Source organism: Talpa occidentalis, unplaced genomic scaffold (assembly GCF_014898055.3).
Source record: "Talpa occidentalis isolate TD23 unplaced genomic scaffold, MPIMG_talOcc4v2.1 talOcc4.13, whole genome shotgun sequence".
NCBI lineage: Eukaryota > Metazoa > Chordata > Mammalia > Eulipotyphla > Talpidae > Talpa > Talpa occidentalis.
The window spans coordinates 84,767,055-84,911,233 of record NW_023601322.1 but is presented as its reverse complement, the minus strand read 5'-3'; the positions used below and the strand labels follow the sequence as shown (position 1 = coordinate 84,911,233).

At 39.1% G+C, this 144,179-nt stretch overlaps 1 protein-coding gene and 1 long non-coding RNA gene across 3 annotated transcripts; both read right to left on the bottom strand.

Moving 5' to 3' along the window:
* Positions 1-29,720: 29,720 nt before the first annotated feature.
* On the bottom strand, positions 29,721-48,738 carry LOC129145649 (uncharacterized). The gene is made up of 3 exons (XR_008551509.1): positions 48,699-48,738; positions 32,308-32,498; positions 29,721-29,770 (listed from the first exon to the last, which is right to left on the bottom strand). It is a non-coding gene; the product is annotated as an uncharacterized LOC129145649 (long non-coding RNA).
* Positions 48,739-63,649: 14,911 nt separating this feature from the next.
* Positions 63,650-128,018, bottom strand: DTWD2 (DTW domain containing 2). Of its 2 annotated transcripts, XR_008551508.1 has the most exons (7): positions 127,794-128,018; positions 108,251-108,341; positions 99,145-99,239; positions 97,682-97,874; positions 76,505-76,633; positions 67,364-67,927; positions 63,650-64,170 (listed from the first exon to the last, which is right to left on the bottom strand). XR_008551508.1 is itself a non-coding variant. In XM_037509476.2 (6 exons), exons 1-6 carry the CDS (start codon positions 128,009-128,011, stop codon positions 67,757-67,759), a joined length of 897 nt encoding a protein of 298 aa, XP_037365373.1. In that variant the 5' UTR covers positions 128,012-128,018; the 3' UTR covers positions 66,336-67,756. The 2 variants fall into 2 exon arrangements, 1 of the variants encoding a protein (XP_037365373.1); XM_037509476.2 differs by lacking the exon at positions 63,650-64,170 and having other exon boundaries at positions 66,336-67,927.
* Between the last annotated feature and the right edge of the window lie 16,161 nt (positions 128,019-144,179).

Below are 144,179 nucleotides of genomic sequence, written 5' to 3'. Positions count from 1 at the left end.
GACTTAGACTAGTGACCGATTATTATTCTTATAGTTTTAGTTCTATGCAGCTAAGCCCTGCACCCAGGGACCTTGGGGCAGCTGGTCCAGACTACTAGGCTGGACACAGATCACACTTTTATCCAGCATGAGGGGCCAAACTCCACTCTGGCAGCTTGAGCAAGGGGACTGCTGGGGAGGGGGTGGAGTGGCCATATGGGGAGCTTTTAAAAGGGGGTGAGACTCATAGGCTCGCTCTCATTGTCATCAATGCTGCTGTGTACGTTCAGCCCATTTAACTGCTAGGGCTGGGGGCACACCTTCACCCCCCAAAGTAGACTTAGGGACCCAATGTCAGCAGCAGCCACATCCTAGGCCACATCCTGCCATCCGGCAGTGACACGACTCGCCACACTCTGCAGCTCCTGTACCTGCAAGGCCACCTCGCACCATCAGTCAGTAACTTGACCTTCTCCCTGTCCCTCTACTCTGCTGGTTAGAATATCTACTCTGCTTTTTCTCTTTTGTGGCACCCAAGGCCCATTTTTTGTATCTGTGGCAGCAAGTGGCTGAACTCAGAACCAGTAAGAGAGCAACAATTTGAGACTCTTTGCCTGGTAACAGTTACACAATGAAACACACTTTTATCAGACTTGCGACCATTTCAACTAAAAGCCACCAAGGAGGAGGAAAAGCATGCACACACACTGGTCAGCAGAAGTCCTGCCAACCAGGAGGCTTCACCGAAGAAACAACAGTGTCCTAGGAGGTTAAATCACCTTTCCACAAAAATGAGTTCCAATTTCACACGCTATTACCATGCCTTCCCTTGTGGAAACATGTTAGCTGGCTCAAAGCCTGTTACCGATGTTTCTTTTATGTGAATAACCAATGATAATAATTTTGCATCCTGAATATGTGTGCCACGTCTGCTGCCCTGCCTGAAATACACAGCCTACACCTACTGTGTTCACTTGCACACCTCCATGCATTCCTCGGCCCTTATACTCTGTCACCCTGCACTGTTCCACGGGTAATATTCTTCCAAAACTGGATGAGCGGTTCAGCAGCCCAACTGTGCAGACCCTATACTGGACATGTTGATGAATTGAGCTGCTGAACAAACTTGTCCTTCTCACTTAAAGGAGCCAGTCCTTCTAAATGAAACTGTGTGCCACGGTCCACGGTTGAAGACCCAGATGTCCTTGTACCAAAGACTCCCCTTCAAGCAACTCCCTACGCCGGTCACAACTGATTAACCAGAGGACACCTGATCTAAAGGAGCCTGTGGGTTAGAAATGTGTGCTTTGTGTGTTTAGGCCCATGAGGAAGAGCTTGGCTAGATTCTCTCTCGTGGATTTGAGCTAAGATCAAAGAAAATATGGCAGTTGCTAATGAGGCAATGGGCCTCAGAGGCCACGGTGGCCAATTATAAGAAACCGCAGAGAAAGGTGTTGGCAGAGAACAGATAGCCAAGCAGCTGCTCAGAGGTGGGGCTGGAAAGGGGTGGGGGCGTAGCTTGGGTTCCTGTGGCTTTCCAGTTTCCAGCTATCAGTCTTTTTGGGACCCAGTGTATTTGGCTTTTGTTCTCATATTTACCTGAAATTTCATAAAGTATCCTTAAAATAAACCACAATTAATTTTGCTGGGGTGTAGTTCTCCCTAGCCAAAAATCCTTTTGAGTCCTCATTTGATTTTGCCACCTTAAAACATTTTGCACTATTAACTGCTTCCTCTTTTTTGAAAGTAACTCTCTTGATTCTCCAACCAGAGGACCTTCTGCATTGTCTTCAACCTCTCCTTTTTTCTGTCTCCCTCAAGGGCTCCTCTGCAAATTCTTTAAATTTCCAGGATACCTGCAGTTTCTCTGTTGGCCTCAGCACACTCTCCCCAGGAGTCCTTAGTCACACCTGTTTCCTCAACTCCATCCGGCCTGAAATTCTCAGGACTTTTTTATCTTGTCCAACTCTCATGGCATTTTGGAAAACCACATTTGCATCTATTAAAATAATGGCTCAGGGGCCTCCCCTGGTGGCGCAGGTGGTTGAGCGTGGTGCTGTGAAGCTCTCCTCAGCCTCTGCAACACGGGTTTGATCCCAGCCGGCCGGTGAGAATCCCACATGGCGCGGCAGACCTCTCCTGTCGCGCCCACTGCTCCCCTCAGCAGTGCATTTCATCAGTCTGCCTGTTCTGCTCCCCACTCTGTCTCCAGCGAATCCTCTCACCTTCCCGTGCATCTGGCCTGTATCCCAGTTCTTGTATGCATGAATAAATAAATCTTAAAAATAAAAGCTATTAAAAAATAATAATAATGGCTCAGTTATTAGTCTGATGATTTTATGTTTTTCATTTCAAAGGGTAGTTTGTAACATTATAGTGATGTCTGTGGCCGAGTTCTCAACAACGTAGTACATTAATATGTCATAACAACTCTTCCACAGACATTTGGTAGACACTTTAGAAGAATCTGCAGCACTAAAATAAAATAAAACTTGGCTGAATCTTCTAGGTAAGTCTGCTCAAAGGGCTCTGCTCAGATGTACGCAGTAATCTTGTGGTTTCAATTTTTATAAAGAAAATTCTGTAAGTCAAGAAACTGATGAGGTCTGAAGTCACCTGATGTGGGAAAGAAATCACTTCATCTATGTACAATCAATAGAATAAGAAGGGTGTCAGAGTGAGTTAGTAGTGTGTAATTGTAATGAAATTTAAGGTCATACTATCCCACACTTGAGATATGAAATATCTCATTTCATAGATAAAGCAATGGGGACTCAGTCCATGATCAGCCACAGTGACCCAGAGACCCCAGGCAGAGAGGTGCACCATCACTAAGGCCTCTTGACTCCTTTGGCCAGAACCAGAATCCATCAACAGTTCACAACCTTATCAAGAGCAAGTGGCAGGAGGACCTTTGTGGGCTGAGGAGGCCCAGTGAGGAAGCATGTTATGCTTGCAACAGTCAGCCTCTTCTGTGGCACTTTTTTCACACCAGGCCCCCACACATGGAGAAAGGAACCAGATGTTCCTAGACAGGGGTGTGAGAAAACAGACTAACACCTTCTCTTCCGTGAGCTTGGAAGGACTCACACTGCTCTCCAGAGTAGCTAAGACAGCTGCTGAGATGCAGCAAAGCTTCGATCTGAGGACTGGAAGTCTAGAGTCATGAAATCACCTCAGAAGAGAAACAAGGTGAGCTCTGAATCAAATTTAGTAATCCAAGTCTGGGTGTGAAATGTATTAAAATTAGAAAAGTGGCGACAGATAAAAGGTTAGTTAGTGCAAAATGAGCCAAATGATTTCATGAGGAGATTTCTTTAAAGCACCATATTTAAATAGAATGAGGTTAATGTTTTCAATATTTCCAAAGTTCATCTGGTGTTTTCAAGGCAGATATATGGGTGGCTGTACGCGTGTGATGATGGGAGGTAGGTTGACATACACACACATATACACAGACATATGTATGCATTTATATGTGTATATTGACATATATGCGTATTTACTGATTAGAAATAGGAAAGAGAGAAGGAGGAGGAGGAGAAGCTGTAGCTGTGGAAGTAGCAGTAGTCATGGAGGAAAAAAAGAAGACCAGAGAAGTACTGTTAGAGCTAGAACAGAGAGACTCATGTGAATTGGGAAATGTTTAATGTGGTTCAAACGCCAGGCATCTCCCACTTAGTGATACTATTTCCAAAGTATAAGTTTAGCCTTTTTAAAGGGTAAGATGAATCTTTTCAAAAGCACATGCTTTGAAGTTATGAATCACTGTATCACTTTATATTTAACTATATACACATACATAAGTATATTTCTTCTCACTTGGATACAGACATTGTATAGTTACATATATCCACACACACATACACACACACGTGCACACACACGCGTACACACAGAGAGACAAGAAAATTATGAGACCAACACTCGAAGCCCAGCAGATCCAGCTCAACAGCAGCCCCAAACTACCCTCACTCTGCACAGACACTGGCCTAGATTAAAGCCAGAACATGGTACGATCACTCAGTCTACCAGATGAAAGTGTCCCCAACCGCACACATTTTGGGAAGGTCGCTGTAACAGGGCCGATTTCCAAGGCCAACAAAAAGGAATCTCTCTCTCCTCGGAAACTATCACATACACCCCACGACCAGCACAGTCCTTTGCCTCAGGAAACGCAGAAATTCATTCATCTGTTGTATATTTAATGTTTTTACGTCTTGTCAGTGTACCGCTCTGTTTATAAGCTGCAGAATGCTTGGGATCAGATGTCTTCTCGTCAAATCTGCTACCTTTGGCAGGGTTTGCAGTCATACCTAAAGGTACTGTTGGGGACGATTTCAGAAATTCTCTATGGACCATTCTCTGAAAATGCACAGGACTGCCCTCTCGTTTAGCACATTTTCACTGACACAGACTCACCACTGTCTAGGTTTAATGCAGACAGGAAGCAAAAGTATGCTGTGTCTCTTCACTCTGAAATCACTACTAACTCGCCCTCGGGCATGCTCTCTTCATCAGGTATTTTGTTTACTGTCAGTCCAGCGGCTAGAAGGTAAGGGATTTGCCTCTGCTCTCTAAATAATCCCAAAGACCTAGAACAGTGCACGGCACAAAGTATAACTTCATTTTATTTGTGGAATTCTAAAGCAATTAACCTGTTCTAAAAGTGTTACCTCACTGCTTTGGCATCTGGCGTATTGAGACAAGATTACATTTGGAATGGAGAAATCCCTTGTGGACTTGGAGCGAAAAGTAAAAGGAACATTCCATCCTACACTGATGGTATGAATTATTGCATGAAGGGCAAAAAACAATATTTCTTTGTGTTCGAAAATGAATCAACTATGGTTCAATATCCCTACAGAAGTTTTGGGGTTTTTCTGTTTTGTTTTGTTTTGTTTCCAGAAATCTAAAATCATCTCCTTAAACTACTTGTTTTTCTGGGTTTTTTTTTTCCAGAAATCTAAAATCATCTCCTTAAATTACCTCCCCTTAAATTCTTTAAAACATGATATCCAGAAAAAATAGGACAGGGCTGATGGTCTCAATTCTATTTTGGTCACTGACGCTCTCAATCTATGTTAGATTGATGATAATGATGATGATGATGATGTTGCCCACCCTTACACGCACTTGGCCTTTCTCCCTTCTTCATCCCTCTTTATCTCAGAAGTCTCTGTTCACTTATCAACGTCTGTTAGTTTATAGTTACTTTGCTTTGTCAATTCATCCCCTCTGTTTCTTTATATTGCACATATATGTGATTTTTTTCCATTATTCGTCTTTATTTTTCTGGCTTGTGCCACTTTGCATAATCCCCTCAATTTCTTCCATTGTGCTGCAAATGATAACATCTTATTTCTTTATAGCTGAATAGTATATATACACACACATACACAGAGGACATACAACTTGTTTGTACAAGTTCAGGATATTATTTTTTTTTGTATTTCTCTTCCTAACCCTACCCAGTAAGTGTAACAGACCAAGGAATATTTACAAATCTAAGAATAATCAAAAGAAAAGGCGACAGGGAAGCAGGAATGCAGATGAAGAGCCAGACTCTAAGGCGCAAGGTGATCTGCCAATAAAGCTGCATTTGCAAACAGGAAAAGATCTCCCCTAATAGCACCAAGGCTCCCTCTGCCTGAGCTCAGGCCCTTGGAACTGGTTCAAGTCCTTTCTCTGTAAATGCCATGATCATAAAATAAAGACAAGAAGCAGAGTGATGTCCTGGCATCTTGGCCCTGAGCTGTCAGGAAATAGCGCTGAGACTTAAGGAGATGTTCCAACCGGTGTTCCAACCACACCTGTCCTACCTGAAGAATCCATTACAAATGGCGCGATGTGGTTAGAATTAAAATCCAGACCAATATCCTAGGCAGATAGGTTATCTTCACCCCTAGCCAGCAATTTATGGGGATATTAGACTGTAGTTGTAGGGTAAGTACAAAGAGTCAATTACAGGGCCAAAACGATCACTGAAGTTATTTTTAAATTACAATGATTCTTATATTGGGGGGTGTCCCTGGTGGCACAAGGGGTTAAGATGCAACCTATGAAGCTATCCGCAGCCTCTGCAGCACAAGTTTGATCCCCGGCTGGCCAGGGAGCTACCCACATGGCGCAGCAGACCCCTCCTGATTGCCCACTGCTCCCCTCAGCAGTGTGTTTTGGTCAGTCTGCCTGTTCTGTTCCCCACTCTGTCTCTGGTGACTCCTCTCACCCCTCATACTTCTGGTCTGTACCCCAGTTCTTATATGCATAAATAATCTTTAAAAAAAATAAAAGTACAATGATTTTTATAGAGATATATAAACATGTCTGCAAATAGATATAGATATATAGATAGTGCAATGTTTGCTGACAATTTCTATGAAAAGTAGGAATAAGTTTCTACTCTGAGAGGCAGACAGAAAAACTAGTATTATGGAGAAAAGGAAGACACTGTTATCTACTTGTATTAATGTTTTCCACAAACTAAAATATTCAGGGGGCCTCCTGGTCGCCTAGGGGTTAAGTCTCAGGACCATCACCACTATGGCCTAAATTTGATCTCCAGCCAGGAGCTAACCCACACATGGCACAGGAGAACTCTCCTGTCTCACCCGCTGCTCCCCTCAGTAGTGTATTTCATTAGATCTGCCTGTTCTGCTCCCCACTCCGTCTCTGGTGAATTCTCTTACCCCTCTGGCCTACACCCAGGTTCTTCTATGCAATATATATATATATATAATATATATATATTTACTGTATATGCATTATAAATACATATTTTATACATATAAATATATATATATATTTATGAACTTCCTTTAAACTATGAGCAAGAAAAATTACAATGCAAGCTAATTTTATAACATGATGATTTCAGGAGAAATAGAAAGGACTTTTACTTTATTACAAAGAGTATATTGTTACCATTATAAAAACTGGAGAGAATATTTAAAATAATAGTCTCAAAACAACTATTTCAGGAAAACAACTACTATAAACTTAGGGCGCACTAAATAATGTCAGTGCCTTCGACTTTGATTTTAAAATATGAAGGGCCTCTGCTGGTGGCGCAGGCTGTTGAGCACCATGCTGTGAAGCTGTCCGCAACCTCTGAAGCGCCAGTTTGATCCCGGCCAGCCAGTGAGGGTTCCACATGGCACGGCAGACCTCTCCTGTCCCACCTGCTGCTCCCCTCAGCCATGTGTTTTGTCAGTCTGCCTGTTCTGTTCCTGGCTCTGTCTCTAGTGAATCCTCTCATCCCCCCGCGCATCTGGTCTGTATCCCGGATCTTGTATAAATAAATAAATGAATGAATAAATAAATAAATAAAATATGAAAATGAGAAGCAAGACGACCTGATGTTTAAGACTATAGACACGAATTTCCATCTGACTTTTCTCTGCCTGTGTGACCCCTTGAAAGTCCCTAATCAAACTTTGCCTCTGAACTGTCAGGAATTCAGTGCATTAAAACTGGGCAATGCTTATGATGGAGCCTGGGACAGGAGGCACTGCACAGCATTAGTTGTTCCTGTTGAGGTTGCTATGGCCATGGTTGTTTTTGTCACTTCATCATCTATAAGGTTCTAAGTCCAAACTGTCTTTGCCAGTGTTTCTCCCTCATGCCACCAGAAGTTACCATGCAGAAATACCTAATTCACACATTTCTAACCCACAGGCTCCTTTAGATCAGGTGTCCTCTGGTTAATCAGTTGTGACCGGCGTGGGGAGTTGCTTGAAGGGGAGTCTTTGGTACAAGGACATCTGGGTCTTCAACCGTGGACCGTGGCACACAGTTTCATTTAGAAGGACTGGCTCCTTTAAGTGAGAAGGACAAGTTTGTTCAGCAGCTAAATTCATCAACATGTCCAGTATAAGGTCTGCACAGTTGGGCTGCTGAACCGCTCATCCAGTTTTGGAAGAATGTTACCCATGGAACAGTGCAGGGTGACAGAGTATAAGGGCCGAGGAATGCATGGAGGTGTGCAAGTGAACGCAGTAGGTGTAGACTGTGTATTTCACTAGGCACAGTCAGAAGTGCGGGAGGGTGAGAGAATTCACCAGAGCCAGAGCAGGGAGCAGAGCAGGCAGAAGGACCGAAGTACACTGCTGAGGGGAGCAGCGGGCGGCAGGAGAGGTCTGCGCACCATGGGGGACCCTCACCTGGTGGCCGGGGATCGAACCGGCGTGGCAGAGGCTGTGGGCAGCTTCGCAACCCAGTGCTCAACCGCTGTGCCACCAGGGAGGTCCCCTAATTCACTTTCAATGACAGTGACTGAAATTGGTGATGTGGGTCTTTGGCTTTACAAACACCCCATCTGCAACATCATAATGAGGCAAAGCATACTGTCCTTTGTGTCCAAGACAGAACCAAAGCAGGAACGATGCCAGCTTCATGGGAAGGGAAGTCAAACTGGCCTACAAGTCAGGATGCCCTTAAAAGCATCCAAGCAGGAGAGCGAAACCCCCACACCTTAAGCTGTTTCATACTCTCATCACCTGTGACACAAACAGCAAAGCTTGACTCCGCCTGCTCAGCCCACATCCCTGAGCCTGGACATGGTTTTGGGGGACCATCAAACTAACATCTTGACACCAAAGTGTTCCTCCCAATAAAACCTTTCCCAGTCCCTCAGGAATCAACCACCATTCTGAGTTTGCTGTTGATTAAAAAGCAATCAACAAACAAAAATTGGCACAGACAAACAACCCAAGTCCTCTTTCCAGTTCTGCCAAAGGCTTTTTCAAGTTCCATATACTTTCTGAGTCCCAGTTTTCTTAGTCGTCAAGTAGACGTAGATAACAGAGAAGGCTGGTTTATACCTGTCCAGAGTCCAGGTATCTGGGTCACCCTTTTCTGTTTCAGGATCTTTTCTTCTTTTTTTTAATTTAAATTTTATTTTTATATTCCCCATACAATTACAACCCCCTTATTTTTACCCCAAGCCCTCCTTTCCCCGCCCCCCACCCCAATAGAGTGTCTCTTGTTCATAGTTATTTGTTGATTTTGATATTTTCTTTTTTTTTTTTTTTTTTAAATAAATAAATTTATTTATTTTTTTAAAAAAAAACATAACTGCCATGAATAAGGAGGATAAACTCTTGCTTGACTGCCTTTTACTCCTGTTATCATTAAGCTAGATTAATTCTTTCTTTTTCCTCCTGCAGCACTTAGTAGGAAACAACTGACCCTCTCTTTGCTACAGATCCATGTAACTTCAGCAGATAAAATGTTAATTCTGTACAGGTAACTTGACACATTTGCTGCCCAAACTCAGAAAAAAGCTTACAGAATATTTTCTTTCTTATAGTTATTCTTTTTCCTGATCCCTTAAGTTTTCTAGATTCCTGCTATGAGTGAGACCATCCGGTATTTTTCTTTTTCTTTTTGGCTTATTTCGCTGAGCATGATCCTTTCTAGCTCTATCCATGTTGCTGCAAATGGCATGAGTTAATCTTTTTTGAATGCTGAGTAATATTCCAAGGTGTATATGTGCCACATCTTCTATTTTTTTATAATAAATTTTATTTTTATATTCCCCATACAATTGCAGCCCCCCCATTCTGACCCCAATCCCTCCCCTCCCACCCCCTACCCCCCATAGAGTGTCTCTGGTCCATTGTTTTTTGTTGATTTTGATTTTCACTTTCTTATAGTTATTTATTTTCCTGGTCCCTTATTTAAGTTTTCTAGATTCCTGCTATGAGTGAGACCATCCGGTATTTTTCTTTTTCTTTCTGGCTTATTTTGCTGAGCATGATCCCTTCCAGCGCCATCCATGTTGCTGCAAATTGCATGTGTTTATCTTTTTTGAATGCTGAGTAATATTCCATGGTTTATATGTACCACATCTTCTTGATCCAGTCATCTATTTTTGGGCATTTGGGTTGTTTCCAAATCTTAGCTATTAAGACCTGAAACCATAAAATACATAGAAGGAAATATAGGCGAAACACTACATGACATGCACCTCAAAGATGTCTTTACAGACATTGCCCAAAGCAGTGATAGTGAAGGCAAAGATAAACAGCTGGGACTACATCAAATTAAAGAGCTTCTGCACAGCAAAAGAGACAATAACCAAAATAAAGAGAAACCCCACCGACTGGGAGAACATTTTTGCACACAACACTAATGATAAAGGACTGATCAGGGTCTTTTTATTTACATAATAAATTGTGTCATGACTTTCGACACAGTGTCCCAACGCATAGGACGTATTAGAAAACAAGCAGTAGGGTGAAGAAAAACTACAAGCAACCAAGCAAGTCCTCAAGGAAAAGACACACCACAAAAAGAAAATCACCCACCAGAATGCAACAACAGTGACTTGGAAGAACTTCTGAGCCTTCCAGATAGAGAATTTAAAATTGCCATGATTAAAAAACTGAAAGAAGTCATAAAGGAAAACAATGATAAGGGAAAAATAATCAAGAATCAGAAGATAAAATCGAGTCCCTCAAGAGGAAAGTGAAAGAAATGCAGGAGATCAAAGGATTAATGGAGGAGCTAAAGAACTCTGGGAAAAGAAAGAATTGAGAAACACTTTATAGATAAATGCACAGAGGAGAAGAGATTGTAAAATTATGAGACCTCCTTAAAGAAAATCTATGCAAAGCAATGTATTTTATAAACATACAAATATGTATATCTTTGTCCAAGTAAGTGTTGTTGTTAAAAATAGCTATTTGGAAAGTTGTCATAATAGTTGTTGAATAAAATGATGAAATGCTTAAAAAAAAAAAAAAAAAAGCTCTTGAAACCTACAAGCACAATTTATAAAAGGGTTTTTTTCCAGTCTTTGTTCTTCAACATGAGTACTTTTTATTTTCGATTAAGTGACACACCAGCTTTGAAACATGAGTTAATAGATTTTATTTATACATAATTCACTTAGGAAGTGAAACTTCTCCTTAAATTTGTCAGGTACAAAGTTGCCCTCTTCATGCTGTCTTCTGCTATAGGATCCAAATCACCCTGCAAAGCCTGACTCAGTTATAGAACCATAAATGTACTCCCTGTTTATCACACCAAATCCACATATTACAGGGGTGCCCATGAACATAGCTTCTGTATTATCAATAGGCAAATGTTTTTAATATCAATTATCTTGCTATTCCTCCCAGGAGTCTGAATTTTCTATCTTTAGCTTACAGCAGAAGGCTTTAAAGGATTTTAGGAAGAAGAATAAATATGTGGATAATAAGCGTAATATTGTCTAGTTAACAATTAAACCATGGAGGGAGTGGATTTGTTTACTGAGGCATACAGTACTACAAAATTAATTTTTAAGGATTTAATCAGAGATTACCCTGGGAATAAGGGCATATCGTGAACAGTGAGGACTAGACAAACTCCAGATCCTTTTCATTTACATGCTAAAATGTACCATTTTTGACTGACAAAATTCTTGAAAGCTACAAACACAATCAATTTACAAATGGTTATTTTTCCAGTCTTTGTTCTTGAACGTCATGCTTTTTTAAATTTGACTGCTACATCAAAATTAAGCTTGAGCTATTACATCTTACTTATGTACAATTAGGAAAGTCAAACATCTCTAAAAAATTGTCAGAGTTTTTGTCACAAGTCTGGTAAACAAAAGAACTATACATAGTAGTTCAGAGTTAATTAAAATTTAGAAAATGTCAAACAAATTTAATTATTTATATTATCCTTGATTTTATAAGATGAAAGCAAATCTTTGTGGTATTTAATGACCATTTAGAAAACCCAAAGAAATCTTAGTAGTTTTAATAACCTGAAATTGGAAAAGGCAAAATCAAGAATAATCCTGCCAGAGAATTATTTACACATACGTATATCTACATGCAATTCGATGAAACTATGTATTTATATTCTATTGTAAATAAGGTGTATATCCTTGTATGTAGGATAATTTGTGTCCTTGTAGACATAATTCTTATTATTTTATGCATGAGAATTTCATAAGAACAAAACTTTTAAAAATTATCACACAATGTGATGGAAACACGGTTTTATATTCTGTAATGTTTATGAAAATAATGATAATTTACTAGGGCTTTATAATTAGCATGGGAAATTTAGAAAGCTTATCTCATAAGGAATTAAGTTTTGGTCTACAAAAAAAAATAATATTTTTACACTGATAGGACCAGAAGACATAGAGTTGTTTTTATATCCAATTCGTAACTTACTCTTCTCTTGCAACCTGGAAACCAAGGCCCTCATCTTAATTCAGAAACTTTGTGTTGCAAAGTTGCAATTGTAAAGGGAAAAAAGTGTTCCCTAAAATAGTCAAAATATTTAAAGCACCAGGAGGTTTGCTTTTATTTTCTTTTAGGAATTTCTTGACTCCTCTCATTTTTAATTTATGTTTCTTATATATATATATATCCAGGAAAAGAGCTCTTACAGATTATCAGCAACTTTACATCCTAAGTCATTCTCTCTTTTTTAAAAGATTTATTTATTTATTCATACAAGAACTGGCTACAGGCCAGAGGTATGAGGGGTGAGAGGATTCACCAGAGACAGAGTGGGAACCAGAACAGGCAGATCTACTAAAACACACTGCTGAGGGGAGCAGCAGGCAAGTCAAGAGAGGTCTGCTGCACCATGTGGGTTGCTCACTGGCTGGCCGGGGATCGAACTGGTGCTGCAGAGGCTGCAAATTGCTTCATAGTGCTGAGACTAGCCCCTTCTCTTATTTTAGCTGCCACTTAAATAAGCAATTCCATTCATGTCAACAGTCACCTCCCCACCCCCGCCCAAAGTGACTACTGCAATTTCAATGCTGTTTGCTGAAAGTTCTGTCTCATGAAAGATAAACACAAAAATGCAGACACAGAAGTTCAAGCTCTTCCGGGAAGTGTCACAAGTGTACTATCAACTGAGAAAATGGCTACCACTAGGCAGAAGCAAAGTATCACTCACACATCTCAAATCAAAATCAGTATCCCGCTATAAGCAGAACGTGAGAGGAAGAAATCTCTCCCTAAGATAATTTCCTGTGCGTAGACAAGAATATGCCACCAAATTGTCCCAATGATGTCAACAATGAGAACTGCTAAGGAGACAAATGTTTCAGATCTCTATCTAGCTGCCTTCTCCCTACAAACTTCTTAGAGACATAAATGGTATATACAGACAGGCAGGCCAGACGGCATGACAGGGGCAAATCAATGCTTTGGGAGTCCCTAACAAGGAACATGACTGCAAATCTGATCAGATGACCAGGTCCTAGGAACCGAAAGCAAGATAAACCTAACATCACTACAGAACTCAACTAAATAGCCCAAGCTCCTTTCAGTGCAAACTGTACCTCCTAGCCAAGGGCAGCTCCTAGCCAAGGGCAGCTCCTAGCCAAGGTCAGTATGGTCCTCTGAAGGGGGACACTGACTCAGAGTCTCCAATGTGGCAACAAGGATCGCCAGGACCAAATCTCTACAAATTCCAACTGCTAAGACCCAGTATCCCAAGACCACTAGAAACACAAAGTTAGGTTTCTTAATTTGCAGAAGGATTTATGAAAATCTCAAAAATGGCACATTTGGTTTACTTATAGGGATGTGGAGGTCATAGTTAAGCAAAGGATGGTCTTGGCAGGGATTTTCTCAAGATTTTTACGGAGCTGCTGGAAGTATCAGGGATTCTTATCTTTAGAGCATGAGTCTATGCAGAGTTCCTCTGGGTCAGTTTATAGTTGCATCTGGAATAGGTGAGTCTGGCCGGTGCAGAAGTTTAAATTTGCTAGAAGAGCAAGAATCTGGGTCATCCATGACGCATGCAGCTGAGTCTGACAGTCTGTTTTGCAAGTCACTTGCAAGTCAGGTACATTTTGACAGTTAGTTTCACCGTCACCCTTTCCTTAGGAGATATCATTTTAATCCTTAGGACATTCTCTTTTTTTAAGTTGTATTATTTTTATTGAGGTAATGTTGGTTTACAACACCACATATGATTTAGTGGTATAGGGTAACACCTCTTCAGATATATGTTACCATGCCATGCCCAGCACCAGAGCACCCATAGTCCTCCACTCTAGTTCACTGCCATGCATTTTAGCCGACAGATGAGGAGCTGAGGCTCAGAGAGGTCGCAAGCCCCTGTTCACACAGACCAGCCTGGATGTGCTGCCCAGGCATGGTTTTCTAAACTGGGCATTGCTGATGTGTGGGCCCCTGTCTCTGTTGCTCATTAGCCTCACTGCTACAGGAGTGGAAGTTTCAGTGGAGAAGTGTTCCTCCTTCATCCTGGGATCCTGGCGGGATTGTCAGTTGGGGCGCCCCAGCACCCCTGCCAAGGAGAGTTGACACAGATTCTCCCCAAATGTCCCTCATTTCCTTCTACCTTGATACTTGGAAACAACCAAATTTCCCCACTTCTCTGAGCTTATCTAGTCTTTTTCTTTGATTTGAACTATTTCATATATTTCCAGTAAATTGTGTCAGTTTAGTTATTCAAAGTCTGTTTTCACTGCTTGTAAAGTTCCTAAGTAAAATGCTGATGGATTAAGCGGGAAGATTAAATAAAATTATATTTGTAAAGTGGTGAGTACAATGCCTACCACATAGTATGTGATCTATAAATATTAGCTGTTCTTACTACTACTATAGAAGCCATGATTACTAATAACAACAATAATCTCATACACCCAGAATGTCACTTATTTAGTAGCCTGCACAGCAGAACAGTGGTGTTTTGTTTTGGGTCATCCCAAGCACCCTGTGGGATTACACCAACACATGAATTTAAAAACCGATGTGAGGATTACTTCATTGCTCTGTTGCTACCATTGTGAGTGGTGTTCCTATCTGTTAATACATTTTCCAGGACCTACAGACTGAAAAAATTTGTTTATATTTTCCCCTGTACCAGTAATGCCACGTGTATGGGAAAACACGGCTGGCTCTGCCTGGTTGACTGCACAACTAGCAGAAAGAGAAAAATCAGGCTCCTTCTCTACAATATTATAACAGAACAAGATAACTATGTCCTAAAGTTTGTCAGTAAGCAGAGCTGTTCCTGAAGGTGGTTCTGGCAAGAAACTGCATTCAGCAGCCTCCTTTGCACCACAAGACCCCACACGGTTGGATCTTGCAGAGAGAGAGTAAAACAAAGTTGATCACTTCAGAGTTTATTGTTTAAGACATGTTTTTCAGGCCTCCCTGGTGGCGCAGGGGGTTAAGCGCCACACTATGAAGCAATCCGCAGCCTCCGTAGCACGAATTCGATCCACGGCCAGCCCACATGGCGAGCAGACCTCTCCTGTCTCACCCGCTGCTCCCCTCAGCAGTGTGTTTAAGTCAGTCTGCCTGTTCTGTTCCCCACTCTTTCTCTGGTGAATCCTCTCACCCCCTGCATCTCTGGCCTGTACCCCAGCTCTTGTATGCATAAATAAATATTTTTTTTAAAAAAGACATGCTTTTCTCCTTAGAGTCTTCCCCTCTCCACTGTTTTCATGCAAAGGACTCTGATACTCTAGAAGATGGCAGAGACACAAAGAGGAAGAGCCCAGGTCCCCCAAAACCCCAGAAGAGAAAGCATCTCCTGCCTGCTGACTGGGAAGAGTCACCGTGCTACACAAGTAAAATTCTGCTGCAGCAGCTGTTGCTGTAACAAAACAAAAGTTAAATTCCTAAATACTCACACATAATTATAAATCTTTCGCCGACACAGCTATAATTTACAACAAACTATCAGGGAATGAGTATTTAACGGAGAATAAGACATTTCTGAATCCAACATGATTCTTTTTTTGTTTTTAATGAAGTACCATAATTTTATATCCTTGTTGATTTTTTTGACAGTATAGGATTTTTCTCCCATGGGGTGTGTAGTTCTTCCCCTACCAAAGCACCAGTTTTGCACCCTAGTCCGCTGTGTTCTCCTGTGTCTCCACCCTATTTCAACATGATTCTTACAAGCAAATGGCTCCCCATTTTTTCTCCTGTGCATCTGAGAACTAGGACAAGTTAAGGAATATGTCTCTAAAAAGTGACTTGTGAGTAATTCTGACACATGCCTGCTCTCCACAACAGCACAAAGAGAAGCTTCTCCAAGACCCAAATGCATCATCTCCCCTCAATCTTCTCTAACACCCCAAAAATATTCCAGGAAATGTACCCCGCAGCAGTAAGTCAGAGGGCATGTGCTTCAAAACCCCCCAAGCAGTTTTATCTGGGCCCATGTCTAAGCGCTGTGATTTAGTAGAAAGGGATGATTTTGTGGATATTCTGCCACTTAACACTCATGTCCTTCCGCCTTCATCTTTTCAGCTTTCATTTCAATCTCCTATTTAGACAAGACTGTGAGAATCCTCTGCCCAGTTTCCTCCCATCAGAAAATATCTTCAACATCTGGACTCACTCATTTGCTGGACTTCTCTCCCGCCTCTGAACTTCAAGGAATCATGTAAAAATATTTATCAAATTCCTCGAGGTGGTTTTTTCAGAGGCGGACGCCATCTGGACAGAGTCCCTTCTTTCCTCAGGTCACATGTTAGACGCATTTGACCACACACTTTTCAAACAGATAATAATAAGTGGTTTCCTCGCATTTAGCAGTGAAGTTTTAGGTTTAAAAAAAAAAGAGAATTCTTGCTCATTTAAAAAAGGATCAAACCCATGGGAAAATTCAAGATGAGATGCATGCACATCTTAGATGTTAATTGTTCTCTGGGATTTTTGTTTTATTGTTGTTGGTTTTTTTCCATGAAAGGATGTAAGGCACAGCTTTATGTGTTTAGGGGCATGTAACTCGATGTATGGGAAATTCCTGGATGTTCTATAATTAGAAGCCAGCAGGACATCATAAAGGACATAACAACTGACAGATGAAAAAAAATCTATTGACAGTATTTTCTGGGAAGGACAGGGGCCACGAGTAACAGAGGCAAACATGAGCCACTGCAGGGAGGCTTCCTTTCATTTCCACCAACACTCCAGCAGCTTTCTTTCCACCCTCCCTCAACTGTGTGCAAATGCAAAGTGATAAAGCTGTGAGTGTCTCCTGCATGAAAGGGCCATGAAAATTCAACGGTGAGGGTGTCACATCTACAAGAGGCTACTGGTCTAGGGGAATAGATACAACGACAGGAACCAGATTTGCACCCATGGAAACATTCCAATCATGGTGGTCGCTGCACAAAACTAGAAATCTACTAATGTCATTGAACTATGCACTTAAAAATGGAGATGATGGGGCCTCCCTGGTGGCACAGGGGGTTAAGATGCAGCACTATGAAGCTGTCTTCAGCCACTGCATCACAAGTTCGATCCTCCACCAGGGAGGTAACCCACATATCACAGCAGACCTTTCCTGTCTCGCCCACTGCTCCCCTTAGCAGTGTATTTCATCAGTCTGCCTGTTCTGTTCCCCACTCTGTCTCTTGTCAATCCTCTCACCCCCCACACCTCTGGTCTGTAACCCAGCTCTTGTATGTATAAATAAATAACTCTTAAAAAAAAAAAAGGTGATGATGGTAAGTTTTAGGCAATCTCATCTTTCCACCAAAAAAAGGGAAGCAAGGAGAGACGCTCCCATTCCTGTCTTCTGTTTGAGTAGAAGGAACCAAAGTAAACCCATTGGCACTGCACCATTCCTTGAGCAAGAGGGAAACAAGAAAAGGCAAGGGAGATGTTGTCAGGCCCAGGAAGAAGAGAAACCCCAGCAAGCCGCATTGAGTTGCTGATGGGGAGCAAGTTCAGAGCCATGCCAGCAGGGATACATCCATTCCTGGAGATCTCCTTCACCACATCACCACTGAGCAAAATGAACTAATGGTTTTTGAACCATCCAGTATTTGTCTTTCTCCTCTGACTTATTTCACTTGGCATCATCCTCTATAGTTCCAAATTGTTGCAAATGGCAAGAGTTCATAGTTTTTTTTTATTCCATTGAGTATGTATGTGAATATACACTACATATACACACATGCAGTATACACACACACCACATTTTTCTCATCTATTCCTGTGTTCCTGAACACTTACTCTGTTTCCATATCTTGGTTATTGTAAACAGGGCTGTGATGAACACGGGATACATACACACCTTGGAGTTACTGTGTTTGTACTCATTGGGTTGGTGCCTAGGAGCGGAATTGCTGGATCCTATAGGTGACATGTCGAGGCTGCTGCCAGGCCCACACTGTCATACTACCAAAGCTCAGCCACCAGTCCTGGGCTCAGAGGGCCTCTGGGTTTGGTTCAGTGCTCTGAGGTCAACGTCTAGAGATTCTTAGTAAGTTTTCAACAAGAGGACCCCATTGTCATTGTGATCCAGACTGGGCAAATCAGTAGGGCCCCTACAGAGAAGAAGAGGGCACAACCCCTCTCCCTCCAGAGCTGGGGGGACAGACAGAGAAGGAAAAATCCAGCCCTACAGCCTAAGACAGTTCCCAGAAAGGTGCCGAAGGAATCTGCCTTCACAGGAGTTGAGTTGTCCTGTCAGAGCAAGAGACCCAGAGATGAGGCTGCATGAGTGTGCATGTGTGTTTGTGTGTGTGTGTGTGTATGTGTCCACAAGTGCACAGAGGGGTTAGTCAGTCAGGGCTAGGGACAGTGTACATAGGTCTTAAACTTAAAGTGCCTCCCCTCAGGGAGTACAAGGCAACCTGTGAGCTCACTAGGTTTTGATCTCTGCAGAATCTTTCTTAGAAGAGTCAACTATATGAAAGAGAGTTTTATTTTTTTTTTTTTTAAAGATTTATTTATTTATTTATACATGCACTGGGTACAGTCAGAAGCGCGGGAGGGTGAGAGAATTCACCAGAGCCAGAGAGGGGAGCAGAGCAGGCAGAAGGACCGAAGTACACTGCTGAGGGGAGCAGCGGGCGGCAGGAGAGGTCTGCGCGCCATGTGGGACCCTCCTCCGGTGGCCAGGGAGCAGCCAGGGATCGAACCGGTGCTGCAGAGGCTGCGGGCAGCTTCGCAACCCAGCGCTCAACCGCTGCGCCACCGGGGAGGCCCTGAAAGAGAGTTTTAACCTGATCCTGTGGGTCTGGTGGAGGTGGATGGGAGACGGGCTGGGACACATGAGTCATATTTGTCCTTTTCTTTCTGAGCTGCAACAGAGCATGGCCTTGGTGCCACCTCTCCAGTCTCACACCCAGCCTTGCAGACCATACCCAAGCAACTCTAAATGTCATGACTCAGGTGCTAGAGTGAAGGAGGAAGGATCCAAGGAACCCAATCAGTGTGGGGGAAAAAAGGCTGCCAGTATTCCATGTGACTGTCTCCCTGTACCATTTGGACTTGCTCGTGGACATGACCAGCTTACTGAACACTGTCAACTCGTTAAGATATACACATGATGTTTTTGGCCAGTAGCTGTTCCTAGATGTCTTTTATAAGTAATGACTTCCTTGATATCATCTGACCCAAGTCCATGAGCTTTCAGACATTGTGAGTTACACCAACAGTGCCCTTTTCTTTCTAAGTCTATGTCCGATTTATTTTTAAATTGTCAGTATTACATGGATTCGAATCTCTTCTTCTTCCCCCTCCTCACACAGAAACCACAGCTTTGACATGACTGAGCAGAAATGGAGTGGGGACTGCAGGGTGTGACCCCCACAGCTCTCATCTCCCTCCCTCTACCTCCAGCCCTTTCTTTCACTGACAGAGAGATGCTGAGGAGCAAGGAAAGAACAAGCCACATCCCCCGGTGGCCCAGGCTGGTAGCAATTACTCTCCAAGCACTTAGGGAGCCAGTGCGGACAGATAGAGGTGGCAACATGGCCCTCTGGGTGAGAAGCTCACCCCCCTGACTGGCCCGGTGTTCTGGCACAGCAGGCATCAAGACAGGAATAGAAAGCAACAGTCGGGCTTTGTCAATAGCTTGAATCCTTCATGCCAAATACACTTGGAATATTATTCCTCCGACGTTGGCCAAATTACCAGCAAAACATTGTGTGGCTTTAATATTATCTCTTGAAAACTACAAAGAAAAAGGAAAAGAAAAGAAAAGAAAAAAACCAACAACAACAACCAGGAGAGATGCCAGGGCACTTTAATGAGAAAGGGCCCCTAGCAGAAAATTTGATACAAATGACGCTGCCTCCAGTGGGCACCTTCCCTTACCAGACAAGGTGACTACAACTTTGATTTATACACAATGAATTAATTCCAAGGGAAGCATGCATGGGAAAGGAAAACTGTGTAACAACAGCTCCTGTACAAAAGCAAAGTGATGTTTGTTTTACAGGTGCTGAGCAAAGAGGATCAGCATTTTTATTGTACTATGTGAAGAGAATCTTTCAAAAGGGGATTTGGCTCCAAAATAAACTTTTCATGGTAAGCAACTCAGAAATTTCAGCTCTCTTTATTAGCCTATTTTTGTTCTTCTCACTGGCCTAGTAAGCAACAGTTAAACTACACAAAAGCTCCTGATCAGCAGCAGTGAAGGAAGAGCAGTGAATGGGCCAAAGTCAGCACTAATAATATTAATCTCAATGCAAATCCCAAGCTTGGTCTATAGGCTCTAACAGCAGCCCCAGATGACAAAGAAGGCCTCTGCCTATTGTCCCAAGCACACTGTTCGCATGTTGATGTTACAAAAATGTAAAAGGGATTCCATTTCCTGACATGTTCTTTCCCAGTATCCAGAAGGTCACTGGGGAGATTTTGAGGCTCTCCAACAGCCATAAATCTCAGCACTACCACCACAAAGGCCCACCAGGACAGCCTTGAGTTTGATCCCTGGCCAGGGAGCTATCTACATGGTGCGGCAGACCTCTCCTGTCTCACCTGCTGCTCCCCTCAGCAGTGTATTTCAGTCAGTCTGCCTGTTCTGCTCCCCACTCTGTCTCTGGTACATCTTCTTACCCCTGCACCTCTGGCCTACACCACAGCTCTATGCAAAAATTAAATTTTTTTTTTTAAAAAAATCAGCAATAACAACACTACAGGAGGAAGGAAACGGAGATGGAGTAGGAGTGGGGGAGAGGGGTTAAGAGCAATCTGCATTACTGGTTATGTTCCCCACATGTTGAACAGGTTATAATCAATATTGTTGCTGATTTGGGTTCAGCTGAAGTAGCAAGTAAGGCTGGTGTCAGCACTAGGAAAGCTGACTTACTGACCTACTGGTTAAAACATTATGTGAAGCAGGCCTCACCAGTAGCGCAGCAGTTGAGCGCTGGATTGCGAAGCTGCCCGCAGCCTCTGCAGCGCTGGTTCGATCCCCGGCTGCTCCCCGGCCACCGGAGGAGGGTCCCACATGGTGCGCAGACCTCTCCTGCCGCCCGCTGCTCCCCTCAGCAGTGTACTTCGGTCCTTCTGCCTGCTCTGCTCCCCGCTCTGGCTCTGGTGAATTCTCTCACCCTCCCGCGCTTCCGACTGTACACAGTGCTTGTAAATAAATAAATAAATATCTTTTAAAAAAAATTATGTAAAGGAAAGGGTAAGGGATGGACCCCGTCTGGGGTTTCAGCGCTCCACAAGGGGTCGACGGTGATAGAAGCTGCTACTCATCACAGTAACAGAGCAATCATCATCATAAGGGATCTTTAGCAAGAAATATCATTCCTTGTCACAACGGAGCTGTCCCGACAACAGCCCCTGGTCACTGCCCCCCTAGCTTGGGCCAATTATGCATCCCCAATCCACATCCCCACCAAGAACATTCCTCCACACACCCCACCAAGAACATTCCTCCATGCACTTGCCCAACTTCCCTGAACCTGATGAATGTAGACTTCTCTGGAAAAGGGGACTGCACACTCCTGAGGTGTGAGCCCCTCTAGGTCTCTCTATCTACTTAGACTTTGAGTTGTCTTTCCCCCATCCCATGCCACTCCCAAAGCTGCCACCCCCGAAGGCAATAATCCCAAAGGATCTTTAGAAATAAAAAACGGTGCTCTCCCCGGTGGCACAGCAGTTGAGCGCTGGGCTGCGAAGCTGCCCGCCACCTCTGCAGCGCAGGTTCAATCCCCGACCACTGGCAAGGGTCCCACAAGGCGCGCAGACCTCTCCTGCCGCCCGCTGCTCCCCTCAGCAGTGTACTTTGTCAGTCTGCCTGCTCTGCTCCCCGCTTTGGCTCTGGTGAATTCTCTCACCCTCCCGCACTTCTGACTGTACCCAGTGCTTGTATAAATAAATAAATAAATAAATAAATAAATAAATAAATAAATAAATAGAATCTTAAAAAAAAAAGAAAGAAAGAAAAACCAGTCCTGTCAGATTTGGAAAAGCACAATTATAGCACAAGGTTGGCAAAGTTTCTCTCCAGTGTCAGACAGTTCACATCTGAAGCCCTGTAGGTCATAAAGTCTCTGTCACCGCAGCAGCCAGGGATAATGCATCAGCAAACGACTTGTGCAAGGTGTGTAAAGGCCCAGGGTCTCCTGCACCCACCCCTATTTCAAGGCTTCCACAAACACTGCTGGAGCTGCTCCCTTGAACTTCTCCTTCAGCACATTCCACAGTTCTGCAGGGCGAAGACTTTCCTCAGTACATTTTGCTCAGCATTGTGATATAGTCCTCTGTCTTTTTATTTTCAGTTTTTTTGGATTATTTATAGAAATGGACTTTCAGATTGCTGCCTTTGCACTTGGTGAGGCTCTCAGAGAACTGGTACCAGCAGGGAGTAATAGGTAGCAAGGAACTGGGACAACAGAGCAGTGCAGGGTCACCTCCCATGGATGTCACAGCTGTGTGGTGTGTGTCTAGGCCGCTCCACAGTCTTATGTATTATCTCATGACATCTTTTGCCTCCAGGCTATGTTGGCTCCATGATGCAAAAGAGGGCATGGGTCATAGTTGAAACAGGGTCACCGGCCAGGAATTGTTCTTTCTTTTCCAGCACAGAGACTTCTCCTGGGGTGTTTGCTCCTGTTGAACAGGTGCTGAGGCTTCTGGGTCAGAGCCACAACAGTGGCAAATTCAAGCCCTGTCAACCCCATGGTGTTCTATGGTGTCAACATGGCATCCAGGAAAGCAGCAGGATGAAGATGGAGCTCTTGGTGGAGGACAGTTAAGTGAAAGTTCTGCATTGGAGAGTCCAGAAAAGATGGGGTTCTGAGGCGCTACAAAGGGAGCTCCTGCCACAGAGCCAGAGCGCTTCATGAGATTTTGTTGAGAGACAGCACTGGAGTCGCCAGTATTTCCTGGCAGCCATTTGCAGATGAAAACGTTATACTCAGGCACAGGCCAAGGCCCATTTTCCATGCCAAACAGCCAGTGGCCTGTGTGTAATGGCTGCCTCACTCCATCACCTTCTCTAAGTGTGACTGGCTGGGTGGGAAATAGGCAATATTTGGCAAAATCCTGATGGTCTTCTAATGATGAGACTGACAATGTTCATAGTGCAGCAGGGTGGCCCAGGAAAAGGGGTTAGGGCCCTGGCCCCACCTGAGGAAGGGTGAAGCAGGGAGGAGAAGCTGGGGAGGAGCCTGAAGAAGGAAGGAAGCAGGGTGGAGAGCAAGAAGAAGACCTGGAGGAGGCACATGGAGCCGAGAGACACATGAAGAAGCTGCGCTGGCTTCTTGGTCCTGGACTGGGTGACACAGTCCAGGTGACAATGGGGTGAGAGACCCGTAGGGAGGTTAACAATGGCAGCTTTCATCTTGATTTCAATATTGCTCTTTTTGCCCCAGATTTGTTGGGCCCCTTGTGTCGCTTTCCTGTGGGTCCCACCAGGAGGTGGCTTAGACTTGTGGCAGGCTTTCGGGCTTCAGTGGCCCTGCGTTAGTCCAACCCTGTTTGGCTAGACATTTACCCATGAGGGGATGGGTAATTAGGTGCTCGATTTGGAAACTTTATTCTTTGTCTTTTCTTTGTTTTACACTCATTGTACTAAATTTCCTTTCTCTTATGCACTATAGTATGTTTTAGCTTGATGTGGGGATGGTAGGACCAATTTATCAATAGAACAGACAGGTCTGGGGTTTTGGGGGTGCCCCTAACCCTGCCCTATAATCATAGGGACCCTAGCAATCAACCCGGGCTGCCTGTGGTGACCTCACAGTGTTGCCCAGAGCGAGCGTGCAGCAGGCCTTCCCTTGTTCTGGTGACACCCTTAATGAAGAAATCCAGACTGGCCCCGGTGTTTGCTTCCCTGCCTGCTGCTGCCCTGTTGAACTTGAGGCCTTAGAAGTATCACAGATTCTGAATCCAAGATTTTTTTTTCAACTCTAAGTAGAGTTATTTGAGTTTTCAGTTTAAACACACACATACACACACACACACACACACACACACACACAGATGCTTAAACTCTGGTGAATAAAAATGTGCATTTGCTGTCTTAGTTTTATCCAGGTTGGATGTCCGAGCCTTGGCTTGCAAAGTGTAGCCTCTTCTAAGAGGAGACCCGGGTGGTCTGACCTGGCTTCCCTACTGGTTTGGGCTCCAGCTATTTCCTAGTGGGAGCTTCAGGCTGAAGCCAGTAATCCCCACTCTGCACCCCAGCTCCCACAGTTCTTCGATAATGCATACTCTATCCTGGATGCCTTCTCTGTGCACCCCCTCATCCAGCTCAGGACCAGGTCTCCAAAGTCTCTGACATGGCATGTGCCCCCCAGTCAGCAACTGTAGAGGGTTCCACACAGCAGCCACCCCTCCCTGTTGTGGACTGCGCTGCCCCGGTGTCACTGTGAGCACAGTCAATGGAAGCACCCACCCCCTTCTGCTGGTCCATTGTTCCCAAAATGCACTGTAGTTGGTCCTGTCTTTCAGGGGTTAGTGACTTCATCCTGCTGCAATTTAATTGTGAGTGTGTGCAGGAGAGGAGCCTGGCATCTTCACCCTGTCCCACCTTGCTGGACTCCCAACTCCTCCTCTGAAGGATGACTGTGAGTCAGGGACGATGCCACTTGAAGACAATGCTGAGTCCACTGAACCAACACAACTCGCACTTCTGAGAAACGAACAGATGGAACACATGGTCACTGCCCCCAACTTTTTCTCATGATTTTCCCTACCTGTAGTGGCCCCAGAAACATATTCCCTTCCCTCCCTTCTCTTGCTAATATAGTGAGAAATCTATGAGGACAAGCCAAACACATCTCAACAGCCCTTAGCTACCATCCTAGCAAAAGGGGATTGAGAAGAAAAGGACCACATTACAGAAGGATAAGACATGCTCCCTCCTTCTAGTTCAGGGTCAGACGCTCTGACTGCAATGGGGGTAGCACCTGCCAAATGTGGCCTGCTGCCTGATTCTGCAAGTGTGGCTGGATAATGCCAGAACTACCCAGTTACTGTCTACAGTGGCTCTCAATCTACAAAGTAGAATGGGGCTGCTGCATGTGGGACCTTAAAGCCACAAAGCAGAAAGTATTTGCCATGGAGATCTTTACAGAATAATTTTCAACCTCTGTTGAACTCCCTCCCTTGACAGCTAGCCCGGGGTTCCAGAAAGGTCCCAGCAAGAGGGCAAGAGGACAGGTTTCCATGTTGCCATTAATAGGACTGCTACCTATTAGTTTCTCTGGAAAATCTTGGTGTCTTGAACAAAGTGGCACTGTTGGGAGGGTACTCGGAAATTTCTTAGTGGCTTTCAAGTTTAAGTAAGTTTTCTTTCTATTAAATATACAGAGACAGACCACTTATTATTGAGGCTATTAGTCCTGTAAAGGCAGATTAACTTGGTATCTTTTTACATTAAATTGATACAAATACTATTGAAAACACTGACAAGCACCAACAACAATAAAAACTTGACAGAACAGAAAAAGAACAACTTCCAATATTTCTGAATCATATACAGTGCTGTAAACCAACGTTACTTTAACTTTTAAAAAATTAAAAAAAAAATTAAAAAAAAAAACCTTGTATCTGGATCTCTGGAACATTCCCAAAGTGGATGAACAGTTGCAACATAAACAGTTTCTCTTCCTTTCCAGAGAATGGGGGGCTGTTTTTGACAAAGCTTCAAAGGATAGAAAGCATCATAAATATAAGGAGCAAATTTCAACAAACAAAACCTTCCGGCCTTTGAATTCATTGTAAGTAACACTCCTTAACAGGGCAGGAAAGTAGGTTGCAATGATTTCGGTAAAAGCAGAAACACACACAGAAGAAAAAAGAAAAAAAAAAAAAAAAAACCTGTGGTACATGGTGTTAACAAAACACAGCTATTTCACTTTCCGCCCTTTGGAAGAAAGCAGAGCAACATCAGCTACTGAATGTGCCCAAGTCCCACTTTGTAAGTACTACCAGCGCCCCCTGCTGGACATCTGATTCTACTGCATGCCCCTCCCTACAGGTTAGCCTCACTTCCCCGAGCCAACGTATAGTAAAATCACGGAAACTAGGAGGAAAAAAATATCTGCAGAGATATTTGCACCTCTTTACGGATAAGAGACTCCAGACCAAGCTGCCTTTGAAGTAACTTTTAACACTGCAAGTGCTTCTTGGAGATCACAGTTTAGCCCTGAAGGGAAAACCAGGAGCACTTCAACCCTAGTTCTTGACTCCAAGAACTTGAGAATTTGATAGCTTTGTAAGTATAGCTTGAAATCTGGGAGTGTGATAATGCCCCTCTTTTTTATGAGGATTGGTTTGGCTATGGGGGTCCTCTGTGGTTCCATATGAATTTCAGTAATGTTTATTCTATTCCTTTGAAGAATGCCACTTAAGCCTCCATAGGGATAATATTGATCTGTATATTGCTTTGCTAAGAGAGCCTGATGACAGCGTTAAGTCTGCCAATCTACCAGCAGGGAATATTTTTCCATATCTGTGTGTCTTCTTGTATTTTTTTTAACAGTATCTTACCATTTTCATTGTATAGTCCTTCACCTCCTTTGTTCACTCTTAGGTATTTATTTCTTTTTCTTGGTTGTGAATAGGATTATTTTCTTGATTTCCCTCTCTTATAACTCATTGTTTACACACAGAAATGCAAGTGATTTTTATAGATAGACTTTGTACCCTGCCACTTTACTGAATTATTATTTTAATTAGTTCTTTAGTGGAGTTTTTAAGGTTTTCTCTGCATGTCATCGGCAAGTAGTGATAGTTTTACTTCTTATCTCCAAATCTGGATTTTTTTACATATTTTTCTCTTGCCCAATTGCTCTAGCTAGGCTTCCAATATTATGTTGAATAGTGGTGAAAGTGGACATCGTTGTCTTGTACCAAATCTTAGAGAAAGTGTTAAGTTTTTCACCATTGAGTATGATGTTGGTTGTGGATTTGTAATACATATATAGTCTCCATTATGTTGAAAAATGTTCCATCTACTCCCAGTTTTCTGCGGTTTTATCATAAATGATTGTTGAATCTTATCAAATACTTTCTCTGCCTCTATTGATATCATCATGATTTTTATCTCCTCTTGTTGATGTGAATTACACTGATTGCTTTTTGGATGTTGAAGCCTCCCTGTGTCCCCTGGAATAAATCCCACTTGATCATGATGTATGATCCTTTTGATGTATTATTGAATTCGGTCTGCTAAGATTTTGTTGAGGATTTTTGCATCTATGTTCTGTCAGCACAAGACATGATTATATTACATAGCTTCCACCCCATCACTGCTCTCCCCGGGGCCCCAAAGGCAGCCAGGCAATGGGGCAGTCACTGGAGAAAAAAGGAGATAAGTTACTACTTGGAGCCACCTCTCCCCACCTCAGAGGAAAGGCAGTCCTATTCCACTCTTGGGTTTGGGGCCAGGTTTCTCATGCTCACCATGAGAGTATTTTAGGGGCTAAAGAGAGGTAGGAAAGCTAGCTGCTCTTCTGTCTGCTAACTCTTGCTGCAGAAAATAGACAAAGTAAACAAACAGAGAAAACCTCAGGAAGCTGCTGGTGGAAGTTCACCTACATGCCCACAAGGATAGAAGCCGTCCCGTTCTGCAGACAGGAGCTCTCTGCCCTACCTGTCCTCATGCCTGATGATGCTTTGGACATAGAACAGAGTAGGGTCTGCTGAGAGGTTTTGAGGAGAGAGATGAGGAAAGGAAGGCTTAGAGCCTGACAGGAGTGAGACCCAGGCGGGTAGCAGCAGGAAGGCCTGGGGGAAAGGCAAGAGTTTAGCCTTCTCTCCCCTAACAGAGATGTGGGCCCGGCCTGTCTGTGCTAAATCCTGTTACTTCTAATTTGAAAAACATTTGGCTCCCTGAGAAGCAAAAACTAGGAGAGGACTCTTCTTAATCCATCTTGTACATCCTCAGAGCTGACGTCAATAAACCTCTCAGGGAGTTTCTAGCAGTCGTCCCTGGATAGAGTAATGATGCCAGTGACACAGAGCCAGTGGTCCAGGGCCCTGGCGGGGGAGGGGGGCAGAAGGATGCTCACAGGCATCTTCTGGGCTCTGTCAGGAAGAGGGGAAACACAGCCCTCTGAGAGAAAGAAAAAAGCATCTGTCTCAAAGAAAAATGATTGTATTGGGTAGGAAATGTCATCCTTAATAAGCCAGCCAACAATAAAGGAAGCAAGCTGCTATCTCTTTGAAATAGTAGAAAAACACTAATTTTTTTTTAGAAGATAACTGTTGTGGTTCACAATCATTGTCCTTTAAGGATGCACAGTTTTTCTTTAATCAGATGGTCATCTATTATCCCTGTTTTAGAGAGAATGAAACTGGGGTTCAGAAACATCCAGTAACTTTTCCAAGGTCAAAAAGGAGCAGGTAGAAACAAACCCAATTCTGTCTCCAAAGCCTGGGTTCTGTCCACACTGCTTCTTGCCTTCTTGCATTCTTCAATTTCTGACTCTTGGATTTTTTTTTTTTTTTTTTTTTTTGTGGGACCCTCGCCAGCGGCCGGGGAACGAACTGGCGCTGCAGAGGCTGTAGGCAGCTTCGCAGCCCAACGCTCAACTGCTGCGCCACCAGGGGAGGCCCTCTGACTCTTGCATTTTTGACACTGACAACTTCAAACAGGTTTGGACATTAGGGTTGCAGAGTTGCAGAAGCATGCCTGTGGACAGTTCGCTCCCACCTCTACATTCCCAGCTGAAACGGACCAGAGGCTCAGGTTGGCTTCAGCAATGCCTCCTCCTGCAGCCAGGCCATGGCAGCTGTCCAGACTCTCCCCCTCTCAGCCCAAATGCACCACCCACTCGCAGCCCCCACAGTCATAGCCACATGGTCATCTTGTCTGTCTCCTTCACTTTTTACCTGGGTCTTTCCAGGGTGAAGATTTACTCCAGATGGATTGACTCTGAGCTCTGAGAGGGTGTTTCATCTGATGCAGACACCAGCAGGACGCACATGATCAAGAACCTCTCCACTATGACCAGAGAAGACCGCACACACCGCACAAATTGAGACACGGACTCGTGATCCCACAGGAATCTGCTTGGGGTCTCCCTTCACTGATACTCACCTGGCCCCTCAGGGAGCAGAAAGTAGAAGAGCAAATCTGTGGAAGGAAAGAAATTCCTTTCTGATAAGAAGTTTGATTCTTGAATTTGAATATGTATCTGAAAGACACTGAGCTAACTAATCTAAAAGAATCTGTTTAAAATCAAGAGACCATGTGACTGAGATACCAAGAATTGGCAAGTTTTAGATTTATTTTTCCTCCTTCAAAATGAGCTATGGGGTTGAAGACAACATGAGGTCACTTACGGAAAATGAAGAATCTATTTTTTTTTGCATATCAAGTTGTAATATGTAACTGTCCCACGTGTGCTTGCATGTTTTATGTCCAATAACCATTTTCTTTTTCACATGGTGAGTCCATGCAAGAATTTCAGCCGGCATTTTGCTACAGGCTCCCATGATATCCTTGTGGCCAAGAAGGTGAAATGTGGGCTGGATGATAAAACACTCATGTCAACTCTCATGCTGCCTATATTTTGTTCCTCCTTGGACACCAAATTTTTAGGCAGGTATCGACAGAGTGGATTTTCCTGTAAGACAACAGCAAGAATGACCAAAAAAATCTGGTAATCCTAGCCAAGGAGGGATGGAATTTTTCCTCTGGTGAAATGGGGAGGGTGTGGGTCTGTGAGAGAATGGGATGAGTACTGGATTGGAGGCAACCGAGGTTCAAGTGGAGAATGTTTCTCTACTACGAAATCAGTCATCCACATGCACTCACCATGCTCTGGACTGTAATTCATGACAGCATCGAAAAGGCAGGGTGGACACAGCAGGATTACCAGGGGAGAGAGCCAGAGTTAGACAGAAGGGGTAGGAAGATTAGGAAACCTGGAGAAGAATCGGCAGCCCCAGGGAGCAGTTTGATAATCACGAAGTAAGTGCATCAGCAAGTCCACATTACAGACATGGCATTTCTGGGGTAATTCCAGATGGACGGGAACAGCATTCTATCTCAAATAAGCAGATGGAACGTGTCTTCAAAATGGCCAAGCAGGGAGGGGATAGCAGGAAATACCAAATCCGGAGTAGGGATGCATCTAAGGAGTTCCACCCCAGAATTACCAGAGATATTTGCAAACGGGCGGATCCTGGATGTGGACTTGGCAGGAACACAGCTGAAAGCCAGCCTGGCTATGAGGGAGGATTTTCCAAAAACCCTCCTGAAAGAACCAGATATAGTGAAAGCCCAGGAAGAAGGGGATTAGTCCCCAGAAAGGGGGGGATTAGTCAGCCCAGAAAAGGGGGGATTAGTCTGTGTGGAGGGAGATAAAGCAAACTTCCCTCTGCCCATACTTACTGGACCACAGACTTCCTGAGATTATACTTTAGGATGATCATTCCTTTGGCTAAAATACAAGTGGTCATTGAGTGTTTCTTATCACAATGCCAGCACCCTTGAGGGCAATAATGTTTTAGCAGTACAGTGTATTAACACCTAAATGAGGCTTACTTCCGGCACACACTTCCAGCAGTGGGATCCAGACTTTAAAAAAATATATTTATTTATTTATGCATACATGAGCTGGGGTACAGGCCAGAGGTGTGGGGGTTGAGAGGATTCACCAGAGACAGAGTGGGGAACAGAACAGGCAGACTGACTGAAACACACTGCTGAGGGGAGCAGCGGGCGAGACAGGAGAGGTCTGCCGCGCCATGTGGGTTGCTCCCTGGCTGGCTGGGGATCGAACTCGTGCTGCAGAGGCTGTGGATTGCTTCATAGTGCGGTGCTTAACCCCTTGAGCCACCAGGGAGACCCGCAAATTTTATTTATAACAGAAACAAATTAGTTTCTGAGGGCTGCAAGAAGAGCTCCTGAAGGCCAAGGAAAACTATTCAAAGGGTTTCTTTCTAACGGTGAGTGGCTAAGAACAAATTAGGAAAACTTGACAAAGGAGCAATTAAAAAGAAAAGAGAAAAGACATGTAAACTGTCTGAACTGAGAGGAGGGTAGCTGTTTACAATCCTGTACACTAAACTAATACACACAGTCCTGCAGAGGCGGGACACTGAGGACCCAGCAGGCTGCAAACGCCACACAACTCCTCCCCCAGGTATCCGTTAGGTGTGAGACATACAAGCAGCGTGTGCGCCCCACCTCAGCAGGCCACTGGGAACTACGGGTCTCTGCATTTGCAAAGCTTCCACTGAGATGCCTTCATCCTCAACACAACAGCTGAAAGAAAGCCATTGTTCCTTCAGAAAGCGTGATGTCTCGGCAATTACATTGTTCTACCTGAGGTCCTTCAGTCTAAGGACTAGACACTGGTGTTTTGCAGAATGCTTAGACCCAGCCTCTCCCCACATTTTGTTTTCATATCTAGAATTTGGCAAATAAGTAGAAAGTAAGAGTAGGGAGACACTCAGGAAGCCAAGCTGAATGGTCCAAAGTGAGAGCATTAAATGCATGAGCTTGAACTGTGTGTCCTCTTTATCATAAAACAAGAGGGAAGCCCAGGAGTCCCCTAAAAACAGGCACTGACAGTTCTCAAAGTAATTCTTTAAAAATAGAAACACTTCAGAAAATGAAGAATGCTTGACAACCTGGGGATCACCTGCATGGAAGGGGTTATCTCGAAATTTTGAGAAATCAGAATGACGAAGTTCACAATTAAGGCAGAGTTTATAAGAAGATGGAACGGCTTTTGGAATACTCACCTCTAACTGAACCCTCACAACTTTGATTTATCTGAATCCTACAGTGGGATTCTTCCAGTAACTGAAACTATTTAATGTCTGAAAATCAATGCATCCCTGGGCATAATAGAATCAAGAAAGATTAATTCGTCATTGAATTTGTGAGTCTTGGACCAATGAGAGGCAAGTCATGGCTGGTAAGGTAAGGTGCCATGACTAGGGACATGGAACACAAGTATCTCTCAACAAACACAAAAGGAAGACAGACCATCTGTTGCAGAAACAACTATGAACAGATTGCAGAGAGAAAGAAAATCACCACACTGACCTATCTGTGGTGGTTTTCTCCCTTCTGAAGCCACCAGGAAGGTTAGAGAGCATAGAGCCCCTGAACCAAGTCTTGGAATCAAGGTCTTCCCATTCCACTCACCTGCCAGGATCTGACCCTGCGCTAGGCGCACTGCTGCAGGTATTGCCCCTAGAGAGGAGTAAGCCACCATCCTTCTGAACCCAGTGGGTTCTGAAAAGGGGTCATTCCACCCCACCCAGTGGGTTTCCATCAAGAAGACACACATTCACTCTTGCAGAGCCACTGGTAAAAGGTTTTCTGGATTCCTAGGACTGAAACAGGGAGGAGACAGAATATAAAGCATATTTCCTGCTTAGTCCTCAACATCTCAATACACATTTTTAGAAAAGCCTGCATGAGAAGAATATTAAATAGGATCAGCCATACACAAGTCAGCTTGAGAATTTGAAAATGTTTCAAATACTACAACTTTTACTGACCCAGATAAAGCTTCTACAAGCTATCATTCTGCTTTTCTTAATAAACTATTTAGCAAGACAAGAAAATTATATGTTTTTAAACAAGAAATATTCGGGGACATGTGGGAGACATGTATCATTGTCTCCAGTTTCCATTACATGTGGGAGACATGTATCATTGTCTCCAGTTTCCATTACATTTTTTTATGTCCTTGATTTTCATTTAAGAACATCTCCCACGTACGCTTTTAGTCCACAGTCTATTTGGGGCTCCACAGGCCCCGGGAAGGAACCAATAACCCAGGCTTAAGAAACCCTGTGTGTACTAACTCCCTACATCACAGTCAAGCTGCCTAAATGGGCATGTGCCCAAAATCAGTTCAATTAGAGTGAATCCCAAAGACTTTACATGATCAACTGGAAAAGAGGCAGAAGGGGTTGAGTACAGGAGCCTAGAACAGCTGCTGTGACTATGAGGTAAGGCTACCCAGTGGAGGCAGACATGTGGGGTGGAGAGAAATTGGGTCCTGACGATACCATCTTAGATGCTTTATCAAACAGTCCTACTTAACACCTTTCAGTTTTTTATTTTATTTTTTAAAAGATTTATTTATGCATACAAGAGCTGGGGTACAGGCCAGAGATGTGGGAGGTGAGAGGATTCACCAGAGACAGAGTGGGGAACAGAATACTCAGATCGACAGAAACACACTGCTGAGGGGAGCAGTGGGCGAGGCAGGAGAGGTCTGCTGCACCATGTGGGTAGCCCCCGGCCTGCCAGGGATCAAACTTGTGCTACAGAAGCTGTGGATTGCTTCATAGTGCAGTGCTTAACCCCTTGTGCCACCAGGGAGGCCCAACACCTTTCACTTTTAATAGCCGTAAGTTAAGTTTCTCTTCTTTTTTTTTTTTTTTTTTTTTGTGGGGCCCTCGCTGTTGGCCGGGGAACGAACCGGCGCTGCAGAGGCTGCGGGCAGCCTCGCAGGCCAGCGCTCAACCGCTGTGCCACCAGGGGAGGCCCCAAGTTTCTCTTTTGTGTAAACTTACTTGTGTGGGTTTTCTGTTAATAACCGCTAAAATCACAGGCTGTGATATTTCAGATAAAGGAGATACTACTCCCTGGAAATCTTTGTAGGGTCAACTATATCATTTATACTTTTCACATGTATTTCTACATCATATCTTCCTCTTATGCTAAACTTTAAGAATTATGAATTCCTTCTGAATACAGCCTTCCCATTTTTGGCAGCTATAATCCAGATTACATTGAACTATTTCTTTCCTTCTTGGAACACCAAAGTCAGGATGATTTTTTTCTCATAGAATTTCCCTTAAATTTTTTTGAAAATTGTCCTTAATTTCTTTTTTTTTAATAGAGGCATGTTTTATTTATTTTTTATTTATTTGTTTGTTTGTTTTGTTTATACAAGCACTGGGCACAGTCAGAAGCGCGGGAGGGTGAGAGAATTCACCAGAGCCAGAGCGGGGAGCAGAGCAGGCAGAAGGACCGAAGTACACTGCTGAGGGGAGCAGCGGGCGGCAGGAGAGGTCTGTGCGCCATGTGGGACCCTCCTCCGGTGACCGGGGAGCAGCCGGGGATCGAACCGGCACTGCAGAGGCCACGGGCAGCATCGCAACCCAGCGCTCAACTGCTGCACAACTGGGGAGGCTCATCCTTAATTTCTTAAGAAATTCTTCATTTTTTCTTAAAATTCCCTTTATATTTTTCACCAAAATCTATGAAGCATTCCTCCAGAATAAAAACTGAAAATTACAATGACTGAAAACAGTGGGTGCGAAATAGTAATTATTCTCAATGATTATATTCAGTCTCCATTACACTAATTCATGTATGAAATATATAGGAATCATTTTGAAAATGAGAGGTCCCCAATTCCAAACTAGCAAAAAAGAACCTGTCTGCATGTAAAACAGTCAAAAGTATTTCAAATGTGCCTTGCATCCACCAATCCAGTCTTGCACTCAGGGTGCTTATTATAAATTGACCATTTGGCCTGTCAGCTTCAAACCCAGGTCACCCCACATGCACCTCAGAGCCTGCCCTGGGACCAGAGCCATGGGCAAGGTTAACCTAATTCCCCTCTGCCCGTTGGTTCCCTGTGCTAAGAAGGACTCAGCTGCCCCTGTGGAGAAAGTCCTCAAAGCCTTTCTTTCTGAATGGGCATAATGTGTCTTTTGAAACCCTTAAATCCTCCTCATTGTGGGGCTGCCCTCACCCCTCTGTATGCATTCCCCAGAGGGAGGGACAGTAGTTGGAGCAGAGGAAATGCCATTCAGCGGTTTCGTGCAAATGAAATTGGAGATTTCATGCGATACATGTGGGGTCCATTGTTGGTGTCCAAGCTTATTAGTTGTTTCCTCCTGAGAGCACAAAAGAGTGACTGAGAGTGGAAAAAGCAAGGCCACCAGAGGAGGGGAACCTGAGGGGCCCCCCAGGGCCCGGGGCTGCAGGCCTCATTTCATTCCCAATGACTTCCATGGAGGCCTCCTGAATGGAGGTCGCAGGTGTTTACCTTTCTTCCCTGTCAGTTTCAATCTGGAAGGAGAGAAAATGCCAGTGCTTGTCTTATTGTTGAGAATGCATTCATTCTGCAGATTGTTTTATAGAAGGGCAGGCTTTTAAAACAACAAAAGAAAACGTCACTGGAGTGGACCCGAGCCTTATCCACAGATGGTCTGGTTTCCTACTTAGCGACACTGGATTCCATCCTCCGAGACCTGTCATTTCTTACAAGGGATGCTTTGTCAGAACAGAATCATGGTGGCATCTATGGCCTTAAATATTACTCGCCTCTAATGACCCTACCACACTGCTGACACAGAGAATTTTACAGCAGGTGAGAAGATAGAATCAGCTTACAAATGCAGAGTTTTATAAAATTGGCTAACATACGCAAAGCTAGGTGTAAATAATCCAAAACAGTATTATGTTCTGAGTTGTAGCTGTATTTGCCCTTGCGGATATAGTTAAATATGTCTGCTAATGGACCTCAATTAATGTTTGAGTTTTTTTGTTTTTTAAAAAGATTTATTTATTTTTTTATGCATACAAGAACTGGGGTACAGGCCAGAGGTGCAGGGGGTGAGAGGATTCACCAGAGACAGAGTGGGGAGCAGAACAGGCAGACTGACTGAAGTACACTGCTGAGGGGAGCAGCGGGCGAGAGAAGAGAGGTCTGCTGAGCCACGTGAGTAGCTCCCTGGCAGGCCAGGGACTGAACTCACACTGCAGAGGCTGTGGATAGCTTCACAGTGCTGTGCTTAACCCCTTGAGCCACCAGGGAGGCCCTAATATGTGAGTTTTTATTCCACAAACATTAATGAAAAGCATAGTTTATGCCAGGTATTGTGAGATACCTGTACCTAGTACAGTACACACAAAAATGAAGGACGTCTTCAAAGTTTTCTCCCTCTGGTGAGAAAAGCAGCAAGGTTCTAGAAAGTGTAGGTAATACAGAATTAAAGAAAATGAACATGTATTCAGCACAAGCATCAACAGAATGGATCACATGGCTACCTGCCAAGAAACCCCTCAGAATGGCCTCACCTTGGTAAATATCTGTGTCAACAACCTGACCAGCTCCCTAGAAAGCTCAGATATCTGCGGCTGTCAGCATACTGAGCTTGACTCTGTCTCTGGGAGACTAACTTATACTGTGTTTTCCAAGACCATTCCATCACCCAGAACTCAGTCCTAATGAAAGAGTCACAGCGCACCTTGCATCATACTGAGGATTCTGGACATGGGGTTTGAGAACAAACAGCAACTCATCCTGTTTCTGAAGTGAGATTTATTGCACTGTCTCCATCTGTTATACTCAAGAGAGTTGAGATGAGTACGGAGTCAAAACCAGGGAAAGTATCTCAGGACAACACATTTTTGATGACTTCAGGCTGTGAAAGGACACGATATCTGTCTGCACACCAGTGAGACCTGCCAGGGCCACCTGAGCAGGTAAGAGGACAGTCACACTTTCCCCGGCCAAAGCCATGGCATGCATTCCCTGCTGACCAGCTCACTTCCTCATTAAGTCATTTTTTTAAAGTTTTAATATATCTAATTTTACCGCATGTATATATTTTTCTGACTGCAGGCCAATCAAGAATAAAATTGATATTACCAGATGATATTATCCCTAGAGTCTGTGATGTATTTTCCTTCCATCTTTACTACATTTGCATAGGTGGGTGGATAGATAGGTAGACAGGTGATGGGCAGATGCATGTACATAGGTGTAGACATGTATGTATATGTCTCATGTGGTAAGCTGCAGGCTCTGGGGTGTTTCATGGCAGTGTGGTGTCATACCCACAGAAATTTCAGTCCAGCATCTGTAATAATTTACAAGTAACTTAAATATTTGCAATAGCCTCTTATAAAAAAGATAAGACAAAGCAGGGATATTCTGAGCAGAAAATCTTAAATACCCTTGTACCTTATTTGAATTATTCTCTCAATGTTGCAGACCTACAACTCTCTCTCACTCCCCAAAATATTTACCCCTTCAAAACTCATTATTTTCAAAGCAACAAGCTCTCTTGTTTAGTGCATTTTTTTTTTTTTTTTTTTTAGATGTACTTATTCATTCATACAAGAACTGAGGTATAGGCCAGAGGTGTTGGGGGGGGCGGGTAGGTGAGAGGATTCACCAGAGACAGAGTGGGGAACAGACAGGTAGAGTGACTGAAATACACTGTTGAGGGGAGCAGCAGGCGAGTCAGGAGAGGTCTGCTGTGCCATGTGGGTAGCTCCCTGGCCGGGGATTGAACTCGTGCCTCAGAGGCTGCAGACAGCTTCATAGATTGCGTCTTAACCCCTTGCGCCACCAGGGAGGCCCCATTTTCCTCTTAAATCTTGGTTCAGTGAAAATCTAGCATTGTCATCTGTACTTTTAGTGTCTATTTTCCCACTAATCTATACACAAACTGGAGTAAGTACCGCTTTCTTCCTTTGAAGTGAGCCCCAGGGTCAAGCGGGGGTAGATATGCAATACATTGTTGATCACTGAATTCACACAAACAGGGTTTTAGATTATTCAATGAATTAATCCTCTAGGTACTTTTGAAACACAGTTTACATTGTGAGTAGCTTCCCAAGTCACATCAATTTCTACCTATAGACCACTTCTTATTGGCTACATAATATTCCATCACATCACTGTTCCATAATTTCATCATTTCCTGATTTGCATTCTCCCTTTCCTCTGCATAAATAATGCAGCAATAAACATCTTTACACAAAACCATCTCTGATTATTCCCTTAAATTGATTTTCTAGAAGTAGAATCACTGGTGTTGACTCCCTGTGAACTTTTTAAGGTCTCAATACAGATGGCCAAATTGCTTTACAGAACAATTGCCATTTCAATTTCACATCAAGCAAGAGTGCCCTTCTCCCTGAACCCTGGCCGGCACAAAGTATTGAGGTTTTTTGCTCTAATCTTTTCAAAATTGAAGTTTGAAAAACAATATATTTCTTTTGGATATATTAATGCCTTTGGTAAGTACTTACTTGACCAGGAAGACAATATGTATTAAATCTTGATGTTCTACACTTAAAGCTTCCAAGGTGACCCTATGTCCTCTATTTTGAAGTTGATGTCTTAATTTTGTTTTTTTTTTGCAACAAGGTGAGGTATAAATGAATTCATTATCTTAAGTTTTGGATGAGCACCTCACTGCTGTACCCCAGCAAGATCATCAAAAATGATCCCATGGGCAATCAAAATCTGTAGGAAAAGCTGTAGGGAGGACACATACAGCCTTTAGAGAAGAAAAATGGTGAAATGGTATTTTCCACAAAAGCTCTTTAACAGTTAAGACAGTGGAGTTATTGCATATGCTGGGCTGGCCCATCAGTGACCCCCAGGCAGCCCAGCATCTTGGCAACCAAAGCCAACATAGTTATTTCCCATAATAACTCAGAGTTTGGCCAATGACCTGCTTTGGTCAAGGGAACATCACCAAATACAAAATAGCAGGGGCTTGCTGACAAACAGCCTACTGGAACTCGCCCACCATCATGTGAAGAAGTTCAAATGAAATCTCGTGTGGTGAATATTCATCCCAACTATTCCAACAGAGGCACCAGACACAGGAGCAAGGCCCTAACTGACCATTTAGCCCCAGGCAAGTTGTCGGTCAGCTACAAGCACATGATTGAGCCTGAAAACCACCAACGAAAGAGTGTGCAGACAAATTGGTGTTGCTTTCAGCCTTAAGTTGAGGGTGTTTGTTAGGCAGCAACTGATAATTGACCCAATACACTCCAGAGACACAAAATAACATTCAACATTTATTAACCACATAGAGTACACAGCCCTGACTCGCCTGTTAGTAAAAACCACTAGTGTGTGACAGGGCTGTGATATTTGACGGTAGCAGCACAAAAGCCCTATTTTGGCTAGTCAGAGGTTTCACATGAAAGAAAATTCACGAACCTTGTCTTGAAAAATGACCCGAGAGATTAAGAAGAAAAAGATGGTAGAGGAGACAATGAAGGTGTAGAGATGAGAAATAAGGCAAGATGTTCAGGAACCAGAGCATGAAATTTACCGGAAAAGGTAGAGACACAAAAGATGAAGTTCTTCAGACTCAGATGAGAGCTAAGTGAATTCTTAGCATCCCCATTTGATAGATAATCTGTGGGAAAGTCAGAAGAGAAGCTGTGGTTATAAGACTTCACTATGCTCCCTTTCCAGAATTTCCGATTATTTATGAAGGATCCACATGCATCATGGCTTATAAATGGTTTCGGTTTGATACCTTACTTCAGTCTGGCAGTAAGGTATCAAGGTGGGGAGAAGTATTCAGCAGTGCTGGGTTATATACCACTTTGAATAGTTCATTCAGGATTACATGCATTTGAGAGCAGTCTTCATTCTATGTCTATTGTCAAACTTACTCTCTAATTCAGCAAGATTTTAGGAAATAAGCCTTAACAATTCTATAGGAATCTGATATGACTTAATCCACCAATTTTAGATGATGCAAGGAATGGATATTTGAGATCAAAATTACATCCGAAAATAACATTAAACCAGCAGCAACTAAGCATGTGAGTAGACTAATTATTTATACTAAAGGATTAGGTTCAATGCCATTTTAAATAAGCCATTAAATTTTTTCATATGAACAAACAGTCCAATGAAATATCAGAAGCTAATCCTTAGCTGCCAAGAGTAATTTATTTATTGAGTTTCTAAATTCCATTTACACAAAGACAGGAATTTCCACTCATAAGAATATAATGTAAAATCAAAAGAATAAAGTGGAGATGAAATCAAATTTTAATTTGTAAATATTTATGCCAGTACCTGTCATCCATCCATCTGTTGTAAGTAAGAGAGAGCGATAACTTGTAATCTGGTCTTGGACAATGTGTCAGGCAGCAAAGACCCAACCCCAGCCCTCCAAACAAACACACACCCTGAACATTAACTGGCCTCAGAATAGATGGAGTGCCCCTTAAGCTCATCAGCTGTTGATATTTACAGAGGAGCCTCCCTCTCACTCTAGATAAGGAATGACAGACCACACAACAAAATTAGCGAGGGTCGATAGAACAAGAGTCAGCAGCTAATCGATTGCAGAAGGAAAGCTTCAGTGAAAGGAGCCAGACCCTTCTTTTCTCAGGATAATCAAATGCCTGACTCATGTAGACTTATAAAATTGACCTGTTTTTTCTTGGTCTAATTGACTGATGCCTGGGTATTACATAAACCTTAGTGTCCTCAAGATGAGACTTAGTACTATCCTACTGAAGCCAAATGTCTAATTACTTTTGTTCCACATGAACAATACCTGGTAGAATGGATGGATAGCTTTCAAGGAGCTCTATGTAAGCACTACTGAGAAACACCTTCTGTATGTTGTGCCAATGAGATAAAACTTCAACTATAAATACTAAAGGTGCAATTATAACAGAGTAGTCCCCAGGAAAAGGGGAGACCCTGCCCTTTGGGATATATTAATACCTTCAGCAAGTACTTCCGTCACCAGGGAGACAATATGTACTAAATATTTATTTAATATTAACAAAACTACAAAATATGCTCTACACTTAATCATTACTCTGAACCCTACTTTGATTATTTAAAACTGTCTCTAGTATGGTATTTTATGTAGTTGTGTTCTTATGTTGTGCTCTTGCAAAATTTAAGAGGACCTCTCTTCAATTTTCTTCTTTAAACACAGTTATATTTCAAAATTTAACTATGTAAATCCTTAAAATCAGTGTTTGTAAATGTGTTTTAACCAACACCTCATGAGTAAATATTTTGAATACAGTGTCAAATACACATATTTATATATTATATCCATGTTCCCTTACTATCATATTAGTATAGGATACATATGAATTTTTGACAAGACCATTTAAAAAAATAAAGTTCTATGCCACACATTAAACGTGATGGATTATATATATATATATACATTTGTCACTACTCTCTTTGAAAACCCACAAGAGTAACAATAAAAAAATTTTAAATGACCAGTAAGTGAAATCCTGCAAGGGTTAGGGGGGTTGGGGAGTTCAAAAAATAAAGCAACTATCAGAAAGGTAAGGTCACAACACAAGGTTCGAGAAAGACATAGAAACTAGAGTCACTTAATTGCAGAGTGGAGTTAGGACAAGAGGATTGGCTGGAAAATCCCAACTCCACTCTCTGCAACTAAATGACTCTTCTCAGATGTCACCCCAAAGTGTAGTTTGGGCACAAGTCTATAAGTTTACTTTGTATGGTTGAATGAGTTATTATACTGAGAAGGACTGAGTTAAATTCTACATACAGGAAATGAGAGCTCCATCCCTCTCCCTTAGTCAGCAATCAGAATATAGTGTCATGCATGAGACTGGAGATTCCTCTATGAAATGGAACCATTCAGAAGAATATGTACACTGACTACTCCTGAGTAAAAAAACCTGCTTGCAGCCTTGTTACCCTATCATGAAGTTCATAAACAGATAAACCTCAATCATACATATGGAAATTTCATTATTCAGTGTCTCATTCTTTAATATGAACAAATAGGCAAAGATCAACAGAAACTTGAGGAAGGCCTTTGCTATGAAGAGCAGGTATCAAAACTAACAGAAAAAGGCACTCATAAGATTGAGCACAATTAATTTTTTTAAAAGTCCATCTTAAAATAGCAAATACAATCAGCACTCTAACAGAAGATAATATAGTCATGAAAAAATAATAATGCAGTATAATAAAAGACTATACATAAAAAAGTAAAACTTCTTGGAAATGATGTTAGTCAAAAAATAATATAGAATATAAGGATTAGGAGAGACTAAAAAAAGTTCTATGAGAAAGTAGAACTAAAAAATAAAAATGGAAAACAAGAAAAAATAAGAAAATTGAAACCTACATGAAAGTTCCCATATCTAATTTATGAGTCCTAAGAATAAAGAACAGAGAAAGGAGAGGGAATTAAAATAAGCATAATACAAGAAAAAAAATCCAAAACTGAAGGATTTGAGTCCCCAGACTGAAAAGAATCACCAAGTGTCCTCAACTGTAAGTGAAGCAGAGTCTACAAGTGGGATGGTATACTATCCTCGCATTTCACATTACTGGAGGAAAACAGAACATTTATAAAACAACAGAGCAAATTCTCGACTATGGAAACAGCAGGTAAGGAATTGATACCAACTCTGGAAGTTAGAAATGGATGAAACAATGCCTGATAAAGAAAAAATACATCTTTCTAAACTACAGTGCAGTCCCATCAAAATTATCAAGGCATTTTCAGAAGAGCAACAAAGACAAAAAAAAAAAAAATCTCCCTACAAAACAAAACAAACAAGTGGGACTACATCAGACTTAAAAGCTTCTGCACAGGGCCTCCCTGGTGGCGCAGGGGTTAAAAACACAACCTATGAAGCAATCCGCAGCCTCTGCAGCACGAGTTCGATCCCCAGCCAGGGAGCTACCCACATGGCGCAGCAGACCTCTCCTCTCTCACCTGCTGCTCCCCTCAGCAGTGTATTTCGGTCCTTGTACCTGTTCCGTTCCCCGCTCTGTCTCTGGTGAATCCTCTCACCCTCCCACGCATCTGGCCTGTACCCCGATTCTTGTATAAAATAAATAAATAAATCTTTAAAAAAAATTATAAAGAACTCATACAACCCTACAGCAAACAGCCGACAATCCAATTAAAAACTGGGCAAACTATTTAAACTAGGTATTTTCCCAAAGAAGACAGACAGGTAACCTACAGGTGCATTAAAAAATGCTCAATATCACCAGCCTTCTGGGATATACAAGTCAAAACACAATAAGATATCACATCGCACCTGTTAGAAGGGCTTCTGTCACAAAGACAAGAAATAGCAAGTATTGGTGAAGATATGAAAAGAAGGGAACTTGTGCACTGTTGGTGGGAATGTTAATTGGTGCAGCCTGTATGTATAACAGCATGCAGGTTCCTCAAAAATTAAAAACTTAGCTACTATATTATCTAGCAATTCCACTTGTCAGTATGAAAATGAAAACACTAACTCTAAAAGATACTGCATTGCTCCTGTTCACTGCAACATCATAATAGCCAAATATGGAAACAACTTATTTATTAATAAAGAAATTTTGGGGTGTATACACACATACAGAATATAATTCATCCATAAAAAGTATGAAATGTTGTGTTTGGAACAATATAGATGGACCACATGGGCATTATATTAATTGAAATAAGTCCAAAAGAGAAAGAGAAATAATAAGCTCTCTCTTACAACAAAAAAAGCTCAAGTTTTTTACATTTGAAGAAATTACATTTGAGATGATCCCTCAAGTCTAAGAGTCCACACCACCTCATACTTGTTCATACAGCTTCCCTTTAAATCAGAATTTAATAGTTTTTGTAAAGCTAGTCAAAGTTTTAGATACTATCCCCAAGGGAAAAAGATGGCATATCAGCTTAAATGCTCATCTTAGGCTTATAAGTGCTTATCTAAAACATAATATTCCTTCCAGCGCCACCTGTCCATGTGTACATAGTCCTCACAAGTGCTCCTGTTTCTGGGGACTCACAGATTAAAAAGAAACTAAATGACAACTGAAAAATAGGAAATATTGTAGTATATACAACACAGACAACAGGCTTATACCCATAATGCATAATGTTAAAAAAAATGAGGAACATAAGGTCACATATCCAGTACAAAAAATGGGAATAAAACTATGGCCAGAAAATTCTGAAGAAATAAAAAAATGCAGAATCTCAGGCCCATCCTGCATCCCAAACTTCATTTTAACACAACCTCCTGGTTATTGGTATGAACATTACAGTCTGAGGCACTGGTCTAAAAGATACTGGGCACCTCACAAACTCTCCAAGAGGCTCAGAGAGCCAGACTTGGAATATTGACACCCAAATCACTGGACAGAAGGTCTCAGCATCCTAAAGTTAATTCTGGGCTGTGGATTCAGCCATTGAGTCCCCTTGTTTGTGTGTCTGGCTCCAAGCCAGGCAGGAGGCAGACACTGTGATGGCTGCTCCCGCCCAGCTCTCAGCCCACCCTCCAGCTCAAAGAGCCAGGGAAGGCAGTGACCTAAACAAGGCTCTCTTTTTTTTTTTTTTTTCTGGTTAGAATGGAGGGTCCAGCTCTGCCTTTTTGTGCCCTGTTACCTACAGGGAAGTCCAGGAACATCTCACAGCCATTGTTTCCTGGGAAACAAAAGTTGTGATGGTTTCTATACGCACAGAGCTTTATCCTTTGCAAAGCATTCCCATGCATACTTTTCTTAATTTCAACTACAGGGCAACTTTGCAGCTAGACAAAGAAAGTAGTGTTATCTCCCTTTTACAGATGGGGAAAAAAGAAACAGAGCGACCTGCCTGCACAGGGAAACCACAACTCTTCAAGCTCCTTGTACATTAACTGTAAGCACAGTCAAAAGAGTGCATGTACGTGAAAGGATGCGAGGCTGTGTTATTCCAGTAGCAGGTTCCCCTCATGACAACACTCCCAGAATTTGCATCTACAGCTGTCCCCCCTTATCCAACTGTGCAAGTCCAGAATCTCACATACTGTGTCGATTCCTATACATATTTACGGTAAAGTTTGATTTATCCATTAGGCACAGTGCGTGACAACATACCTCTCTAATCAAACAGGGCAAATACAACCATAGACAGTGATAAAAGGTACAGGAATGTTCTCTCTCATTGCACACATTTTCCAGGGCATTTGACGCAGGTCACAGAAACGCCACGCTGGATAAAGGGCACAACTGGAACCGAATTGGCACTGAAATGAATCACTTACCAAGATGGTGGTCCCAGAAGCAGCACCTCCCTTTCTGTCCTTGGCGTCTTGGAAATTATTCCCAGGAGAAGTGTGTGAGAGGACCTCAGGCTGAGATGGAAGCCCCAAACAAGGCCCGAGCATCTCACACATGCGCCCTCGAAAGACCAGGCCTGGAGAGCTGCGCGTTCCCACTCTGCGTGTTTGCAGCGGCTGGGCCCACCTGACCACTCATCATCCCCAGAGAATCGCTCACCATCCTCCAGCCAATGAACTTACCGCTTGGACTGCGGTCGGACCGCCCCTTGTGTACTCCCTTCGCCTAATGAGCCGCCCCCAAGCCCTCCTCGAAGCTTGGGGCGTGCTGCAGAATATCTTTCTCGGCTATTAATTCCTCTGCTGTTCCTGAATAAACTTCTGGTAAGTCAGGGCAAAGTATCCTGAGACCATCAGAAACTGAGGAGTATAAATAAAGAGAAGCAACAAAAGCCCGGCTTTATATAATGGAAGTCTCCGGATAATGTCTAAAGTGGAGAAATCAGGAAATAGTATGGACTATTAAAAATGTAGGCATATATCTGTGGATCATATGCAGTATTGTAAACCAACAGTACCTCAACTTAAAATGTTTTTAAAGGAACACAGGAGAAAAGAGGGTGGGGGGATGTAGGGTAAGGAAAAATGTCAGGCTTTTCAGCCCTATATCAGGATAGATGATGGATCCTTGCGGTCCTGAATGCAGGCCTGATGGCAGGCACCTGGAGTAGGGTGTGGGCATAGGTAGATGGGATTCACCTGGGCTGAGACTGTGCTTTTAAGGGCGGTGTCTTGGGGATGCCAGGAGCAGCTGAAAGAAGAAGCCGAAAGAGAAGCCGAGAAAGAAGCAGCAGAAGCAGAGAGAAGGCCGGAGAGCCCAGAGTGAGAGCCTGCCAGCCTCCCGGCCCCCCAGCACCCCTGCCTGCCATATGCCTGGTGAATCCCAATAAAAGACCTTCAAAAACCCACTGAGGACTCTGACTCCTCCTTTACCCGGTCTGCTAGGTCAAAAAACCTGCTCTGTGTCCAGTCCTGCCTCTACAGAGGAGTTTCTAGGAGAAAGGCATGAAGGTGGCAGAGGGTGTGTAGGGTAAGATAAAAAGTATCAGACTTATCTGCCCTCCCAATATTGGGATTGATGCTGGAACCCTATGGTCCTGAATGCATGCCTGATGGTGCGCACCTAGACTAGGGTGTGGGCATAGCTAAGTGGGTACACCTGGGCTGAGAGACTGGGCTTATAAGGGTGGTATCACAAGGAAGCCAGCAGAAAAGCAGAGGCCACGAGAGAACGCAGGAGAGCCCAGATAGAGTGAAGATTTGCCAGGGGCTGGGAAGCCTGCCAGCCTCCTGGCCCCCCAGCACACCTTCCCACCATGTACCTGGTAAATCCCAATAAAAGCCTGAAAAGCCACTGAGGACCCAGGACTCCTCCTTCACCCATCTGCATAGGGTCATAGAGATCCTGCCCTGTGCCCATCCCACCACTACAGGTGTTAACTGGGAAACACTATTTTTTTCTGTTAAAAACTTTTAAGTTCTGTAACCATATTTCATTCTCAAAAAAAATGTTACAGGGAAATTTTTATACAGTTAAGACCTTATTTCAATAGAAAGTTTCCCATCCGCTTTGCAAGTGAAAGGGGTCAGTAAAATGTAGAATGCAATGAGAACACACCAGCCTATCTCAAGTATTCCCAAAACGACGTTTCATGTAGTCTGAATAAGTTCTAGCTATCCAGGAAACCAATTTCCTTTTCTTGTACAAAACCAAGATTCTGGTTCCACAGAGCTCAGAAAATCTAACTGGAACACTAGTTTAAAATGCACTGTATTGGGCCTCCCGGTGGCGCAGCGGTTGAGCGCTGGGCTGCGAAGCTGCCTGCGGCCTCTGTGGCACCGGTTTGATCCCCGGCTGCTCCCCGGCCACCGGAGGAGGGTCCCACATGGCGCGCAGACCTCTCCTGCCGCCCGCTGCTCCCCTCAGCAGTGTACTTCGGTCCTTCTGCCTGCTCTGCTCCCCACTCTGGTCTGGTGAATTCTCTCACCCTCCTGCGCTTCTGACTGTACCCAGTGCTTGTATAAACAAAACAAACAAATAAAACATGCCACTATAAAAAAATAAATAAATAAATAAAATGCAGACTGTATTGTCTGCCTGGCTTCATGAATTCCTACTCAGCAGGCTACACTCGCACACACACTATCTGTATCTATGTAGGCAGATATACTGGAACCAGGAATCTGCATATTTACAAATCCCACCTGTAATTTTATGGCCTTCTTGCCCAGATCTTGAGAAAGAACATCAGGGTGCCCTATCCTAAACTCCATGCCTTAAACTCAGGGTTGGGAAATTTTTGGTTTCTCCAGGCATAATCTCTATTGCAAGTGCTCATCTCTGCTGTTGTGTGAATGCAGCCGCACACAATACGTAAACAGATGGATGTGGCTATGTGCAGATGAACATGTCATTGTGGACTCTGGCATTGAGATTATATGATAAAATATTATTATTCTTCATTTGATTTTTTTAACTATAACAAATTTAAAAACTGTTTTTAATTCCAGGACCTCACAAAATAAGAGGGAGGCCTGATTTGGCTCTTGGAGCAGTTTGCTGACCCCTGAGTTATGGCACCCCACAGGAACGCAGGAGTTAGAAAAGATCTGTGACTTGATATTAATGAGCCATAAAACCTCTATTACACACAAAGTGAACTAAGCAAAATTGTGCATCCTCCCTTCCACTCATGCTATCATGGAGAAGGATTTCATCCTCTATTTCCTGTAATCATTCTTTCAGAACTTTAATGATTATACTAATCAGATTTCACCCAAATAAAAATAAGGTGGAAAAAGTGAAATCCACAGACTGATATCCTCAATGACTCCTTCCCTTCTATGATTAAGATTCCCTTCAAGAATTGGGCATTCCTCTTAAATTTTTAACCATATAGATTTTTTTTATATATTTCTTACATTTTTCATTTTTACTTGGAGGCTAGTATTCTGGTTCATTGTGGTGATAGTTACTCACAGAAATTTAAAATGTAAACATATAATTGGATGCCGAAAACTCTGAGCCTTAATTCGATCATATAAAAATCTATATGCTCTATCATATAAAAATCTATATGATCTTGGGCCTCCCCTGGTGGCGCAGTGGTTGAGCACTGGGCTGCGAAACTGCCTGCAGCCTCTGCAGCGCCGGTTCAATCCCCGACTGCCAGCCGGCGAGGGTCCCACATGGCACAGCAGACCTCTCCTGCCACCCGCTGCTCCCCTCAGCAGTGTATTTCAGTGTATTTTGTTGTTCTGCCTGTTCTGTTCCCTGCTCTGGCTCTGGTCAATTCTCTCACCCTCCCGTGTTCCTGACTGTACCCAGTGCTTGTATAAATAAATTAATTTTAAAAAATCTATATGATCTAATTAACTCAAAGTTTTCAGCACCCAATTATATGTTTACATTTTAAATTTCTCTGAATAGCTATCACCACAATGAACCAGAATACTAGCATCCAAGTAAATCATTCTTGCCATTCAGCTGATAGTATTTATTGTGTGGTAATATAAGATGCATGGGTCATAAAATTCTATCACTACACTGGAAGCTGATTTAAAGAAACTGCTACCTGTATTTGAATAGGGGTTCATCACCATGGTGATTTCTACATCACTTGCTAGGATTTCAGAAGCATTCCCTTGACCAAAACATTCAATGATTCTTCTCTCACCTTTCAGCTTTCCATTAAGATGACCTGGCAAAAATCATTTAATTCCTAGATTGTCTCTGTACTCTTCAGATCTCTGCCATTCTGCTCACACACATTTTATAATGCACAAGAACTGTATGATAGTACAAAGGCAAAATATATTAGGAAAAAAATCTGTAAGCTTTTATCTCACATTTTTTTCCAGACCCATATTTAAATTAGCGATTTTTTTTCTTTTTCAACCCAACAACTATTTTTTCATCTGAACATCAGATTATTTATTTTCCCATTAAAAGGTACAACTTCACACTTTAGCATGTAAACATATTTCATTTTGTCCTACAGCAAAATTCCTGTGTTGCTATACCACTTACCCCTCTAACCTCTTCTCCCTTCCCCCTGGCAGGTAGCCACCATTTCACAGAATCTAAGACTTATTCTTGTCATTAACAACTACTTCCATTAAAGATTAGCTTCTAAGCACCCTAAAAAAGTTTGTCCCTCTGTCATGTTTACTATAAAAATATATAGACCAGGTTAACATACATTGTATCATAATGTATTAGACAACATTAATGTGTTGTCATTTTTTTCAGATTGTTTTGTGGCCAACCAAATAAACCCATTAGCATATTATTATAGCTGCAAGTTATAAATGGGGATATTTTGCAGGAATGTAATTATCTGTAAATATTTCATAGATGAAATTTGCATATTAAAAGTTCAAATTATATATCTTTGATTTCATCATGAAAAGCAGCTGATGACTCCAAAATGCACTGCAACTTAATGATTTGCTAGAAGTCAAAATAAAAAGGAAAGGGATACTTCTGTGCAGTGTCCGCAGATTTCAGTACATGCTGAAATAACCACATGACCTTGGAAATAAAACTATCTAATATCAGCAGCTCCACCCCATTTACATCTTAGATGCCATTTCACATTAAGGTAAACAGTTTTCAAAACATCAATGAAACTATGATTTGCCCCATCCTTTGAATGATTTTCACTGATCTCATTAATTATTCTACCTTGAGATTCCTTGAAAAGAAAAAAAAAAAGCAAATAGCAGCAGCAGCTAGGACAGATGTGTAGAAAAGAAGACTTTGACATTTCAACTCTATGCTCAGTTGCATCTCCTGGGTGCCCTGTTATTTCCAACGCAGTGTGAATTCTTCTCTGAAATACACACACACACACACAGAGAGAGAGAGAGAGAAAGAGAGAGAGAGAGAGAGAGAGAGAGAGAGAGAGAGAGAGAGAGAGAGAGAGAGAGAGGCTACACTCCTCTCTCTCATATTTCCTCCACTGCATATTTCCTCTCTCATTTACTGTTCCACACTCTTGACACTCAGAAAAAGCCAGCACTTCAACACTTTTACATCCATGTTCCAAAATTAGAGTACTTCCACAGATGCTCACTCTGTAACATATGCTTTTAACACCTTGTCTCAACTTAGGAGTAAAAATAAAAATAAAACAAAGGAGCTCAAAAAAAAAAAATCTTCACATAACAGAAAGCAAGAGAAACATAAGCACTTTTGCTTTGCTCCCTGGCATGAATCTTCAAGATCTCCTGCTCCCCGTGGGATATAAACATTCTAAGAAGGTGTAAAGAAGAAAAGAAGGCAAACAGCTGAGTCCCAGCTCAGGCCCAGGAAATCATAAGGCTCCACTGACCTGTGGCTTCTTCCTCTTTTCACTTGCAATAGCACTAATGAAAGGGTGTGATGGTTGTTAAGTTAGTTATAAATTTCTTGGTTTCTGTTCAAGACAAACACTATTCTTTCAAAGGAATATGTCATCTTTCCTATACATTGCATTTTTCCTGCAAGTGCTGCTGTTGGAGTTGAAAGTGTATAAAATGTCTCATGTGCACACAGAGGTGGCAGAATATGTCTTTACTAACATGCCTCAGTGGCACAAAACCAAGATACTGAGCCAAGCAGAATCTTGGTGGAAAATATTTCCACCAAAACGTACATTAGTATTAACTCCTGGAAAACTTCCATGTCTATAATAACTAAAAAAAAACCCAAAACAAAAAATTTTAGAAACATTGTACTTATATCTATATGTATTTCAAATTATTTATAATAGGCAACATTGCTTTACAACATTGTATGTAACTTAGGAATATAGATTCAAACCTCTTTAGAAGTATGTTACCACACCATCATCAAAAACCCACCTTAGACACCACAGTCCATTGGAGGACCCTCCCCCATGCTCTCTCCTAACTCTTCCTCTTTGGCAACCTCAGTTCTGCAGTCAAGTTTTAAGGGTTTGTTTTGAAGGCACAATATTCTTATGACTTTTCATCAGTTCCATTTTTACACCAGTAGAAAACACACACAGTGAGAGCAATATATACCAGCAGCCATCTCTACAAGCAACAATCTAGAGATATGGCTAGGAGCAGAAAAAGGTCTTTCTTAGTACCTTTTTGACCATAGGAGTCATGTGTAAGTTCACAACAGGATTCTAAAATAAAAGTCATTGGCTCCAAAGACGACTAGAACCAAGCAGGTAAGACAGGTGACCATGGTCTCCAGGGACAAGTGGAGAATAAAAAGTGTGTCCAAAGAGGGCAGGAACCACTGACCTCATCCAACTGTTGCCATGTAAGCACACAAGCTCAACAAGGCCAAATCTTTCCATTTTTTGAGTTAAGCCAAAACTCTCTATTTTAAAGACCAGGGTTGACAATGTGAAATATCAGCAACTATTTTTAATTAATCACTGTGCAGGTTGTAAAAACAAGACATGTTAGTTTATGGGCCACCAGTCTGTCTTATCTACTATTCATCATAGTCCCCCTGACTCAGCGAACATCAGGGAGCAATTGTAGAATGAGTCTGTGACAAAACTGAGGTAAGGACTACTACAGAATTAATCACATCAACCACTTTCCTTAGGACTAATGAATGGGTACATCAGATAATAGGTGGGCTCATGATCCAAATGGACTATGGCCACGTTCACGTTCCTCAATCAGTGGCCACTTCAGAGTGTGAGAAGGTGAACCCGGATGAGAATGCAGGGAGTCTCCACGGAAAAGTGATTGATATTCTGTACTTTTGGCAAGCACTCGTATGGAATGCTGAGGTGGTACATTAAGGCTGGAGGCCAAGATTCTGTCATGTCATATAAGTCTGATCCGAAGACTTGGATCCTGATCGTACCCCTGAAAGGCCTAATGCTCTCACCCAGCAGATCATGGTCAAAGTCCTATATTCCTAGGGTGGGCCCTTTGCCCAGAGCCTCCTGTTCAGCCCTGTTATAGTTCTGTGCTCTGATCCAAAAGGTGCTGGGCAATGAGGACCTCTCATTTTACTACCGCTCCTCCCCCGCCAAGCTTTCTCCAACAGATGCTATTACAGGCCTGGGTATGCTCATCTGGTCATCTACTGCTGGACCCACATGAGGTTTTAAGAGAAAAAAAATTCTAGTTGTTAGATGAGAAAGATAGGAAAATCTCTATAAATTTATGTATGGTCAAGTGCAGCTCTGCAGGGTTGAAGGTAAAATGGGAGTTTAGGCAGGACAGAAATCTAGCCACAAATGTATTTATTAGTGATTTCCCCTACTCCAGAACTTGGTAATATCACAGGACAGGGTCTGGTGAAAGAAAGTGACTTGGAATTCACAACAGTTGGAAAATAATTTTTTTGCTACACAAAAGACCAGTGGAAGCAAAGGATGCCACAAGATTATAACCTGCAGCCACATCTTCATGATCAGCCAAGATGAGTTAATCAAGCTTTCTTATTTTTCTAGTATGTTTGGTGACATATAATATTGGTGTAAAAACAAAAAACAAAAAAAACACATTTTTTGAAATTAGTTTGGCTTGTTGAAAGCTTATACAGACGAAGTGATGTTTAGGTAAACCTTGTGGCACTCCAGATAGTGAGCAGAAAAGATGTCCATAATTACCCATGAAGTGGTAAGTTGTCTAATTCCACAACATCCAAGAAAAACATGAAAGCACTGAAAGGCAAAATGTAGTTCATTAAAACAGAATGGACTGTGAGTTGAATTTAGATGAAAGGAAAGATAACTGTGAAAGAAAATTAACATGAAAAAATGTTTAGCAATTATTTTGTCATAGGCCTTGAACAAAAAGTGAAGACTTGATTTTTCTTGGCCAAAAAATATTAATCATTTATGAAATCAGAAGACATCTGCAGTAGCCTGGAGCTTTACAATGCCTAATTGTCTGCCTCATAAGGAATGTAAATGTTCATTTTTTTTCTTTCAAATCAGTGAAAAACATGAACAATTCATGTGACGTGTACAATCAGGCTTGATGTGCAGAAATGGTCAAGTATTTAGGTTTTCTTTTAAGCTTGAAAGAAACAAACTATAATTTCTTCACCGTATTTTCACAGTAAAATGACATTGATTTCTACTTTCTTATTCTGAGGAAAATTTTTTCCATACTTAAATAAATCGAATAAAAAAATCAGGAGATAATTTTCTTACCTTTAAGAATAGAAAGATAATACCAAAACATTGTGGATTATATATGTCTACTCTCTGGACTCTATTATTCTTGATAGGGGCAGTACTCTGCAATGTATACAGAATAGGGCTAGAGGTCAAGAAATCATTTTAATGATTTCACAAAAATCATCTATCATTAATATTTCATAAAAGAAGGCCTCTCCGGTGGCGCAGCAGGTTGAGCACAGCTCTGTGAAGCTGTCCTCAGCCTCTGCAGTGCGGGTTCGATTCCTGGCCAGCCAGGGAGATACCCACATGGCACAGCAGACCTCTCCTGTCTCACCCACTGCTCCCCTCAGCAGTGTTTTCAGTCTGTCTGCCTGTTCTGTTCCCTGCTCTGTCTCTGGTGAATCCTCTCACCCTCCCACACCTCTGGCCTGTACCCCAGTTCTTGTATAAATAAATAAATTTTAAAAAATATTTTATAACATAATCTGCGTGACTTAGGGAGGAGTTTCCATGTTCACAAGACTAATGCAACAGGGCCAGCAAGCATCTTTTTTACTAATATACCTTTATCTAAATTCACGTATTTTTAACAACTATCATGATTCTTTACTCTAGAGGGGCAGCATTTTAGAGAATTTGAAATCTTCGTCCTCTGCACTACATTTATGCCCCCTTTCTCTCCTGTTACCTCCAGTTTATGATGCCCTCTGTACACCACTGAGCACCTTTTTTTTTCTTAGTCATGTATGCTTGGCTCTTTTGAGAGAGCACATCCACTTTTCATGGGGAGCTCCAGAGAGATGGTAACCTAGAAAGACAACCCTGTTAGAGTTGACAGGATGTTAGGATCCTGAGCAGCTGCTCCTTGATTCAGAGCACCCTCTTTTCACAGGGAGGATCCTCAGGAGTCAGCCTGCAAGATTCCACAGTTCCCTCTGGGTGATGTAACAGCTAGCACAGCTGTCAAGTGCCCTCCTGGGCCTCTCTTCTACTGGTCCCGAGTTTCTTCGACTGTTCTCCTGGGTGATGCAATGATGAACAATTAGCTGCTCCATCTTCAGCATTCAGCTGGCAGAGAACAGTACAAAGCCAATGGGAAGTAACCGGGAGTAAACAGAAGGACTTTTAAGCATAAAACCCTTAAGCAATACATTTAGACTTTCCTTCAAAAGGCAGCATACATTTTAAAATTCCACATATTTCAGGGACCAATGTCTCTCTTTGTTCTTCCTGACTTTTGAGCAGCTCAGTTTGAAAACAGAATAGTTGATATAATGATACAGAGTTTGTCATGCACTCCCTACTTCAAAGGATGGTGAAGAGCCACCATTGACATTATGCTTAAGAATCTGGTGCAGAATTTCTATCAGAATTTCAAAATCTGACAATCAGGATGCCTGGCTTACAATAAAATCACCATTCTAAGATTTTTTAAAAATTAAAAGGGAACTTTACCATTTTCTGCCAAATGTATGGGTAAATAAGTCAGAAGAGGAGCAAGAAGTTAATACAAGAACTAAATCATGTGAAATACTGCAGTTTTTCAAGACTGATTGATAGAATCCTAGCACTTCGTAATAAGAATTTTATGAATTGTGAATTAAGAAACTTAGATTTGTGAATTAAGAAACTTAGATTTCATGGTCTCCCTGGTGGCACAGGCAGTTCAGCTCAGTGGCTGTGAAGCTGTCCACAGCCTCTGCTGCGTGGGTTTGATCCCTCCCAGCTGCGGAGATACCCAGATGGCACAGTAGACCACTCCTGTCTTGCCTGCTGTGCCCCTCAGCAGTGTATTTCAGTCGGCCTGCCTGTTCTGCTCCCCACTTTGGCTCTGGTGAATCCACTCACCTTCCCGCACATTTGGTCTGTCCCCCAGCTCTTGTATGCATAAATAAATCAATCTTAAAAAAACTAAAATTAAAATTAAAAAAAGAAGATACTTAGATTTCAGATTTTGATCACTCAAGAAAATGTTTTGCAGAAAGAAGAGATTCTAGGTCTATGAGCCATTTCTTACCTTACTTCACTTACTTACTCTATCTAGTTCCAAGAGAAAAAAATTAAAAGCAGTTATCAGATGTATGTCAATTAATGAGCAACTATTTTAGGACTCGTCATACATCACCCTATTCTCTTTCCCCTATTATAATAATATATTTGTGATTTCTTTATTCCACAAATTAATTTTAGAAATCTTTATCTACATGTTTCTTCATAGATATTTTTTTTTGCTCATGCCTGCTTATTCATAAATATGTAAATAATTAAAGAAAAAGACTTCCCTATTAGCCTTGAGATACATGTCATTTTTTTTTTTTTTTTTTTTTTGGTACATGTTATGTACAGTGCTGAAGTAGAAATTTTCACTCTCACCTTTTGGAGAAACTCTGTATTCACAGCAAGTACCGCAGTGGAACTCCAGACAACAAGCACTGATGCCCTTCTGGTTCTATTTTAAAAGAAATTGTTTTGACAGTTCTAATAGTAGCTTAGAGAAATGCCAGTCAGGTAGCTGAACCTGCATTTCAAACACTATCCTTTAGGAGCATGTTTATTAAATATTAATAAATATGGGCTTAAGAATTTCATACATTTTACATAGAATATTTTGGTTCCAACATGATTTCCTGACTGAAATCATCAATCACTCCAATCCCTTGCTACTGTATGAACTAAATTATGTACTAGGTCAGGGATTTTCCTGTAAAAATCACCAGGTTAACTGAAACAACTAAAGAGCCTCTCTGCAGGAAGGTCCTGTCAACATATATTACACTCCTTTTCCGAATTATTTTCTGATGATAATAAAGTGAAATAGGTTAAGGAAACTAATTTTCTTTACACAAAACATCCAATGACACTTTTATTCACTTCTGAAAGGGGTTCGCCACATGTTGAGAGCAACATCCTGAGCTCAAGAGGAAAAATCAGATTCCATTTCCCTCTCTAAAAGGAAGTACATGTGACATGGTTTCTAAAGTGATGAATTAAGGAATTAGTGACTAGATCATAAGCACTGAGGCAAATATTTTAATCAAATAAGTTTATATAAAATGTTACTGTTGTTGTAGCCTTCCTTATAAAGATTCAGACAGGATTAAAGGATTTACTAAAGACTACTAATGCCTACCACTGTGTTTAAAAGTATTCTATTTTTTTTTCTAGCAGAAATTTATAACTACAAAAAAGAGAATTTTTTTTGAATTTTTTTTAACATTTATCATTTTTTACATTTTTTTAGACAATATTTGCTTCCCCCACCCCCTCAGATTGAGGCCTCACAGAATCTCCTTCCCCAATGCACCATGCACCATGACCTCAGTCCCCTGTGCTCCTCCCTCCCTCCCTCTGCTCCCTCTCCCTCCTCCTCCCCTGCATATGTCTCTGGTTTATAATTGTCTGTTTTTGCTTTGTTGTGGTTTGTATTGTTATTATTATTTTTTTACACTGATGTCTTATTTGGTTCCCCTATATTCCTGTTATAAGTGAAACCATCCTATATTTTTCTTTTTCCTTCTGGCTTATTTCACTGAGCATATTTCCTTCTAGCTCCATCCACGTTGCTGTGAATGACATGAGTTTATCTTTTTGGATTGCTGAATAATATTCCATTGTGTATATATACCACATCTTCTTGATCCAGTCATCTATTTTGGGGCATTTGGATTGTTTCCAGGTTTTACCTATTGTAAATAGTGCTGCAATAAACATAGGCATATGTTTGCTCTTTTGAATCACTGTTTTTGTGTCCTTTGGGTAGATCCCTGAGAGTGGAATTGCTGGATTGTATGGTAGCTCCATTTTTAGTAGACTGAGGAACTTCTAGACAGCTTTCCACAATGGTTGGACCAGTTTTCACTCCCACCAGCAATGTAGGAGAGTTCCTTTTCACCGAATCTCGCAAACATTTGTTGTTGCTTGTTTTTTTGATATGTGCCATTCTAACTGGTGTAAGGGGGTATCTCAGTGTGGTTTTGATTTGCATTTCCCTGATTATAAGGGATGCTGAACATTTTTTCATATGCCTGTTGGCCATTTGCATTTCCTCTTTGGAGAAATGTCTTTTGAGTTCTTCTGCCCATTTCTTTCTTTTTTTTTTAAGATTTATTTATTTATTTATTTATTTATTTATTTATACAAGAACCGGGGTACAGGCCAGATGCGCGGGAGTGTGAAAGGATTCACCAGAGATAGAGTGGGGAATGGAACAGGCAGAAGGATCGAAATACACTGCTGAGGGGAGCAGCGGGCGAGACAGAAGAGGTCTGCCGCACCATGATGGGACCCTCACTGGCCGGCCAGGATCAAACCAGCGCTGCAGAGGCTGCGGACAGCTTCACAGCGTGGCGATCAACCGCCTGCGTCACCCAGGGAGGCCCACTTCTGCCCATTTATGGACAGGATTGTTTATTTTGTTTTTGTTGAGCCATGTGAGTTCTTTGTATATCATTGTGATCAGTCCCTTATCAGTTGGATGGAGTGCAAAGGTTTTTTTCCCAATCAGTGGGGTGTCTCTCTGTTTTGGTTAATGTCTCTTTTGCTGTGCAGAAGCTTTTCAGTTTAATGTAATCCCAGGTGTTTATCTTTGCCTTCACTATCACTGCTTTGAGTGATGAGTCTATAAAGATGTTTTTGAGATGTATGTCTTATAGTGTTTTAGCTCTATTTTCTTCTATATATTTTATGGTTTTAGGTCTTATGTACAGTTCTTTTATCCATTTTGAGTTGATATGAGGCCAAAGAATGATTTAGTGAAAACACTGAAGCAAATGGAAGAAAAGAGGTTCTGAGATATTAAAAGGCAATTTTCAAATTACAGTAGCTACAAGTGGTTAAGTCAGAATACGGGATCGTAAGTGTGGGGTTGCAGATCAGTGGGCGAGATCACTGAAGATGTCAAGGTAATGTCACTTAGGGGCCAAGGTACTCAGATATGTAACTGGCAGATGAAAAAGCCTGGAATGGGCAGAAAGGCAGTACCTTAGGCCACATCTTCTTTCACTGAAGGAAGAAGTTGGTAAGTACTAGACTATGACGCATAGTGATAATCAGGCACAGTTTTATAATAGGGTTGGAAGTAGGGTGTGACAGCTAATGGGAACAGCGCAGTTGTATGTAAAACAGTAGCTGACACCTGGGTTATAAAAACTCAGGTTCAAATGCTGTTTATAGCACCAAATTGCTGTTATTAGGCATTTCCTTTAAAATATAAATAGTAATAGTGTATAAAATATAAATATTAATAGAGCATACTTCAGAGAGTTTATTATACAGAATAAAATAATGCATCTTTGAAAAAATTTGTAGAACAGACATAGATTATGGAATAGAATTTAGAGCTCAGAAATAAAACCACACTTATATGGACAGTTGATCTAAACTCGGGAGCCAAGAAAGAGACAGGAAAGTCTCTTCAACAAATGAGGTTGGGAAAATTTAACAGCTACATGCAAAAGAGTGAAGTTAATCTACTATCTCACACCACATACAGAATTAACTCACAATGGATTAAAGTCTTGGATATAGACCTAAAATCATACAATATTATGGGCAAAACACTCCACGACACTGTCTTCAGTGATACCTTTGTGGATTCATCTCCAACAGCAAGAAAAACAGAAAAGAATAAAACAAAAGGAACCACATGAAACAAAAAAATCTTAAGCAGATTTGTCATTAAAACAAAAAGACACTCTACTGAGTAGAAGAAAATATTTGTACACCATACATCTGACCAGGAGTTGATATCCAAGATCTATACATACTCCCCGGGAAAGAACCCAAGCAAACAGAAGAGTCAAACAGGCATTTTTCCAATGAAGACATAGTAATTTAGAAGATGGGGTAAAGTACCTGGAGAACCTATGAACTTAGCTAAGGAGATTTCTCATAGGATGCTACAAAGTACCAAAAAGCTGCTTTTAACAGCCTGTGATAAGGGAGTAAAGGAAAGGAGCTAAGGAGACACTGTTTTGTTTTCAAACAAAATTCAGTCTCTCCAATAGAAGACAAATTCCTCAAAGAAATGGCCTGGAATAAAGATTAGATTCATAGCAATTCTAATAAATTGTGGTTCAGGGTAAGAACACATCAAGCCTGTGGTAAGATCTCTTGTACAGATTTGCACAGAACTTCTCCACAATAAAAGAAAACCTTAAGGGTGTGCCCCCATAGAACCTGACACAGAACCCAAAGGTGAAAGGGGTCTATCTCAAATTTGGTACACAGACAACTGGCAATGTGTTAAAAGTTGTAATAGCTTTGACTGAAAGGAATAGGAGTAATTCATATTGCAAAGAGGCACCTCTATTGCACCTTGACTTTCCAGGAGCAGAGAGCAGACTGGGAAAGCTATTCAGCTGGAAATGCAGGTCATGTCTGATAGAAAAATAGATCATTTAGAAGAACCAAGAGTCATGAGCAACGATGAATTAGGAACACACTGAAAACAGAACCAGACCTTAAGAAACATTTCTTGTCCCTGGAGTCAGTGGAAATGGTGAAATATAACCAGCTGGATTTCAGAATTGCCATGTACGAAGTAAAGTCTCCCTCATCTTCTCAAATGGGAATATTTAGTGTCTCTCTGTTTAGTGTCTCACTCCCTCATCTTCTCAAATGGGAATATCCTGTCTCACTGTTTTATGCTGGATGTGTGGGGAGTACAGAACTTATCTTTACAGTTCATAAGGGTCCAGATCAAGAAGTCAAGCGTGATTTGATGTACATGTGAAAATCCTGAACTCTGAGTTGATGTCACAATTACATGAGTCTCTGGAGATTACAGTGTGTTTTGACTGTGGAAGAACGTGAAATGTTATACTCATAAGGCAAGTGGAGGCATATCTGATTATCTACAAAAACAATTGTCAAGAATTTTTACCATTCTTGATTATGTATGTCAAACCTTTTATCAAGAGATAGAATTTATTTCCTTCTGCTTTAAGTTCTGCTGACCTTCTAACTTGCAGTAGCCAACAGAATGTGGGAGGAATTATGATAGTGGATTCCAGGACCTAGACTAAAAGAAGCTTGGAAGCTTCTGCTTTTCATTCTCAGTGGAGCTCTGAGACATCATGTAATTTAGTCTGGGCATCCCGCTGGACAGACTAAATGGAGAGAGGCAGAGACAGTGCCACATGTGACAGCCATTCCGTTCCAGCTGAAGCAAAAGACATCCATCCAAGGAAAGGCATTCTGGACCACTCTGGTATAGACAGGCCTCCAGCTGATTACAGTTGTTTGAGCAGGCCCATGAGACAAGAGGAAGTACACACTTGAGAGACCAAGTTGAGATCAGCTGAGACCAAGAGAGCTATCAAAATAAAAATAAATAAATGGCACTTCCTTTAAAGCACTAAGTTTGACATTTGCTATAAAACAACAGACATGAAGTGTGAAGATGTTGTGTCCCATGTGAATCATCACCAAAGAAAAACTTCGGTTGAGAAAGATGTTAAAAGCAGGTGAACAAGATGTTTAAAGCTTTAAATTTCTTTCTTCAGCTGCCCCTGGCCTTGTCCAATTGGCTCATGAACAAAGTGATCACGGAGACAGAAGTGGAAGTTACACATGGCCCCAGCAACATGAATTTCTACTTGTCAAGGATGATCTGGCTACAGTGACTGCTGAGTGTCCAAATGCTAATTGCAGAGACTAACACTGAGCTCAGTATAGCATCATTCCACAGATGCATCAGCCAACCAGTTAGTTGCAGTTGATTGCACTGAACTGTCGCCATTGTAGAAAGGGCAGTACTCTGTTCTCAGTGGAACAGATCTTGGACATGAGTTTGTCTTCCCTGTCACAATACTTCTGCTAAAACCACCATTTGTGACTTAAAGAAATCCTTACTTACTGCCATGATTACACACATTGCATTGCTTCTGACCAGGGAACTCATGTTATAGCAAATGAAGCTTGGCAATGGTTTTATGTTTCTGGAATTCACTAGTATTTCCATATCTCCCATTACCCTGAAACAGCTGGCCTGATAAATTCATGGAAAGGCCATTTCAAAACTCAGTTAAGGTACTATGTGAGATAGCTAGGGGATTGGAATAGTGTCCACTAGGAAGCAGTATATGCTCTGAATCAACAACCAATCCGTGGTGCTCCTTCTCCCACAGTAGAATTCATGGCTCCAGGAATCAAGTAGAAATGGCAAAGATTCCACTAATTTTCAACCGTAATGATCCATTAGCAAAGTTCACTATGGCCTCCTGTAGCCTCCGACAGTGCAAAGACGAGGTCCAACAGGTACCGTGGGTGTGTTAGGGGTATGGGGGAAGTAGAGGAGGTGGGTAAGTGTGTTCCCAGGCTCCCCAGGGCAATCACAGACACTCCTGGGAGCCCAGGGACTATGCCAGGGATGACCATGTGGCTCTGGCTCTTTCCACAGTCAACCCAGACCCAGTCGCCTGGTATATTTTGTTGAACTGTTGACCACGTTATGCTCTCATAGTAAATTACACTTTCTCCTTCCCAAGCTTGCGGGGGAGCCTAGGCGATTGTTGGGAGAAGGGCCAATATCCTCCCTGTGTACTGGCAAGTCCCTGACTCACTGTTTCTCAGTCTCTCCTTCTCTTTCTGATGGTTTCTGGCTCTCCTTCTTGCTGAGACACTGGTCCTCACATTTATCCAGCTTCATTCTAAATGTGGCTGCTCCCTCCAAGCATTTATCAGTATTCCTGAGGGAAGCACCGATTCAAGGGTCCTGTCTGGCTGCCATCTTTCCCCTCATGTGCTTTTTCAAAATAGAATAAGGGAACCAAGTTATCATCATGGTGCAAAAATCATGGAGCACTGCCTGATTTCCTGTACAATTTTTTAAAATGTGAAATTGTAAACTGTTAAGACCACCACAGGATCTTCTATAAAGAATAATGCCTATGCAAGGATGCATGAATAATTTACAAATATTAAAAACAGAACACTAGCATACAGGACAAAGATAGTTAAAAAAAAGAAAGAGGACAATGAGGGTGTCAGAGGGGGAGCTGGAGGAGACTAGAATGGAAGAGGAAAATGTGAAGAGAAAGGATGGAGGACATGATGACTAGAGTTGCTAACACTGTATTATATAATTAAAATTTGCTAGGATAGAGAAAATAATCTTACCAAAAAGAAAACAAGAAGAAATAAAGGTAGTATATGAGGTAATAAATGTATTAATGAACTTGATGGGAGGAAATCTTTTCACAACATACAGCAAATCATCATATTATACATTTTAAGCATCTTACAGTTATCTATCAATGACACCTCAAGAAGTTGGGGGAATAAAAGAAGGGAGAATATACTTTAAGCTAGCCTAGGAGCTAAAAATTCAGGTTGAACAAATTACCAGGTAGTGAATCTATGCTGATGGTACACAATTCAACATAAAATTTCATTACATCTAAAACATTATCTATGAAAATATCCACATTTACCTATTTTAAAGGAATAAATCTTCACAGATTTTATAAATTTAGTTCTATAAAATTATGGTTATATAAAACATTTGTGTGTCCAAAGTCAAACCTAATTTTTTACTTAAAATCACAAACTTAAAACAAGATCATGTTTTTAATAGCCAATGTGGGGCAATAAATAGGACTAAATGATGATGGAGCTGAGAAAGTTATACAGAAATATTCTTCTACATATTTCATTAACAACAGTGATAGTGAGGAGTTTGCTTTTTTCAAATCTTAGGGGTGGGGGGCCAAATACTTTAATGGTCATAGCTAAAGAAAGTTGGGTTTGGAGTCTTAAAGTAGGGAAAGCATTTTTCCTAACCTTAAGCTCATGTTCCACATAAGAAATTCTGTAACCCAAGCTACGGATTGCCGCCAAGCACTGTGACTTGCTTCATATACAGTAGTTCTCAAACTTTCACATCCACATATGCAAGAAACTCTTCTAACTTATTCCACAGTGATTTTCAACCCACCAAAAATGATATGACTGAACATATGGTCATCTTGTATATAAGGGAATACCATTCTTTGAGTTACATGGTTGAAATAGCAATTCACAAACAATCTACCCAACATCAAAATGTAATTAACGTGTACATGTGAAGTATACCACGAAATGAAAAGCCACAAAACCTGGAGATGGTCCAAACAAAAAAACAAATATAAAGTACCTGAATTTAAAAGCCAACTAACACAGTAACAAGGGAACACATTTTAAAAGCCAGAGTAGGATTTCAGTGAAAATTCTCACATAATACTACACACTATGAAAATTTTTAGTAACTAAAAATATTAACAATACTTTGTGAAACTGCTTGATGATAGCAACCAATTAAAGCAGCACTGTATACTACAGGTGATGAAATAGAATCATTTTATTAAGAGGTCTGTAAAAAATAAAAACTTAAATAATTTGAGGTCAGTAAAATAATTTTGAAAACTATATACAAGTACTTTCATTAAAAAAGTATACATTTCTGGGCCTCCCCTGGTGGCGCAGCGGTTAAGCGCTGGGCTGCGAAGCTGCCTGCAGCTTCTGCAGCACTGGTTCCATCCCCGGCCACCAGCAAGGGTCCCACACGGTGCGACAGACCTCTCCTGCCGCACCCACTGCTCCCCTCAGCAGTGTATTTCGTCAGTCTGCCTGTTCTGTTCCCTGCTCTGGCTCTGGTGAATTCTCTCACCCTCCCGCACTTCTGACTGTACCCAGTACTTGTATAAATAAATCTTTAAAAAAAAGTGTACATTTCCAAAAACACTAAATTTTAAGCTTCCTTTTTTCCTTAAATAGATCTTAAGTGTTCAAAATATTCTTAAATGGGGGTGAGTCTGTCAGGCATGGAAAGGGAGTGAAGTCTTCCAGACTTGGTACAGCACCCACCACGCTGGGACCCATATTCTTACAGCAGAGGAGCACAAGGATCGTGGGAGCCAAGATTAGGATGCAGTGCTCCGGGACGGATAACTGTTTCCAGCACACTCTCCTTCATGATGACTCCTTAATCAGCTCATCATCTGTCTCTTCATGTGAACCAGTGAGTGATTTCCCAGCAATCTTCCCAAAAATCTACCTATTAAAAATGAAGATGAGAAGAATCAAGCCAACTGCCTCATTCCATGTTGAAAGGTCCGGTGGATGTCAATCAAAGGTAAAAGAAAACCCAGACAGGCCTCCCTGGTGGGCAAGGATTTAAGATGCAACCTATGAAGCTATCTGCAGCCACTGAAGCATGAGTTTGATCCCCGGCACCCACATGGCGCAGCAGACCTCTCCTGACTCACCCACTGCTGCTCTCAGCAGTGTATTTCAGTCACTCTGCCTGTTCAGTTCCCCACTCTCTCTGGTGAATCATCTAACCACCACCCCCACACCTTTGGCCTATACCCCAGTTCTTGTATGCATAAATAAATAAATCTTTTAAAAAAAAGGAAAAAAAAAAAAGAAAAACCAGACAAGGGAAAAAAAGAAAAGAAAACCCCAGCAGGAAGAAGATGAAATATATTGAAAATTTCCTCAGAAGCAGCATAAACTTTATGGGAGGAAGCAATGGCCTAAAACTCATACTGATCCCACATCCCAAGCTCATCATGTTGGGAAGGAACCATCAGCTTATGCAGAAAGCAGTTTGGAGGAGCAATGGTACTTTGAAATCATGGATATGGGCAGCATCTCCTGTCCTACCTGCCAGGCAATGGGAAGGAAGACCACAGAGGGCTTTAAAAAAACTGGAGGACTGCAAACAGGAAATGTTTACTTGTCATTATTGTGGGAAACAGCTTCTTTTGGTGGCAGGGATGAGGTGTCACATCACAGCAAATCATAACAGGTTGCCCATTTTGAAGGTTGGAGATGAAATAGATGAGCCAAGTGAGAGGAAATGGCTCTAAACAGTTCTAAGGGGACTGGGAAAGCTCAGAAGCATGCAGATAGTAGCTTCACCAGCATCACGAGATGTCTGTATCACATCACAAAAGGCAGCAAAGGTGCTACAGAGCTGTAGACGATTGTGCAAAGTCATATAGCTCCAACACTGGACTTGCCTATCACCTGAGATCATATTGTTACAGGGCAACCCTGATATAAAATGGGTTGCCTGGCTGTGGATCCTCATCTGCATGCTTAAAGGGGACTTAAACTGCAGGCACACACAAAAGGTTAATCAAAGGATTATTTTTTTTTTTACAAGGAAAAGAGAAATAAGGAAATGAATAACTCAGGGAGAAAAAGAGGGAGATAAATTCTTAAATGTGTCCGACCTGTTCTGCTGACCTGGAATCCAAAATGACCCACCAAGACCAATCATTGCCTGGCCAAGAGCACAAGCCAAGAAAGAGAGACCCCACTCACATGGCTGGTTATATTCTCAAAAAGAAAAACATGGCCGCTTAACTCCGCCCTCAGGTCCTCGCAACCACCCTTTGGGGGATCATGGGATTTGTAGTTTCCAGTATCTTGATGGAGTGGGGATGGAGTCCTCAAAGCATGTATGGAATTTTCTCAGGAAATCCTTTCCTCCTAACAATAGCATGGCTTATCTCCTTCTTTCTGGAGTCAGGACAATCAGAGTACTTAAAAGAGACTGCCATATCACCCAGCAATTCCACTCCTAGGAATCTGCCCAAAGAACACAACAACACTGATGTGAAGGGAAACCAGCACTCCCATGTTCATAGCAGCACTATTTACAATAGCTAAGACATGGGAACCACCTAAATGCCCCAAAACAGAGTAGTGGATCAGGAAGCTATGGTTTTATACATAATAGAATACTACTTGGCAATCAAAAAAGACAAATTTATGCTACTCATGGTAACACTGGTAGAGTTGGAAGGGATGATACTAAGCAAAATAAGTCAGAAGGAGAAGGGTAAATACCAATGGTATCACTTATAATGGTAGAATATAGAAACATCAAAGGGTAAGATAAAATCAAACTTAAAATCTGATAATAGGATGTAGAATCCAGATGGGGAGGGAGGAGAAAGGGAGAGGTGGAGAAGAATCCAAATTAGGGGGGAATATGATGGACCAGGGTGGTAGACAATGGGTGCTCTGGTGGGGCTGCACTATGGTGATAATACATGAAATGGAGAACACTCTCTTTCCAAAATACAAACAATGATGTAAACCAAACACTACCTCCATTTAAAAAAATATAATAAAAATATAAAAATACTCTAAAATGTTACATTGAAACAGGAAACATAATAATACTCAATGCAAATTAATGGTATCTTCTGTAGGAACTTTTTTAATAGAATAAAGGAAATGTGTGACATTCAATTTCAATATGAAAATAACTACAGCAAGTTGACTTTGTACCATTTAAGAAACCACTATACATTATATACAATTTTTCTATTATACCTAATCATTTGATAGTAGATGTTTTCTGTTAAATGAACTATATATTTTTTTAAAAAGTTACCATTAGAAGATAAAAACCCAAATTTTGTTTAGTATTTTATAAAGCTTTCTTCCTCATTTCCCAAAACACTCATCAGCATTCTAACTGTGACCATCACTAGAGCTTTTAATAAGTCTATTCCATGATAACAACAAATAGAGATGAAAATGGTTAGAAGTAATCACTGATGTATATGCTTTGTGTCACAAATATACACATAATACATATCAAACTTACTTTTAAATTGCATGGGTAGTTTTCCTCTGCAAATTGAGACTGAATACAGAAAACTCAAGAAGTCATGAGTAAAGAGTAAAACCAAATCTCTTTTTTTGCCAAAAGGTGTACACACCAGGCAGTAGATTTTTACATATAACTTCTATTACATACATGCCTCTAATTTTGTACCAAATCTGAGTAATATTTTCCCAAGGACCATGGTGGGAAGGTATTTTTTTTTCTCTCAAATTGAAAGCTTTTGCCATAAAAAATATTTAAATAGCCCTAGTTATGAAAACAGATCTCAAAAATACAGTTGTATTATAGTCCAACTTATTATTTCCATAATAGAACTTCAATATAACTAGTTTGTCACAGATTAAATAAACATGTTAAATGAATACTGAAATATTAACTTATATTATGGTGAGTGATTACAAGTGAAAAATGTGTATTATATCAAAATTATATGCACCTCTTCAAAAGTCAGGGCAACTAATAGTTCAAACTTTGTCCCTAAAGAATAGTTCTTTAATCAGTTATACTATATTATAAAATAAATAAATTCTATGTAAACCAATTGATTATCACTATTGTCTTTTTTTATTTTTTTCAAACTATAAAGTTGTGTACTTACAAGACTGCAAATTGATGTATCTTCTATTACATGTCTGCATCTAATGATCTATAAACATCAACAGAAACAATACATAGTTCCAATCAGTTACAACTTCCTTCAATATAATAAACAAGAATGTCTAACCAAGTTCAACAATTAGCCACGCTTTAAATTATGAATTTGAAAGAATGAATTAGAGGCACGTTTTAAAAAATAAATGCAGTGTGACATCTTAATTCAGTCAACGAAATGTGTTTGATTTTATGGCTATCTGGTTTGCTTCCCTTTCTGGGCAAGTTAGTATGCAACTCTTAGTCCGTAATCAAAAACCTACAAACTTATATTGTAAGAAAACTTAACTTGACAATGTTAGTCAAAGACACTATAACTAGCACCATAAGAACAAGTGCACTAAATTTTAACACTATTCATTAACAGTTCCATTTTCCTGAGTTTTCGTTTGTTTTTTGGCATGGGCTTAGGATATAATCCATTCTTCAGGAGGTGTTCCTTGCTGAGACGAATTTGAGCACCATGCTGAAGCTGGAAAGAGCATAAAGCTTGAAGTGGGCGAAGCAAAGTCTGTTAAAAAAAAAAAAGATACTGAAAAATGTCAGTAACAAATCATGATATTCTATTTATATATTTTTTTAGAGACAGGGATTATAGTCAGTCTTAAAATTATTCTTGGTTCCTAACTATGAAAAACATTAGCCATTCTAACAATCATATATTGATTTCTAAATAATTTCTTTACATTCATATCTTAACATGCCACTAAGATATTTCCCAGGAGCAAAGAAAATCCTCTGTGTAAAAAAAAATTAATTTCTAAAAGGTTTTCTGGTATAAAATCAGTGTTCTGTAAATTCTTTGGTCTGTAGGTACAAAGTGAGAATTTTCAGGGGGCCTCTGTTACCATGTGCTGGTACTGAGTAGAGCTAATGCAATTCCACTAAAAGTTCACAAGGTAAAATTTAAAAAATAGAGAAAGTTCTATATTAACAAAACATGCCCAAACGCAAGGGTTCCAAGGTATAAAAAGTTCTAGTACATATTATAGTACTAGATAGTACTACATATTATAGTACTACATATTATAGTATAGCTGAAAGAAAATATCACTAACTTTAAGCACAAAAGTTTTGCCAATCTATCAGGAAGAATCAGAGGGCGAAGTAAGGACAAAAGTGCTAACTCTTCTTAAGTGCCTGGTGCCAGATTACAGATAAATAAACAAGAACAAAGTGATGAGATTTTAATTCAAATCTGCTTTCACAGCTCACATTATGCAATTTCCACTAGATATGTCTTTTTATCATGCTATTTCCAAATGCCTGAAAAACTGCTAAAGAACAAAGGGTGAGGATGAATCAGCAGACTAGGGAAGCTATTCCATGTTAAGTTCTTTATTTTGAGAAGACCTATCTATATATAGTGAAGCCAAATGAAAAATTACTACTCTCATCCATCATCTTAAGATTTTATTCTCTTGCCCATAATAAAAGGTTATTGGTGGGAAAATGTAGTAATACCAATAAGAGGATATTAACATTTATACACATAATATAGTAATATCCAAATTTTCATAGGAAATAATGACAAACCTAAAGAAAGAAATGGACAGCAATATAATTTAGAGGACTTTAATATTCCACTTCATTAATAGATGGGTCACCCAGAGAAAAAAGGAAATCAGAAAAACTGAACTTAAATGACATGTAAGATCAACTGGACTTAATGGATACATTCCACCCAAAAGCAAATAAATACACATTCTTCGAAAGCACACACATATGTTTGGTCACATGTGAAAGAATGGACTTGGGCCACCATTTTATACCATACACAGAAGTCAACTCAAAATTGGTTGAAGATTTGAATGTTAAAACCTGAAACCATAAAACTCCTATAAGAAAACAAGCAAAAAGCTCCTGATCTTGGTGATTTTTTTTTCCATTTGACACCAAAAGTAAAGCCAAACAAGCAAATAAAAACAAGACAACTACATTAAACTAAAATGCTTCTGCACAGCAATGAAACCATAAACAAGATGAAAATACAACCTTCTGAATGGGAGAAGATACTTGCAAATCATGTCACAGATAAGTATATCACCCGAAATCTATAAAAAAAAATGTATATAGCTCACTAGTAAAAAATAAAACCAAACACCTCAATTTTTAAAAGTCCAAAGAGACAGTTTTCCAAAGAAAAATATTGTTTTCCAAAGAAATATTTCTTCATACTAACAGCCAACAGGAATATAAAAACCTGTTCAATCACAAAGGAGATGCAAATCAAAAGCAAAGTGACATTCCATCTCCACCTGGTAGATGGATATTATCAGAAAGACAACAAGTATTGGCGAAGATGTGGAGAAAGGGAGCTCTTGTATACTGTTGGTGGGAATGTAAATTGGTGAAGCTATTTTGGAAAACAGTATAGAGGTTCTTCAAAAATTGACAACAGAACTCCCATATAATTCAGCAATTCAATTTCAGGGTATTTATCCAGAGAAAATGAAAAAAACAAAAAACTGACTCAAAAAAATACACACTCCTCCTGATCTCTGCAATATTATTTACAAGGCCCAAAAGATTGAACTATACCAATATCAAATCATGTTGTACACCTGAAACTAATACACCAATTATATCTGATTTTTTTTCAGTTTTATTTATATATTTTTACATTGTTGTTTATTTTTGCATGATGTTTGCTTTCTCCTCTCAGGTGTTGTCCCCATAAAATTACTACAACCAAGACACCTGTGAACCATCACCATTGACTCTTGTGTTCTTCCCTCCCATTTTAATCCCTCTTCCTCACCTTCCCCTGCTGAACATCTCTAATTTACAGTTTGCCTCTACTTCTATCTTTTTTCTTTTTTCTGAGCCCTTGTATAGTTTCTGCTATATTTCTCCTATAAGTGAAACCATTTGATATTTTTCTTTTTTTCCTTCTGACTTATTTCATTGAGCATTATCACTTCCAGATCCATCCATGTTTCTGCAAATGGCATAAATTTATATTTTTTTTGTTTGCTGAGTAATATTCCATTGTGTATATAGACCACATCTTCTTGATGCAGTCATCTGTTTTGGGGCATTTAGGTCGTTTCCATAGCAACCTGCAATAAATGGTGCTGCAATAAACATAGGAGTGCAGGTTTCTTTTCAAATTAATGTTTTTGTGTCCTCTGGGTAGATCTCTAGGAGTGGAACTGCTGGGCCATATGGTAGATTCATTTTTAGTAATTTGAGCATTCTCCATACAGCTTTCCATACTATTTGGACCAGTCTGCATTCCCACCAGTAATGTAAAAGTATTCTTTTTCTCACCATCCTCGCCAGCATTTGTTGTTAGTTTTTTGGTTTTTTGTTATTTATTTATGCATACAAGAACTGGGGTACAGGCCAGAGATGCAGGGGATGAGAGAGTTCACCAGAGACAGAGTGGGGAACAGAACAGGCAGACTGACTGAAATACATTACTGAGGGGAGCAGCAGCTGCAACAGGAGAGGTCTGCTGCGCCATGTGGGTTGTTCTCTGGCCGGCCTGGAGATTGAACTCGTGCTGCAGTGGCTGTGGATTGCTTCACAGTGAGGTGCTTAACCCCTTGCACCACCAGGGAGGCCCTGTTTGTTTTTGGTTTTTTTTTAAGATTTATTGTTATATATTTATGCATACAAGAACTGGGGTGTAGACCACAGGTGTGTGTTGGGGGCGCGGCTGGGAGAGGATTCACCAGAGACAGAGGAGCAGAATAGGCAGACTGACTGAAATACACTGCTGAGAGGAGCAGTGGGCGAATCAGGAGAGGTCTGCTGTGCCATGTGGGTAGCTTCCTGGCCGGCTGGGAATCGAACTCGTGCTGCAGTGGCTGAGGATAGCTTCATAGGTTGCATCTTAACCCCTTGTGCCACCAGGGAGGGCCCCCTGTTGATAGTTTTTTAATGTAGGCCACTCTTACTGGTGTAAGAACACAGGTTTTCTGATGTGACAGTATATGAATCAATATCAGGAAAATAAACTTTTCAAAACTAGGAAAGTGGGGTGCAATCGAAGCATTAGTAGTAGTAGCATAAATCACTACTAACATTAAAGGTTATATTTAAGACTACAGTCAAGATCTAATTCTAATTTAAGAAATATGGGATTTCAGTTTATAGAGAATTTTTGGGGGTACTCAACAGAAGAGGAAATAAAAAATTTAAATCTATAGCCAAATAAAACTATATTTTCCCTCAAGACTCCAAGCACTAATAAGTCCTAGGCTTGATGTTGGATGATCCTAGAATGCCATTACATCAATAAATAGGAAAATTCAGACTGTACAGAAAGCAAGTTTAAACAACAGCACTAGGTTTTATCTTCCTTTTAAGATACCTAGAAATAGCATAGTTTTGTCTCAAGAACATGCAGGAATGGTTGTACAAAAACTGAAAGGTCAGTATAGGGATAATAGGGATAATAAAGGTATAATAGGGATAATAAAGGTATAATAAAGGTACATAGAGCAGGTAATAAGCTTAGAGGGGACGAAGAAAAGTCTGAGAACACTCCCAGGCCTCTTAAGGTAAGAATCCAGACTCCCTTAATTTTTTTTTTTTTTTCTCAAAGAAGAGAAAATAGAGAAACAGAAAATGTCTCAACTTAAATCAAAGTCTACTCATATAGATAAACACACACACATACAAACACACACACATACACAAGCACACACACAAAACCTATTCATGAAAGCCATTCTTTCAAGGAAGAAAATTCTCTACCTCTGAAATTTCCTATGACTTAAGGTAAATGAAGAGGGGAAAGGCAACTCGATTCTTGCATCTGGCATTCTTTAATTTTCCTTGTTCTAGAAGGCTTTTGTCAATTTTTTCGTGGTAACTAATCTAGTTACTCATACCTGAGCTTTTATACATTACTGAAATTTCCTTCATGACTAAGGCAAACCCTTACAATAGTAACCATATTGTATAACTGAGAGAGAATAAAAAGGCAGGAAAGAGTACTGTGTGTGTGTGTGTGTGTGTATTTATAAAACTTCATTTAATTATGCTCATTATTCTGAGTTACCTTTCTCAATTGTATTTATCAAAAATTTCCTGTGATTAAAAAATCCTAACAAATTAAGTTTTATTTTATTATTTTTTCTTTTGCCTAAAATACAAAATATTACAAGTTTCAAAAGACTGAGATATTGGTGAGTTCACTGAAATGTTATTCTTTGCAGTTGATTATTAATTACATATAAAATCACCAGGTTTACATGGAAATTCAATTAAATGAAATGATTGCAGGTTATAACCTTTTCATATTCTGCAGATGTTTTTCTCAAAAAAAAAAAAAACCCACACTTTTTTTGCACTATAAGCAAGGCTAATTAATAAGATAAACCAAAAGCTGGCATACCTCTTCAAGTGAAAATACCAATGCAAAAATTTAAAAACTGCAATAAAATGTTCTTACTAAAAGAGAAATACAAAATATTAAAAGGAAAATCTAGACCCCCCCAAAACTGTATTTAATGTTGTGTCACTTAAAAGCAATTTAGCATATTACAAATGCTGTTTATACAACTTAGAATGAGTATTTAAATAATGCAATCTGGAATGCTACAGTAACATAGAGAAAAACACCAGAGGGGAAAGAAAGGAGGTTATAAAAGACCAAATATCTATCACAGAAAAGTTCTACTTGTCAGCTACAAATATAACATGTTATTGGCGCCCGAACGTGGGGCCTGACCTTCATTTCATTGTTTTCACCCAAAGGAGAGGTAAGTAACGAAGAGGTTGCGTTGGGTAAGCTATCTCCTTCTTGTGTGAGTGTGTGAGTGAATTTCTCCTAAAATACCCTTCTTTTTTAGACAGTCAGGGATAGAATCCTCACTGGGGCGTCCGGAGCTCGCTGATAAAGGGTGATCAGTTTGAGACAGTGAGAAGTTTTTCTAAACTTGAAAACATACTCGTGGTGCTGAGTGTGTGTGAGAGTGCATGAATACGGCTCCACGGCCTTAGAGCTACGGAGTCTGAGTGGGCTGCACCCGCGGTTCCCGTGGAGGACGTCATACGGCATAACGGTCATCTGCTCCTTGGAGCAGCCTGGTCCGGGGTTTATACGGACAGACCTTAGCTAAGACGCCTCCGCAAGTTCCCGCGAGGGACACGGGCCGGACAGCACAGTTGAAATAAAGCTCTTGTGTGAGTGAACAAAAGCACCACGAGGCCATGGGTCAAGCACAGACCAAAAACAGAGATCTTTTTCTTTCTATACTGAAAAATATGATTGAAACACGTGGTATTAAAGTAAATAAAAAAGCTTTGTTGCAACTTTATGAATTTATAATATGGGTATGCCCATGGTTTCCAGAAGAAGACAGTTTATCACTAGAAACCTGGAAAAAAGTAGGAAAAGAAGTACAAGAATTCTATGCCCTTCATGACCCATTACTAATTCCTCATCTACTTTAATTGGTTTAGGCATGGCAAACAATGTAGCTCAAAGCTCTCAGCTTTTACATTGGCAAATGACTGGACATGCTGGTTTTTTTTTTTTACCATATGTAATTCCTTCCTTACCCTTTTCATTATGGGGCCGTGACATAATGGAATCCATGGGGTTAACTCTCACCGCTCCTGATCTAACTGATGAGCAGGCTTTTTCTTAGGGGCCATTGCGGAAAATTTATTTGCTGATAAAATTGCTTGGAAAAACAATGATCCTGTCTGGATACCTCAATGGCCCCTTACATCTGACAAAATCCAGGCTATACATGACACTGTCTCTGACCAATTACAAAAAGGACATTTAGAGCCCTCTAACAGTCCATGGAATACTCCTGTCTTTGTAATTAAAAAGAAGTCAGGAAAATGGAGGCTTCTTCAGGACCTCCGCTCAATTAACGACACAATGCATGACATGGGAGCCCTTCAACCAGGCCTCCCCTCCCCTGTAGCTGTTCCAAAACAAAATCATATCGTAATTATTGATTTGCAGGACTGTTTTTTCACTATTAAACTTCACCCTGATGATTCTCCTAGGTTTGCCTTCAGTGTTCCCTCTGCAAATTTTCACCAATCCTGGCAACGCTTTCAATGGAAAGTCCTGCCTCAAGGCATGAAAAATTCTCCTACTTTATGTCAAAAATTTGTTGATCGGGCTTTACAAGCTACCAGACATAAATTTCCTGATGCATATATCATTCATTACATGGATGACATTCTCCTGAGCCACTCCTCTAAGGAAGGTGTGGAAACGCTTTTACAATGTGTAATTACTGACCTGACCTCCTTTGGTCTTGTCATTGCTCCTGATAAAATTCAGCGTGATCGACCACTTAACTATTTGGGAAAAACTATTCATGATGATTTCATCATGACTCAAAATCTTCAAATCCGCCTTGATAAACTTTCCACATTAAATGATTTTCAAAAGTTACTTGGAAACATTAATTGGATTCGTCCTTATCTTAAAATTACTACAGGTGATTTACACCCTCTTTTCCAGATATTACAGGGAGATCCTAACCCTAAATCACCTCGGTCCTCGACACCCGAGGCTCTCTCAAAACTGCACCTGGTTGAACAAAAACTTTCTGAAGCTAAAGTTTCTCAAATTGATTATTCATCACCATGGGAATTACTTATTTGGCACACAATCAAACAAAAATGGTCACATCTTATACATCTATGTGTGCATTTCTCATAATGAAAGGGCTGACACGTTCTAAAGAATTGTTTGCCAGGCTTCCTACCACTATTACTGTCCCATATACTAGAACACAGTTTGAATTTCTGCTTCAAAATGATGATGACTGGGGCATAGCCTTGCTCAATTTTCCTGGTCAGGTCAAATTCCACCTGCCACAGCACCCTATTTTAAAATTTGCGACGGAAACTGCTTTTACTTTTCCAAGAATTATTTCCTCACAGCCTCTGCATGGAGCTGCCGTTGTTTTTACTGACGGTTCCTCCTCTGGAATTTTGGCAGTATATCATCCTGATCAACCTCCTATACAGCGTTTCTCTAAAGGAATTTCTGCTCTCCCGCCCAGCCACCACTCTTTTTCCAGTCGTTACTAAACCTACAACTGCATCACTGGTATCATCTTGTTCTCTCCTTCCTTGTTCTTTCCCTACTTGTCCTGCTTCTCTATTAGTTTATTCCCTTCTGTGTCCGCTCACTTCACAGGTCCATCTACCGCATCCAGTGTGACATGTATGCTTACCAACTTCGTTCTAAAAACAAAGGGGGACCTGCTGCACCCCCCCCTGCAGTGACCCTCAGGGCTAATGGCTGTTGCCATGGTCCCTGAGGTCCAGCGTGGGCAAGGAACCATGCACGCAGGGGGAGAACAGCAAACTCCCTAAGATGCAGAGAAACTGAATGCCTGCCAAGAAATAATGACCATCAAAAGCGGCCACAAAGATGATTAAAAGAAATGCTGACCACCTGGAACCTTATCTCGCTTTCTCAAGGCCCACAAACTTTATTCTGCTACAACTGTCTTTCTAAAATCTTTCCTTTTTCTGGTCATTGATTGCTAATTAAAAAACATACATAATTTAATAATTAGGCTAATGCAAATGAAACATTACTAAACACTGTGTTATAATAGAATTGTTAGTTTAATAATCTTTCTATTATGTGCTTAACTTTAGTACCTTTGATATTAACTGCATTATAAAATAAATTCACCCATGACAATTAATTATGAGTAAAAATGATAGTTAGTGCAACTAGAAAATAATTATATAAAACAGTAGAAAGAATTTATAGCCTGTCCAATTAGGAATGAGGCTAGGTCCAGATGTAACTTCGGACATAAATCACTGCCCTGTCAATTAAGCTAAGTCTATGAGCAAACTGATCTCTTTGATGTTCACAGTTCCTATGCTTTTAGAAAAACATATATATACTGACCACTAGCTTAATAAAGACGCACTCAGATTTTCACTCTCTTCAAGTGTGTCTGTGTGTCATTTATTCATCGAATCCCTGACCACCCTGCGCAATCTCTCAACCCTGAGACGGCCTCATCGTCCATCGCTGTGCTGGTCTGCGGCATGTTATGCCTTACTAAATTTTCTAGATAAAATCTAACCAAACTCCTATTTTCAAAAACTGTGTAACTTTCCAAAGACATACCTCTTGTATGGAATTATTTTTCTCCAAGATGGAAAGAGCAAGAGCTGCACACTCCAGCGTAGAAAGGCACCTATTCGTTGGTTGTGTCCGAATGACATACTGACTAGAAATGCTAGTTTTTAACTGCACCTGAAACCAAAAACAGAATGAATGAGTGCAATATTTGTTTTAAATTTAAACTACAAAGTCTGTTTTTTAAATACTGATTAATTTCCTTCGAAATGGCCAGTTTAAAAATATTAAATGTGCCAGTATCTTCTATATATAATATTCTTTTGTTACTGCTATTGTTGAACTACATAAGCAAAAGAATAAGCAAGCATGATTATATGACTATACACATATTCGACAAAGAACATATATCTAAAATATATACAACTATATATATAAATGAAAAAGATTACTAACCTTCTCCCAAAGAATAGATACTTGACAAAAAAATGACAGAAGAACAGGAAAGGTCAAAGTGTTCAACATGATTTTCTTTTTTTTTTGAGGGATCTCATTCCTTTCTTATAATTTTATTTATTTATTTGAGGTAAGCTGACATGATTGTATTTTGGGAGTAAAGAGGCTCCTCCCACCCCCTTTCAGGTGTTATTACCATGGCTAATAATCTTCTCTCAGGGCAAAAGAACAGATATTTTACAAAAAAAAAAAAAAAAAAAAGAAAGTAAGAATAGCAAATGGTGAAAGTGTTTAACAAGATTTAATGCAAATTAAAATCATGATTTCATTACCATATAATATTACCCCTGTGTGGAAGATAATGAAACAAGGCAAGAGAAAAAACAAAACAAAACAAAAAGAACCCTTAGTCCTGACAACAGAATGGTCATTACCAAAGGGGAAGGGAAATTGCAGTCAGGGTAAAATAGGTAAAGGGGATTAATTGTATGGCACTGGACAGACACCAAGTGACTTTTGATGGTGATTGGAATGTAGTACATAAGTATTGAAATACAAAGGTGAATGCCTGAAAGTTTAAAAAGAGATACAAACAAACAAATAAAACAAAATACAAATTCTTAGATTATAGAACAGAATGTTGGTCACTGAAGTGATAGGGCAATAGGCGAGGGTGGGTAGATAAACTGGGCAAAAAAGGTCAATTGTATGGGTGGTGGATACAAGTAGACTTTTGATGGGAATCATAACGTAGCATACACTGATGACAAATAATGCTGTATACCTAAAACCCATATGATGTTATAAACAAACGTCACCTCTGTAATTTTTTTTTAATCACAATGAAAGACAGACAACTCTATGCTCACTGGAACACGTAAAATCAGAAAAAAAAAAGAAATGGCAGATGGGGAGGATATGGAGCAAATGAAATTCCCATATGCTGTTGTGGGAATAAAAATGGTTTAAACACTTTGAAGAATGCCCAGTTGGCTTTTTGTTACTTTATATTTTACTCTTCCTTTAAATTCTAACATAAACTGATAGGTTATAATATTATTATATTATATAATATTATATAATATAATATATTATATTATATTATATTATCATTATATTATATAGGTTATATTATTATTGCTATTGTTAAATAATATATTTCTATTATTCTATTTGTGAGTGTGTCTAAACATACACATACATACATACGTACATGTGCATATGTATGTGTGTATACATACATGTAAAAGTAGAATACTATATACACTTTCTCCATAACATAATATTTTAGCTGAGACCTGATGAGTGAGACAGAATTGGATGTGAGAAAGGTAATAGAAAATCTGATGTCAACATTTTGACCTTCTGATTCCTATTTTAATTAAATGAAACCCAAGTAATCTTAGATTCATAAAGTCATACTCCTAGTCTACACTCTGATCAGAATCACATTTAAGGTTGTGTGAGTAGATGAGAATTTTAGTTTTTGCTCATAAAATATGTAAGTCTAAGGATTGGAGGTAGTGATATCTAAGTCTTAACACACAGCAACTTATTAAAAATCAGATGTTCTTTTTAATATTCTAGTACTCTAAGGTCCTATGAGTCTCACATTCCTTTACCACTTGAAAGTCTCTTATTCATAGCATCTTGTCCCACATTCTCGTTCCTCCTTTGTTTCTCTTGCAGACTGCCACGATGTGACAAATATGGGTCTTCAACTACTCTGATTGCTCTTTGTTCAAAGAATTCTCTATAATTCACATGCTTCTTTCCTTAGAAAGAAGAGCAGAGGAAGGGGGAAGCACAGGGTAAGGGAGTGAGGAAGGAAAGTGAAGTGGGCATCATAAGATTTATTACAGCGTGTATTTAATTCTGGAATGCATCTTTTAAAGCATATTTGACTAATAATATTATGGTCATATTAAAAATGGTCAATGGTCATATTAAAAAATGGAAAATGGTCAAAAGATATATTTAATGATAAAGAAATTAGCCTTTAAGAATAATTCTTAATGTTGATTAACTGTAATTACTACAAGCATTGATATTTCCTCAGGTCAACTAATAGAACAGAGTACAGCCAACTGTCACCTTCAATACACAATTCCAAGTTATCACTGAAAATATATCTAATAAACATCTGATTACAACAAAACCTTTGGACAACATGCAAAATTCAACGCGACTTTCATTCATTAGAATGGATTTATTATTTAAACAAGATTTCTACTTCACTGAGGATTCTGTATCTTAGTGTGGCCCACGTGGCTGTGTGAAAACTCAGAATCTGAAATTTATCATAAATCAGAAGATTTCAGAATATCTTTCAAAAACATCTTTCCAGGAATTTTCCAGTAACTGGATATGTTGAGTATATAACTAAGATCTGTCATACTATTAACATGTATATTCTCAAACCATGTGCTTGGGATATTCTCCCAGATCTGCTGATTTAGCTTTCATTTCACTCTGGAATCAATGTATAAATGAGCAAGAGTAGAAAGAAACCAATAGGTTTCTTCTCGAGGAGTCACAGGCATCGTGATAATTTGTCAGAAATTGCCTTGTTTTCTTGAATAAAAACTCAAGAACGTCCAGGGCAAAATGAGCTACTCTGAGAAAAGAAAAAAATTAAATCTGGTGATAATATGGTGTATATACATACATACACATATATACTGAAAACCAGGACTTTTATATCAAACATGACAATAATTAATCAATTATTCTCAGCCACATCATTCAGTTTTTTAGCACCTCCTCACTTATAAAAATAAGGCGGCTACACCTATGGTCCTGAAAGTGACAGACCCTAAAACTATTTGTATATACAGATACTTAAATATAACTCTATATTTAAAATTATAATTATCATTATTAATTATAGGAATATTAAAAGGATTACTTGCTTTTATTCTACAGAATTCTTCTTTTTTTAAAGATTTATTTATTTATACAAGCACTGGGTACAGTCTGAAATGCAGGAAGGTGAGAGAATCCCCCAGAACCAGAAGCAGAACATACAGACTGATGAAGTACACTGCTAAGGGGAGCAGCGGGTGCGGCAGGAGAGGTCTGCCCACCATGTGGAACCCTCACTGGTGGCTGGGGATGGAACCAGCGCTGCAGAGGCTGCGGGCAGCTTCACAGCCCAGTGCTCAACCACTGTGCCAACAGGGAGGCCCATATTCTACAGAATTCTAACATTGTTCTCTATAAGATAAAATCTGAGAAAATCTTACATCTAAATATTTTCAGCAATTTCTTTTAAGATACAGAGAAAATTCAACCAGAGCAAAACTCAGCATGTTATTGAAATCTGTATCAAGAACATAAATAATGTCTTTTTAGACATTATGCTTTAAATCAAAGTGACATTTTTAGAGCACTCATTTGGAGGAAAAAAAAACCTAAAGGGACTCAATGTCGTGCAATTTTTTAAATTGTACAATCATAGAAGGAAGGTATATGTCACAAAAATCTTTTCTATAACCATCATATCAGTCCTATCATACACAAACACAATTTATTCCACAATAAAAATGAAGATATCAAAAAGCTTCTAAAACTGTCAATCCAAGAAACATGCATTATCTTGATAACATGAGAAGCTCTAGTGTCTTATGACCAATTATATCACTTTTTCTATTATATTATCATTCTACGACATTTAAAGTTCTATTTTTTTAAGACTTAAAATACAGAAACAGTTTTTATACTGTGGAAACAACGGTATTTATAGTGTTCCTTCAAAATAAAATGTTTATAAATGTTTTATAACAAACATCTCATAATTACACGTTTGCATTTAGTTACATCTTCTAAAGGAAATTCTACAAAAGATGAAGTGTGTTGCAGACAAAGGACATTCATTATGCAACTTATAAAATACTCTTACTTAAGGTGAGTGATTTTGGAATTGTTTAAGAATACCGCATTTGAGTTAGCACAAGGTGTATCTGCAACAATATAGTATATATTAGTTGTGTGATGACCAAAGGTCAGCTTTAGCTTAAAATTTAGCAATACATCTGCCATTATAGGAAAAAGAAAAAGAAAATACTGATCCAAATAGACTTATTAAAACTCTGATGAAAGGTAAAGACGCTAATTGCAAAATTTGAAATGACAGTAAGTGCTAAGCCTGGTTGTTTTCAAACAATCTCAGTGTTATGTATGACATGACAGTTTAAGAGGATAGCATAAGGCTCAAGGTTACCATCCTCATTAGCAAAGTACTAGAAGATTCTTGAATCTGCATCTTTTATATTCTAGTATCTTTTCTGCGCGTTAAAAAAATAGATGGTAATTACAAAAGGCCTATAAAATTTAGAAATGCACACTATAAAGAGGGGAATTGCCCTGGGAATATGTACTATATGACATTTACTACACCAATACTTTCATTAAATTTTTGGGATTTCTAAAATTGAGGTATAACATATCTAACATTATAACATTATACGTTTCTGTATTTCTACATACTGGAAAATAATCACCACAGCAAGTCTAGTTAACATCCGTCACACACACAGTTATAAATTATTTTTCTTTTGATAAGAATTTATAAGTTATTCTCTCAACAACTTTCAAATAAGCGAAACTGTATTATTAATCATAATCACCATGCTGCACATTGCATATTTGAGACTTATTTAACTGGAATTTGATGCCTTTTATCCCATTCACCCATTTCACACAAACCCCACACCCTGCTGGAGACAACCACTAATCTGTTCTCTGTAATAATGAGCTTGATTTTTTTTTTTTTTTAAGATTCCACATGTAAGTGAGAATATATGATATCTGTCTCTGTAGTGGTGGGGATTGTATAACAACATGAATGTACAATGTAATGATGTTAAAAATACATTTAAAAATGGCTAAGGAATCAAAATTGACAGTATGTTTATTCCACCATAATTTAAAAAACATTATAAAAAGAATTATTAATTAGCCAGAATTCACTGTAAGAGACGACAGCTAAAAAGTGGATGGGATTTGACAGGTAGAGATGAAGTCAAGCACATCCCAAAACTGCTAGAGAAAACTACTTCATATCAACTAAACCTCTAATTCCAGAAATTACAATACAAAGATTCCTAGAGCAATATTTAGGATAAACCAACAATGATGAATCCAGGCCACTCATACCCATACCAGATCCATTTCCCATGTCCTAATCTTTAAAGAACAGAGACATTTTTGTCTGCAATCTAAAACCAGGAGAAGCTTTCTTTTATTTAAAAAAAAAATCATTAATAAGAAATACAGTAGAATGCTCACTCTACAAAGCAAATTAGGAAATACGAATCCAAACAGTAAGATTATTTTCCACAATTAGTGTAGACAGAATTTAACACTAATTCAGGGAGATAGAGAAACAGATCTTCCAATTCCAGTATACTGGCAATATACTTGGCATAGCAACCTCATAGTTTCTGTCAAAATATAAAACATGAAAACTCTGATTCAGCCTTTACTTCTAGTTATCTACCATAGAGAAGCACAGACTACACATAAGGTTGTTCACTAAGGCACTGCTTATATAACAACAGCATGAACACTAAATGATACAGCAGAGGAAACGGTTAAATGTACAGCAGTACATCTATTCAATGGAATGACATGGAACAGTTTGTTTTTCCTTTTTTTTAAATATATCTCAAATACTGACATAAACAGATGGCTCTGTGTGAGGCCCTATATTTTAGGAGTTAAAAGAAGAAATTCTAAAGCCAGAATAGAGTTTGATTCACATTCAGACTGTTAACTACTTTTTGTAACTGTAGAGGTTTTTTTTTAAAAAACCTATTTCCTGCTAATGAACAAGAATCTCATATTTCATTTATTCTTAAACATATATTTTCTCGGGCCTCCCCGGTGGTGCAGAGGGTTGAGCACCACACTGTGAAGCCATCTGCAGCCTCTGCAGCGCAGGTTTGATACCCAGCGGGCCAGGGAGATACCCACATGGCACAGCAGACCTCTCCTGTCTCGTCCGCTGCTCCCCTCAGCAGTGTTTTTGGTTCCTCTGCCTGTTCTGCTCCCCACTCTGTCTCTGGTGAACTCTCTCACACTCACGTGCCTCTGGCCTTTACCCCAGTTCTTATATAAAAATAAATAAATCTTTAAAAAAAAAACCATAAATTTTCTCCTAACATCCTAACATCTGTAAAATTAGGGCATGTCTTTTAACAAAACAGAATTTTAGATTCCCAAACATCAGATGAGATATAACTGGTTTTAAAAATTAATGAGTTTGAAAACAATTACATCAAATGGCAACAGTTGGGATTCTCTTTGGAATTTTTTAAATCACTTTAAAGTATGCTGCCTAATTTTTGAGAGGAATGAGTTATTCGTGAAGTTTTGTTACACAATAAACTATTATTATTTCCTCATTTCATGTTAAAATACATCTCAGTTTTTTCCATTTACATGTAACCTTAATTCTCATGTATTTGTTTAGCTTTGAGACCTCTGCAAACTCACACCACTGGTAAATATCATATACGAAAATGCATTCAAATGGTGCTAATATTTCACTTAACTTGTTATTTGAAAACAAAATGCTACCTAACCCATTATTTCTATGAACACATAAAAAAGCATAGTATTGTCTGCAAACATTTCATGATCTTTTCCAACATAGATTGGTGTAAAACTATTAAACACTGAAATAACCAACATAAGTCACAGCCAAACTTACATATGAACCAAGACCTTAAGCTTCCTAATCCATAAGTATTTTTCTTTAGGGTTCTCTGGGACACTTACACAAATATGCTCTTCAGTGTTTGCAAATGGCTTCATGGGAAATACTGAAAACCATTTCAATCCAATGCTATCGAAACTCTACTAGTTCTAATATTGTTAGCTAAACATATTACATGCAATTAATTTTATCATCTTAACTGATTAGTAACTTTGTGTAACAATCTCATAGTTTTATCATTTTAATATTACCTATTAGATTTTGAATATATAGATCTATTTTGGAATACACATTTATAAAATAAGATATTTAACAAGAAAGTTACCTTGCGTTTCTCCTATGTTCCAATTCACAAACTTGAAAATTTCTAACAACTACCAGCACTAGTTGAAATTCTTTTTCTTTTAGAAAATCAGTGTTTCTTTTTAAATATTAAGGAATATCAAATATTGCATCAAAATTTTTTTTCATAAGAAAGAGAACAGAAACAGCTAACAAAAATGACAAGTAGAAATGGTAGTGCTGTGAGTTTGGCAAATATTTATACTTCTGTTCCTAATGAGCAGAAGAGATAAAATAGTATGGTTCAGGATAAAATAGTATGGTTCAGGATTACCAGATGAGGAAGGAACAGGCAAAAAGAAACATGAAAACTATAATGAATATCCCCAATCTCTGTTTAATCAAATCTAGAATATTCTTAATAAAATTTTTCATCAGGCACTACATTTTTAGAGAAATGTACCTGTCTCACTTCACTAGTGGATTTGTGTATTTATATAGATGCAAATGAAGCTCCTTTTGTATGTATTTCAAAATCTCACCCACAAAACCTGAATATTAGTAAACTCTTAGGTCTTTTTGACTATTTCAAGAAATTAAATATTATGCTACTTTACTTAATAGAAGGCCTAGAAATGTTAATTATGCAACAAATTACTAATCATCTACCCTTTCTCAAAAATCAATGTTTAGGAACAACACAAATACTTTACATGAGTTTGGAACAACTAACTTGGAACTAAATTTTTTTTTATTTTTTTAATTTTTTTAGATCATTGTTCATTTTTAAACAATATTACTTCCCTCCACCCCCTCAGGTGTAGTCCCCATAGAGTTTCCTTCCCCAAGGCACCCATGGACCGTCACCTCAGTCCCCTGTGCTCCTCCCTCCCTCTGATCCCTCTCCCTCTTCCTCCCCCACAGGATGTCTGATTTATAACTATCCGTTTTTGTTTTGTTGTGTTTTGTACTGTTATTATTTTTTTACACTGATGTCTTATTTGGTTCTCCTATATTTCTGCTATAAGTGAAACCACCCAATATTTTTCTTTTTCCTTTTGGTTTATTTCACTGAGCAGAATTCCTTTTAGCTCCATCCACATTGCTGCGAATGGCATGAGTTTATCTTTTTTGATTGCTGAATAGTACTCCATTGTGTATAGATATCACATCTTCTTGATACAGTCACCTATTTTGGGGCATTTGGGTTGTTTCTGGGTTTTACCTATTGTAAATAGTGCTGCAATAAACATAGGGGTATAGATTTCTTTTGAATCAATAACATTGAACTAAATTAATAGCATAGTTATATTACTATGTATATACATAAAATTATATATACTCATACACAAAGTTCACTAAGTATTATTTAAATTTATTTTAGTATAGGGCACTTAGTTACTTGACCCAACCCCAAAAAACTTGCTTCCAGAAAATATTTCATCACTAATATCTACCCTAGCCAATTATTTTAAAGACATACACATTGATTTTTCTCATAAAAAAATATTTCTTAAATGTTCTCTAACACTTCCTCTATCATTTCCCTAAGCAGTTAAAGTAACTTTTTAAAATCTATGGTTCTTCTATAATAAGTCAGATCCACACAGCAACCACTTTAGTGTGGTTTATTTTTATTTAAACTGTATTTATTCAGTGGAGTTACTATTTAATTAAAATAATGTGTCAATTCATCGCTGCTCCACAAGTTTTCATCCATCCATCCATTCTCTAATTACTGAGTTCCTGTATGTAACATGCAGTGTTCTCTGCACTCAAGAAAACAAGAGGAATATTTGCCTGCATGGTCTTAACAGTCATTGGAGATATAAGAATAAACAAGAGAAAAATCTCTTTCTCAATTATTCAGTCTAGGAAAATACAGGCAAATAAATGGGCAATTGTTATAACATGTCCCTGTGATAGGAGTAAGTAGTTTGACATGATAGAATACCTGGAAGAAAATCTAATTTTGCAGAGCTGTTTCAGGGAAAGTAATTAGAGGAAATAAAGTTAAAAGTCAGACCCGATAGGACCCTACTGGCTAATAAGAGGAATGTGTTTGGGGCAGGGCACCTAGACCAGACAATGTCATATAAAACCAAAGAGTGATAGAATTGTTATAAATGTCAGGGACACACACACAAAAAAAAATCTCTTAACACTGGACATAGAATTTACAGGGCTAACAGAAAGAGATGGTGCAGTACACTGCAAGTTCTATTATCAATACAATGTTCTTCCAGCTATATTCAATTTATATCAAAATCTTAACACTTAAAAAGACAAATGTTTCTCTGAAGTATTTATTAAAGCTACACGAGTCCACAATTTATCTCAAAATTAAAAGTTCCATTTTTAAAAGCTTAGGAAAGGATTTTTTTTCCTTAATTTTTTTTTACTGAGTAATAATGGTTTACATTGCTGTTTGTATTTTGGAAGTATAGGATTCCTCCTGCCAGTATTATTATATCAGTAACCTAGATGCAATAAAGGACTTTTTAAATATGTCTTCTTTCTTCTGACCAGATTTGGCTAAATTTTTCCAACTGTATTCAAGTTGTTTTCTAAATTTATTTTTAAAAATGCCTAATTTCTTTTTTAAAAAGTTACTCTTGTTATTAGTATGGCAAAGTGTTAGAAGGTCAAGTATTTTTTAGCCATCTGTTCCCACTACACAACCCACATCACTTCATAAACACGGGCAGTTTTACCCACTATGGCTCGTAATTGTGCCACATAATCCTACCAGCTGCCTCACTATGCCAAGTGTGCCTGCTATGCAAACAGCTCTCCTTCCTCTGAATTAATTGTGTCCACTGGGCCAATTTAATGCAGTGCTTCTCCAGCATTACCTCTGCCAACTGTGACAGCTGTTGCAAGAAAGTCTACAGTACATAGACTGCTGCTCCCAGGCTCCCCTCAACAGTGAGACGCAAAATGTCTCTGAATAATGTACTGCTCCAAAAGAATGCAAGCAATTAGAGACTTAACCACCATCAATATGATATGGCTCACTAGAAGTTACAGTAATAAACAGATACAAACAAATCATTTCACATTAGTAGATGCTTTCACACATGACGGCAGTCCAGTGAGGTTCACTGGCTCAAAGTACTAGCATTTATAAATAAACACATTATAAAATTTAATGTCAGAGTGGCTGAGTGCTTAGGACAACCAAGAAAGTACCAGGAACTGAATTACCACCAAACTGTCCTTAGCTCTAACTTCTATTAACCCCAATCATCCAGAAATCACCCACAATTTTTATGCAAGACAATAAAATAACCTCAGTGCTGTCTGACAAAAAGCAATCGTGACCTGTATAAGTAGTGGTAAATTTTCAAGCAGTCACATTTTTAAAGGAAAAAGGTAAAATGAATTTTAAGAATGTATTTTATTTAACCAAAAAGACTCAAAATATTTACATATAATCACTGAAAAAATTAACAAGATTTTATATTCTTTTCTTAAAACTAAGCCTTTGAAATCCACTGTGTATTTTCTATAGAGAGACACTTTAATTAGGAGGCTACATTTAATGCGAAATAGCTCATCTGTATTTAGATTCTATCCAACAGAGTTTAAAAAGTAGTTCACTTATAATCAGAGTTTTCCAATAACACATTCATTATGCCACACATTCCTTCAATATTTATATCCACACTGAGCAACAAAAAAGAATTAGATACCTGCTTACATGGTTGACTCTCAAAAACATTTTGTAAAATTACATACATCAAACACAAAAGCACATACTACATGATACCGTTTATGTAAAATTTTAATAAAAGGGGGGAAAGGATATTTAATCTACTGTGATAGATAACACATTTGGTGAATGTCTGGGGCTGGAGTGAGAGATGAGAAAATTGATTAAAAAGGGCAAGGTTAGCTGGCTCACAGAGACAAGAGTCGGGGAGACCAAAGAAGGATCGATGAGAGGGAACCAATCACAACTGTTGACTTTAAAAATGGATGAAGTGTGGGCCTCCCTGGTGGCGCAGTGGTTGAGCGCTGGGTTGCGAAGCTGCCCGCAGCCTCTGCAGCGCCGGTTCGATCCCCGGCTGCTCCCCGGCCACCGGAGGAGGGTCCCACATGGCGCGCAGACCTCTCCTGCCGCCCGCTGCTCCCCTCAGCAGTGTACTTCGGTCCTTCTGCCTGCTCTGCTCCCCGCTCTGGCTCTGGTGAATTCTCTCACCCTCTCGTGCTTCTGACTGTATCCAGTGCTTGTATAAATAAATAAATAAATAAATAAATAAATAAATAAATAAATAAATAAATCTTAAAAAAAAAAAAAAAAAAAAAATGGATGAAGTGGGGCCTCCGTGGTGTCGCAAGGGGTTAAGCACCACACTATGAAGCAATCCACAGCCTCTTCAGCACAAGTTCAATCCCTGGCTGGCCAGGGAGCAACCCCCATGGTGCAGCAGACCTATCCTGTCTCGCCAGCTGCTCCCCTCAGCAGTATGTTTCAGTTGATCTGCCTGTTCTGCTCCCTGCTCTGTCTCTGGTGAATCCTCTCCTCTCACCCCCTGCATCTCTGGCCTGTACCCCAGTTCTTGTAAGTATAAATAAATCAATCTTAAAAAAAAAATGGATGAAATGGATCACAAGCCAAGGAACATGGTCAATCTCTAGAAGTAACCATTAGTCAATAGCCAGCAACAAGTATAGGTTTTCAGAGAATCACAAGAAAATGAATTCTGCCAACAACCCAAATAAGCAGGAAATGGATTCTCCCCAAGAACCTCCAACATGCATACAGTGGAACACTATAGACCAACACCTTGATTTTAGTCCAGTAACTCTACCATGCCAGTGAACTTTGGGTGTGGAAAATGATAAATGAGAGTTGCTTTAAACCACTGTGTTTGTGGTATTTTGTTGAAGCAGAAATAGAAAACTGGTATAAGTTTCAAAAGTTTCCACTCCTCTATAGTTCACCCCGAGGGTCTTTCTTTAGTCTTCATATCGATTGGCTGGACTATAAATGCTCTTTTTCCAATCCTGCTCTCTTCTAATCCACTGTGGTACTTTTAGAAGAATGAGCTTTCTAAAATGTAACTAATTAGAAAAGACTACTTCATTTTTTTAATCACCCCCACTTAGGATTCAATACAATCCCAAACCAAAGCCAGTGGACTTTTGCTAGAAATTAAGGAATGGATTCTAAAATGTACACAGAAATGCAAAAGAAATTACCAAAAAAAAAAAAAATAGAGTAGGAAGGCTTACATTCCATGATTTCAAGACTTATTACAATGCCATCATAATTAAGACCATATGGTATTAATGGTAAAGACAGAGGCATAGATAAATGGAACAAAACAGAATCACAAATGTGATCACAAATTATCAAAAATGAGTCACAGTAATTCAATAGAGGAATGACAAACCTCTTCTACAAATGGTGCTGGAACAACTAGATAGCTACATTTTTCATAAATGAAATTTTACTCTTTCTTCACAGCACACACACAAATTAAATCAGATGGTAACTATCAGCCCAAAATATATCACGCAGCTAAAAATACAGGACTTCTGAACGAGAAAGTAGGAGAAAAATCTGTGTGACCTTTAGGTAGACAGATTCCTTAAGATATGAAACAAACCATGAAAAAAAAGACTGATAATTTGGACTTGACTAAAATTAAAAGCTTCTGGTCTTCAACACTAAGATGTGGAAATGTAAAACACATAAGAAGATAAAATATTTGCAATGCATATGTCTTAGAAAGGAGTTGTCTGCAAAATATATTTAAACTGTTACAAATCAATCATAAAACAAACATTCCCCTCAAAATAGGAAAGGGCAGTTGACTAAATAAGAACTGTGACTGGCAAATAAGAACATGAAAAGATGTCCAACATTATTTCTTATCAGGGAAATGCAAATCAAAATCACAATGAGATACCACAACTCTGCCACTATTAAGCTAAAATTGAAAATGCTGGCAACTGTTGGCAAAGATGTGGAACAACTGTATGCTCACAGAAAATTAGTGAGAGAGGCCTCCCTGGTGACACAAGGGGTTAAGTCTCAGGTATCAAGCTATCTCCAGGCACTGCAGCTTGAGTTAGATCCCTGGCCAGGGAGATAATTCACATGGCGCAGCAGACCTCTCCTGTCTCACCTGCTGTTCCCCTCAGCAGTGTATTTCAGTCAGTCTGCCTGTTTAGCTCCCCACTCTGTCTCTGGTGAATCCTCTCACCCCCGCCCCCGCATCTCTGGCCTGTACCCTAGCTCTTATATGCATAAATAAATAAATCTTTTTAAAAAGAGAGCAAAAGAGCAAAACACCTTACTGACTTCACAATTCCATCCAATTTCTTCCTCATTTCTCATCTCAAACTACCTAAGACAATTTTCTATGCTAACTGAATTCATCCTTCACCTCTACCTCAACTTAAGGCATGCTGCCTGGTTTCTAGCCCATCAATCCACTAAAACACCCTCACCAAAATTAACAACTACCATTTTGTCACTAAAACCTATCTTAATTACCACTACCCAAGTAGTTATGTACTCATATACATACATTTTACAGTCTCTTAGGATGTAACTATATGATAAAATGTGAAAATAAAATTATATTTGCAGTTACTTATAACAAAGATTGTTAAACCTCCTAGTAACAATCATTATACATATTTTCTCTGCATTTTTGGTAGTATCATGCAATCAACACCCAACAATCTCCCTTTAAGTTACAAAATTCAAACATTAAAAAGAGAGGGAGAGTCTCACGTGTGGGGGAGAATCCCAAGTGTCCATAAGTGTCTATAAGTATATTAGACCATAAATATGCTTCATGATATAACATTTTCAAATGTCTAAAATATGTTTAAAACACAATAAATATAATGAAGCAATATTAAAAGCATACTTGGGGGAAACCAGACACTATTTCGTTTCACAATCCTGACCAGGTCACTTTGTAAAAATTTGATTTTTACTGATAATAAATTTAAGCACAGAGACTAGAATGTCTATGATAATTCTTTCTCCTAAAACTTTGCATCTTGCCTAGATCACACCTTTCATGATGTTGAAGAAAATGCTACACACTGGTATAAAATATGTTGGGGCTTATCATATCTCCTATTTGGAAAAAAAAAAAAAAGGCCTGCATGTTGTGTCTGAGACCTGTCAACATAAATTTGAGAAGTTCTTCAAGTGTGTTCTAACTATCCATAAATTATCAACTCAAATTCATCAAGAGATGAAAATGACTTAATTAGAAATATTTTTAACCCAAGTTTAATTCAAAATTAAATCAGATAGCTCACTGTAATCTTAACTTTATATTGATTCATGTAATTTCTTCATATTGTTTCTGTATTTTGAGCAATTTGCCATTAAACATAATCTAACAATCGCTGTGTGAAGAATAATAACTCTTCTCACCTTATACTGCATCAATATATGACCATTGTATCTAGTGATTCTCTGAGAAATAATTTATGAAAATATGATTATTTAACTTGAAGCACTGAATAATGGAGAGTGGCAAATGTACTACTTGAAATACTGTTTATCAAATGTTCAAAGGAAAGAAAAAAATATGAACTTCAGCTTTACTAGTACCTAAAACAAAGTAAGGATTCAATGAGCATTTACAGGACTTAAGATCTATAAGTAGGCATATCTATGGGAGCATATAGCTAAAATTATAAAGTACAAGGAATCTATGACAACTGTGATAAATTCATACTTAAAATACATCAAATAATATAAACTGGTAAGACTAAATGTGTAGAAAGCAAAGAATTACATTTTCAGGCAAGACTAAGTACTTACTGTTAAATTTATAATTACATCAAAAGACATAATTTTTCTTCAATGTAATGATTTCAGTGGATCATATTAACACCTAAAAAATAGCTATATTTAAAATGTTTCTGCGCAATGAAGAGGGTAAAAACATTTTTTTTCCATGGCAAACACCTCTGCAAGCATCCACGTGATAAAAATACAAGTTACTGTCTATGGTTAATCATTATATTATTCACATTAGATATAATACCTACTAGAATTCATAACTCTATAAAAATTCCTGAAATAACTTCTATCATATACACACACAAACAATTGCATTTGGCTCTTGAGCTCTGGACTGCATGCAAAGTTGTTAATGATAGCAAAGGACCAGATACTATAAGCTTACAAATCATTAAAAAGTTGTTGACATTCTTTTATGCTATATAAATAGAGTTTTGTATTACTGTCTGCTGTTTCTATATACCTGATATTGGGTGCATCTATATATTATATCACATCATAATCAAAGTCACATTTTATTACTAACATTTATTTTTAATTAGTCATTAAAAATCTTTAATGTTTTTAATTATAGTGAAATAATGCATCCCAAAAATCTTTTTTCACTAAAAAATTACTTAATGTTCACTGTCATATTAATATAAACTTAAGTCAGTATTCCTCCAACATAGTGACTGTGCATAATAAAAGGTTTTTCTGGAAAACGAGTGAGATAAATTTTAGATAGTTTTGAAGAATTATAAAATGTTTCACAAATAGTATTATCAGTGTGTTTTCATAAGTACAAAGAATGTCAATTTTTTAAAAAAGATAGAAATTATAAAACAAATGGACACTGTATACCATATTACAGAAGAAAAAAAAGCCTCCTTCAAATAGTTTTGCCTGTTTGGCATTAATTTTCCTAAGACATTAATTATAATCTATAATCTAGTGGGCATACTAATCAGTTTAAGGGATTAAAAATATGCCAGTTTCACACAGTGAAAATTCAGTAGTACTTGAGGGTGGCTTCAAAAAGCTTTGAGAACATAAATAAGATTTAGTCCTCAGAAACTTTCCAATATTTTCAAAGAGAGGGTTAGGATCTTCAAATTTCTAGCTACCCAAAACCATCTCTTACCACCCCTACATGTTCTTTAGAAGTTCAATGAGTACTATAAATACTTAATGTTACTATGAAGGTAAAATTCCACTAAAGATAAATAAAAATAAATTTACAGAAACAAAAATTAGATTACTGATTGTGTAGGTTTGAGAATGGAAGAAGAGAGAAAGTGAGTACTAATGGAATTTTTTTGGGGGGGGTGAAATTCCAAAACATGACAATACTGTGAAATAGGAACGTGGTAATAGATGTAAAACTTCTTACACACACACACACACACACACACACACAAATCTACTAAATTGTAGACTTTTGAGATATGAATTTAAAGATTGTGGTTAACATTTAAATTTAAAATACCTGTTACATCATTGCTTCTCAAACATGAGTATGCAGAAGAATGACCTGAGGATCTTGCTAAAACGAAGATTCTGTGTAGTTCTAAGAGTGGGACCTGATATGTGTAACTAACTCCCGAATGCTGCTGTAGGTCCTCCTCCAGGAAGGCCTCTTTGAGAGGGGAGGCAGAACACATCCCCACCTCTGCATCCAAAAGCAAAGGTGGTAAATGAACTTATCCTGACAATCATTTCACAATGTATATAGATATCGAATCATTATGCTGTATACCTGAAACTAAAATAATGTTCTGTCAATTATATTTCAGTAAAAGTACAGTTTCTCCAGTTTAAAAAAAAAAGCATTAAATTGAAGGTACTGTTACACAATTGACTTGTGACATAAATCATAAATTTGGGTTAATTTTAAGGTAAATTCAGGTCTTCGACTAACAAGAGCAAGAGAGATGAAATTCTCTTCTTTGATGGTTCATAAAGGTTCTACAATAATGTTTGTCCTATCAGCCTCCAAATCAGGTATAAAATAACACTTGTACTAGTACTAATAAAAAATAAAGCAAATCTAATTTTTTAACTATACTATTCTAAGAATAGCATGATATGTAGAATTGGAATACAAGAGACACAAATTTTATCCCTAGTGCACCCCTTAACTGCTCAACTATAGAGGAATCATTTAGTGCTGGACTTTCACTTCCTCACCTCTAAAATGCTGATAACTTATTAACCTTTAAGATTCCTTCCAGTTCAAATACTATTAGCTGCCAAGGAATTTGAGAGTTTCTCCCAGAAAAAGAATGAGTTCACAGTTGAGAACTCAATAAGGAACAGATGGAAGCAGGAAGGCAAGAAATTCCATACAGAAATCTCTGATAACTTTCTTAAATTACCCTTTTACATCCAGTAAGAAGACCACAGTTTCTATCATTTCATGATCTAGCATCTGGCATCACACATCCATAAGAAGCAAGTTGGTTCAAGTTTTGTATGTAAATATAATGCTATCTACAACCTTGGAGATCAGCTGCATAGCCTGGAAGTAACACATAACACCCCAGTGCATGAGCCAGAAAGATCCAGAAGGTGTGGATATATTCTGTCAACAGAACTTTAAAAGGTAAGCACAGGTGAAGAAAGAGCATCACTGATACAGTAAACCTTTGGCATTCTGCATCAAACATTCAAGAGTTCCTGCTGTGCTCCTGGGACAGTAAGGTTTCATGATATATAAAATAGCTATTTTGCTGTGGCACTAATTTAAAGCATATTGTTGGAAGGTGCAGTACAGAAGCCACTTAACAACCACTAAGTAACACAGGCAATTCAAATCCACATCTTGATGAGGCTGTATTATTCCCTAGTTCATCCGATTCTTTTATGTATTAAATTTGTAAAGTAAAAAGAAGTGGGGGGGAGCTTCTCTTGTGGAGGATGGAGAGAGGGAAAGTAAGTCAACTCCCAATGCTCATGACAGAATAAAGAAAACTCAAGTTTTGGATAAAATTAAATGATAATGGCACACCTGAATTTGGCAATCGATTAGGTATTTTCATAATAGGTCTATGTGGACAAAAGAGTTTTCATGAAAATTGTTTTAGCCCGTATGTGCTTCCAAACAGTACTCTGCTTATCAAGTGAGAAATTAAGCTTTAGTGGAAGTTTCAAAGGCAGTAGAGCAGGATATGCAAATAGTCGATGGAAATAAATTTAAGAAGAAAGCCAGGAGCCACTACAAATATTTCCATATTCACCTTGGAATTGTTCCTAGCAAATGTCAAAGAACCTCATGTGTAAAATTCCACTGAGGGAAGAGATTCACTGCCAAATGGTATGGCTATGTTAGAAATCCAGATTAAAAGGGGATCGAGCTAATGGACTTGCATTACAATTCTTTCATTCTTCAATTACATAAGTATGAAGTTCACATATGGTTACTTGCTTATTTGGGGGAGGAGAGCTGTATTTTCATTTCTGTAGAAAAAGCAAAACCTTGTATTTTAATTCTGACTTTTGCTTTCTTTCTGTCATTTTCTTAGTATTTGGAGTAAAATTTTTATACACTACAGACACTTAATGTATCAACTAAATGAACAGAAATAACTAAGATAAATTCATGCAAAAAAGAGAAAAGGCCTAATTACACTTAGAAATAAAACCAAATTAAACCAAACTATAATCACTTCTTGGCCTTATGGCTAAGATCAGGTGTTAATGTTTTTATAGATTTGATTTACAGATTTGGGAAACTGAGACAAGTACTAAGCTAGATTTTCCTTTTACATTTTTATGTTTTACATGGTGAAAAAGACTGTAAGACCAAATTATTAAAATATTTACACAATGTGCTAACTTTGAATGGACCAAGAAATGTATAAACAAGCATGCATTTTTACAAGTGAACACTGATATATAGTAGGCTGCAGTTATCTGTAAGATTTTTAGTTTGCCCAGTTATATTTTTAAATTGTCCTTCCGATAACAGTCATGTCCTCTAAAGGACTTCTCCCTGATTCCCGAATGGTATCACCATTCACCCTAAGCCCAAAGTCAGGACTACCTGGATCTAGTCTCAGAAAGAGATAGTACCTCTTCATTAGGATAAATGTAACCTTGAAGAGACTAATCTGCTGCTTCCCACCAACACTTTCAAGTGGCAGGGAGGAAACCCACTCCTTGATGAGGGAAAATTAAACCAACACAAAGGGAAATAAATCTCAGAAAGAGCACAGCTTGAGAAACAGATCCAGCCAAACCAGAAACCACTGTTACCCACTTAAAGAATCTGGGGTACGTGGTCTATAAACTTTCTTTTTGTTTGAGTCAGAGTCGGATTTCAGTCATTACACATAAAAAAGGCATGTTACTTATAAGTTATTTGTATTTATTAAAGCGGGGATCACATGTAATTTCCCAGAAAAGCTGTGGAATAGGGTTGCTATTTAACTAAAAGAATAGTATGAATAGGCAATTTCTCAAAAATTGGAAGTTATATTAAACAGATACAGAAAGTAATTCAAACTTTACCACACATCACTATAAGTATCATCTTATAATTTTATACACATCTAAAGTTACTTATAAAAGTAATCCCGTTTTCAATTCAACTTACTTATCTTTGTTTATATATGTATATATAAACCTTTTTTTAAGAAAGACTAAATGTACAGATTTCATTCTTATATTTCCACAATTTCTAATAACACATTTCTCTATCCAAGCTATGTTCATATATTTATGCTGGATATATGAGACTCTAAAAAAGCCACATATATTATTATTTCTAAGATGGTTCATATTCCCCAAGTGTATTAAGATGAAACTGTCTCAACACATCAGAGTTTTTATAAACTGTGTGAGATTTAAAATAACTATTTCTTTAATTTGGACAAAAAAAAAATTTAGGAAAAGACCATCTTGCTGGGGTAGTACTAGCAAATTTCAATTTCAAAAAGTAAAATCTGAATGTCTTCCTTACTCTCAGAAAGTTCAGAAAGCATAACTGTACAATGAAAGAGAGACTGATAGACAAAAATGGCAAAATATCAATACTTTAGGATCCTTTTTATTATTCTTGAGACTTTTCTGTAAGTTCAAAGTTATTTCAACATAATTACAATTTAGAATCTTGTCATAGTATTAGGTAGTTAAGGTAGAGGGTGGTGCCTAAGATAAAGAGCTGCCAGGATATCCAGCAAACAAGGAAGCACCTGCAGGGGTCAATAAAACAGGGACTAGGAAGTAGACAAAGGGAATGACTTTAAAATCACCATGGCAGGCATCCCTGGTGGCTCAGGGGGTTAAGACACAGCACTGTGAGGCTATCTGCAGCCACTGTGGCATGAGTTCGATCCCCAGCCAGGGAGTTACCCACATGGCACAGCAGACCTCTCCTGACTCACCCACTGCTCCCCTCAGCAGTGTATTTCAGTCAATCCACCTGTTCTGTTCCCCACTCTGTCTCTAGTGAATCCTCTCACCTCCCCCCATCCCCACACCTCTGGCCTATACCCCAGCTGTTGTATGCATAAATAAATAAATAAATAAATAAATAAATAAATAAATAAAATCACCCTGGCATACACCCACCCCTAATGAGCATCGAAGTTTTAATCCCCCTGTGGGGGACAATAGTTTCATCAACTGCTAAGCAAGCACTAAAATTCCTCCTCCACCAAAGGAGGGGGAGCATAGACCCAGATTGGAAAATCCCAGAAAAGGATGGAGTGAGCAGCCCCACACCTTATATACACCAAAAATCACTCCCCATTAGGGCAGATGTTAGTCCTCAGACACCAGCTGCTCCCAACAGTACTGTGCATAAACACATGGTTGATTTGTTCTTCCTGACCATGGCTTTGAATTCTTTTCTTGCCATCGTCAAGAATCAAGGCCCTCTCAACAGGTGACAAATGCCATTAAATTCCTTAAAATGCATGTATCCTCACAGAAAATGTATACAACATACATAATTATGCATTCATAATTATTCTATGTAAAAATACTAGTTTACCTGTTTGGGAAGTCGAAACAAGGAATTCTTATAGAAAATGTCCTTAGCCTGGCTCCATGTACCATCAATGATGATGATTGTGGAAGGATAAACAGAAGAATCTAATATAAATTCTTCCAAATTAGCAGCTTCAGCCCCTGGATATAATATTAATGTATCAGACTTCCGACAGATAGCTGAAAGTTCGGGATCTCTGAAAGGTTTTAAAAAAATCTTTATAAGCTTGGAGAGGTAAAAAAAAAAATTATTATGATTGAACATCATTAAAATACATGTCAAAGCACTGTGGCACTGGAGATGTAATAATCAACAAGATAATCTCTGCAAGTAACAAGAATTGAATTAAGACAAACAGCATCTTTTTCACTCACTCAAAACATCTCCAAGAGGGGCCTCCCTGGTGGTGCACGTGGTTGAGCACCACACTGTGAAGCTGTCCACAGCCTCTGCAGCGCAGGTTCGATCCCAGCCGGCCAGGATATGGCGCAGCAGACCTCTCCTGTCTTGTTCAGTACTCCCCTCAGCAGTGTATTTCAGTCATCTGCCTGTTCTGTTTCCCGCTCTGTCTCTGGTAAATCCTCTCACCCTCCCGCACATCTGGCCTGTACCCCTGTTCTTGTATAAATAAATAAATCTTAAAAAAATAAAATAAAATCTCCGAGAAAGTGCAGCCCATGTCACACCGTATAATATCCTTTGAGACTGAGGTCAAAGTAACGACATGGCCCTTCATACTCCTAACACACAATCTACTTGAGGGTTCTCCATATTACATAAAGGTTACAAAGGAAGTATACATGACTCTATTTACACATGATAATACTACTTACATAGAATGCTCATGTGAATCTACAAAACACTTTCTACAACTACTATTTCTATTACTAATAAATGAATTTAGATAGTGCCACAGGGTTAATATACAAAACACAATTGCTTTCTGATTCACTACAGCAAAAAATTGAAAATAAGTACTTCTAAACTCCATCTACAACTGATCGGGTTACATGAGGTCCTCTAATAAAAGCCTACTTTAATCACTCAATTACCAAATCAATATTGAAAAATCTTAATCAGCTTTAGTTTCAAATCCATCAATGAATAACTTACCAAGTAAGCACTATATAAGGTATCACAGGAAAAAAAAAAACTCACTACATCCAACATAAGTATTTTGCCATCTTGAAGGTACTTTTAACAAAAACATACAGTAAACACGTATGACTTATTAGGCTCCATGTATACTACTATGAAATTCAGATAATGCCATGACTGTTTAATTCCATTTCAATCTGTGTCTTTTAGGGATGTTTTGTGTTTATTTTGAGAGAGCAGGTAGAACTTAAATTTTTTGACTACTTCAATATATCATGTTCTGGTACTAAGGGACAAGCTAAAGGAAACCATTTTTAAGAATAGGTATAGAAAAGAATTATTTTACATTGCCCTAAAAGTTAACATACCTTTCTTCACTGAAGCGACGGCCAATTTTGACCTTGCACTTGTCCTGGGGTAGGCACGCTGCTAGCAGAGGAACTGTCCGAAGCACTTTGCTTTCCTTTAATTAAAAATTAATTTAAAAATAATTAAAATTAATTAAAATGTAGATTTTTACTTATACAAACACACTATTGAAACTTCTATGATGACAACAGATTCATAACTTTATATGTAATTTTTACAAGTCTTGTACTAGATATTGCATTTAATAAAAAACAAATCGCCTCCTGGCTTTTTGTTTCTCAGAATAAGTGTTGTATCTGTTCTTATCAGTTTAATAAAAAAGCTGTAGTTTATCTGGTTTATCACTATTAAGCATAATATAAATGTATACTTTTACTCTACTTGGGTAATTTATAGGTTTACCGATCAAAAAAGATAACATTAATCTATAAGTGCAAAATTGTGCAAAATGTAAATTTTGTTTAAATTAAATCATTTATTCTGATAAACATTTCATTTCAATAGTAATTATGTTTCGCAACATACAAGTGCTGGCGTAGGAAAAAAGGGACTATTGGTGGGACTGGTCCAGCCTATATGGAAAGCTGTGCAGAGATTCTCAAAAGATCAAAAAGGATCTGCCATATGACCCAGCAATTCCACTACTAGGTAGGTATCTACCCAAAAATACAAAAATGTTTTTTCAAAAGGAAACCTGCACTCATATTTATAGGAGTACTATTTTTAATAGCCAGGATATGGGAACAAATTTAAGAGATCAAAAACGGGTAAGTAAATCAAGAAGATGTGGTGTATCTACACAATGGAATACTACTCAGCAATCAAAAAACAATAAACTCACACAATCTGCAGCAACATGGATGGAGCTGGAAAGGATTATGCTAAGTAAAACAAGACAGAAAGAGAAAGATAAATACCAGATGGTGTCACTTATAGGTGGTATATATGAAAACCAAACAAAGGGTCTAACAAGGTAAACGTGAAAATCAACCCTTGAAAGCTTACTATAGATCTACAGCTTTCAGAGTGGGAGAGGGACAGGAAAAAAAGAGAGGGAGGTGGATTTTGGTGGAGGATTTCTGGGGGGTTCGATGATGTGTGTGCCATGGTAACTACAACAGAGGGGGGGATTTCTGTACTGTCAAAACACTGGCAAGGGTTTGGAACAATGGTACTTCAATAACAATAAATAAATTAAAAAACTGCAAAGGACTTACCACCCTTCTTATAACAGGGAATATAATAAAAATCATAAATCTGCTCATTTGTTTTTAAAAAAAAAAAAACAAGGGGACCATAAACCAGAAATTCCAAAGGTTACTTAAATATAGGGAATTGTGGGGAAAGGTAATAAATGGGGGGGTACACAAAATATGGGCTAGGGGTTTAAGGGACAGCCATTTCTTGGAATATCTCTTTGGCTATAGCTTTGACTCTGAAACATAGTAATGCTTTACATACCGCCCATAAAAAATTAAAACCAATGAGGATGTTGGGTACAGGAGGTAGAATAGAAACAATAACAAATGGATCTGATTGTATTTAAAATGAATGGAGAGACCCAAGCAAATAAAATTACATGCTGAAGGGGATGGGAATAAAAAAAAATAAAAGTCATCTTATATCTGATCCACCCAATAATGAAAGGCAACATATATGCATACTATAAAATGAAAACAGCATTTGCCATATAAAGTTTAGTGTTACCAGAACTTTTATGACTAGTAAGCTATCTTTTATATAAACTTAAGCTGCACCATGTTACCAATTTAAATGTATTAAAATAATGATGTTGACCAAGTTGTCACAACCCTGACAAAGCATGTGATTAACAGAGAAAATTATGTTACCCAACAAATAGAGGAAATATTTAACAGTGTGCAATAAAAGAATAAGTGTCTCATTTAGAAAAAGAGCAACTTAATATAATTTAGATCTTTATAGAAGTCTTCGAGTTGAACAGGCTTCAGAAATATAAGGAAAAAATTCCTTCTACAAAAGCCTGATTCGATCTATGATGCTCTGAATTCCTAAAATGCTGGGAGTTCAAATGTCAGCTTATACTAAACCTATTTTGTACCACACATTGCCTAGTTTTGTTTTTATTACAAGTCATGGTCACCTAAGTCCTTCCTCCCTGCCATCTTCATTACTATGGTTAATTAAGTGTTACAGATTACATCAGGGGAGGCGGAGCAACATGGCGGCGAGGAGACGCTGCGAGTAAGATCTCCATTAAAAAAAGTGAATAGGGAGGAAAAGCGGCAGGTCCCAGTGAGAACTGGGACACGGAAGATAAACGGGTGACGCCAGCGAACTGCCCGAAGAAGAAAGTGGCCATAAAAGAGGACTAGAAGGGAGGGAAGCGCAGAACCCTGCTCCCCTCCCCGCCCACAGAGGCGGCACTCTCCGACCGGCAGAGAGGAGGAAACAACAAACCAAAACAACGACAAGAACAAACGACGCAGCAAGCGGGACTGTGAGCGGAAAGGAACTAGTGCAGCCACCACACCCCGTGAACGGGAGCTGAGGCGAACCCTGCAGGATCCGCCGCGGCGGTGAGCGAACGGCTCCGGGCGCCATTAGAGAAGAACAAAGACCCCGGGAGACGCGCACACAGCCCGGGCTGCCGGTAAGCCTGCGCGGGAAACGCGGCGCGCCTGGCGCGCTTGAAAAGCAAGTGCAGACCGGGATCGCGGCTGCCCAGGTCCCCGCGCCTGCGACCTAGGCTTGCGGGGAGACGACCTAGGCTTGCGGGGAGACGCACGGAGGTCCTCACTGAGGTGAAGGTCCCTCCCTGAGCAAGCAGGAACCAGGCGCCCAGGCACGGGAGCCGGGTGCAAAAGGCGCCATTCCCGCGCCACTGAACTGGGCTACAGCCCGCGTCCTGGACCTGAGGGCTTTGAACTGAGACCCGGGGCACGAAAATTCGGGGCGTGGTTTCTCCACGACGGTGGGGCACAAGGCAGACACAGCACCCCAAAGCTGTTGAGGTGTACCCTACCATTCCCGCTCTGTTCTCTGTCCCACGGGGTGGGGGGAGGCGAAAAACAGCCCCCAAGGACAATAGGAGAGATCTCTGGCGCCACCTAGCGACCAGAAAAAAAAAGTCACTAACACCCTATAAAACAGGACATTTCTTAAGTCTGCTTGAAAAGGGCAGAAGGTTTCTGGAGGACCCAGTGGCCAGCCGGGAAGTTATTCCACGCCAGGCCCCTTCCGACCAGCAGTCTGAGCCCACAGAGGGAGCAGGCACCCACGTCCGGGGCAGACCGGGGGCGCAGAAGAGTGTGCCTGAAACCGGAGGCGCAGGGACTGCATCCCGCTTCGCCATTTGAGAACAGGGACATTTCTTCAGTAAAAACTGCCTAAAACCAGCAGAAAGCTCCCCCAGAAGACAGAGATGGCTCCTGGAAGAGCCAGAGGGGAGCGGAGAAGTTCACCCAAGATGTCAGTCAGTCCGAGCAACACAGTGTCCCAACGCATACGACAAATTAGAAAACAGACAGTAGGGAGTAGAAGAACCACACGCAACCTAAAAACTCCTCAGGAAAGAAGCACACCACAAAAAGAAAACCACTCCCCAGATTGCAACGACAGCAACTTGGAAGAACTTCTGAGCCTTCCAGAAAGAGAATTTAAAATTGCCATGATTAAAAAAGTGATAGATCAGAAGAAGGAAATTGAGTCCCTAAAGAGGGAAGTAAGAGAAATGCAGGAGATCAAAGAATTAATGGAGGAACTAAAGAACTCTGGGAAAAGCAATGAAAGCAGAATAGATGAAATGGAAGAACGAATAAGTAATCTTGAAGACACAGAAATAAAAAGAACCAAAACAGAAAAGGAAAGAGAAGTACGAAGGAAAAAGAATGAAGAAAGACTTCGGGAACTATCTGACTCCATGAGGAAAGGAAATATAAGAGTTATAGGAATTCCAGAAGGAGAGGAGAGAGATGTAGGAACAGAGAAAATATTCATGGATATAATTGAAGAGAACTTCCCAAATGAGAAGAAGGAGCTGAAAATTGATATACAAGAAGCAAGAAGAACACCAAACTTCCACGACGAAAGGAAAAACACAGCAAGACACATAATAGTAAAGCTCCCAAGAATCCAGGACAAGGAAAAAATAATGAAGCTGACAAGAGGGAAGAAACAGATAACATTCAAAGGAAAACCAATCAGGCTGACATCAGACTTCTCTGAAGAAACACTACGGGCAAGGAGAGAGTGGAGGGACATAGTCAACAGACTCCAAGAAAACAGATGCCAACCAAGAATACTCTATCCCGCAAAGCTCTCTTTCCTCCATGAAGAAAGAATATGGACCTTCCCAGACAAAGAGAAACTCCGGAATTTCATTGCGACTAAACCCCCACTCCAAAAAATACTACAAGGAATCCTAAAGCCAGAACCTCAGAGGGACGAATAACAACGAAAGAAGACCAAAAAAAAAAAAAAAAAGTTATTAAAAGAATAAATAAATAAAATCAAAGGAAAGACAAACATAATGGCAAATACAGATGCTAACATATCAATATTAACTCTAAATGTAAATGGACTAAACTCTTCAATAAAAAGACACAGAGTTGCAGCCTGGATTAAGAAACAAAACCCAACCTTTTGCTGTCTCCAGGAAACACATTTAGCTACAAAAGATAAAAATAGGCTCAAAGTCAAAGGATGGAAAACAATCCTACAAGCAAATGGGCCAAAAAAGAAAGCAGGAACAGCTATACTTATATCAGATAAAACAGACTTCAAACTCAAAAAAATAAAAAGAGACCCAATGGTCACTACATTATGATTAAGGGGACAATACTTCAAGAAGAAATAACACTCATTAACATATACTCACCAAACGAAAGAGCACCAAAATATATCAGACAACTGTTGTCCTCTCTGAAAACAGACATCAGAGAAAACACATATGTAGTGGGAGACTTCAACACACCACTATCAACAATGGATAGATCAACAAGACAAAAAATAAGTAAAGAAACTAAAGCTCTAAATAAGGACCTAGAGCATTTGGCTTAACAGACATCTATAGAACACTAAACCCAAAAAAAACGGAGTACACATTTTTCTCAAGCGCACACGGATCATTCTCCAGGATCGATCACATACTGGGGCACAAGACAAACATCAACAGATACACCAAGATTGAAATCATACCAACCATCTTTTCTGACCACGAAGGCATCAAACTAGAAATAAATCATAAAAAGAAGGCAAGGAACTATCCTACCTCATGGAGATTAAAAGCCACACTACTGGAAGACCACTGGACTAACGAGGAGATCAAAGAAGAAATTAAAAAATTCTTTGAATTGAATGACAAGGAGGACACCAATATCCTAAATGTATGGGATGCAGCAAAAGCAGTAATAAGAGGAAAATATATAGCAATAGAAGCTCACATCAAAAAACAAGAAAGAACTCAAAGAAACAACCTAATCTCGAAGCTCAAAGATCTAGAAAAAGAACAACAAAAAAAACCCAGAACCAGTAGAAGAAAAGAAATAATAAAAACCAAAGCAGAAATAAATGAAATTGAAACTAAAAAAACAATCCAAAAGATCAATGAAACCAAGAGCTGGTTCTTTGAAAAAATAAATAAAATAGACAAACCCTAGCCAGGCTCACAAAGGAAAAAAGGGAGAAAGCACAAATACACAGAATCATAAATGAAAGAGGAGAAATCACAACGGACACAGCAGAAATCAAAAGAATAATCAGTAACTACTATGAACAGTTATATGGAAACAAGTTCAACAATCTAGAGGAGATGGACAAATTCCTACAACTCTACAATCACCCAAAGCTAGATAAAGAAGAAATAGAACACCTAAACAGACCAATTACAAGCAGCGAAATTGAAATGGTAATTAAAAACCTCCCCAAAAACAAAAGCCCAGGACCTGATGGATTTACAAATGAATTCTACCAAACATTCAGAGACGAATTAGTGCCTATCCTTCACAAACTCTTCCAAAAAATTGAGAAGGAAGGGACAATACCAAACACGTTCTATGAAGCCAACATTACACTAATACCAAAACCGAATAAGGACAACACAAAAAAGGAAAACTATAGGCCAATCTCCCTAATGAACACTGATGCAAAAATCCTCAATAAAATTTTAGCTATCAGAATCCAACAATGTATCCATAAGATAATTCACCACGACCAAGTTGGATTCATTCCAGGGGCACAAGGATGGTTTAACATCCGAAAATCAATCAACGTTATCCAACACATCAACAAAAAGAAATATAAAAACCATATGATAATATCAATAGATGCTGAGAAAGCTTTCGACAAAGTGCAACACCCATTCATGATAAAAGCCCTTGAAATTCTTGGGATACAAGGAACATACCTCAACATCATAAAGGCCATCTATGACAAGCCAACAGCCAGTATCATTCTCAATGGTGAAAAGCTGAAAGCAATTCCATTAAGATCTGGAACAAGACAAGGATGTCCACTCTCACCACTGCTTTTCAATATAATACTGGAAGTCCTAGCCAGAGCAATAAGACAAGAGAAAGACATCCAAGGAATCCAAATAGGAAAAGAAGAAGTCAAACTATCACTATTTGCAGATGATATGATAATATACATAGAGAACCCAAAATCTCCACAGAAAAACTAATTCAACTCATCAATCAATTCAGTAAAGTGGCAGGATACAAAATCAACACGCAAAAGTCAGTAGCCTTCCTATACACAAACAATAAATCTGAAGAAGAAGAAATCAAAAAACCACCCCTTTTATTATCGAAACAAAAAAAATCAAATATTTGGGAATAAATCTAACAAAAGAGGTAAAGGACCTATACAAAGAAAACTATAAAACACTGTTAAAAGAAATAGAAGAAGACACAAAGAAATGGAAAGACATCCCCTGCTCATGGATTGGAAGAATAAACATTATTAAAATGGCCATCCTACCAAAAGCAATATACAGATTCAATGCTATTCCAATCAAAATCTCAATGGCATTCTTCAAAGAAATAGAACAATTATTGATGAAATTCATATGGAATCACCAAAAACCCCGAATAGCCAAAGCTCTACTGAAAAAAAAAGAAGGAAATGGAGGCATCACACTCCCAGACTTCAAACTATACTACAAAGCCATAATCATCAAAACTGCATGGTATTGGAACAAGAACAGACATACAGACCAATGGAATCGAATAGAAAATCCAGAAATAAACCCACAGATTTATGGTCAACTAATCTTTGACAAAGGAGCAAAGACTATGCATTGGAGCAAAGAAAGTTTGTTCAATAAATGGTGCTGGGAAAACTGGGTCGCTACATGCAAAAGAATGAAGCTTGACCACTACCTCACACCATACACAAAAATCAACTCAAAATGGATTAAAGAACTAGACATAAGACCTGAAACCATAAAATACATAGAAGGAAATATAGGCGAAACACTACGGGATTTGCACATCAAAGACATCTTTACAGACACATCACCCAAAGCAGTGATAGTGAAGAGAAAGATAAACAGCTGGGACTACATCAAATTAAAGAGCTTCTGCACAGCAAAAGAGACAATAACAAAAACAAAGAGAAACCCCACCAACTGGGAGAACATTTTTGCACCCAACACTAATGATAAAGGACTGATCACAAAAATCTGCAAAGAGCTGATGAGACTCAGCAACAACAAAGAAAATAATCCAGTCAAAAAATGGGCAGAAGAGCTAAAAAGAAACTTCTCTGAAGAGGAAATGAAAATGGCCAACAGACATATGAAAAAATGTTCAACATCACTTGTAATCAGGGAAATGCAAATCAAAACTACCATGAGATACCATCTCACACCAGTGAGAATGGCACATATTAAAAAAACTAGCAACAACAAATGTTGGCGAGGATGTGGAGAAAAAGGAACTCTTGTGCACTGTTGGTGGGAGTGCAAACTGGTCCAACCACTATGGAGAGCTGTGTGGAGATTTCTGGACCTACTAAACATAGAGCTTCCATATGATCCAGCAATTCCACTCCTAGGTATTTACCCAAAGGACACAGAAACATCAATTCCAAAGAGCACCTGCACCCCTATGTTTATAGCAGCACTGTTTACAATAGCTAAGCTTTGGAAACAACCCAAATGCCCAAAAATAGATGACTGGATCAAGAAGATGTGGTACATATATACCATGGAATATTACTCAGCATTCAAAAAAGATAAACACATGCAATTTGCAGCAACATGGATGGCACTGGAAGGGATCATGCTCAGCGAAATAAGCCAAAAAGAAAAAGAAAAATACCGGATGGTCTCACTCATAGCAGGAATCTAGAAAACTTAAATAAGGGACCAGGAAAATGAATATAAGAAAGTGAAAATCAAAATCAACAAAAAAACTATGAACCAGAGACACTTTTTGGGGGTGGGGGGCGGGAGGGGAAGGATTGGGGTCAGAATGGGGCGTTTGCAATTGTATGGGGGAATATAAAAATAAAATTTAATATTTAAAAAAAAAAAAAAAAAAAAAAAAAAAAAAAAAAAAAAAAAAAAAAATTAAGTGTTACACACACACACACACAGACACATACACACACACACACGCATAATTCTTATCATTATAGGAAGAAGTATTAATTTAAAAAGCACTTTATATATTATCTGTATGTCATCAAATGAACATATTCCATGCATCTAAGAGAAATTTTAACCATTTTACACATTCATTTTACATTAAAATGCTGAACATAATTTCTATTTTAACAACAAAGTGTTCAAGGATCTAATCTATGAACAAAATAAAGAATGCAATGATTTTTCTAGCTGTGTTCACAAAATCACAATACTTCTTCATGTGAAATTATTGGAGCTCAAATCTCTATACTACTGAATAACAGTTTTTATGAAATAAGTTTTATATCTCCAAAGCACATGACACTATGTTATCATATAATATACAAAACAAAATATTTTTCTCAAAAAGAAGGCATTTGCTATGAATTTTTTCCAGAAAATGCTCAAGAGCTAGCAGAGATGAGCATGTTGATCTGTGTGTTTCCTCTTATGTATTAACATAATATTTTAAATAATGTATTTTAAAATCTTACCTCTGCTGGGTGTTGAATTATGTACAAGTGGGTAGAGATATGGAGAGGATGCAATGGTAGAAATGGACACAGACACACTTTCTGAGGCCGGCTAAGGGCAGAAAGAGAAAGGAAACCTTTAACAATTTTGAATACATTGATGTAACAATAACCTAAAACTTGAACATAATCACTTCATTATTAAAGAGATTTACAAAGCTGCTTTTTTTTCTTTTCAATGAAACATCAGAAATGAAATTAATTGGACTTCAGGTACAAGAATTTGAAAAAAAAAAAAAACAACTGACGAGAGTTCTTTACCAGCTATACAGATTAAAGTAACTTTTACACTCTTATTTTAGATATCGTTAGTGGCAGAATATTCCTAAGACACCATCTAACTACTGAAGCAATATTTCTATCAACTTGCATTACAAATCAAAAACATAGCTCATGTCCAAGAGAACCTGTCAACTCTTCTAAATCATGTGAAGTGGGAGGGAACAATAAAGTATTAGAATATAATTACCATCTAGAATATAATTACCACCTTAGCCATCGATCAGCATGGAGAGTTTACCAATTGTGAAAAGACACCCAAAGAAGGGCTGTCAAACTATATTCAATTATAATTACATTCACAAAGATACTACTTGCTTTATTTTACTAACCTTTTAGAGCTTCTCCATTTTTTAAGTAATATATTCATACAAAGTTCAGATGGAATAAAAGGATATATTTCCCATCAGAGCTCCAGACTAAGGCATTTTCTTCCTTAGTGGCAACCAAAGAGCCTTCAAAAATATTGCAGGAACATAGGTATGTATTTTACCATTACATCCTCTACTAGATATGTGTATTTACCATTTGAAATTCGTCAAGCAACCAGATACAGTCTATTATGGGAGAAAACTTTCACAACAGATCACTATTTTAGGCAGATGTTATACGCCATTACAGTAGTAAACAAGCAAATGTCACATTAAAGGGGACTTCTAGCAGCACACTTACTACAGGACTGACCCTGTCAACTTGTTCCTCAATTTTACTTATACAGAGTTAGAGCCAGAGGTTAAGAAATGCTTATATTACTAAACCACAGAGTACAAGTAAATTGGTTCTAATATCTGTTATATCTACCCTCTCATTTTGTAAGAAACTGCCACATCTATGAACCTGCTTGGAAAAAAAAAAAGCATCTAAATGATACCTTAGGCAGAGTGAGAAATGTATTGCACAACATGACCCTTCCTCTGTCCTCTACTAAACCTAGAGTGGAAAATTGACCCAAGAAAAAATAGTAGACTTACTTTCCAATGACATCTGAGATGACTCAGTGATTATTTTGCTCTAAGCTGGATTCCCTCTCAGGAATATCAGCAAATTTATAGGAATCGAGAACAGTAAGCACAAGTAAAGGCAAAAGACAAGTACACAATGTGTGATGGCACTGGGTATATTAATAAACAAATCAAAGGTTGCATCAGAAAGAATTCCCCCATTAAGTAGAAGGATATACAGAATGGGGTCCATTCAAATTTTAATTCAAATTTTATATGACTGAAGTATATAATCAGATGTCAGTAAAATTCTTTTACAAAATATAATTTAAGACTAGATGATGCTGTTTTAAAAATTTAGAATTTAATTGTATATCAACTTAAATATCTATAAATTGTATGAGTCTAAGAATATGAATGCAAAAAATATCAAATGTATTATTCCCTATCAATAGAGCCAAAGAAGTACAAAATGCAATCAAGCAAACATACTTGTAAGTAACAGAAAACTAGGTTAATAAAACCCCTGAGGGGGCCTCCCTGGTGACGCAAGGGGTTAAGCACTGCACTATGAAGCAATCCGCAGCCTCTGCTGCACGAGTTCCATCCCTGGCCGGCAACCCACATGGCATAGCAGACTTCTCCTGTCTCGCCCGCTGCTCCCCTCAGCAGTGTGTTTCAGTCAGTCTGCCTGTTCTGTTCCCCACTATGTCTCTTGTGAATCCTCTCACTCCCCACACCTCTGGCCTGTACCCCAGTTCTTGTATGCATAAATAAATCTTTATAAATAAATAAATAAATAAATAAATAAATAAAAACCCTGAGGATAAAATCATTAGCTCATTATATATATAGTGATTATAAAAGTCCCTAGTTTAACAGGACAGTGCAAAGAACTATTCTGGATATTGCTGGTTCTGGGTTCCATGTCTAACCAAAACCTCTATATGTATGTGTGTGTGTATACACATATATATATACACATGCACAATCAGACATCTGTGATAGTAATTTCCTAAAGGGGAAATACATCTTTGAACATTAAGAAGATTTATAACTAAATACTTTGGAGAGTTTCACTTCTGCTATAACAGGAAACATTACTTCACATACCCACTCTCCATTGATAAAAGCAAAGCTGAAAAAAACAACTTTTACAAAAAAATTTTTTTTTATTCTCTGGAAATTGTCCTAAGGGCAATATTCACATAAAGGAAATCTAAAAACCAGGTATTCAGACATCTCATGGCATTTATGCTATAACCCATCTCCCCCTCAAAGGCTCAGTTCAAGCTGGCAGAGTCCCACTGAAGGTAGGTATGGCCAAGAGGACAAAGCTCCCTCTCAGCTCTTAATCAAGGTTTAAGGTATGTCACAGAAAAAGGGAACCCACAGCCTTCTTCACCCCCTCAAACTCCAAGCCAAAGAGGCTTCAGGCCTAGTAAGTATGGCCAAGAAATCAGAGGATACTTAGTATCCTCTGGACACTGCCAGTCTCCACTTATAAGACAGACTATCACAGTGCAGGAGGCTGAGAATGTTGCTATCTGAACTGCACTCATCCCATTTGCTTGAAGCACAAAGTTCACGTCAGAAGCAATCAAGCCTAAGGTCACAGCCCAGACTTGTGCCCAGAATAGAGGTTCAGAGAGTTTGCCTAGGAGGAGAAGATGATTACAAGAAAAGACAGCTCTGAAGTTCTCCCCAGAGTAACAGCCTTTATTTGAAACAGAATGTAGGTAAGTTCAAGCCCAAGGGCACTCTCAAAAACAATAACTCCTCTTAATTAAGAGCAAAAAGTGAAATAACAGGCCAGCTAGATTACCAGAAAGAACCAGGGAAAGAGACTGCTAAGAAGAGCAGATCTGCAGCCAACAGCTGGCCTCAAAAACAATCCTTGCCCAAATTTAATTGGATCAGACTGTTGAGCAATTTATGCCCTAGGGCACTGTATCAAAATGATAGAATAATCTGCTGATAATTAGTGGAAACTAAGAACAAAGATGTAATACCAAAAGAAGGTGGTAGCTGAAGGGAGAGATTCAAGAAAGGAGAGCTCAAAAAAAACCCGTAAGAACCACAGCAGTGTTTTCAAAACTGCTGATTTAACAAAAATCTCTGAATTGTACACTTCTAAAACAACAAATTCTTTGGTATGTGAAGCTATCACAATAAAGCTATTACTTTTAAAAATGTAAAAATGCATTGGAAAAGATTCGAATAGTCATTCCAATTAAAAAGAGGTCATTTTATTTATTTTTTTAAGATTTATTTGTTTGTTTGTTTGTTTGTTTTGTTTATTTAATTTATTTATTTATTTTATTATTATGCGCGGGAGGGTGAGAGAATTCACCAGAGCCAGAACTGGGAGCAAAGCAGGCAGAAGGACCGAAGGGCGACAGGAGAGGTCTGAGCGCCATGTGGGACCCTCCTCCGGTGGCCGGGGAGCAGCCGGGGATCGAACCGGCACTGCAGAGGCTGCAGGCAGCTTCGCAACCCAGCGCTCAACCGCTGCACCACCGGGGAGGCCCAAAAAGACGTCATTTTAAAACTACCATGAGACATCTCTGCATGTCCACCAAACTGCCCAAAACTTTTAAGTTCTAAGACAAATTAAGAAAGGATTTAAATTTAGATCCTTTTACAAGTGATTGCCTTTGCTGACCATAAATTTGACTATATTCAACACGCCAAAAAAAACCACAATGGTGGGTAAATAATCAAATTATTAATATTGATAGATAAATTTATGACTCTACCTAAAGAACTGAATTCAGGACAATAATCAAGAGCCAGGCATCCAGGTCAAAGTCGGTATTGTCAATCTAGACTAAAAACCTTTGGTACTGATATTTATATCAAATTTCTAGACTATTTTAGAACTAAGACTACAGGAAGAAAGGAGGGAAATAAGGAAGGGATAAGGCAATTTATATTCCTAGAACTTTATGCCACCAATTCTATGGTGATTGGTAGAGAGGAGATTGTTGGCCATAATCATGATGTAATGCATATAGAAGACAAATCACAAAACCAGACAGTTAAAACAGGTAATGTTATAAGCCAGTGTTAACTCAATAAAAATTTAAAATCAATTTTTAACTTTATACCAAAAAATAAAATCCAAATTCTGACAAATAATCATTTAATTACAACAGAAATGTGACTACAAAAAAATTCATCAAATATAGTAAGTAAAAATTTAAGCTGGTAATCTAAATACAATATAAAGCTCATTTAATGTACCATGCAGCATCTTATTAAACTGAGTTTAACTTTATTTGGGGGATTTTTAGATTTTTTTAAAACATGACTGTAGCTGAACTTCTTGATAGTATAACAAAATCAACTCATACAGACTGCCATTTTTAAATTCTACAAAGATAAAATATTTATCTTCATTGGACTCAGTGACCAGACTCAGTGAAAATGTCAAACGAGACCAATTTTTTTAATAATAAATCAAATAAACATTTGACTTTTTAAAGTAGAGCTTCAAAAATCTAAATAATTGAATGCAACTCTATAGAAATCAAATTATCTTCATATTTAGGAACCAATAAGAACATTTACCAACTCTGCTCTACAAGTCTATTCATTTTTTTTATTGACATATAACTGTATTAGTTTCAGGTGTTAAAAACACTGATTTGATATTTACTCATATTACAAAATGGACATTATAACAAATCTAGTCAAGGTTCATCACCACACATTTACAATTTTTTTCTTGTGATGAAAACATTTAAGATTACTCCCTAATCAACTTTCAAATATAAGACACTGTATATGTTAAAAGTTTTATTAAGGTAACATTGGTTTATAACATTGTATAGGTGTCAGGTGCATAGATTTATAGTTCAAAATCTCTGCCACCATTATGATCCTCACCAGAAGCCTATTTCCATCGACCACCATACAATAAATCACCTATCCCTCCACTTCCTTGCCCCCATGACTACCATTTTGATCTCATAATAATTCACCTCCTCTCTCACTATCACACTTTATTCCCTTATCCTGACAGACTTTTCTTCATAGCATTTCATTGCTATTGATGATGTTATCTGAAGATAAATTTCCTTCCCTGTAATGTAAGCTATGCCAGGGCAAGGACTTAGTCTAATTTTTTCCCCTTTATATTCCAGCACCTATCATAGTAGGCTAGCAATAAATCCTGCTGAGTACATGAAGGATAGGTTTACATTCCCTTTACCTGCACACTGGAATACCTTTTGCCTTCTATATCGTTTTTTACCCCACCCCTTCATTTTCTTACATATCAAATATTCATTTCTCCTTCACTTTCTCTCCAGAAGTTAAGCTATTAGTTTGTATTATAAGTGAAATTCAGAATCTCAGTAGTACTTCCTTTGTTACAATCTGTGATGATTTTGGGGCACAAAAGCACATAAGAATCAAAAATACTTACTGAAGGGAGTAATTACTAAAAGAAAAAAAAAACAGAGCTAAGTGATTAATTGTGTAAATACTGCAACTGTGACTTACAGTTAAAACTTGAAACTGTTTTGGCTTAAGCTTTGACAAACTCATAAAACTTCATTACCTACTTCTAAAGCACGTCCCATTTATTAACCAAATTCTAATTATCTCAAATTAATAGAGCTCCTGTTCCTTAAAAATTTTGCATTTCCAATTTATCAACTTTATATTTAGCAAGTTACTTTATAACATGGATTTGTGTTCACTTGTTACCTGAACAGAAATTTTTCCCATACTTGACTTTTCCATGATGGCCCTTAGGCACTGTGCTGGAAACTGGTTGTTATCAGAGAAATAAAACAAGGATTCCTGACCTCAGGGAGCTTATTTGTTCTCACTATGCCAAAAAGAATATATTTTTTTTATGTTCCTTGCATCCCATGATCTTCATGATTGACAGGAGGAAAAAAGCCAACTACACATAGCAAAACTGACAAGTTGTAAACAATGAACATTCATTTTCAAACAAAAAAGAATCTGTGTCTAGAACTTATATATATATATATATCTAAAGAAGAAAAATTAATATCAGAAGAAAGACTAACTGGCCAGTTGAATATAGGTTTGGGGAATAACTGACAGTGTCATTATCTTGGTACGTGACCCTGAACATGTCAGTTTTTCAGTTTCCTCCTTCATTAAACTGGTAATAAGCCACCAAGAAAGTTCTAAAAAATAACTACTGAATCGCAGGCAAATATTATAAATATATAATAATTTATGATGCTACTTTTCAGCTCTTTTTTAATGAAATAACCAAAGTAAGAGCAGAGACTTTTCCCTCTACTTATGTATTGCATTACAAATGTATATAAATACTGTTTTCCATTATTGGGGTTTATCTTCTTTAAAACCTACATAAGCCAGTTGATGTTAATTATATTCTTAAAATATAAATGGAATTTTTATGAAATTTCCCTAAAGGAATTTTATGAAATAAATTTTCTCCTCTTTTCTCATTAAGGATGTAGGAATAAATATGTAGGCTTCCTGTCAGACCAAGATTGACTGGCTTCTGACATGAACGCTGTAGTTCCAGGGTAATCTGTCACTCTGGGCATGCTATCTCTGACAGCCTGTAGGCAAATAAAATTATATCTGACATGTGACTACAGATACTGGGAACCCACAAAAAAACCTTTCAAAAGTTTAATTAAATTTTTTACCTAGTGTTCACTAAAAATCATTTTGCTTAAAGTACTGCTTTTAATCAAGATAACTTCACATAAGCAAAGTTTAAAGATTAGTGAATAAATCAACAAGAATTACTATTTTAAAGGCTGTCTTTTACGTACTAAACAAAAGCAAATGTAGCACCCAGAAAAATAATGTGCCCTGAATTTCCCAATATTCAACAATTTTATAATCCCAAACACTCTGAAAAAGCCAAGAACAAAGAGTTTCACAGCTTTTCAATAGATTGGTTGAATAAATATACTGCATTACATATAAAAATGCTAACTTTCTAATTTTAACTTTAAAAAAATAAATACCACAGTGCCCTCTGCTGTCATTTTAAAGGAATTTAAATAATCAATTAAACTCAATGAAATTTCTGAAACTACATTTTGAATACAACCAATGAAAGGAGAAAAAGGTTTTCATTATTAATATAATGAACTTTTGTCTCATAAATTAAAAAACTGCCATCATCATTCATGTCTGCCTCAAGTATAATTAACAATGGCTTCATTAAACACATACCCCTACCAAATTGTTTTTATCATTCCATTATTTTATCTTATAGCTGCTTCAGGAGCGAAGGAAGGATAGGTATAAAGGGGGAAAAAAATTACTGCTACCAAAGAGAACCAAGGAGCAAAAGGGCAAAGCCAAAACATTCATGGAATTCTCCAGTATAAAAGGCTACAGGTAATTAAAGACATGTGGTCAATGACACAAGAAGAAATATGAACAGGCCAACTCACAGGAAGTTAACAGTATCATAAAGAAAATAGAAACAGTAGGAAGTTAAAGGAAACAAATCAAACACTTAAGACAGCAGGAAGGTCTGTGGTTGACACTGTCCAATAAACCAGGGCTGCTTGGAAGACTGAATGATTCTAGAGCTGACACAAGATGTGCCTGAACCATCTTACAGTCCAGAAGTAAAAATGTTCTCAATAAAGGATATACATGCCAAAAGGGTCCAAGAGCAAACCAGAAGAGTTCCCAAAGGCCCAAAAGGAACAAATTTGATCAACAAAATAAATAACAATAGTATTCGATCGTAATAAAAGCAATGCTATACAGATATATGTAAATTGAATAAATTGATTAATAAGGAGAAAACACAACTTTTCCACACAGAAAAGATTCTAATCAGTCGGTATGGTAATGGGGTAAATGGGAAAATCTCCATTAAAACACCATAGCAATAACTGTTATAGGCAAGACCTGCTGACGGATGCAAAAATTAGTGGGTAAAAATATGAAGAGAAACCAGTTATTTGCATGGCCTGAAATAAGTCCCCCCGTCCCCCCAGGCATAGATATCTAAAAGAATCAAAAGCAGGAACTAGAACAGGTATTTGTGTGCGAATGTTCATAGCAGCATTGTTCAAAATACCTAAAAGGTAGAAATAAACAAAGTGCTCATCAACAAATGAATGGAAGGAGGGGCACAAAAATGAGCAAACACACTATTCATCCACCAAAAGGAATGAAATTTTGATACATGCTACAACATGGATGAACATGATTCTAAGTGAAATGTCAGACACAAAAGAACAAAGATGATTATATGAAATACCTAAATAGGCAAAATCACAGAGACAGACAGTAGAATAGTGGTGACTGGGACCTGCAGGAAACAGACAGTGGGAAGTTAGTATTTTATGGGTGTAGACTTTATGTTGGGGATGATTAAAAAAGTATAGATAGGGCCTCCCCCGGTGGCGCAGCGGTTGAGCGCTGGGTTACGAAGATGCCCATGGCCTCTGCAGCGCCGGTTCGATCCCCGGCCACCAGCGAAGAGGGTCCCACATGGCGTACAGACCTCTCCTGTCTCGCCCGCTGCTCCCCTCAGCAGTGTATTTCGTCATTCTGCCTGTTCTGCTCCCCACTCTGGCTCTGCTGAATTCTCTCACCCTCCCGCACTTCTGAGTGTACCCAGTGCTTGTGTAAATAAATAAATAAATCTTTAAAAAAAAAAAGTATAGATAGTAGTGATGGCTACAGATTATTGATATATTTAATGCCACTGAACTGTGCACTTATACTTGGGTAGAATTATTAAGATTTTATTATGTGTATACTACCACAATAAAAAAAAAAATCATCCTGCCAAACACCAGGCCTACAGAAACAAACAGATCACACAGGTATCTGTTAGGCTAGTCTTCCATTTTTTCCATTTTTGTCCTTGAGTAACCCTGAAACATGCTTCCACTTTCTTCACTTTACCCACAGCCTCCACTAGGCTTCCAATTGAAAGAAACAGAAAACAAGCAAACAAAAACCTAAAAACTCAGCAGAGAAAAAACAAACACCTTCCAATAATAACTTCAAATTGGACTTTCTGAATGAAAAATGAGGAAGCACTGAGAGAAATAAGATGTTGGCCCTAGGCAGGTAAAGGAATCAGGAGACAAAGCTTTCACCCTAAAAAAAAAAAGACAAAAAAATTAATTGTTCATCCCAAAATAATTAAAGATAGCCATGGACACAGAAAAGGAAAAGATCTATGGGTTAGAAGAAGGTCACGAAATGCTTCACTGGAAATACACGCAAGAGGAAGCCAAAGGAAATGATATAATTCATTACTATATGGTATTGTAATAAAGATATGAAAGCTAAAGCAGCTTTGCCTCTTATTCGCGACATGACCTTGACAGTCTATAAAAGGGAATACTATTTAAATCACAAAGTTATAAGGCTTAGGTATTAAATAAACATGTAATTATAAAAGTACTTATAACCTGTTAACTCTTTTCAAATAATACCAAATTTTAGACTAGCCTATTTCTGAAAATATTCTCTCCATGAGCAGTAAGAGAATTATAAATTATTAATTTAGGGCAAATGAACTTAAGGAATTAATGTGCTTTGATGTTCTTTGAGAAAACTTCTATCTACCAGAGGATATGATAGAATTCTTATTTTTCTTGGGGAAATAAATCAAACACCTAAAAAGCTCTAATGTGGTTTTTAAAATTGGACACTCCTCTTTGGAGACTTAATTAAGATTAAGAAAAAACTCTCTCTTAACATATATCATCTTTGCTCAACTTTGAACATACAATTAGCTGCACAGAAATTTGTAGATCAGTTAGCTTTCCACATACCTTACAAATGAACAACTTCAAAGAATAAACATGGTTTCTATACTAACAGGAAAGAACAAATTAACTGAATAATTTTCACTTGGGAATATGATACTTTTGGTATGCACCAATTATTAAATTTGCAGAATACCTGAATTTTTTTCTGTAAAAGTGATCATCAATGATAAAATTCAAATTTACAAAAACAGTTTTTCTCCCTAAGTACTGATAACAATTCAAGAGTCCTAATTAGCCTACACTAATTACCCTCAGGACTGCCACTTTTCACTTTTACCTGCCCAACTGGCAGACTGACCATGATGTAGGTGGGACCCAGAATCAAAAAGCAAATCTTGATGTTTAACTGTTAGCAAGTAATTTTGAAACTGGTACAATACAGTTCAAAATAAAACATCAGTGACTGACTGCTTCTGGCTCCGACTATGTCCTTCTTTCCTTTCCTCTCTCTCAACTTTATCCCCATCACTTTTTCTCCTGGAAATCCAAGCCAACAGAATAAGGAAAAGGTTAGGATGTAGAATAAAGGAATTAAATACTGTTAAAAGGTAAAAACTTGCAAGAAAGGAAGGAATCTGTACTAGAGATGTAATCATGCACCACATAGTACTTATAGACCAGAAGACCTTATCATTTATTTATAGAGACTAGATCTTAAATGTTCTAACCCAAAAAAATCAAATGATATTTACCTAATATGATAGAGGTGTTAGCTAAAGCAACCAGTGGTAATCATATTCCAATATATAAATACACCAAATCAATATGCTGTATATCTTAAACTTACATAATCTGTCATATCTCAATAGTTTTTAAAAGGAGCTAGAAAATACTAAAGTTTAGGCATCTCGTTACTAACTTTAAAAATATAAAAACCAGGGTCTCCCTGGTGGTGCAAGGAATTGAGACACAACCTATGAAGCTGTCCGCAGCCACTGCAGCACAAGTTCGATCCCCAGCCAGGGAGCTACCCACGTGGCACAGCAGACCTCTCCTGTCTCGCCCGCTGCTCCCCTCAGCAGTGTATTTCAGTCAGTCTGCCTGTTCTATTCCCCACCCTGTCTCTTGTGAATCCTCTCACCCCCCCCCCATATCTCTGGCCTGTACCCCAGTTCTTGTATGCATAAATAAATCTTTTTAAAAAAAATGAAAACCAGAGTTACTCTTGCACTTCAGCTGGTGAGTACTCTGCAAAGAAAACCAGCAAAGAGCTCCAGCCACGGGGCTCACATGAGGCTGGGGGACCAAGGGGACTGTAACCGGAGAACTTGTGTGTTACATCTACTTTCTCATTATTTAAATGATTTAAATCATCATCTCCTTAGAGTTGTTATGACAAATCAATAAAACATGGCACAAAAAATATCTAGTCCTGGGAGGCACCGGGCAGATGGGGGAAGTTAGATATCATCATCTTTTTTGTTTACCATAATTTTTTACACTTTGTACCTTTGAGGGAAGAATGTCTTAGAGAAAGAAAAATGTCTGTCTGCAGTCTACCTGCCTCAGTGTGCCTGCTCTCCCTGTTATTTTCCCTCTCAGGCAGGTTAGAAAATCCACTGTGTTAAAGCATTATTGCACCATTCACGACCAGTGATTCACAAATCACTACTGACTGTTGTCCTCGGGCTCACAGAAAGAGTCACAGGAGGTAGAAGAGTATTATTTAAATCACCACCTAGAGTGCAGATCTTTTCACAAAATAAAGAATAAATTTAGACAGTGAAAAGCTACTTATAGAAGTCAACCTTTTACCACAGTTCAGACAGAAAATGCTGCAAGGTCTGCTGGGGTTTTTGAGCATTAGGCACAAACTCGCTGTAACATGGTTTTTTATGGCCCTTCCCAGGGCAACCACCGCTAAGTCATGCAGACTCACCTCTCATCATTCCCTCCTTTCTGCCAAGCTCTCCAATACAGTCCACTCTATACACCGTAGTCCTGTACAAGCTGTTCCCTCTACAAGAAACAGAATTTTCCCTCCCTCAAAGCCCTGTCCAGTCTTTTCCTTAATTAATCCTAAATAAAACAACCAGATTTAACTTTATTACAGGCTTCAGTCTCAGCTTGAATGTCAAATGCAGTCCTCTCTAACCCTCTTCTAACCTCTTCCTGTGCAACCCCGACTTCATCGGGTTTGGGTGCACATTCTTATGCATTCCTATAATACTCTGTATGCATCCAAAAAAGAAGCGAATGGGGTGGAGTTCAAGAGGAAAAGGAGAACACATTTACATACTAACAGATACACCAAATCTTATCCTAATGAAATTAAAAACTGGTAAAGTCTCTGACACAATAACTTACTAGACTTGCATCCTTTTAGCTTTTGATTCTTACTCCCATTTCAAGGGGGTAATCCCCAAAGAAAGGGGAGGTTCCAGGCTCCACCCTGAGGGGGGATATTGCTGAGAGTGAGAGGCTGGAGAAGACTGGGAGAAGGAAGGAAAGAGATGAAGAGGACCTGGGGGAGACACATGGAGCAGAGGGACATGTGAAGAAGCAGCGCTTGCTTCTCAGCCTTAGTCTCGTACCACAGACTTGGGGGACATGGAAGGAGACACTTGAAAGAGACGGCGATGTGGGTGAGAAACCAGTGGGGGTGATGACAACGGCAGTTGTTACCTTCACTTGGGTTTTGATTTTGCTCTTTTCATTCCAGACTTGCTGGCTCCTTCTTCCCCTTTCCTGTGGGTCCCCACCAGAAGGTGCCTTAGACTTGTAGCAGGCTTTTGGGCCTCAACAGTGCTGCTTTGGGGCAACCCAGTTTGGCTGGGCTTTAACCCATGAGGGGATGGGTAACTTTGAGTATTTGATTTGGAACCTGTATTCTTTCTCTTTCTCTTCTATCATGCACTAATTATATTAAAGTTCCTTTCCATTGAAGGTCTTATGCACTAGAGTATGTTTTGTCTTGATGCAGCAGATGGCAGAACCCATTTAGAGCAGGCAGGTTTGGGGGTCCTGGGGTACCCCCTGTACTCTCACTCTGCCTGTAACACCATGATATTTTTATTTCAAAGAGCACTGAAGGCTATATAAGTGATATATACATGATATCATATATATTTACACAAACACAATATATAGTCTTTAAACCTTCCCATTCTGACTTCATGTCCTTGTTTTTAAAGATTTATTTATCCATGCATACAAGAGCTGGGGCACAGGCCAGAGGTGTGGGGGGTGAGAGGATTCACCAGAGACAGAGCGGGGAACAGAACAGGCAGACTGACTGAAATACACTGCTGAGGGGAGCAACGGGCGAGGCAGAAGAGGTCGGCCACTCCATGTGGGTCCCCTCCCTGCTCAGCAGGGATTGAACTCATGCTGCAGAGGCTGCGAATTGCCCCCTAGTGCAGTGCTTAACCCCTTGCACCACCAGGGAGGCCCTGATTTCATATCATTTAAATAAGAATTTTTTAATCACCAAAGTGATTCTTAACCTGAACAAAGGTATTTTACTAACATTATTACTTTGACAAATGCAAAGATTCTTCTTGTTTTCTTAAGCACCTCAAAACTTCAAAACTTCTCAAACAAATTATCAGATGGTCTCACTTCCATGTGGAATATAGAGAAACAAAACAAAGGATCAGATCAAAGCAAAGGAACAGAGAATCCTAGAAAGCTGACTATAAAATTGAGGGAGAAGGGTGAGAACAAAGTGGGGAGCAAGAAAAAGAGGCGATGGGGATAGACCATGGCTGTTTTGGTGGGTGTGCTGTGGTAACAACACTTGAAGGGGAAGATCCTATACCTCTAAAACACAAGTGGGGGCCTCCCTGGTGGCACAAGGGTTTAAGCATAGCACTGTGAGGCAATCTGCAGCCTCTGCAGCACGAGTTCGATCCGCAGCCAGAGAGCTACCCACATGGCACGGCAGACCTCTCCTGTCTCACCTGCTGCTCCCCTCAGCAGTGCATTTCAGTCAATCTGCCTGTTCTGCTCCCCACTCTGTGAATCCTCTCAACTCCCATACCTCTAGCCTGTACCCCAGTTCTTGTATGCATAAATAAATCTTAAAAACCCACACACACAAGTGACACTGTCAACAAATGTTACCTTGATTAAAAAAATAAAAAAGCCACACCAAACCTCAGTATTTTTCATAACAAAAAACCTTTAAACTCTAAGCCCAATTATTGGTTACCAGAAGGAAGGTGGAAGGGTGGGTGGGTGATGAAGCATAGAATTAAACCTTTAGTGTGAACTTAATGTAGTATATACACATATTGACTTACATGATGCACGCCTGATATTTGTTATAATGCAATGTTAAGTCAATTAAAATTATTTAAAAATTTAATGATTTTCAAAGTCTTCTGACTGTAACTTACAGTAAGAAATAGATCCCATATTGCAAATACCTGTACGTGTGTGCATAAGCACATACATATAGACACACATACAGATACATATGCCTACACATTGAAAAAGCAAAAGTCTGACTGTGGTTCATTACCAATTATTTGGGGAAAAAATGCCCTTCATCATCAATAATCAGATCACCAGACTTTTACCTTGAGGGTCCCCTAATGGATATGCCATTTCCTATAATACCCTGATCTCCAGCACAGTTGCAGCCATACCTTATGAAGCTCTGTATTTCATATTTCTCTGCCTAACACAATGCCTTAAAACAGTCTCTCACATTATTTGTTGAACAAATTAACTTGTCAATTAATTCAACAAATATTTAATGCAGCTTCCACATCCTATGATCTTCACCCTTCTTATTCCATCTCACATAGTGCCAAAGACACTTTGAGGAGCTCCACCAAGATTTTGTCTTTAAATTTAAAAAAAGTTAAATTGACACATCTGGAAAAATGGAATTAAGAGTTCAATGAAATATAGCCAGGTTTGGCAAACAAGACACGCAGAAGGGAAAGACTAAATTTATAAAATCTGTATCTTGCAACAACAAATTGGTGTGAGGATTTTTAAAGAATAATCCATGCAGGTTTAAGATACAATGTATTTCTAATGAGCAAGATTCTACTGAGAAGTTAAAGTGAGTTTGCACTTCCTAAACAAAACCAATTTCTGAAACTTCCTAGACTGTGACAATTCTAGTAATGCATTCAGGGAAATTAACACGGTCATAAATAAATGGCCAAATAATTGTGACTTACTTATGATTCAAATCCAAGAATACATTCTAGCTTTAAAAACTATTACAGGGCCTCCCCTGGTGGCCCAGCAGTTGAGCGCTAGGTTGCAAAGCTGCCTGCAGCTCTGCAACACCGGTTCAATCCCTGGCCACCGAGTGAGGATCCCACATGGCGCGCAGACCTCTCCTGCCGCCCGCTGCTCCCCTCAGCAGTGTATTTCGTCAGTCTGCCTGCTCAGCTCTCCGCTCTGACTCTGGTGAATTCTCTCACCCTCCCGCACTTCTGACTGTACCCAGTGCTTGTATAAATAAATAAATAAATCTTTTAAAAAAACATAACTATTACAAACATAAATGTAAATAAGTTCATCCAGGGAACTCATAGGATCCTAACAAATGAAAAAATAATTTTATAAAATAATATATAATGATTTATATATTTACACACACACATATTTATAGAACCATAACATACCAAGGGGGCAAAGGGTTTTTTGAAAGACAGAAATTACTCTAGAAATAAGCAAACTGCAAAAATACTGGAATGAATTCTATCCTAAATATGAACTAATATAACTGAAAACAGCTATACCCAGCAAGTCCTTTTTAATTTTTTAAAAAGCATATGAGGTTAGACGACAGAGAAGGATGGAAAGGCTGAGCAAAGAGGATTTAAAGGGTAATAAAAATATTTTGTATGATACTATAATGGCAGACATGTGTTCTTATAAATTTATCCAAAGTCAAAATATGTACCAAGAGTGATCCCTAATGTAAACTATGGACTTGGAATGATGATGCAGGAAAGAAGGTTCATAAATTGTGACAAATGGACCACCTTGGTGGAAGATGTTGGTAATGGAGGAAGCTAAGCATGTGTGGGAACAGGGGTATATGGGAAATCTCTGTGATTTCCGCCTAATTTTTCTGTAAATCTAAAAAATTCTATTAAAGCAGGTGGTGGTACAAGACAGATGTGGAAAATACACAAATCTTTGCTAAGCATAGTAGACTAATTTTTTTAAATTCTATATTGTGTTTATAAATAGCAGATCTGAATAGGCTAAAAACTATGATAAAGCTGGGATGATAATTTAACCTTAAATTTGTGTTTGAAACACTTTAGTACCTACTAAGACCCCCATCACAGTAGTTGTAACGGTTCTCACCAAATTTCTTCACTCAACTTACTCTTTTGTTCACATACACAATCCCTTTAGTCACAAATTATTCATCCTCCTCAAAGGTTTGCTGAGTGTCTACTATACATGGTACATCGAGAAAGATTTTTTTTTTTTAAATCCTTACATTTAAGATTCCTTCTCTGAGGTCTTATAATCCAACCAGGGACAAGGTGAAAATATCAGAGACAGGATTCTTCAAGTAAATTGAAGACATTCAACAGAGTCATCCTTCTGCTCTCCTTCTGAGAATGTGCTTCTCCTGGCTGGATCGCTCATCTTTCAAACCTCAATATATTTTCAAAATGCTATTTCCTGAGAGATCTTTCATGACACCACCCTGCTATTTTTCATTCATGTTAATTGTCTAAAATCTTTATAACAACATGGAGACTCCTTGAGAGAATTACATTTCAGCCTGAGGACTAACTGCAACTGTGCAGGTATCTTGATGCTGATGGGCGCCCGTGTAGGGGATTTAGCTTTTATTAATTTCTTCTTTACTCATTTATATGGCCTGGTTGCTGCTGGCTTTGGGGACAAGAGCCAAAACCTGAACCTCATATTCTCACTGGATATTTTACACTCATAATCCCATTTCATCAAGATAATTCTCCTAGTGGTTAGCAGAATAGCCTATTTATAAGGACCAGCATATATAATGGTCATTTTTTAGTTTCTGCAGCTCAGTACCTGGGAAAGCAATAAGGAAAAAGACACATAAAGAAAGGAAAATAGAGGGCCTCCCTGGTGGGGCAGGAGGTTGAACACAGCGCTGTGAAGCTGTCCGCCACCTCTGCAGTGCCAGTTCGATCCCCACCGGCCTCAGAGCAACCCACATGGCGGCAGACCTCTCCTGTCTCGTCAGTCTGCCTGTTCTGTTCCCTGCTTTGTCTCTGGTGAATCCGCTCACCCTCCCGCACATCTAGCCTATACCGATTCTTGTTTAAACAAAATAAATCTTTAAAAAATTAACCTCTTGGTGACACTGTTTATACAAGGTCTTACTAAGATATCTCATTTAATGGGGTCTGCTACAATCTGGAAATAACACGTGAGGCTGTACTTTTCTCTTGGTTAAAGCATATGATTTAATGATAGATCATAGTATAAATACATATCTGTGCTATCAAAAGAGAAAAAAATTTCTGACTTGGGTACAATTACCAATGTGTATAGTATGATTCACTTCATTTCTTTATAAAATATTTCTATTGCTTTCTACAACTTCGTAAAATTTCTGACGTTGCAATTATTTTTAATGAGCAAGGCTCGTTAAACTTAATTCACTTTAGAACTGTTTAGCTTATTTTAAAGTGCTTGATATGGGTAATGGGGAAACAACTTCCTATTTTAATCATTATGAAAGCACACCTATTTTTGTCAGAGCATCTCATTCCTTCACTGCTGTTTGTTTTTCTCTGAGTTTACATTTTCAATCTGTAATTACAATATTTAATTATATATTTGGTGGCTTGTTAACTAGTTTATTATCTGTAACCAATAACAAATGATATTCTCCATGCAGGCACTATATCATCAGTGATTAACAAAGCACTCAGTAAGCTCTGGCTAAATGAATGTCCAGATATAGTGCACAGAAGAGAGGCCTAGGGGTCTTCCTGGTGGCTCAAGGGGTTAAGCACCGCACTATGAAGCAATCCACAGCCTCTGCAGCACGAGTTCCATCCCTGGCCGGCCAGGGAGCTACCCACATGGCGCAGCAGACCTCTCCTGTCTCGCCCACTGCTCCCCTCAGCTGAGTATTTCAGTCAGTCTGCCTATTCTGTTCCCCACTCTGTCTCTGGTGAATCCTCTCACCCCTCACAACTCTGGCCTGTACCCCAGCTCTTGTATGCATAAATAAATAAATCTTAAAAAAAAAAGATCTGGGCTACAGACACTGGGACAGAGTTAACAACTCATCTGTGAAAACTGGGACAAGCACTTGTGGGACAGGTGTGAGTCAGAAGAAAATAGAATCTAGACTCAAATTCTGGGAAAGCCTACCCTTTAGGCAAAGGAGAGAGGACCAGAAAAAGATAAATCAAAGGGAAGCCATGAGGTGACAGGAAAAGTGAACAGAAAGGGGCCCATGAGATTTCATCTCATGAAGGAGACTTTTGCAGAACATTTCAAGACAGCTGGAAGCTGATGTCAAAGTAGAGTGACTCCTGGGTAGTGGAGGCATCAGTAATACTCAAAATTGGATGGGCAATAAAAGACAGGTGATAGTTGGAGATTAGGTAACCAGGGTAAATGACCCTAGACCTAGGAAGTAAAAAGAATGGTTTATTCGAAAAGCATGTAATTCAAGTGAGGGCGGGGGGGAAGCATTCCTGACAAGGCTGAAATACACCAGCTCAGAAAATCCTGAAGTATACTTAAACAATCCGGCATATCGTGAGAGCTCAATAATGCTCAGGGTCATGATTGTTACTGTTTGCGGCATCAATTGTCTCTCCATTAAACTATAGGTGGCCCTATATAATAAAGTAAAAATCAAAATCAACAAGCAACTATAATCCAGAGATACACTGGGAGGGGAGGGGAGCAAGGAGTAGGGTCAAATTAAGGTGGGGTGGGCATTGTATGGGGAATATAATCAAGATGAAAATGCATACATGTGCAAAAATGAAAAATGATGCAAAAAATATATAAAATTAAATTAAATTTTAAAAAGAAAGAAAGAAAATGATAAACAAAAAAAATAAACTATAGGTGGCCCAATAAGGACAAATCCCTGCACTCCCAGAGCCCAGCACAGTGCCTGGCACACAGTAGGCACTCCATAAATACCTCTAAGTGAATTCTCGACAGTCTTAACTAGTGTGACAGCCACCTGGCTTGTCTCTCCCCTCCGACCCTTTTTGGTTTTTTGCAGCAATAAGGCTGTGTCCCTTAAACATAAAAGTGTGCAATATTATTCTCCTGACTCCCTACTGTCTCTTGATGAGACGCCTAAGTTTCCTGACAGCAGAACTTGTCTGCTCACCCCATGACATGCTCCGTGTCCTGCAGGGAGTAAGGTTAAATAATCATGAATCAGGAGGGGCGGCTTTTTACTCCAAGGTGCATCAGCGGATGCAGCCACGCCAGGTGCCCCTTGGCGGAGCCCCTGCAGCCGCCTCCCCGGCAGGGGGCGCTGCAGCCTCCTCGACAGCGGCGCCCGCCGCAGGCCCCACCCACCGCCTGAGTCACCTGCAGCGGCTGCACTCGGGCCTCCGCTGGGCGGGCTCCACGGGCAGCTCCCACAGCCCGTCCGCACTGGCTCCGTCCGCCTCCGCGCCCACGGCAGCCGACGCCAGCGCTGCGCCGCCCTCTCGCCGCTCCTCCTCGTTCGGCGCGTGAGACCTCGAGGCCTCTGGCGGCTGCGCTACCGGGTCCCTGCCAGTTCGCGCCTCTTTCTGCGGCTCCATGGCTGGCGCGCGGGGCCGTCCGTCACATTGATGCGCCGCTGCCGCCGGGGGGCGCCACACGCTGGAGAAATCAGCCCGCGCCGCACGGCGCCACGCACGCACGCTACGTAAGGGGGCGTGTCCCTGAAGCCCAGGGTTTTTTTTAAGTCCCGCCCCCCAGCGGAAAAGGAACGAGTCCATTGGTCAGTGCCGACAGTGCTTGTAGAATGCGGAAGTAAAGTGTGAGTCCCCCAGGGGGTGCTGGTGATTAGGTAAATGCTGCTGAGGCAGGTGGAGGACTTCACCCCAGATCGCAAACTCGAATCTATCTTCTTTAATTCCATTCTTCTAAAAGTGAAAATAAAGTGAATTTCTGTATTTCCGCCTTAAGAAGGAAATTTAAGAATTGGCTGAGTTTCCACCAGTGAGTGCTCGCAAAGCATTTGCTGCATGTATACTTGATAATTAAATAATATTTAAGAGCTACCGACTTATAACTGGATTCAAGGCTGTGCCTTTTTCATTATGCGAACTTATTGCTCAAGAGGACTAGTGATCCATGTACTCTTGTTGGTACTTCTGAACATCAAGCTTATGGTTTTACACTAGAAACATAACACTTGTTAAAGGAGGTTTTTAAGTGTCCCAGACCTCTTAACATCCACAGGAGGACTGACCTAGAGTACTACAAACCATGTTTCCTGCATGAGAAAATATGGAACGATTATTACTTTACCCAAGTGTTTACAGCTCTTGAATAACAAAAATATAGCCTGTAGTTGTGTAGGGGTAATTGTGTAGGCCACTGAGCAGGTTTTCTATGATCCAGCAGACCGGGTAAAGCAGGAACGAGTTATGGAGACCTCGGTGGCTTTGCAGCTTTTATTGGGATTTACCAGGCACATGGCAGGCAGGGGTGCTGGGGGGGCCAGGAGGTTGGCAGCCCTCCCAGCCCCCAGCAAGTCTTCACTCTATCTGGGCTCTCCAGCGTTTTCTCTGTCTCTCTGCTTCTTTCTCAGCATCTACTCTTATCTTCTCTTGGCGTCCCGGCGATGCCGCCCCTAAAAGCCCAGTCTCAGCCCAGGTGAATCCCATCTACTCATGCCCACACCCTACTCCAGGTGCCCGCCATCAGGCATGCATTCAGGACCGTAGCTCAGTCATCTATCCTAATGGCGGGAGGGCAGAGAAGCCGGATACTTTTACGTTACCCTACAAGTTGTTGTTGTTTTTTTTAAACCAAATGAAGTCAACAGAAAAATGAGCACCCAAAATGGGTGCTCATTTGTTTTATTTGTTGACACTTTGTTCCTCTAACAGTGTTTACCAACGTGTGTTAAGTTTTACCATCATAATTATCTTGATTCTCAAACTATTAAGGAGTAAATATAAGACAGATTTACCTCTCACAGAAAAAGAATGATTTCTTTCTTAAAGTATTTACTTTTCTATTAGATTTCCATTCAGCTTAAAATCAAAAGCTTGTGAGTAGAATCCAGGCTATTGCTTTTACTTTCCAGCATTTTTTTCACCTGTCAACACCACCCATCATTTCTTTTGGAATGCCCTAAGGAAAGGAGAGAAAAGTCTGAAACACCTTCCTGGTGATGAGTCTAGGAAGGCAGCTGGAACTGGAGGTTAGCAAAAACCCAGAGACTAGAACTTGAGGTGAATCAGAAAATCAAGAAGTCTTGGCTGCTTACTTAGGTTGCAGAACCAATTCTTCAACAACCAAAATTACATTTTCATGTGACCACCTTTAAACTTGAACCTACAGTTTCATGATGTGAATGTGCTCTAGTCATTTACAGTCTCTCTTTACTCCCAACTATGAGGTATGTGAGGTGAGATGAGTCCTGATAAACCTGCTTTTATTTGGTCTTCTCTTTAACACCACAAGTCAGATCATTGGCTCTTTTCATCAATGTATTCAAAGTCCAGCCATTTATTCTCTCTAATTTTTTCCCAGTTCAATTCCTTATCATCATTTGCCAAGAATATTACCATAGGCATATAAGTGACCCCCTGCTTTATCCTTGTTTCTCTGTAATCCATTCTCCCCTACTTCAGCCGACATCATTGAAAACTGCCATGAAGGATACAGCCATAGCTGGATAAGTGCCTTGAAGTAAAAGCAAAAAAAAATTCTAGAGGGAAGATTTCTTGTAACCTGGAACAGAACAACGGGTAACTGAAATACCACCCCCACAATGCTGCAGACATCCAAATTAGATAAATGAAGGCATGACTTCAGCTATGCCTAGAGTGGGTAAACTAACCCCCAGATTTCCCAGCCTTTGAAGAGCCTGCTGTTATCACCAGAATTCATGGGAACAGGAAGGCAGAGACAACAGCATCTCACTGGTAACAAATGATAACAAAAGGGTCATGGGGCCTCTAAGAGGTTTTGGCAGCCAGCCCAGCAGAATGAGCATTCAGCATGGGACAAACATCCTTGTAAATAAAATAAAGATAAAATATATCTTGCTGAATTAATTTTCTGTTCCTGGTATAACTAATTACCACAAATGAAGTGGTTTAAACCAACACACATTTTATTATGTTACAATTTTGTATGTCAAAGGTTTGACATAGATTTCATAGGGCTAAAGTTTTGGCAGGCTGCTTTTAGATCTTGTCCTGAGTTCTCAAGCATGGCAGTCGGGACTCAGAACCCAGGTCACCTCTTTTTGACATACAAAATTGTAAGATACAGGTTTGCCCTGTAACAAATACACAAAAGAAAAGGCAACTTTCATTTAAGAAAACAACATATTTGTGAAATACAAAATATTTGTACATAATAGAAAATATTAGCAAGTTATCTTTAGTAATAATTAACCAAATCAACTATAACCAAGCAGATTTTATCAAGGAAATGGAAAAACTTTCATATTAGAGAATCTATATTTAAAATTCATTGTATATTAGATCCAATAAGAACATTCACAAGATAATATTAGTAAATGCTAAAGAAAATGTATTAGAAGGAACAAGTAACCATTACTGTTTTAAATACCACAGTTCTCTTAAAAATCCTAGAGAATTAGGGCCTCCCCTGGTGGCGCAGCAGTTGAGCGCTGGGCTGTGAAGCTGCCCACAGCCTCTGCAGTGCCAGTTCCATCTCCAGTCACTGGCGAGGGTTCCACAAGGCACACAGACCTCTCCAGCCACGCCCGCTGCTCCCCTCAGCAGTGTATTTCGTCAGTCTGCCTTTTCTGTTCCCCGCTCTGGCTCTGGTGAATTCTCTCACCCTCCCGTGCTTCTGACTGTACCCAGTGCTTATATAAACAATAAATAAATAAATAAATAAATAAATAAATAAATAAATAAATGTAAAAAAAATCTTAAAGAATTAGAGCTAGAAGAAAGTAATTAGTATCTACATAGCTTTACATTAAAAAATAGTAGTGAAGGAATCATTACCAACAGATAATCAAATTTAAAGTGAAACAGACCTGTTGCATAAAACTTTAGCCAGATTGCCACCATTATTTAACACTAAATAAGTGTACTTATTTTCTAGCAAATTCAATTAAGTATCAAAGAAACTAAGCATAGTGTTTCTAGTAAGAGAACATTCACTCTGTATGATTTTGGAATAATTCATAGAGCACTGACAAATTCAAGTACAGTCTGGGTGAACATCAACTTTGAATAACAAACATTTTACAGTAAATAAAAAAATAGAATTTTCTTTAATGTTTCACAAGCTTTGAGTCACTCAAGCTTCCCAGCTAAATATTACATTCCTGGGAGGTTAGTTAAAAATTTTGCATTTCAACAATTGCTTATCACTGAGATCATCTTTCTAAGTTATAACAAATTTTAATGACAAAAGAATTACGACAAGTAAAAAATACATGTAAATGTAAATTACAGGAAAATATCCCAGACAATCTCCAGTAAAGCCATTGTTCTTTGTGTTTCCCTGACTATTACGTTTTCTACTAATAGGTAACAAACTCAATTATAATTTTTGCATTTCTGTAACCAGAATGTCAGTCATAGACATTACATTTTGATCTTTACAGGCATACACTAATCAGAGATATTAATATTGAGAAAGAGGACAGAAAACTTTATAAATTAAGTGTACATTAATTTGAGACATACATATTTATATATACATCTCAAAATATTACTACATATAAAACCCAAGACCATTAACAGGAAACTCTAAGGGTTAATAAAAATAAATATGAAGATTTAAAAAGTGACCAAAATGGGCCTCCCTGGTGGCACAAGGGGTTAAGACGCAACCTATGAATCTGTCCGCAGCCACTGCAGCATGAGTTCGATCCCCAGCCAGGGAGCTACCCACATGGCACAGCAGACCTCTCCTGTCTCTCCTGCTGCTTCTTTCATCAGTGTGTTTCAGTCAATTTGCCTGTACTGTTCCCCACTCTGTTTCTGGTGAATCTTCTCCCTCTACTTCCCCCCGCATGTCTGGCCGCATGTCTGGCCTGTAGCCCAGTTCTTGTATACATAAATAAATAAATCTTTTTTAAAAAATTAAAAAATAGTGACGAAAACAAGATTTCTTGAATGTCTAAAGACAATTGTAGGAAATGTGTATACTCTGTGAAACCAAAGGCAAAAGAAAATGTACATGAATACCATATTCTAGTTGATAAAGTTGTTCCCTACATGAGCACAGGTTAGCATTTCTTGCACTGTATTTATATACATGCACACTAAAATTGAACAGTTAGGTAAATGGACAGCACATTTTAGATAGTGTGAGGTTCTTCACTGATGGGAATGTCAGTTTACAAATAAGCAAGAGTCAGAGATGTGAATGATACATGTGGTAATAGATCAGAAATGGAGATATCAGTATAAATTTACAATTATCTCAATGTGGATTCCAATGGTTATATACAGAAATATGAGTATCTACTCAATTTGGTATAATATATATTTCTTTGTTGTGGACCCAAGAGCAACAAACATCCTCACAACAATAAGGACACCTACCCTACCCAGATTTTGCATCCCAGTACTACTTTCTAATCAAAGAAACCAGAGCTTCTTGGAGAAATTAACAATTCAGGACCGGGGATGGAAATATACCAGAGGAACCTGAGGCATTTGTAGTACCATAAAGTTAGGAAGTGATAAAAAATAATAAAAAATTTAAAGCATATGCAATGATAGGGGAATGTTAAAGAGACAAAAGAGTTAAAAGAAAGAGCTGCCAAGAGCATTTAAAAAATAAAGGATGAGATGCACTCATAGTTATGAGGAGCAAAGGACACATGAACAGAAAAAGAACATTAAATAAAAATAAAGGAAATTTAAATAAAATATGGACTCTAGATAACAATAATGTATTAATATTGTCCTATTAACTGTTACAAATATACCATAATAATTTATTGAAATAATGGAAAATTGGATGCTGGATAGATCAGAATTTTTAATACCATAGTCACAATTTTTCTGTAAAGTGAAAATCATTCTTAAAAAATGAGAGCTTTTTAAAAAAATTATAAGTTGTGAAGATGAACTTAAAATTTCCCTTTCATAACAGAAACATAAAATACCTAGAATTAACCATAATCAGAAATGAGCATGTCCTGTGCAATGAAAAGAAACAAAACTTCAATGAGTGATATGAAAGGTTTTTTTTAAGATTTATTTATTTATTTATACAAGAACTGGGGTACAGGCCAGATGTGCGGGAGGGTGAGAGGATTCACCAGAGCCAGAGCAGGCAACAGAACAGGCAGACTGACTGAAATACACTGCTGAGGGGAGCAGCAGGCAAGACAGGAGAGGTCTGCTGTGCCATATGGGTATCTCCGCGGCCATAGGGGATCGAACCTGCACTGCAGAGGCTGAAGACAGCTTCACAGCACTGAGTTCAACCACCTAAGCCACCAGGGAGGCCCAGATATGAAAGATTTTGATAGCTAAAGATGCATACATAGCATTTGTCTTGGTGGAAAAATTGAATATGGTAAACCTGCTGTCCACACAAATATTTATATTTGAATGTTCATGTAGCTTTATTTAAAATATCCAAAAATGTGTCAGGAGACATAACTTCATCAATAAATTGCTGGATAGATAAAATATGTGGTAATCCATACTAATGAAATAATAACCCAAGGCATAAAATCAAAATTATGATGGATGTGGAATATCCATATAATGAAATAATACAAAAAGTAAAAAAAAAAAAAAAACACAGAAAAAGAAGAATGAACTAATTCATGCAAGAATGTGGTTGAATAAACATCATTGTGCTAGGTAAAAGAAGCCAGACACACCATGTGATTCCACATACATAAAGCTTTGGAAAAAGCAAAATGATCTACAATGACAGAAAACAGGTCAGTTTTTGCCTGGGGTCAAGTTTAGACGGGTTGTATGCAAAGTGCCTGAAAAAAAATTTTAGGGGTGATAGAAATGTTACACATATTGATTATAACGGAAGATTCACAGTGTTTACGCCTATGTCCAATCTCATCAAATTGTGCCCTTTGTTTTTTTTTTAATTTTATATATTTTTACATCATTTTTCAGTTTCGCATAATCATGCATTTTCATCTTGGTTATAGTCCCCCTACAATTCCCACCCCTCTTGTTTTGATCTCACTCATAGCAGGAATTCAGAAAACCTAAATAAGGGACCAGGAAAAAGACTAATTATAATAAAGTAAAAATCAAAATCAACAAGCAACTATAAATCAAATTGTGCCCTTTGAGTGGATGCAATCATTGCATATAAATGATGCCTCGGGGTCTCCCAGGTAGCGCAGCGGTTGAGCGCTGGGTTGTGAAGCTGCCCACAGGCTCTGCAGAGCCAGTTCCATCCCGGGTCACCGGTGAGGGTCCCACATGGTGCGCAGACCTCTCCTGCCACCCGCTGCTCCCCTCAGCAGTGTACTTCATCAGTCTGCTTGCTCTGCTCTTTGATCTGACTCTGGTGAATTCTTTTCACCCTTCTGGGCTTCTGACTGTACCCAGTGCTTGTATAAATAAATAAATAAATAAATAAATCTTAGATAGATAGATAGATAGATAGATAGATAGATAGATAGATAGATAGATGATGCTTCGGACCTCCCTCGTGGCACAAGGGTTTAAGCACCACACTATGAAGCAATCCGCAGCTTCTGCAGCATGAGTTTGATCCCAGGCCTGCCAGGGAGCAACCCACATGGCGCAGCATAACTCCTGTCTTGCCCGCTGCTCCCCTCAGCAGTGTATTTCAGTCAGTCTGCCTGTTCTGTTCCCCACTCTGTCTCTGGTGAATCCTCTCACCCTCCCGCACATCTGGTCTGTACCCCAGCTCGTCTACACATAAATAAATAAATCTTTATTTATTGTGAAAAAAAAAAAAAAGACGCCTCAGTAAAGTTTGGTAAAACCTAATTTGAGTGGGGACCAGACTTTACAAAATAAATATTTGAGCATATAAGAATACTAAAGAAAAATGTGGTAATAATAGATCACAATGGGTCTTTACAAATAAAAAAAAAAAAAAACACCCAAGTGTAGTAGTAAGGAGAGATTTTTATTGAGAGGATTATTGCAAGTAGGGAAGGAGCTGATAAAATCATCAGCACTCTCTTACCATAAGATCTGTATGCTTCTTAAGGGTACATAAAAAGAGTTTTTCTTTTGGAGGCTAACTAGTGGAACAAGAGTCGTTTGAGAAATTTTTTTACCATGAAGCAAGCCTGGTGAGGGTGTTAAAAGGGGTTTGTGTGCTGGCTCAGACTCAAAGTGGGTCAAGGTTGAGGGTCTGGAGGAATGAAAGAATTTTAACTGAAGTTTAATTAACAAGCATTTTGTTGCTATTGATCAGTGGGACAGAACAGTTGAGCTAATCATTTATAAATGGGAATTCGGGGGTCTGTGTCTGGCCTTGGAGCAGGTTAACAAGGGGAGCATCCATAAATCTTTTTTTTTTTTAATTAATTTATTTATTTATTTATACAAGCACTGCATACAGTCAGAAGCGCAGGAGGGTGAGAGAATTCACCAGAGCCAGAGCGGGGAACAGAACAGGCAGAGTGACAAAGTACACTGCTGAGGGGAGCAGCGGGCGGCAGGAGAGTTCTGCGCACCATGTGGGACACTCGCCCTGTGGCTGGGGATCCAACCGGCGCTGCAAGGCTGCGGGCAGCCTCGAAACCCAGTGCTCAACCGCTGCACCACCGGGGAGGCCCCAGCATCCATAAATCTTATTTAAGGTATATGGGAAAGTGTGCTTCTTTGCAGCCAGCCACTTCTGAAACACAAAAGGGTGGGAATTTGTTAGAATTACTCTTTTCCAGGAACACAGGCTCAGGTAAAATTCTACATGTCAATCCCTTCTAGACAAGGCTCCCATATGGGACAATTCAAGAGGGCAATTTTTTTCTGCTCCTAGATAATAACACAGGTCAAGCCATGATCATTAAGGTCAATCAATGGAACAAAATAAATAACTCTTGAAGATAATATATTACAGTACATAGAACCTAAAACATGATTAAGAATATAGTACCCATCAATAGAAAAACCATACATTATTCAAAATAGTGTGTTCAGAGACTGGATCTTTGGATAAAAAGCCAGTTAATGCTGCACATGCCATCAAAAACTGAAAGTAAGAGTTGATTTTAAAAATGTTATCATCTTTAATAAACGTAGAGAAAACATAACTTAATCTTTAACTGATATCCACACCAGGAAGGTCTTTATAAGCATAAAGGAAAAATGTTCGTATGTTGTGTAAAACTATAGACCATTTGCATGCTAAAATCAACAAGACATCATTTTTAAAAACCTAATAAAATACCCCACTTCACTCTCACTGATAAATAAAGGCAGATACAGACTTGACTCAGAAGTGATCTTTGATACAGGGACAGGAAAGTTTGGAAGGGTTATATCCTGGAACCATTGAAGACAGACCTATAATCTGTAATAATCAACAGGACGTGTAGCTATGGCCATATCCATGATCAAAACACTATTTATATATCTGCAACCTGGAGCCCCACCTTCCCTAGACCTGATCAAACAATGAAGAGATAAGCTCGATACAGAGGAAGATTTCTAGGACCTTGATCCGTCTCTGCTATTTGCATCCATTCTGATGGGTCAATTGGGCCCCATACTGTTTTGATTATTAAATAATTTTTATTACCTTTGATTGTACAGATATTGTCCCACTGCATTTTTAGTACCAGTGAAAGGAACCATCTCTTCTTCCCGTCCATCCTCCCTCCCCTGCTAGCATAAAACTGTATTAAATGAGCTTCTACAATTGCCTCAAGCAAATAACAGAAAAGATGATTAAATGAAGAAGTTCAACATAAAGAAATAAGAACAGTACCCAATAAAATAATTATCTATAAGGCTAAATAAAAGACTTGTCAATGGGGTCCTCCTCAGTGGCACAGCGAGTTGAATTGTGCAGCGCTGTGAAGCTGTTCGCAGCCTCTACAGAGCGGGTTCGATTCCAGGCCAGCCAGGGAGAAATCCACATGGCGCAGCAGACCTCTACTTTCTCGCCCGCTGCTCCCCTCAGCAGTGTTTTTCATCAGTCTGCCTGTTCTGTTCCCCACTCTGTCTCTGGTGAATCCTCTCACCCCCCACACCTCTAGCCTGTACCCCAATTCTTGTATAAAAATAAATAAATCTTAAAAAAACTGATAAAATAATAAAAAAAATTATAAACAGACTTTTCAATGGGAATGAGAAATGAGGAGAGAGTGGGAGATAAACAAAGCTCTTAAGAAGGTGGATGGGAGACCCCACAAGGAAATGACATCTGTGAGAATTCCAACTACCCCATCAAGGACTCCAAGGCTTATATCTATAATCTAGGATTATGGATCTCATTTAATACGCTAAACTATCTTTCTAAAAGGATTTTAAAAAACTTAAAATTCCTGAGAAACAGACACCTTCTTTCTGACAGCTGTTGACAATAATCCATCAAAAGCCAATTTTGTCTGGAAATGAAAACACAGCTTTATTTGGGTTCTTTGGGAGAATCTCAATCTGGGAGTCACTAACTCAGGCTAATAATGTAAATGCTCTGATGTGGGGTGGGGGTGAAGGAGGATATGGACAGAGATGCCTCCTACAAGTAAAATACAAATTTCTGGCAAAGGGAAAAGAAAAACATTCAAAAAGAAGGGATATTTGCATGTCAGTACAGTAACAGATTGTCCTATTTTTTGTTAGTTATTGTATTGTTTTTATTGAGGTAATAATGATTTACAACATTGTATATGACTTGGTGATATAGGTTCATACCTCATAGATTTATTTTACAAAACCACTCCTACCACCAAAGCACTTATAATCCACCACTACAGATTGTCCTCTTTGAAGGTGGGATTCCAGAGCATCTACCACCTTCTGGAATAATTCTGGTAACATTTCTCCAAAATCCTCAGAGTTCAGGATTCAGATACTGGTTTAATAGTGATGATGTAATCAGCTGTAAATCCAGGTTGCTATGAGATCTTGTACAGTAGCCATGTTTAAGTTCCACATCCCTAATAACCTTTCCACTTCATTTTTGAGTGTTCTCTTTATCAGCGAGGACTGATGATTTCTGAGTCATCTTTACACAGCTTTCAGCTTCAGAGAACATCTTGGTCTAACATATCTTCTGTGGGTAATTCCTCATTTGAGCTAGTAACTAAGTCATAAGGCCCCACCCCTAGCTCTCCTTTTTAACTGTTCTGTGTTTTGAATTGAAGTATAGAATGAAATAAGACCTTTGCTGAAAAGCATCCTGGCACTTCTTTTGTTCATCTTTAAATATCCTGGGGTAGGCCAGGGAGAGGGAAAAATATCCTTGAGGGAAAAGGTTGAAAAACTCATTAACTTTAAGTTGTTGTTTTTTTTTTTTTTAAGTTGAAGCTCCATAATCAGTACATGGAGTTGAAATTCTTTAAGATAGGACAGGTTTTGCTCATCTGCTTCCTCCCCCAAAGCAACAACCCTGTGTGTGAATTCCTGAAGTAACCTATGAGGATCCTAACTCAGGAACTATGCCTTTCATCACCTCACTCTTGATGAACCCAGCTATTTAGAAGGACTCCCACACAGTGCTAGAATTCAGCATGAAACTGAACCATGGAAACAGAAACCATACCCATAGAATTTGAATACTTAGGTCCTCAGAGACCATCTACTCATTTTCTAGCTAAGGAAACTGAGGACTAGATGTTTTTACGTTACTAATGAAAGATCTGATGGCACGGGAATGCAAAATAGTCAAGTCCCCACTTCCTTTTATGTATTTTTTTTAAGATTTATTTATTAATGCATACAAGAACTGGGGTACAGGCCAGAGATGCAGAGGGTGAGAGGATTCACCAGAGACAGAGAGGGGAACAGAACAGGCAGACTGACTGAAATACACTGCTAAGGGGAGCAGTGGGCGAGGCAGGAAAGGTCTGCTGTGCCATGTGGGTCACCTCCCTGGCGGACCAGGGAATCAAGCTTATCTGCAGTGGCTGTGGATAGCTTCATAGGTTGTGTCTAAACCTCTTGTGCCACCAGGGAGGCCCCCTTTTATGTATTTTCATAGAGGTACTACATAAATAATTAGAGAAGTAAGACTGTTATATATGGACAACCATCCCATTCTAGGAAAAATGTAATACTTAGACTTGTTCTCTAAAATAGGGCAGTAAAAAGTGAGTATCTTTTATTGAGTCAATTGGGGAAATCTGAATAAGGTCTCTAGATTAGATAACAGTATTACATCAATATTAATATCCTTATTTTAAAAATCTTATGTGGCCTTGTACTGCATAATTACACACTGAAGTATTCAGGGATAATGAGGCATTAGGTCTGTAACTTAAATGGTTTCCAAACTGTGGGTGTGGGGGGCGGGGGCGCGGTAGGGAGAGCCAGGGAAAGAGAGAGATAACTTGAACTACAACGGTAATAGAGAAATGAAAAGAAATGCATAGGTTAAAATTAAGGATGCTTCATGAAAAAAATCTTAACATCACTTATCAGGGAAATGCAATCAAAGCCACAATGAGATACCACCTCATACTTTTGAAAATGACCCATATCAGTAAGACCAGAAACAACAAATGTTTGCAAAAGTGTGGAGAAAAAGGATCCCCACTACATTGTTGGTGGGAATGTAGACTGGTCTGTTCCCGGTGGAAAACAGTGTGGAGATTTCTCACAATATGAAAAACCTACCACATCATCCAGCAACCCCACTCCTAGATATCTACCCGAAGAATACAAAAACATTTATTAGAAGGGATACAGGTATTTGTATGTTTATTATTTAGCACTATTTACAATAAGCCTTTTGTATTTCCTATGGATGCAGTCTAAGTGCCCAAAGACAGATGAGTGGATAAAAAATGTGGATATAAACACAATGGAATACTACTTGGTCATGAAAATTGGGATTTTGTCATATGAGACAACATGGATGGACCCTGAGGGGTAATACTAGGTTAAGTAAGTTAAAAGGACGAAGACAAATACTGTATGATGGCACACATTTGTGGAACATAAGGAAAACAAAAACAAATTTTAGACTCTGACAGGAATGGTGATTACCAGAGGGAAAGTAAATAGTAGATGGGGTCAATTGACTGGTAGTGGATGGTAAATTGATATTTGGTGCAGGCGTGGAGAGAATGTACAGATTTTGAACCTGTAAACCAATGTTATCTCAAAAAAAAATCATTCAAATAGCATAAATATGATTTAACAGAATAGAATTCTAAAATAAATATTCTTTGACTTTCATTCTAATGGCAACCTCAAAATTCTTGCAAAGATGAACTTGAATAGCCTTCCTACTGGCATAACCCTGTGAACAGTGTAAAAGAGAGCACATTACATTGAATTCCATGCTGCAACAGATGGTACTATAACAAAGGACTAGATTATTGTTAAATTAATAACTAATACTTATAAAGCACTTTGCAATTTATTTTTTTAAGATTTATTTGTTTATACAAGAACTGGGGTACAGGCCAGAGGCATGGGAGGGTGAGAGAATTCACCAGAGAAAGAGCGGGAAGCAGAACAGGCAGGCAGACCGAAAACACTGCTGAGGGGAGCAGTGGGCAAGACAGGAGAGGTCTGCTGTGCCATGTGGGTAGCTCCCTGGCTGGCCAGGAATCGAACCCATGCTGTGGAGGCTGCAGACAGCTTCACAGCGCTGCGCTCAACCTGCTGCTCCACCAGGGAGGTGCACACTTTGCAATTTACAAACACCTTTCACCAACATTATTTCATTATATTCTTCCCTATAGCCTTACAGGTAAATAGAGATATGTAATATTGTCTGTATTTGACAGATATGGAAAATGACAGTCTCTAAAAATAAAATAGTTTGTCTAAATCAACATGACTATTTTGGGTGACAAGACTATGTTGAAAGGTCAGATCAAACTCTGGGCCAGTTTCTCTTTCTCTGATACCATAGAGGCTCTTTCAATTTTTCCATGCTGTTAAGTAGTTATTTATTAATCATTTTCTTGATTTCATAACACATGACATTAAGATGATTTAGAGTGAAATGAGTGCCTTGACATCATGAAGATATATCCGAAAGAGCTAAGATTAGAATGCCTATTTCCTGAGTTGCTTTTCTTAACTAATTCATTAAACATTCACTGATGATTCAACCAGAGGTGTTTACCATGGTAAACCATTATTTCAACTGTACAAATAACTTGAGTTAAAACATATGAGGAAGGTATGCTTGGGAAATAGTCTCTTAAGAATGCTTCTAATTCAATTTCTTACCACTTTTATTGTAATTTGTTTCAAGTTTCCAAAGAGAAAATGGTTATATGATATAAGCAATATGCTTGTTTTTAAAATTCTTTTGCAGAAGGAAGTTTAAAATTCACGGAATTGCTGAAGCAGATGTGGCCATTGCCAAAAAAAATTTTAAAAAAGAGGAAGTTACAAAAAAAGCTAAATGCACAAATAATGTTGACTCTCAGATGTTAGAATGTTTGAGTGGCCTCATTGTGGCAGTTACTCACAGGAAATGTTATATTTTACATTTCAGAAACCTGTGAGACACAAAGACCCTATTCAGTGAAAAGGCTGTTATATGGAATGATGACTGGTGATTGATGTTGTTTATTTTAGAAGAGGTGTGAGTGCAGTGTAAGACTATTCAGAGACTAAAAAGTGAAATTTTCTCCTCTAAGTATATTTTTTCTTTTTTTTTTTTAAAGATTTATTTATTTATACAAGAACAGGGGTACAGGCCAGATGCGCAGGAGGATGAGAGGATTCACCAGAGCCAGAGCCGGGAACAGAACAGGCAGACTGACGAAAATACACTGCTGAGGGGAGCAGCGGGCACGACAGGAGAGGTCTGCAGCGCCATGTGGGACCCTCGCTGGCCAGCCGGGATCAAACCGCCTCTGCAGAGGCTGTGGACAGCTTCACAGCCTTGTGCTCAACCGCCTGCACCACCAGGGGAGGCACTACGTATATTTTTCTTCTAAAATATCTTTCTTCTTTGGGAAAAAAGCTCATTCTTGCTGTTAAATAATAGCTTTGAATACAATTGCCAGAATTAGAATTCAATATGGTAACATTTCAGTTGTTGGTAATTAATTTTGGCTTGAGGTATACAGTTATGACCTCGATTGTTATTTGTCTTGTAAAGTCACACCTATATTTAAAAGATAGAGTGGCTTAAAACTATTGCATAAAAGAGGCCAATAACTGAAAATCAAGAAGCCTGACACTAACACACACACACACTCACACATTTAAACAAAACATAGTTATTCCAAGACAATATAACCCATGATGCAAAAGATCAATGACATATACCATCTAAATTAGCCCATAATCTCCAAAGGAATTTAGGACATGAACATTAGCAAGATATGATTATCTGTCATTTTGAAAGTCCACAATTTCTAAAAAAAATTAAGTTATAAATTATATTATGAAATTATATTATGAAAAACTGAAGATCTAATAAGATAAGAGCCAGAATTTAGATTCTGGTTCCTAAGCATAACATATTCAAACCACACATCATGATAAATAATAAAAAGATTCTGAAGTCATTCCTGCTCTAGAAAATCCATGAAGCCTGGCTAGCCCATTTCTACCTCCTACCACAACTTCCAGCTCCCATTATCCCAAATTCTCATCTCAAACAAAGACACTCTGGCCTCCCTGGTGGCTCAAGGGGGTAAGTCTTAGCACTGTGAAGCTACCAGCAGCCACTGCAGCAAGAGTTTGATCCCCAGCCAGGAAGCTGAACCACATGGCATGGCTGACCTCTCCTGTCTCGTTCGCTGCTCCCCTCAGCAGTGTATTTCAGTAGATCTGCCTGTTTCGCTCCCTGCTCTGCCTCTGGTGAATCCTCTCACCCACCCACCCCATGCCTCTGGCCTACACCCCAGCTCTTGTACGCAAAATAAAATAAATCTTAAAAAAAATAAAAACAAAGAAAGACACTCTCTATTCCCTGCCTGACCCCATGCTTTGGGATAGTGCTACTTCCCTTTGATAGGATAGTTCAAAAGTTTTTTTTTTTTTTTTTGACTATTAATTTTCTTCATTTAATTAAATATATACTTTAAATATTTTTATTTCTTTACTGAATTGTTTTACATCCTTGCTATGCTTTTATGTTTTCTCCTAAATTTTCTATATAAGGCAATTTAAAACCAGTTTTTAAGAAGAATAAAAATATTTTTAAGGAATTTAAGAATCACTAGTTCAATGTGCCAGTAATTCTGAATTAAGCAAAAGCTGGTCTTGCCATTTATTGAAGCCTAGTTCTGCTTTGCAATAATGATCACCACCCTGGAACCCCAGACCTTCTACCTTGGGAAACATGTCCTACTCATGCTACTACCACAGACAGCTTGAGCCATTTACTGAGCTTCATTTTGCCATTTCCATCTCTAAAACTAAGACCCTGTAAACTGCTGGCTTACTTGCCTCATATAGCATATAGCATATTGCCTCATATAGCAATCCCTCTGTGTATCTGGTGAAGCCTTCCTAATGCTGAACATTTTTCTGGTTCAACCCTATTATCTGTCATTCTACTCCCTAGAAAGCAAGTTCTGTAAGTCTTGGAAAGGTTATAACTGATATTTCCCATCATGAAAATTTGGCCCACCAACATAGTTGACTTGGCATACCCAATATTTGAAATTTTAAATTATGTCTTTCAGCCAAA

Coding starts and splice junctions, on each gene's coding strand:
- DTWD2 (XM_037509476.2), bottom strand. CDS start 128,011: ATGGAGCCGCAGAAAGAGGCGCGAACTGGCAGGGACCCGGTAGCGCAG. Junction 97,875..99,144: donor CGTCGCTTCAGTGAAGAAAG/GTATGTTAACTT, acceptor AAAACCTTTCAG/AGATCCCGAACTTTCAGCTA. Junction 76,634..97,681: donor TGTTTCGACTTCCCAAACAG/GTAAACTAGTAT, acceptor TTTTGGTTTCAG/GTGCAGTTAAAAACTAGCAT.